A 128,929-nucleotide genomic window follows, 5' to 3' on the forward strand; every position below is an offset into this window, starting at 1 on the left:
ATATCAGAAGTCGAAGATCAACTCAATGAAATAAAATGAGAAGCCAAGATTAGAGAAAAAAGCGCAAAAAGGAATGAACAAAGTCTCCAAGAAATGTGGGACTATGTGAAGAGACCTAATCTACATTTGCTAGGTGTACCTGAATGTGACAAACAGAATGAATCCAAGCTGGAAAATACTCTTCAGAATATTATCCAGGAAAATTTCCCCAACCTAGCAAGGCAGGCCAATATTCAAGTCCAGGAAATACAGAGAACACCACAAAGATATTCTGCAAGAAGAGCAACCCCAAGGCACATAATCGTCAGACTCACCAGGGTTGAAATGAAGGAGAAAATTCTAAGGGCAGCCAGAGAGAAAGTTCGAGTCACCCACAAAGGGAAGCCCATCAGACTCACAGCAGATCTCTTGGCAGAAACCCTACAAGCCAGAAGAGAGTGGGGGCCAATATTCAACATCCTTAAAGAAAAGAACTTTCAACCCAGAATTTCATATCCAGCCAAACTGAGCTTCATAAGTGAAGGAAAAATACAACCCTTCACGAACAAGCAAGTGCTCAGAGATTTTGTCACCACCAGGCCTGCTTTACAAGAGCTCCTGAAAGAGGCACTACATGTAGAAAGGAACAACCAGTACCAGCCATTCCAAAACCATACCAAATGCTAAAGAGCATCAACAAAATGAAGAATCTGCATCAACTAACGAGCAAAACAGCCAGCTAGCATCAAAATGGCAGTATCAAACTCACACATAACAATATTAACCCTAAATGTAAATAGGCTAAATGCACCAATCAAAAGACACAGACTGGCAAATTGGATAAAAAGCCAGAACCCACCGGTGTGCTGTATCCAGGAAACCCATCTGACAGGCAAGGATACACAAAGGCTCAAAATAAAGGGATGCAGGAGGATTTACCAAGCAAATGGAGAGCAAACAAAAAGCAGGAGTTGCAATTCTTGTCTCTGATAAAATACACTTTAAAGCAACAAAGATCAAAAGAGACAAAGAAGGACATTATATAATGGTAAAAGGATCGATACAACAAGACCTAACGATCCTAAATATATATGCACCCAATACAGGAGCACCCAGATATATAAGGCAAGTTCTCAATGACTTACAAAGAGACTTAGACTCCCACACAATAATAGTGGGAGACTTTAACACTCCATTGTCAATATTAGACAGATCAGACAGAAAATTAACAAGGATATCCAGGGCTTGAACTCAAACCTGGAACAAGCAAACCTGATAGACATTTACAGAACTCTCCACCCCAAATCCACAGAATATACATTCTTCTCAGCACCACATCACACCTACTCTAAAATTGACCACATAATGGGAAGTAAAGCACTCCTCAGCAAATGCAAAACAACTGAAATCATAACAGTCTCTTAGACCATAGTGCAATCAAGTTAGAACTTAGAATTCAGAAACGAACTCAGAACCGCACAGCTTCATGGAAACTGAACAACTGGCTCTTGAATGTTGACTGGATAAACAATGAAATGAAGGCAGAAATAAAGAAGTTCTTCAAAACCACTGAGAATGAAGGCAAAACATACCAGTTTTTTTAAATCTCTGGGACACATTTAAAGCAGTCTCCAGAGGAAAATATATAGCTATAAGTGCCCACATGAGAAGAGTGGAGAGATCCAAAATTCACACCCTAACATCAAAATTAAAAGAGCTAGAGGAGCAAGATAAAAAAAAAACTCAAAACCTAGCAGGAGACAAGAAATAACTAAGATCAGAGCAGAACCGAAGGAGATAGAGACACGAAAAACCCCATCAAAAAATCAATAAATCCAAGAGCTGGTTTTTTGAAAAGATCAAAAAAATAGACAGACCACTAGCCAGACTGATAAAAAAGAAAAGAGAGAACAGCCAAATAGATGCAATAAAAAATGATAAAGGGGAAATCACCACAGATTCCACAGAAATTCAAACCATCATCAGAGAATATTACAAACAACTCTATGCACATAAACTAGTAAACCTGGAAGAAATGGATAAATTCCTGGACACTTGTATCCTCCCAAGCCTAAACCAGGAGGAAGCTGAAACTATGAATAGACCAATAACAAGGTGGGAAGTTGAGGCAGCAATTAAGAGCCTACCACACAAAAAAAGCCCAGGTCCTCCAGATGGGTTCACAGCCGAATTCTACCAGACACATAAAGAGGAGCTGGTACCATTCCTTCTCAAACTATTCCAAATAATCCAAAAAGAGGGAATCCTTCCCAAATCATTTTATGAGACCAACATCATCCTGATACCAAAACCTGGCAGAAACTCAACAAGAAAAGAAAACTTCAGGGCAATATCCATGATGAACATAGACGCAAAAATCTTCAATAAAAATGCTGGCAAGCCGATTGCAACAGCACATGAAAAAGCTTATCCACCACGATCAAGTAGGATTCATCCCGGGGATGCAAGGGTGGTTCAATATATGCAAGTCTATAAACGTAATTCACCACATAAACAGAACCAAAAACAAAAACCACATGGATTATCTCAATTGACGCAGAGAAGGCATTTGACAAAATTCAACAGCCCTTTATGCTAAAAAACCCTCAATAAACTCGGTATTGATGGAACATATCTCAAAATAATAAAAGCTATTTACAACAAACCAACAGCCAATATCATACTGAATGGGCAAAAACTGGAAGCATTCCCTTTGAAATCTGGCACTAGACAAGGATGCCCTCTCTCACCACTCCTATTCGATATAGTACTGGAAGTTCTAGCCAGAGCAATCAGGCAAGAAAAAGAAATAAAGGGTATTCAAATAGGAAAGGGGGAAGCCAAATTGTCTCTATTTGCAGACAATATGATAGTATATCTAGAAGACCCCATCGTCTCAGCCCAAAAACTCCTGAAACTGATAAGCAACTTCAGCAAAGTCTCAGGATATAAAATCAATGTGCAAAAATCACAAGCATTCCTCTACACCAATAACAGACTTAAAGAGAGCCAAAGCAAGAACGAACTGCCATTCACAATTGCTACAAAGAGAATAAAATACCTAGGAATACAACTAACAAGGAACATAAGGGACCTCTTCAAGGAGAACTACAAACCACTGCTCAATGAAATAAGAGAGGACACAAACTGATGGAGAAACATTCCATGTTCATGGTTAGGAAGAATCAATATTGTGAAAATGGCCGTACTACCCAAAGTGATTTACAGACTCAATTCTATCCCCATCAAGCTACCATTGACTTTCTTCACAGAACTCGAAAGATCCACCTTGAACTTCATATAGAACCAAAAGAGAGCCCACATAGCCAAGTCAATTCTAAGCAAAAAGAATACAGCAGGAGGCATCACACTACTGGATTTCAAACTATACTACAAGGCTACAGTAATCAAAACAGCATGGTACTGGTAACAAAACAGAGATATAGACCAATGGAACAGAACAGAGGCATCAGAGGCAGCACAACATATCTACAACCATACAATCTTGGATAAACCTGACAAAAACAAGCAATGGGGAAAGGATTCCCTGTTTAATAAATGATGTTGGGAAAACTGGCTAGCCACGTGCAGAAAGCAGAAACTGGACCCCTTCCTGACACCTTACACTAAAATTAACTCCAGATAGATTAAAGACTTAAACATAATACCTGGCACCATAAAAACCCTAGAAGAAAATCTAGGCAAAACCATTCAGGACATAGGAGTAGGCAAGGACTTCATGACCAAAACACCAAAACCATTGGCAACAAAAGCCAAAATAGACAAATGGGACCTAATCAAACTCCACAGCTTCTGCATGGCAAAAGAAACAGTCACTAGAGTGAATCGGCAACCAACAGAGTGGGAAAAAAATTTTGCGGTTTACCCATCTGACAAAGGGCTGATACCCAGAATTTACAAAGAACTAAAACAGATTTACAAGAAAAAAACAAACAAGCCCATTCAAAAATGGGCAAAGGATATGAACACACACTACAAAAGAAGACATACATGAGGCCAACAAACATATGAAAAAATGCTCATCATCAATGGTCATTAGAGAAATGCAAATCAAAACCACATTGAGATACCATCTCACGCCAGTTAGAATGCCCATCATTAAAAAATCTGGAGACAACAGATGCTGGAGAGGATGTGGAGAAATAGGAACACTTTTACACTGTTGGTGGGAGAGTAAATTAGTTCAACCATTGTGGAAGACAGTGTGGCGATTCCTCAAAGACCTAGAAATAGAAATTTCATTTGACCCAGCAATCCCATTACTGAGTATATATCCAAAGGACTATAAATCGTTCTACTATAAGGACACATGCACACGAATGTTCATTGCAGCACTGTTTACAATAGCAAAGACCTGGAACCAACCCAAATGCCCATCGATGATAGACTGGACTGGAAAAATGTGGCACATATACACCATGGAATATTATGCAGCAATCAAAAACGATGAGTTTGTGTCCTTTGTAGGGACATGGATGAATCTGGAGAACATCATTCTCAGCAAACTGACACAAGAACAGAAAATGAAATACCACATATTCTCACTCATAGGCGGGTGATGAACAATGAGAACACATGGACACAGGGAAGGGAGTACTACACACTGGGGTCTATTGGGGGGAATAAGGGAGGGACAGCGGGGGGGAGGAGCTGGGGAGGGATAATATGGGGAGAAATACCAGATGTGGGTGAAGGGGAGGAAGACAGCAAATCACACTGCCACGTGTGTACCTATGCAACTATCTTGCATGTTCTGCACATGTACCCCAAAACCTAAAATGCAATTTAAAAAATGGTTTCATGGGCCAGACCCAGGGTTTCCCTGCTTTATGCAACCTCAGGACATGGTATTCTGAGTCCCAGCTGCTTCAGTTCTAACCATGGCTAAAAGGGGCCAATGTACAGTTCAGGCCATTGCTTCAGAGGGTGCAAGCCCCAAGGCTTGGTGGCTGACATATGGTTGTTGGGCCTGCAGGTACACAGAAGTCAAGAATTAAGGTTTTGGAACCTCCACTTAGATTTCAGAGGATGTATGGAAACTTCTGTATGTCCAGACAGAAGTTTGCTCCAGGAGTGGAACCCTCACGGAGAACCTCTGCTAGGACAGTGCAGAAGGGAAATGTGGGGTCAGAGCCCCCACACAGAGTACCCAATGGGGCACTGCCCAGTGGAGCTCTGAGAAGAGGGCCACTGTCCTCCAGACCCCAGAATGGTAGATCTGCTGACAGCTTGCACCATGCACCTGGAAAAGCCACAGACACTCAACACCAGCCCATGAAAGCAGACAGGAGGGGGACCATACCATGTAAAGCCACAAAGGCAGAGCTACTCAAGGCCATGGGAGCCCACTTCTTTCATCAGCATGCCCTGTAGCCCCTTTGTTTTGACCAACTTCTCCCATTTGGAACAGGTGTATTTAACTAATGCTTGTACCTCCATTGTTTCTATGAAGTAATTAACTTGCTTTTGATTCTACAGGCTCATAGACAGACGGAACTTGCCTTGTCTCAGGTGAGACTAGACTTGGACTTTTGGGTTAATGGTGAAATGAGCTAAGACTTTGGGAAACTGTTGGGAAGGTATAACTGTGTTTTGAAATGTAATAAAGATGAAATTTGGGAGGGGCCAGGGGCAGAATGATATGGTCTAGCTCTGTGTCCCCACCTAAATCTCATCTTGAATTGTAATCCAAATTGTAATCCTGTGTTGGAATCAAGGAGGTGGTTTCTCCCATGCTATCAGGATAGTGAGCAAATTCTCATGAGATCTGATGGTTTTATAAGGGGCTTTCTTTTTCACTCAGCTCTCATACTTCTCTCTCCTGCCACCATGTGAAGAAGGATATGTTTGCTTTCCCTTCTGTCATGATTGTAAGTTTCCTCATCCCTTTCCAGTCATGCAGAACTGTGAGTCAATTAAACCTTTTTCATTTATAAATGACCCACTCTTGGATATTTCTTCATAGCAGTGTGAGAACAGACTAATACAGATAGTATTGTCATCTTTACAATATCAAGTCTTCCAATCCATGAACATGGGATGAGATTTCATTTATTTTACTTCTTTATTTCAGCAATGTTGTTTTCACTGTACAGGTCTTTTGCTTTCTTAGTTAACTCCTGTTTTATCTTTTTGATATTATTGTAAATTGAGTTATTTTCTTAATTTTCTTTTCAGATTGTTCACTGTTAGAAATGTATCTAATTATTGTTTGTTGACTTTGTATGCTGCTACTTTGCTGAATTCATTTATTAGTTTTAACAGTTTTCTGGGATATTTAGGGTTTTCTATGTGTAAGATTATATCACCTGTGCACAGAAATCCTTTTACTTCCTCTACTCCAATTTAAATGCCTGTTTCTTTCCTTGCCTAATTTCTCTGGCCAGAACTTCCAGTAATATGTTGAATAAAAGTGGTGAAAGTGAACCTCCTTACATTGTTTATTATCTTATACAAAAATAGTTTAGTCTTTCACCATTGAGTACGGTATTTGCTGTGGTTTTTCGCATCTGGCTTTTCACATATGCCTTTTATTATGTTAGGGCAGTTTCTTTCTACTAGTTTCTCAAGTGTTTTTATCACAAAAGTGTGTTGAATTTTGTCAACTATTTTTTCTGCATCAATTTAGATAATCATGTAGTTTTTCTCCTTCATTCTGTTACTGCAGTGTATTATATTGATCAACTTTCATATATTGAACCACTGTAGCACCCCACGAATAAATTCCATTTGGTTATGGTGTATAAACCTTTTAATATGCTACTTAGTTTTCTTTATTACTATTTTGTCACGGATTTTTCCATAAATGTTGATATGTTCTTGTGGTAGTGAATAAGTCTCACAAAATCCGATGCAGTTTTATAAGGGAAAATCCCTTTCACTTGGCTGTGATTCTCTCTCATCTGCCACCATGTAAGATGTGACTTCTGCCTCCTGCCATGATTGTGAGCCCTCCCCAGCCATGTGGAACTGTGAGTCCATTAAACCTCTTTTTCCTTATAAATTACCTAGTCTCAGGTATGTCTTTATCAGCAGCATGAAGACAAAGTAATACGAAAGTGCACAAGATATGTTGGCCTGTAGCTTTCTTTCCTTGTAGTGTTTTAGTCTGGCTTTGATATTGCACTAATGCTGTGATCATAAATTAATTTAGAAAGTACGACCTCATCTTCTATTTTTGTGGAAAAGTTTGAGAAGGGTTGGTGTTCATTCATCTTTAAATGTTCAGTAGAATTCATCAGTGAAGCCATCGGGTTTAAGGCTTTTCTTTTAGGGGAGATTTTTGATCACTGATTAAATCTCCTTACTAGTCATGGGTCTACAAAGATTTTCTGATTTTTTTGTGTGATGTAGTCTTAATAAGTTTTGTGTTTTTAGAAATTTGTACATTTCATCTTGGTTACTCAGTGTCTTGGCAAACAATTGTTCATAATGCGCAGGATTGCAAGATACAATCCTTTTTATTTCTGTAAAACTAGTAGTTACGTCCCCACTTTCATTTCTTATTTTAGTAATGTGAGCCTTTCTTGTTGTTGTTAGTTCACTTTGCTGATGGTTGATTTTGTTGATCCCAATTCTGGCACATAATGTTCAATAGATATTTGTTGAATGAATGAATAGGAAATAAATCCTATATGAACAGCTGTGCTAAGTGCCCCACCTCCTCAAAGTGAGAAATGGAAATGCTCATCTGAGCTTAGGGCAGAGCAAAGGACAGAACTCAGGCCGGGCAGCTGAACTGCAAATTTAAAATTCCAGGTATTGCCTTAAAAGTTCAGTGTTTTCCTACAAGCTTTTATTCCCCAGAGACTGGCGCTGATAAACTAGACTGCTCAAACCCCATGTGCCCAGGTTCTTCCCTGAACTGCTTCTTGGAACTGGACCTGAATAGGTGGCTGGGGGCCTTAGTGAGAAGGGAGAAAATGTGTAAATGACCACAGAAGTCACACAAGGAGAAGAGAATGGGACGAAGAGAGGTCATAGCCAGACAGTTGAGTAGACACAGGACTGAGTCTCCTCCTTGGAGGACAGACAGAATAATAAGTGGATATTTACATTTTGAACAACTCATCTAGGAGAAAATGTTTGGATTCACACAGAAGTAATGAGGAGCACCAGAAGAAAGTAAGAAGAGAGTTCAAGGCAGCTTGCCCATCCAGGGGCCAACTGAGAGCCGGGAGAAACTCCTGGAGAAGGGAAAACAGTAAGAGAGACATCCTCAGAGCTCTGAAACAAACAGTCTTGGCTATGGGAGAAACCCTCGACACACTAAACCCTCATGCCTGATGTACAGAGCTGCCTAAAGATTGCCCAGAGACGTTGCTCCCCAAAGGGAACCCACAAAGAACCCTACAGGTATTCAAGGCTGGAATAGCTCTGTTGGGAGCCATATGCGGACTCAGATTCCTAGGGTCTACAGACATGGCTGCAGCTGGTGCACTGTTCCCAGGATGGAGGAGGGAGAATGGGTACGTCCAAGCATAGGGGAAGGTACTTGCCACGCTGCTATGAGCTGCCGTTGAGACTGGGACACGAGCGCACTGCACTCCCCACAGCTTCTTGCTCACGCTGCTTGTCTGGGTGATGCCCCATTCTCTCTGGTCCTAGGCCCAAGGTGCCATTTCAAGGGTTTAACACTGGGTTGGGCCCCGCCCCCCAGCCTGAGTTTAAACTTATGTGGCCATGGCCACTGCCCAGCTGAGAGACAAGGAAGTCAGACTCTCCTATGCATACCTAGAACAACATCCAGCACCCTGCTACAGGCTGCTGTGAGACTGAGAGTCAAGCAAACCACACTCCTGACCGCTTTTTGCCAAGCTTCCCTGAGAGGGGCTCTACCCTCTCCAGTCACAAGCTCACAGCTGGCACCATTTTGAGAGTTTAGAGACACTATTTGGCAACAGGGCAGCAGTGGCCGTAACAGGCATTTTAGTCTCAGGTTAGAGATGGAGCACTTGCTTTGGAATAGGGAAAAGCCCTCCACAGCCAGAACTGAGCAGCAAACGTGGAGGTACCCAGCAGTTGGTGCAGGAATTAGGCTCTCTCCTGGCGCAGGGCTGTGGCAGGAGGAGAGATGCAGAAGCCAAGGTTTCTCCTGGGAAGCAAGACTTGCAGCCAGGGACAGTCTGCATGTGTCATTGCTGGGTGCTCCAGCCTACTCTCTTGGTCAGTTGGGGGACAGTGCCCCACCACATTTGAGAAGCTGGAGGGCAGTGCACTCTACTCCCATGGAAATCTAACTCTTGGCATGGTCCCCTCTAAGAAGATGGGGAGCACAGAATGTCAAAGCCACCCTTAGGTCAAAAGGAAATGCAAGCACCATGCTAACATCTGCAGGGGTCACACCAAACTCAGAACAGACATGGAGGGGAGTCATCTCTTGCCCATGGTGCTCCTCCTCCATGCACTGTGGCATACTCAGCAGTGGTTCCTCCTGTGGGAGTGGAAAAGAGAGCTTCTCCAGCAGCTCCACCCCACTGAAGATGCATTCTTCAGGAATGCATTCCTGAAGAGGGCACTCTTTTCATTTCTCCATTGTCTCTATTCCCAGCCCTACCTGTTGGCTCTTACTCTTAAGCCTACCTACTAGACTGCAGCCTAACTTGTATCACCAAGCAAAATTACATCACTACTACAAACAATGTCTGAGAAAGCTACCTATCTGCATTCAAGGAACAATACAGAGCCTTGGTTCCCTGAAAGCACCCAAAAATATAGCAAACCAGTCACACATAATACACATCAGAGTCATACCCCCAAGGGATAAAAGAATAAAATATCAAGAAACCCCCAAAATGATAGATAGCAAATTCAAAAAGCATCAGCTCTCTCGGATGAAAAGGAGCCAGCCAAAGAACTCTGGCAATACAAAAAGCCAGGGTGTTTCATCACCCCCAAAGGATCTCACCAACTCCTAAGCAATGGATCCTAACCAGAATTAAATGTCTGAAATGACAGATATAGAATTCAAAATATGGATGGCAAGGGAACTCAATGAGATCCAAGAGAAAGTGGAAATCCAATACAAAGAAGCCAGAAAAACCATCCAACACTTGAAAGAAGACATAGCTATATTAAGAAAGAACCAAACAAAACTTCTGGATTGAAAGACTCCCTACAGGAATTTCAAAATACAGTTGGAAGCCTTAACAACAGACTAGACCAAGCAGAATAAGGAAATTCAGAGCTCAAAGACCACTCTTTTGACTCAACCCACACAAATTTTTTAAGTATTCTTTTTAAATGAACAAAGCCTTCAAGAAATATGGGATTGTGTAAAGCAACCAAATCTATTTCTCACTGGCACTCCTGAGAGAAAAGAAGAAAAAGTAAGCAAAGTGGAAAGTATATTTGAGGATATAATTTAGGAAAACTCCCCCAATCTTGCTATAGAGATTGACAGGCAGATACAAGAAATCTAGAGAACTCCTGTAAGATACTACACAAGACAATCATCCCCAAGTCACACAGTCACAAGACTATCCAAGGTCAAGGTAAAAGAAAAAAAAATCTTAAAGGCAACTAGAAAAAAGGATTATATTACTTCTAAAGGAAAACCCATTATACTAACGGTGGCCTTCTCAGCAAAAATCTTACAAGCCAGAAGAGATTGGAGGCCCATTTTTAGCATTCTTAAAGAGAAGTAATGGCAGCTGAGAATTCTATATCCCACCAAAGTAAGCTTCATAAATGAAAGAGAAATAAAGTCTTTCTCAGACAAGAAATTGCCAAGAGAATTTGTTACTACCAGACTGGCCCTACAGGGTATGCTTAACAGAGTTCTAAATATGGGAACGAAAGAATAACAATTGCCTACACAATGGCATATGCAAGCACATAGCCCATAGTCTCTATAAAGCAACTACACAATTGAGACTACAAAGCTACTGACTGACAATGCTACGACAAGAACGAAATCTCACGTATCAACATTAACCTTGAATGTAAACTGCCTAAACACTCCACTTAAAAGGCATAGAGTGGCAGACTAGATTTTTTTAAAAAACATATGCTCGTCTCACATGTAATGACACCCACAGCCTTAAATCAAATGGATGGAGAAAGATCTATGATGCAAACGGAAAACAAAAGAAGAACAGAGGTCACAGATAAAATCGATTTAAACTAACAAGAGTAAAAAAGGACAAAAAAGGATCATCATTACTTGATGATAAAGGGTTCATTTTTTATTGCATTTTAGGTTTTGGGGTACATGTGCAGAACATGCAAGATAGTTGCATAAGGATAAAGGGTTCATTTTAACAAGATGACTTAACTATCCTGGCCTGGGCATGATGGCTCACACCTATAATCCCAGCACTTTGGGAGGCTGAGGTGGGCAGATTGCTTGAGGTCATAAGTTTGAGATCAGCCTAGCCAACATGGTGAAACCCTGTCTCTACTAAAAAATACAAAAATTAGCCAGGTATGGTGCTGCATGCCTGTAATCCCACCTACTCAGAAGGCTGAGGCAGGAGAATTGCTTGAACCTAGGAGGTGGAGGTTGCAGTGTGCTGAGATCATGCCACTGCACTCCAGCCTGGGCAACAGAGCAAGACTCCATCTCAGAAAAAAAAAAAAAGACTTAACCATCCTAAGTATATACTTACCCCACACTGAAACACCCAGATTTATAAAACAATTACTTCTAGACCTAAGAAAAGACTTTGACAACAATAGAATAATTGTGGTGACTTCAACACCCCACTGACAGAATTAGACAGATCATGGAGGTAGAAAACTAACAAAGAAATTCTAAACTTAAATTTGACACTTGGTTAATCAGATCTAATAGATGTCCGAAGAACACTCCACCCAAATTACCACAGAATATACATTCTTCTCCTCTGCACATGGGACATACTCTAAGACTGACCATGTGCTTGGTCATAGAGCAAGTCTCGCTAGATTAAAATAATCAAAATTGTACCAAGCATCTTCTCAGACCACAGTGGAATAAAAATAGAAATAAATATCCAGAGGAACTCTCCTAACCACACAAATACACAAAAACTAAACAAGTTGCTCCTGAATGACTTTTCAGCACACAAAATTAAGGCAGAAATTAAGATTATTTGAAACAAAGAAAGTAGAGATACAACATACCAAAACCTCTCAGATGTGGCAAAAGTAGCATTAAATGCCTACGTCAAAAAGATAGAAAGATCTAAAATTAAAAACCTAACCTTGCACCTACAGGAGCTAGAACAAGAACAAACTAAACCCAAAGCTAGCAGAAGAAAAGATAACCAAAATCAGAGCAAAACCAAATTAAATTGAGACCCCAAAAAACCATAGAAATAATCAACAAAACCAGAAGTTGGTTATTTGAAAGGATAAACAAGATTGATAGACTGCTAGCTAAAGTAACAAAAGAAAAGAGAGAACATCCAAATAGGCACAATCAGATATGAAAAAGGAGACATCACAACCGACCTTACAGAAATACAAAAGATTTCCAGAGACTACTATGAGCATCTCTTTACTCACAAACTAGAAAATCTAGAGGAAATGGATAAATTCCTGGAAACATCCAACATCCCAAAAGTGAACCAGGCAGCAGCAGAATTTCTAAACAGGCAAATAACAAGTAATGAAATTAAATAAATAATTAAAAATCTATCAAAAAAAAATGCCCTGGACCAGACAGATTCACAGCCAAATTCCACTAGATGTACAAAGAAGAGCTAGAACCAATCCTAATGAAACAATTCTCAAAAATTTAGGAGGAGGAACCCCTTCCTAACTCATCCTATGAAAACAGCATCACCCTGATACCAAAATCTGGCAAAGATACAGCAACAACAAAAAAAAACTATAGACCAATATTACCCCTGATGAACATAGACACCAAAATCCTCAACAAAATAATACTGAACTGAATTCAGCAACGTATCAAAAAGCTAATTCACCACAATCAAGAGGACTTTATTCATGGGATGCAAGAATGGTTTGACACATGCAATCAATAAATGTGACTTAACACAACCAGAATTAAAAAACAGAAGCCATATAATCATCTCAACAGATACAGAAAAACGCATTTAACATAATCCAACATCCCTTCATGACAAAACCTTCAATGAACTAGGCATCAAAGGAACATAGCTCAAAATAATAACAGTCATCTCTGACAAACCCAGTCAGTATTATACTGAATGGGCAAAAGTTGGAAGCATCCCCCTAAGAAATGGAGCAAGACAAGGATGCTCATTATCATCTCCTATTTAACATAACACTGGAAGTCCTAGCTTAGCAATGAGGCAAGAAAAGAAAAAGCATCCAAATAGGAAAAGAGGAAGTCAAGTTATTTCTCTTCCCTGATAATATGATTCTATACCTAGAAAACCCTAAAGATTCTACCAAAAGACTCCTAGACCTGATAAACTACTTCAGTAAAGTTTCAGGACACCAAATCAACATACAAAAATCAGTAGCATTTCTATACACCAATAACATTTCAGCTAAGAACCAAATCAGGAAAACAATCCCATTTATAGTAGCCACACATAAAAAAGTACATCTAATCAATATCATTAAAATGGCCATATTGCCCAAAGCAATCTACAGATTTAATGTTATTCCTATAAAATTACCAACATCATTTTTCACAGAATTAGAAAAAACTATTCTAAAATTCATATAGGCTCACACCTATAATCCCAGCACTTTGGGAGGCCGAAATGGATGGATTGCTTGAGCCCAGGAGTGTCAGGCCAGCCAGGGCAACATGGCAAAACCCTGTTTCTACAAAAAAAATAAAAATTAGCTGGGCATAGTTGTGCACACCTGTAGTCCCAGCTACTCAAGAGGCTGAGGTGCAAGGATCACTTGAGCCTGAGAGGTGGAGGTTGCAGCAAGACAGAATTGCACCACTGCACTCCAGCCTGGGCGACAGAGTGACACCCTTTCTTTCTTTCTTTTTGAGATGAAGTTTCACTCTTATAGCCCAGGCTGGAGTACAATGGTGCAATCTCAACTCACTGCAACCTCCGCCTCCCAAGTTCAAGTGATTCTCCTGCCTCAGTCTCCTGAATAGCTGGGATTATAGGCACCCATCACCACGCCCAGTTAATTTTTTTGTATTTGTTTTAGTAGAGACAGGGTTTCGCCATGTTAGTCAGGCTGGTCTCAAACTCCTGATCTCAGGTTATCCACCCACCTCAGCCTCCCAAAGTGCTAGGATTACAGGCATGAGCTACTGCACCTGGCCTCACCCTTTCTTAAAAAGAAATAAATAAATTTAACTTAATTCATATGGAACCATAAAAGTGCCCAAATAGCCAAAGCAATCCTAAGTAAAAGGCAAAAGCAGAGGCATCACATTACCCAACTTGAAACTATACTATAGGCTACAGTAACCAAACGTGGCACAGTACTGGTACAAAAATAGACACACAGCTCAACGGAACAGAATAGAGACCACTGAAATAAAGCCACATCTATAACCAATGGATCTTCAGCAAAGTTGATTTTTTTTTAATGGGGAAAGGATAGCCTATTTAGTAAGTGGTGCTGGGAAAACTGGCTAACCATTTACAGAAGAATGAAACTGGACCACCATCTCTCACCATAAACAAAAACTAACTCAAGATGGGTTAAAGACTAAAATACCTTACTCCAGAAGAAAACCTAGGAAATGCTCTTCCAGACACTGACCTAGGCGAAGAGTTTATGACAAAGTCCTCAACAGCAAATGCGACAAAAACAAAAAAATTGAATAGTCGGACCTAATTAAACTAAAGAGCTTCTGCATAGCAACAAACAAAAACTATTAACAGAGTAGACACCCCACTGAATGGGGGAAAATATTTGCAAACTATGCATCCAATAAAAGTCAAACCTCCAGAATCTTTGAGTAACTTAAATCAATAAGAAAAAAAATAACTGCATTAAAAAGTTAGCAAAGGACATGATTGAAAACTTCTCAAAAGAAGACATCCAAGAGGCCAACAAGCATATTTTTTAAATGCTCACCATTATTAATCATCAGAAAGATGCAAATGAAAACCACAATGAGACACCATCTCATACCAATCTGAATAGCTATTATCAAAAATTCAAAAAATGACAGACGTTGACAAGGTTGCAAAGGAAAAGGAATGCTTGTACACTATTGACGTGAACGTCAATTAGGCCCCTGTAGAAAGCAATCTGGAGATTTCTCAAAGAGCTACAAATAGAATTACCATTCAACCCAGCAATCCCGTTACTGGGTATATACCCAAAGGAAAAGAAATCATTCTGCCAAAAACATACCTTCGTTTGTACATTGATCACAGCACTATTCATACTAGCAAAGACATGGAACCAACCCAGGTGCCCAACACCAGTAAATGGGATAAAAAGAATATGGGGCCAGGCATGGTCACTCATGCCTATAATCTCATATTTTGGGTGGCCAAGGCAGGAGGATATCTTGAGTCCAGGAGCTTGAGACCAGCCTGGTCAAAACAGTGATTATTCTGCCCCCCCCCACCCCGCATCTCTACAAAAATAGCCAGGCATGGTGGTGCATGCCTGTAGTTTCAGCTACCCAGGAGGCTGAAGTGGGAGGATAGCTTGAGCCCAGGAGATTGAGGCTGCAGAGACCTGTGATTGCTATCCTTGCACTATGGTACTCCCACCTGGGTGGCAGACCAGGGCGTTGTCAAAAAAACCAATGTGGCAGCCTATATAACCATGGAATGCTACACAGTCACAAAAAAGAAGGAAATCACAGCATGTGCATTTTTGTGAAATCACAGAAAGAATGAAATCACAACACGGCTGCAGCTGCAGGTCATTATCCTAAGTGAGTTAACGCAGAAACAAAAATCCAGATACCACATGTTCTCACTTGTAAGTGGGAGCTAAACATTAGACACACATGGACACAGAGATGGGAGCTATAAACTCCGGGGAATCCGAAAGATAGTTGATAAAGCCCCTGTTGGATATCATGTTCAGTACTTTGGCTTGGTATCATCAGAAGCCCAAACATCAGTATTACTTTCAATATACCAAGTAACCAACCTGGACGTGTACCTCTTGAAATTAAAATTTAAAATTTTTTAAAAGGTCATTGTTAGTTCATGTATCCAACAAACATTTATTGAGCTCCTACCTGTTCCAATCTATGTCATGTTCTGTGAACCCCTAGCTGATGAGGACTTTGTTTTGGCACTCAAGGAGCTCATGGGCCAGAGAACTGTTCCCACTGCAGATACACACAGAATTCCCAAGGGACAACATGGTCATCATCCTAGTCTCAGGCCTCCAGGAGAAGTCTCTGCACCCCAGGCCAACAGCTCTTTTGAACCTGAGCTTATGTGCAGACAGCAAAGAAAAATTTTCTTGTTGATATCTTTGTCCACAGCATGGAGGAAGGGAAAGAGAAGCAGATTCATTTGTTCTCACACTGCTATAAAAACATACCCGAGACTGGGTAATTTATAAAGAAAATAGGTGTAATTGGCTCACAGTTCTGTGGGCTGTACAGGCTTCTGCTTCTGGAGAGGCCTCAGGAAACTTACCTGATCATGGCAGAACGGGAATGAGAAGCGGGCACATCTTCACGTGGCTGGAAGGAGAGAAAGAGAGTGAAGGGGAGAAGTGCTACTGCTTTCAAACAACCAGATCTCATGAGAACGCACTCGCTGTCACAAGAACAGCAAGGGAAAATCTACCCCCGTGCTCTAATCACCTCCCACTAGATCCCTCCGCCAACATTGGGGGTTACAATTCAGCAAGAGATTTGGGTGAGAACACAGAGCCAAACCATATGAAGAAGTTTGCAGACCTCCAGTGAGGCTGGCTGTTGAGAAGGAACAGTGCTCAGCCCAGTTCTGCTCAGCACGTCCTTACTGCAGTAGTCTAGCATCTCCTTCTGTCTTTTCCTCCAACTCAGACATTGCTGGACCAAACAAGACTTTTTTTTTTTTTTCTTTCAGATTTCAACCTGACCATATCACTCCCTCTGGTGGACAGCTGTTGATTCTTTTTACCCAGCAGCCATTTCTGCAGCTCCTTAAGCTTCTTTCATTGTTTCTCATCACCTTTTTTGTCTCAGATACTGTCTCCCAAAAGATACATTCTAGAAGTGAAGAAAACCAGGGGGCACCTGGATTTGAACCAGGGACCTCTTGATCTGCAGTCAAATGCTCTACCACTGAGCTATACCCCCTGCTGCCACTATGCTTCCTATTAATATTATTTCAGCTTTGGAATCATGTTGTATTAACATGATGGTAAGTGGCAGAAATTAAATTTCAGCTGATAGAAAATGAAAGATAATGTAAACATCAGACAAGAAGCTGACTTCCAGGAAGTCAAATGTTCCCAGGATTCTCTCCCTCTAGCTTTCTTCTTTGGTTCCCTAAGTTAGCTTTAATGTCTCAAACCTATCTCTCCACGCAGCTGAGACCCTGCCTCCAACATTTGTAGACTCATATCTCCACACTTTGATTGCCAGAGAGAAGACTTGAGTCTGAAAAATTCTAGAGGACGACTCTGGTTGGTTTGGCTTGGGTTCTGCGCCTATCTGTGACCAGCCACTGTGACCAGGGGTTAAGGTACATGAGTGGTATAATGAGAGCCGGAGTAAGGTCTTGTAAGAGTATATCTGCTTCCACTCACAATACGTATCTACAGTATGAAGAAAAAAGTGGTTCTCCAAAAAAAGTCAGGACTAGCCAGGACACGGCCTCGGGGACCATCACTGCAGCCCTAGGGGCTTCTCAGTAGAGTGGAACATATTAAGAAAGGCTAGCAACCTACTGCCTCTGCTAAACAGAGCCCTGCACAGCCAGATTCCTTGATGGGTTTCATGCATTAATTCAACGAGCACTTAGTACGTGCCTCCTGTGTCCCAGACTCTACCAACCACACAATTCCTGGCCTCAGGAGCTAAAAGTTTAGTGGAAATGCCTGCCGTGGTAATGTATGATAACAGCTCTGAGAACACAGAGGAGGTGGTACAAATTACACACCTGACCGAAACCAGGATAATGGCACGTTCTATTCAAAATGGGCCTTGCACTCTGAAGGGCTTACTTCATAAACAAGGGAGGTGGGAAGGAATTCCATGTGAAAATGGCAGCAAGAGCATTGGATTCAGGTGTCGCCTTGACAAGAAAGTTCAAAGATGGTCACTGCACAGTGCTAGGTGAGACGGTGGAGGAGGCGTCCGGAGAGGTGTTGAGGCCCAAGGGTTACAGTACAGCAGGATCTCCTTGCAGAATTAGTAATGAACGTGGGGCCGGGCACAGTGGCTCATGCCTGTAATCCCAACACTTTGGTGGGTGGATCATGAGGTCAGGTGTTCGAGACAAGCCTGACCAACATAGTAGAACCCCCTCTCTACTAAAAATACAGAAAATTAGCCAGGCAGGGTGGCAGACGCCTGTAATCCCAGCTACTTGGGAGACTGAGGCAGGAGAATCACTTGAATCCCAGAGGCAGAGGCTGCAGTGAACCAAGATTGCGCCACTGCACTCCAGCAGGGGCGACAGTGTGAAACTACATCTCAAAAAAAAAATAAAATAAAATAAATCAATGTGGGCCCTGGCTGTGACCCTAGTGGAGAAAAGGGCCCATCAGACCAGGTGATGTGTTGGGGCTGCAGCTTAGGGGCACTGGACTCCAGGTCAAGAAGCTGGGGTTCAAATCCAGGTGGCTTCTCCCTATTCTGGCTTTCACACATGAATGTCTTCCTGTATTTTTCATATCATAGCCCACTCAGGACACGAGCTCTGGAATTCAGGGGTGGGTTTCACTGTGCTTGTTCACCAAGAGACAAGGTCCCTGCTTTGGGGTGAATGGGTCACCTCAAAAGATATGCTGCGACCCTAACCTTTGGTACCTGTGAATAGGACTTTATTTGGAAACAGGGACTTTGCAGATATAATGAGCTCAAGATGAGGCCATTAGAGTGGGCCCTCATCCAATATCACTGGTGTCGCCATAAGAAGAAGAGAAGAGACAGACACAGACACAGAAAGAGTGTGATGGGAAGACGGAGGTAGAGACTGGAGAGAATGTCTGTCAGCCACAAGCACCAGGGAGCGAGGCCACACCAGAAGCCGGGAACAGGCCAGAAGATTTCTGCCCAGTGTCTCCAGGGACGCAGGCCTGGCCAGCACCTCCACCTCTGACTTCTGGTCTCCAGAACTGTCTGAGAATAAACTGCTGCTGTTTCAAGCCATTCCATTTGTGGTACCCTGTATGGCGGCCCTAGGGAATTAATACAGTCCCTACGCAGGAGGTTACCTGGTGTCTGCGTCCAGGGCAGGGACTGCAGAGAGAAGAGTGAAGCCGCCCGCCTGGGCCTGATCACCTCCAGGCTGTGAAACTCCAGCTTCTCCAGCTTCTCCAGCTTGCTGGCCTGCGCAGATATGGGGGGTCCCTGGGACTGCCAGGGCCGCCGCCTCTCTGGCCAGGGAATAAAAAGCTTTCCCTGGAGACCTTGGCTCCCCAAGGAAGAGGGAGGGCTGAGTAAGGAAAGAAAAGGAATTAGCCCAGATCAGGAGAAAATAAGGGAACCTCACCGCATGTGGTGAGGTAGAGAACTGTCAGGAATGCTCAGTAAAGGCTGAGATGTACACACCACACAGAACTCCATTCCTTACCCATGAAGCCAGGAGGGTGGCCCAGACCCTCACAGGTCCTGTTCACTGCCTCTCACCTGCAGGAAGCAAGTGAGGATGAGACCGCAGTGCTCTGGGAGGGGGACAGAAAGGGCTGCTCTGCAGCGGGGTGGGAGTCCTCCTTCCTGATGGTCCAGCTGGAGCCGTGAGTGTGGTCGCCTCCTTGAGTGTGCTAGCTGAGCCTTCTTTTCTCTTGGACCTGCCTCGGCCTCTGTTTTGCCACTTGTTAAATGGGACTGGAAAAGCCCTACAGCTGGGTGCGGTGGTTCGCACCTGTAATTCCAGCACTTTGGGCTGATGCTGGATGATTGCTTGAGCTTAGGAGTTTGAAATTAGCCTGAGCAACATGGTGAGACCCCAACTCTACAAAAAAAAAATTTTTTTTTTAGATTAGCCGAGTGTGGTGGCACGCGCCTGTGGTCCAGGCTACGTGGGAGGCTGAGGAAAGAGGATCGCTTGAGCCTGGGAGGTTGAGGCTGCAGTGAGACATCATCACACCACTGCACTCCAGCCTGGGCGACAGAACAAGACCCTATCTCAAAAACAATAAAATAGAAGGTCCTACAATTGTGAGGATTAAATGAGAACCTTCATTTTTTTTCACTTATTTTAGGTTCAGGGGTACATGTGCATGTTTGTTATATGGGTAAATTGCATATCGTGGGGGTTGGGTGCACAGAGTTATCTTGTCACCAAATACTAAGCATAGTTCTCAATAGGTAGTTTTCTGATCCTCACCCTCCTCCCACCCTCCACCCTCAAGTAGGCCCTGGTGTCTGTTGTTCCCTTATTTGTGTCCATGTGTACTTGATATTTAGCTCCCACTTCCAAGTGAGAACATCCAGTATTTGGTTTTCTGTTCCTTCTTTAGTTCCCTTAGGATAATGGTCTTCAGCCCCATCCATGTTTCTGCAAAGGACATGATCTCATTCTTTTTTGTGGCTGCATAGTATTCTATGGCATATGTGTACCACATTTTCTTTATGCAGTCTAAATGAGAACCTCTACAGCAGGCATCGGCAAACCATGGCCCGTCACGGGGTACAGCCTCATGGGCTACAAATGGATTTTACCCTACTAAATAAATGGCTTGTGGGGGGGATGGGAAATGGGACCTCATGGGGTTTGGGGAAAAGTGAATGAGACAATTGGATGTTTTTTAATGGCACAGAGTAGGTGCTCAATAACTATTTGCTGTTGCTTTAAAAAATATTTTGTGGCATGCAAAAATTACAGGAAAATCAAATTTCAGCATCCATAAAGTTTCCTTAAAACAACCACTCTGCTTCATTTCTTCAGTGTATGTGGTTGCTTTTCTGTTAAAAAAGGCTGAGCTGAGTGGTTGCAACAGAGACCCTTTTGCCTATAGAATAAAATAACAAACATGTACAATCTGGCCCTTTTCAGAACAAGAGTCTGACTCCAGGCTTACAGCCTTAGAGTGGTGCCCAACCCATAGCAAACGTTTCATAAACAATGGTTAGTGCTGTTATTACAGCAGAGAGTAGGCACGGCTAACTGGAGAGCCTAGAGTTCCCTGTCTTGAATTCCATTCTCCCTGACTTTCTGGCCTCATTCACAACAGCTGCAACCCCAGCTCCCTCTCCTGCCGTAGCCTCTTTCTCCAAGACCTCCAGGTAAACTCCTTTAAGATGCTAAAAACTACAAAGTCTGATACCACACTAGGGATTCAGGGTGTGTGGGGAACAGGCAGGTTTCTGCATCGTTGGTAAGAGTGTACACTGATACAACCTCTAAGCAGGCATCTGCCAAGAACTCTTGAAATGCTAAAAGCACATAACTTTGACCCAGGAATTACGCTTATAGAAACTAAGAGATCTATGAACACAGTTGTGAAATGATGTCTGTGCCAGGTTATTCCGTAGCCACATCATTTTTAACTATAAAACATTAGAAGCCACCTAATTGTCCATCATCTGAGAATGAGTAAAATAAATTATGTACAGCTGTACAATTGAATGCTAGGAAATGATTTACAAATGGGGATGCTCTTTATGCACTGATATGGAAAGGTTGCCAAGAAGAACAGAAAAGCAAGCAAGGACAATGGGTTTCCACCATATCCTGCTGCTGTTAGTTGTAGGGGTTCAGTCAGGGTGGTGGGAAAAATTGTAAAATAGACACAAACCTTATTGGAAGGCTGGGAAGTTTTTGCAAAAGCCTTGGGAAGGAATGAGCCGAAGGCAGCGGTTCTTACCCAGAGGCAATTAGGCAGGAGTAGGTACAAAGGAATGTGAGGGAGTTTATCTAAAGAGCTTGTTCACTCATGTGGTCCTAAGACCAACCTTTGAACATCCATGGGTACATGATCGCTCTCTATTTAGGGGGTCGACAATGTTATTACCCACAAGTGGTGTTTGCTTTAGACCCTGGAACCGGGCCTTTAATCATTTGTAGGACTGCTCTCTCTGGGGAAGGCAACCATGTTAATTATCCACAAGTGTGCTGACTCAAAGCCTTTGTCATTAAATCTATACCGAATAAATGCCTGCAGCACCATCTGGTGAGGGCTGAGGCTGCTGACTCTACAGCACCCTCCTCAGTGTCTGAGTAGCCCGGACCCCCAGCCGCTCTTTCACTGGATGTTGGTGTCTGAGTGCATTTGTTCATCCATTGCTGGGTCAGGGACTGCCAGTAGGACCTGACAGTTAGTAGAGGGAAAGAAAAGGGGAGATGACATATTTGCATTTATGGAATGAAAAAACTCTAGAAAGATGTACAAGCAACTGGCCACATCGGTTGCTTGCAAGGAGGGGACATAGGTGGCTGGGGGACAGAAGTGAGAGGAGATACCATTGTCTCTGTGCCACTGGAATTTTGAACCATGTAAACATATTTTGTCAATATTTTCTTACTTTTCTAAAAAGTAAGAGAGTGTAACAAGAACAAAAACTCTCTGGAGCCTGGATGTCACCCCTTCTGTGATGGGGTCACACCTCATCTCCTCCTGTGCCCCCTTTCCATTGGGGCTCTCTGTTCCCACACAAACATGTACCTTTTTTTCCAACAAAAAGTAAATATAAAAGTTATTAAAATACCCACAATATTTTTAAAAATACTAGGAGGAAGAAGAAGGAGAGGGCAGCCCACGGTTCCTTTTCCCTCAGTCCTTCGCTCCTGGTTATACTAAAGATAGAGAGTGTTGGTAGAACAGGCACAGAGCAGGAAGTGAAATGAAAACAATGAAGTTCGTTTTGGGCAGTTTCCACAGTTCTGGCAAGCATGAGATGCATGTGAACTACAAATATTGTTTACTTGTGTAGAATCATGTGATTCCAGTGATTCTGTATCCCAGTAAATGCTCTTCTATTTGTATTTAAAACAATCATTTCATAATACAAAGATGAATGGTAATACCTGTTCATAATTAAATATTTTTAATTCTTGTTTTACATGAACAATTAATATTCTAATTTTTCCTTACTCAGAATGACATTAAAGAGCAAACAAAAAACACCATGACAGGTCAAAAGAGAGACTGTGGAAGAAAGGAAGAAGCTACCCTCCATAGTACTTTCTTTGGTATTTTAGTACCCTCCGTGGTACTTTCTTTGGTATTTTAGTACCCTCCGTGGTACTTTCTTTGGTATTTTAGTACCCTCCGTGGTACTTTCTTTGGTATTTTAGTACCCTCCGTGGTACTTTCTTTGGTATTTTAGTACCCTCCGTGGTACTTTCTTTGGTATTTTAGTACCCTCCGTGGTACTTTCTTTGGTATTTTAGTACCCTCCGTGGTACTTTCTTTGGTATTTTAGTACCCTCCCTGGTACTTTCTTTGGTGTTTTACTACCCTCCCTGGTACTTTCTTTGGTGTTTTACTACCCTCTGTGGTACTTTCTTCTTGCCTTTAAATGAGGGGCCCACAGTTTGATTTTGCACTGGGCCCTGCAAATTACACAGCTGGCCAGATTCGGCTAGAAGCTGCAGTTGCCAACACCTGGTGTGGGGCAATGATAAAGATGAGGATGGTGAGGGGTCTAGCTTCCATTCACAGCATCAATGCTTTGCATAAATGAAACAGCAGGCTCAGAACAGTCAACTGCCAGCTGAGACCAACTGAACACCAGAAGGTTTAGGGCAGCTTTCAAAGAGGTCTCACATCCTGGAGCCACAGGGCAGTCTGTGCAGAAGGCTGGAAGGAGACAAGGGACAGCAATGGGCAGCTCACGTCAGAATCAGAGCCCACATGGGACAGTGGGACTTGGAGTCCAAGATGGGGAGATTTGGATAGACAAGCCTGAGAAACGAAAACCCCACCCCACCCCACTCTGCATTTTCCAGCTGGTAAGGCAGGGCTGAGGGCAGAAAAGCTATTCTGTATTCTCCTTGCTCCTGCCAGGAGAAAACAGAACAGCTGCCTCTCACCTGAAGGAAGCCTCCAAGGGAGAATCTGTTCCACATCCCACTCCTCACTTCTGGCATCCCCAGCAACCACTCTTCTTTGACCTGCAGACATGTCCCTCCAATCTCACTCCACCATCACACGATGTCCTTCCACATCTGTGCCCTTCATGTGGCATTCTCCTCTTATAAGGACACCAGCCATACTGGACTAAGGGCCCATCCTACTCCAGTGTGACCTCATCTGAACTTATATCTTAATTATATCTGCAAAACCCCTATTTCCAACTTAGGTCATGCTCACAGATACTGAAGATTAGGACTTGAGTGTACCTTTGGGAGAATACGATTCAAACCACAACCCCGAGTCAGCCGCCATCAGAGCAACACGGGGCCCTGGATCACTGGGGACAGGATGGATGTGAGCTAGAGAGGGTGCTGGCATGGACGCCTCAGGACTCTGGATTGTGATCTGGCAAGGAGACACAGAACCGGTCCTAATCATCTACTGACATGACTCCTTGGAGCTGGGGCATGATAATGGCCTATAGTAAATGAAGTGGAAGTTCTAGAAGGCATCGTAATGAGGAAAGGATCGGGAAGCTCTTGGGGGAAGGAACTTGTCTTGGTTGGCTCAGGCTGCCTTACCAAAATATCCATACACTGGGCAGCTTAAACACCAGACATTCATGGCAGCACTGGAAGCTGACATGAGGGTGCCAGCATGCCCAGATCCTGGTGAGGATGCTCTTCGGTCCTCACATGACAGGGAGTTCTGGTGTCTCTTTGTCTTCCTGTAAGGGCGCCAATTCCATCGTGTGGGCCCCACCCTAATGACCTCATCACTGAGCCTACCTTTCCTATTGGCTGCATCACCAAATACCATCATACTGGAGGTCTGGGCTTCAATATATGAATTTGTGGGGGAGCACAATTTGGCACATAGCAGAATCGTAGAATAAATTTGCTACATGAGAGCAGAGGACCCTCCCTGCAAGAGGTGCCTCATCTTATTAAGGTGAAGGAGGCACAGTTGTCTCCGGGTGATTTGTCTGTAGCTGGGGTTGACGATGGGAGCTGCTGTCACAAAACTGAGCTCCCTGGTGCCAAGAGAAATGATGGGATTCCAAATTCAAGTACTGCCTAGGATCTGATGTATTGGTGGCCATCTTGATAGGACCCAATGCTGTTCTGGATTCACCTTTACTCTTCTAAGGCCTTTGTTAAACATGAATCACCAGGCACAGTGGCTCATGCCTGTAATCCCAGTACTTTGGAGGCCAAGGCGGGTTTATCACGAGGTAAGGAAATCAAGACCATCCTGGCCAACATAATGAAACCCCATCTCTACTAAAACACAAAAAATTAGCTGGGTGTAGTGGCACGCGCCTCTAGTCCCAGCTACTCAGGAGGCTGAGGCAGGAGAATTGCTTGAATCCAGGAGGTAGAGGTTGCACACTCAGCATACTCGCAGGGCTTCTCCCCGGTGTGCCTGCGGTAGTGGGTGCACGTGATCTGGTAGATGAAGGTCTTGCCACTTTGGGGCAGGTATAGGTGCACTGAGCCGTGTGCGCCTGGTGGTGGCTGGCGAGGGTGGCTGGCTGCGCAAAGCTCTTGGGACATTGATCACCAGTGAAGGGCCGCGGCCATGATGCGGGTGCTGGTGCTGTACACTGAGCTCCTTCCACACTGGGTGCAGAGTGGGCACCGCTTCGTGCCCCTATCAGCTGGCTCAGCCTGGCTCGGGGGACCTGGAGGGAGGGAGGTCACCTCTCGCTCCCTGAGGTCAGGAAGCAGACTCCCCCAGGTGCTCCCACCAGAAGCCCTTCTTGCCAGACCCCCTGTAGCAGCCCAGGTTGGTTCGCTGTCCTTGGACCCTCCCTCCAGACTCCTCTTTGCTGCCCAGCCAGGTCTCTGCAGGGAAGGGACACAGAGGGGTACAGCGAATGAGACATCCCTGTCACAGACTCTGCAGCTGGGCCACTCACCCTTTGCCCTCCTGGAGTCTGAAACTGGGCTCAGGCATCACTAAAGGCCCTGCTCCCGCCTAGCCTCCTTCAGCTCCCATCATCTTCTGCCGGGTTCCACCCAGTGGCTGTTCCACCTAAGGCCACCCAACACCCCTCCCCGCTTCCTACACCTCTGAGCCTCAGCCCAAGGGTCCTCTCTACCCAGAATGCTTCTGGCCTCCTCAGTGCCTCTTACCCAGATTCTAAGCCCCTCTCAAGTCCCCCCCTCACAGAGCCCCCCAAGAACAGCATGGTGACATTTTCCCCCAGCAGCACATTCATGTGGGACGCCTGTGGCCACTGAGACACCCCTTCTACCACAGGTGAAAGAACACCGCAGCTGTGCGCACATCGTAAGCAAATGTGCTTTTTTTAGGATACTCGCCATCTTTTGGGTCAGATTCTTAAAGGGCTCTCTGGCTGCAGACACGGCGGTGCCCCGCCCCACTGTTTACTGCGTCTGTGTTCGTCTCCTCTCTCCCCAGGGGAAGCTGTGTCTCACGCATTAATGAGCCCCTGCAGCGTCCAGCACCATGCTGCCTACAGATGAGTTCATGAAATGAACACGAAACAACTTCAGGAATAAAAGAATGCATGCTTTCATGCCACTGCATGGAAGGACACCGCGCAGCAAGCACATGAGATTCTGCAGACACAGCCAAGGCAGGGAGGCTGTGCACTGCCTTCCTTCAGGAGCCTCTCGCAGGAGAAAGCCCTGTTAGAGGCGCTGTGAGGCCCCCCAGGGGGTGCCACGTCTCCTAAGGCTCAGGGATGCAGGCCTGGGGAGACACGCCCAGCGTGCCCTACCTGAGCAGAGGTGTGTCTCAGTGGTCTCCTGTGCGCCCTGCTGGCTCCTCCCACTTCCTCTCTCCTGATCCAGGACAGAAATCCTGGGGGTGTTTCCAGCTGGCCTGCATCTAAGGGAAAGAAGAAGAGGCCCTGAGGACATCAGGTGTCACGGGCCATCTTTCCTCTCACAGTCTCAGTTGGGACCAGACACCAAAGGGACTCCCAACAGAACTGTAGGTCCCAGCAAAGGCACAGCACATCCTGGGGACGTGTGACATGGCAGCAAGTCAAGCTAGGGGAGCTTGGCAAGTGAAGACGGGCTGTGAGTTGTGACGGGGACGGCCAGCCACCTTCCAGTGCCATCCACCCCCGTTCAACACTAACAGAGCACTTAGTGTCCTGCTGGGCACACGGCCGTCCAGACTCCAGACCATGTTTCTGGGCCTCCCTGGAAGTAGATGTGCCCCATGGCTAGTCTGAGTAATGGATGTGAGGGGCGCTTCCTCCAGCTATGGGACCTTCGACAGTGGATTCGGCCTCTCTGTGCCTCAGTTTCTTCATCTATGATATGAGGAAACAAAATTGGAATAAGCTTAAATGGGTCAGTGTTTATAAAGCGCACAGGAAGTACTAAATGTGTGTTTACTGGACGAGGAACCAATGTGTCTGGTTAAAGGGAAAGGCATCACCTCAAAGAAATGGGGAAAGGGCACCCCCCTCCCAGCCCATCCCCTTGCTTCCTTCTGCATGGCCGCAGGCTTGGTCATGGGCCATCTCGAACCATGGTAACAAGACCTGGCCCCAGGAAAGGTGGAGCGACAGGCTGGAAGGAGCCTGGGCCTGTGAGCTGCCAAAAAAGCCCCATCAGGAGAGAGGCCAACCCTTGCCGTGTGAAAGCCGTGGGGTTCCGGTTTCGCTGTTTTGTTTTCTTCAGTCTCTGTTAGAGCAGCCAAGCACAGACCCTGCAGTGCCCTCAGGTGGGTAACCTCCAACAGGTGGTCCACCTCACCCATCTGTGCCCACCTCTAAGGCCTATCTTAAGATCAGGGAATAATTACTGCTCCTCTCCCTGCTCCGGGCTTGACATGGGGAGGCACAGTTGTTAAGGGAATGAATAAATGGAGAACATTCCGAGCTTCCCACGTCTCACTGCTGTCCAATCACTCAGTGGCGCCAGCTTTTACGGCTGGGGCACCGCTCACTTCTTTCTGTCGTATATGAGGCACTTCTAACATGGCCACTCTGAAAACCAGCTCAACCTGGCTGCCACACACCAGGCTGGCTCCATGATTAATCAGGACCTCCCTGGAAACTGCTTCAGAGAGAAAGTTGATCAAGTTGTACCAACACAAAAAGATCCTTAAGACATATTGTTGAGTGAAAACAGCAAGCAGCAGCAGATTTGCAGAGTACATCTGCGTGTTCTTAAGCCCGTACTTTTCTGCAGTCCACACAGGTATGGAAATGCATGAAAATAGCTTGAAAGGTTACACAGCAAAATGGTTACAGTGGCAACCGTGGGAGGAGCCTAGGGTTTGGTGGGTGGCCAGCAGGGAGCCCTTTAGCTTTGCCCATGACCCCACATTGTTTAGTGAGAACGTATTCGTGTAATCAAAACATACACACTTTCAATGGTTAGAGGCTGGTCAGTTTCTGTTCAGAGGGCTCTCTCAGCCTTGGTTCTCAAACTAACGGCACCAGAATCCTAGGAGGAAAGTGTTGAAAGTGCAGTGCCCAGACCCTGCCCGTACCTCATGAATGAGCACCCCATTTACACTGCTTCTAGAATCCTGGCAGGAAGAGCACACCTGTGGAAACGTCCAATAGATAAAGTAGTCCTGCACTCACACTCACCGGGGCCTGCAGGTTTTCAGCAAAGGCTTTAGAAGCAGCTTCTAGGAGTGAGGCCCAGTCCTGGGGCTAAACAAAGTTCTCTCCTGGAGAAATCTGGAAAAGCTTACAGAGAGTGGAATATAAGAAGTAACTGCTAGAACAGCAAGGACTACCCAGACCGCAGGGCAACGCCACCCCTGAGCAGGCCTCATTTCTCCACTCCCATGCTACCTCCAGCTGCCGTCAGGTATAAGCCCCATGCCTGGAGCTCTTTGGCCAGGCCCTGCCTGCTGCTCTGCGTCCCCTAGGAGCTGCTCAGCCCTGGGGACTGTGGCACCGGCCACAGCCTCTGAACATGCCCCAGGTGGCGGTGGTGCCTGGGCCCAGCTCCCCTCCCTGCACCACAGGGGAGGAGGTGCTGGCCAGGCTGCTGCAGTAATAGTGCTCAGTGACACAAGAGCCACTCTCCACCCAGCTGGCCTCTCCTCTTGCTCAGGGCTCCCCAGCTCGGGCTTCTGACCTACATCCTGCCACTCTCCCACACTTTACTCCACCCTGCTCTTTCTGTGGTGCCCCCACCCCCTGTAGGTGTCTGGAAGTGCCACTTTTAGCTTTGGACCTACATGCCAGCCACTCAGTGCCCTTGTCAACCCCCACCTTCTTCCCACTCTGGGCTCACCATGACTCAATTTACCTACTCAAACAGCCTGCTTCACCAGGAGCCTTTCTCCCCAAATCTAAGAATCTAGGAAGCAAGGAGCAGTTTCTTGGCATGACCCACTGTGTTCTGAGCAACAGCTCCAGGGCTCCTGTCCTTCAGCCAGAATGGCCCGACTGTCCCCCACGTTATATGTTTCTTGTTGTCATTGGAATAAAGGGTTCTCACCTTAAAAAAAAAAACTGCATTCTGATCCAATGCTATTATTTGAAAAATAGAGAAAACTGAGCCCCTATTCTGGTTCCCTGTTCATTTAATAATTATTTATTGTTTATAATCCCAGTACGTGCCAGGCACTGGGTAAGGTGCGGAGGAGGGGGTTATCACAGCAAGACTCAGTCCTTCACCCAAAGACAGTGAAGCCTGGAGAGGAAGCAGGTATGAGGCTGCAGAGCAAGGACCCACACGCAGGCACTGAGGGCCCTGGGAGCAGACGCAGCGCCAGGAAGGTCTCCCGGAGGCCGCCAGCCCGCCCCTCCTCCCAGAACCCTGCATGCACCACCACAGCCTTTCTCATTCTTGGGTCCCTGGTATCTGATCTGCCCTCTGCCCTTCCCCTCAGGCCCCTAGAGTGGTCTCAGGCCAAGCGATGGCTCCAAAGGGACATGGAGTGTGGGAAGTGGCCCAGACCCTCTCTGGGTGTCAGAACACCTAGGTCTGGCCCTGCTCGCCAGCTGTGAGGCCCAGCAGCTCATTTCCCCCATCTCGGCCTCTGTTTCTTCAGGAGGGCCTCCTGACACCAGATGCCCTCCTCAGATGCAGTTGGGAGGCCCAGGCCCACCCACACACTGACAGACTCACCAGTGCCCAGGCTCTGGCCCCTCTCCACACTGGGCAGGCTGCAGTTGCCTGCTGGTCTCCTCTCTCCACTGGGGCTAGGAGTTCTGGCTTGGTGGTGGCCCAGCCTGTGGAAAGGAAACGGGCAGTGGCAGCGCTGCCCTTGCAGGCCAGGAAAGGGAGGGCGTTCTGCCAGGTTTGGAGCAGGACTCACTCCCTCTTCAAGGCCTGTGTGTTGAGGGTCATGGAGAGTAGGGAGGGCAAGGCCTCTCAGTCCTCTTGGGCCAGAAGTGAGTGCCATGAGGCCAAGAGAAAGGGTTCCATCCACTGCCCACACAGACAAGTCACCTAGTCCAGACAGATCAGGAAACTGAGGCCCAAGAGAGGGGCTGGCCATTCACAGCAATCAGGGCTCAGGCTTCCTGCTGCCTTTCCACGTGCTTCCCCTTCCTGCATGAGGCTGGGCAGCCTCCTCACCCTGCCTCCCACAGCACACTGGGACACCCTACTGAAAGAGGAAACTTTATGGCCAGGCAAAGAGAGGGAAGGCACTGTGTTCTGGGCCTCAGCCTCCCAACAGAGGGAGAAAGTGGACAAAAAGCCAACTATTCACCTGCCCAAAGCAGTGAGAACTCCAGTGTGCACAGGAGAGCTTGGGAGTCGGGGCAGCTACAAAACCCAGGTCTGATCAAGTCTCACACAAACACCCACACCTGCCTGAAGGACCAAACTTCCTAGGGCTGGCCCTCATTTTCTGGACCTGGGGCACCCTTAAAATTCATCCTTCTTTGCTCAGCAGGAATCTCCTGAGAACTCAATGTGCAGAGTGCAGCTTGGGAGTCCTAAGAATGCAGATGTAAACCAGGGAAGCTCCCCAGGAGCAGACAGGCTAGTAAGCCACAGGTGTGCACACAGGAGCTGCCTCTGGCACCACGTAAAGGGCAGGACAGTGAGGAGCAGATTCTGGTTCATTTACTCCATGAAACCTGGGACAAGTCACATAACCTCTGCATTTCATTACATAAAACCTCCAAATGAGAATGACAGATACTTCCTACCTTCCTGAAGACAGAGGGCTGAGCAAATGATTTCCCCATGCTTCCTGCTCTCAGATCCAGGAGTCTATGTGACTGAATAATGGAGTGAAACCAAGGTGTGGAGGCCCCCTGAGGCCAGCCTCTTACCCAGAGCCCAGGGTCTCACAGCTCCCCTTTACAAAGTGTTTGCAGAGCTCCTTCTGCAAGTCCTCCAGGCCACTGCCTCGCTGCACCGAAAAATACCCCACGATGCTGCAGGACCCAGAAGTTCCTGTTGCGCAGCAGGTTCTCAACGTTCTCCAGCCGCCTCTACTCCTGCAGCAGGGTCCCCAGCATGGCCCATTTGCCCTCCAGCTGGTTCCCGAACTCCACAGCCATCTTCTCACAGTCGGGCAGCTTCTTCTCGGCTGTCCCCATGCGTCCCTCCAGGCTCGGCAGCCGGGCAGTCTGGGACTCCATCTTCTTCTCCATGGCCTGAATAGCAGCCATGGTGGCCAGGAGGGAGATCTCTGCAGAACGGATCTGGGCCTCTCCCTGGAGGTCAACCCACATATGCCTGTCCTGGAACCAGACACAAGTTCTCGAGTTGGCCACAAGAGGTAGAGTGGCCCAGAGCCATTCCCAACTACAGGAAGGTCAGGATTATCCGGAATGGAGGAAACATATTCCGAGTGCCAGAGGGCCTTACTGGTCAGACCCCCAAACTGACCTCACGTAATAGTCAAAGACAACAGACACCGGACCCCACAGAACCCCCATGAAAAGAATCCTGAGCCAAGACCCAGGACCAATGGAAAATGACATAACAAACATTACCTTCATAAATGGACAGAGAGTGGATCCCAGCTTTACCACTCACTGGCTCTGTTAGCTCAGCCAATTTCTCAACCAACCAGGGAACACAGCCAGCAGCAAGAGCCAAAAAGTGGTGAGAAACCCAAGTCCGGGGTCCAATGCACACCCAGGCAGCAATCTGAGTCCTCGCCTTCTTCCAGAACAAGCCCACACCCCTCAGTGGGCTCAGAGGGGAGAAAGGCCTGTTGTTCTGCCTTGGTGATCTCCAAGGCCTGTCCACCCTGACATCTACTGGTGTGACTTCCTGCCCTGCCTGACACCATGTCCACATGATCCAGGTGCCTTGTTGACCAGCCCCAGGGTGGTCTCCACCCTCCTAGCTGCCAGGCAACAGGGGCCAGAGAAAGATGAAAGCAGAAAAGGAAAGAAGGAACCATTACAAGGAATACCCTGTTCACAAGAGGTGGAAAAGTATTGTGTATTGCTGGAAACCAAATTTAAAATCCGGGAATCCCTCAGTGGGCAGCAGTGGAGGTAGAAAGGGAGCGTTCCTGGAAACGGAACTCACCTAGAACTTGATCTGTGAAAGCCGTGTTGCCTCCTCTGGGCTCCACTTCACTGCATCAGGAAGAGGCCAGACTTGAGGATGGTGAGCCATGCTGTAAGGGGAAGGAAAGGGCCAGGTGTCTGGTGTCTAGTACCTGGTATGTGTGCGACACTTTGCTGAGTACATTTACTGGGGAGGTCTCTAAAAAACTCAGTTGCACAGAAGTGGATTAATCAGTCTTTGGTTCATAAAACACAGTCAGATCACTGGTCCACAGCCTTTACATTTGTTTTTAAGAATATAACATGTGCTAATGTCACACACCCTGAGTGCTCTTCCATCTCTCAGTGCATTTCATCCACACAGCCACCTTAGGAGTGAAGGAAGTTAGGATGTCCCCATCAGTGAGAAAATAGAACCTTAGAGAAGTAATGTGGCCTTCACAGCGGCCTTCACAGCTTAGGGGCAAACATCCTCACCTCCCTGCAATGCCCTGCCACAAATGTGGACACGGAAATGAGTCCAAAACCACTGCAAAGCTATTTCTACTAGGAGATGACCTCTCTACTTCTAAAGACCTGTGAAAATCTCAACAGCTCTTATGCAGGCCAGCAATGGCCTGGGTCAAGCCTGAGCCTGAAGCCCCTAACCAAAAGTCCTCACAATGCAGATCCCCTCAGCAGCAGCCAGAAGGACTTGGCAGGGAATTCTGGCATCAGAAGCCTCCTGAATGGAATCAGAGCTCAGGTCCAGAGCCCACCTCACAGCCAGGAGACAGACTCTGGCTCCACCAGACTACAGCAGACATCCCTCCCCAGGCCATGGCACTGATCTCAGCTTGGAGAGAGGATGGGAGCAGGATGGATCTTTCTCAGATGGCCGACTGGGGGTGGAGCGGAGGGGTGCCAAACGGCAGGTCCAGAAAGAGGAACCTTGGAGTCTGGAATAAAGATGTCCTCAGTCCACTGCCCCCACAGAACCGGGTCCAGCGGATATCAGGGCTGGAGGGAACCTCCAAATCTTGTGTTTAGGGCCAATTGCCTTATTCCACAGGTTAGGAAATGGGGAAAGAGAAGGGAGTTTATCATTTGGCCTTAGGAGTTCTCCTCCTGCCACCCAGACTGAGCCTCTCCAGTTCCAGGAGGTGACCGGGCTGGTGGTGGGTGGGATATCCTCCTGACGAATTCAGGACTCGGCTCTACGTCCCCACACTTCCATGAGGGTCGCCCTTACTGGAGGCACAGCTGCCTGGACCATGGCCCTGTGCTGGCCAACCTGGGCAGGGAGTCGCCGCTGCCATTGCGCGCACGTGGCGTCACACGAACCCAGCTGCGCAGTCCTCTCCGCTGACAGCGTCAGCCCTGCTTTCCCTGAATGGACCGAGCTTCCGGGACCGCTGGGACTCGGGACACTGACAGAACGAGCCAGGGCAGCGGCTGTGCTCAAGGCCGAGAGGGTTACGACTGGGTAGCCGCCCCGCCTCCCGAAGTCAGATCCCCATTGACGGGGCTGGAGGCTCCGCCCCCGCTTGGCTGGGGCCAGCGACCCAGTGCGGACTTTCATCGGCCAGCCCTGGAGGCCCCACCCTCACACAGCGTGCGCCGGGGTTTGTGCGCACCCGGCAGGTGTGAGCGCCCGGCCCCGGGCTGGTGCCCAACAGCCCGCAGGTGTCACCAGCTGCCACTGCCCCGCACGGCCATTCACCACCCGGAGAGCAGAAACCAGATCATGCACACACAGTCGTTTATGCCAACAAGTTTACTGATCACCAGTTAGGGCAAGGGACTTCCACCTTCACAGTTCTCTTGGGCGTTTAACGCCGTTGCCTACCCACTTATTTCACCAATGAGGAAGCTGAGGACCCTGCAGGGGGAGTTTGGGGCCCAACCAAGTCTCCCACCGAGTCGGGGGCACCCTCAGCTCCTGCACCACAAAGCTTAGGTTGACTCATTTCAATGTAAAGAACGTTAGTGAAACACCTCTGAGTGCTAGGCAAACTCATAAGGCCTAGCTCAAAGTTGAGCACACTGATATGAAAAAAAGAAAAAAGGAGAATCAGCACCTTGTGATATTTAAGGAGGGGCACCTGGCATTAGAAAAACAAGCCCAATTCAGCAAAAATTTGGGGTATACAAATTTTAAAAAAAGAACAAGGCTAGAAACTCAGCAAAATTCTTAGCCTGAGATCTCCCCAGAACACCTGAGACTAGCTCCTGCCGCTGCACTCGCACCACATCCTGTCTGAGCTCTTGCTGACAGCCCGCCTCTGACTTGTGAGGCTCCCAGCAAGGGTTGGGGGACTCCAGAGCAGACAAGCAGGATCCAAAGCACAGAAGAGCAGTGCCTCTTCCCAAACCCAAGAAAGCCTGGCTGAACTATCACTGACTTGTGTACTTACCCTCTTCCCAGAGATGACAACAAGGCTACCATCAGCCCCCAACTCTGCTCAAGACTTTGGGAGAAGAGTGAGGGTCAGAAGGGCAGGCAAGGAAGTGGTACAACCAGGGACCGAGGCCCCCAGAAGCAGCCGTAAAGGCTGGCCACTTCTCAGTGCCAGACAAGACTGTAAAGTACAAGGATGGCTGGGGTCCCATCACTCCAGCTTCAGAGTCACCCACACCCAGGCTGCTCTACAGGCAGCACCCACAGTGGTGATGAGAGGCACCAGAAGCTAGCTGACCTCAAGACGTCTCCATAAGACCTCATATTATTGCCTGAACTTCTACAGCCCGAGTCTCATACTTTGGTAAGAATTTGTTCACTGAAATACAAAGGACTCCTAGGGAACGGAGCCCTGTGGGAGAGTCTTTCACTGAACCCAGTGGAACTGCCACTCACTCCAGAAGATAAAGGTCCTTCCTGAGGGATTCTGACTGGTGGGAAAGGCTGCAATGGAGTAGAAAGGAGGTCCTGAATTTGAAAGGAAGCACAAAGCTAGGTTTCCTATTTGTCCCAGTGCCTCTTAATTTGACCCTGACAACTCAGGCATGACACTGGGGCCGTGACCCCCTTTGACAGAAGACGATCATGAAACTAGCAGTGACTGAAGGGTTCACCCAGATCTCCGAGCCCGACTCTGCTCCAGAGCCCAAAGTGCTCAAAGGAGAACTCCTTCGAGAGGAGACAGCCCCTCCTTTAATGTGAAAAGCAGGCCTGGAGATCCAGGGTAAAGGTGGGCCTCAGCCAGACCAGGGGCCTCCTCTAGGGGAGGAGCTTCCTGGGCTCTCCCTGCACTGCCCCTCAGGGTACCTTCTGGAGTCCAGTCAATACATCTTACACACCAGTGAACACTGAGCCCTTGGGCAGGGGGCAAGTGTCGCCCACTCCAGGCTTCAGTTTCCCCTCCCAGCTTACAACAAAAGTAAATCATGGATGTGACTATCCCATGGGGTAAGGACTAGGAATACTGGGAGTCACTCTGGGTAGAGAAACACACACCTGGGGAGATACTCTGCTTCCAAGACGGCGGCCAAGACATCCCCATCAAAACCCACAGGCTGCGCTGCATGCAGTGGCTCACCCCTGTAATCCCAGCCCTTCAGAAGGCCAAGGCAGGTGGATCACCTGAGGTCCGGCGTTCAAGACCAGCCTGGACAACATGATGAAACCCCATCTCTATCAAAAATATAAAAATTAGCCGGGCATGGCGGCTCATGCCTGTAATCCCAGCTACTCAGGAGGCTGAGGCAGGAGAATCACTTGGACCCAGGAGGCAGAGGTTGCAGTGAGCTGAGACTGCACCATTGCACTCCAGCCTGGGCAACAAGAGGGAAACTACATTTCAGGAAAAAAAAAGGAACCACAGGCAGTAGAAGCAGCTCCTCTTCCAGCCCTGTGAGCCCACATGGAAAAGCCCGCTCTTTCCAACTTCACAAAAGGCCAAGTTCCATTAGCAACTAAACACATTTACAAAAGCACTTGAAAGTCTCTGTAACAAGGGAAAAAAAGTTTCAAAATAGCAAAGTAGAAGACTTTCCTTTCTTCAGGCCATCCATCCACTCTACTGTTTCTCATGGTGACAGCAGGCAAGGGATCTCTGCACAAAACAAAAATCCCTGGTCCCCAACGTCTCTATCGCCCCCATACTGGAAGGGCCATGATCTCTGTCCTCTTGGCTGTGGTACCTACCAGAGGCCCCATCAAAAATAAGGCCTCCCTTAAGCCTTAAGGACTCTTTTACAAGTCAGGAATGCAGAAAAGGCAGCAAAGAGTGTAAACACGAGAGAGGAAACAAGGCACCTGATCACACACACTGTCACCGAAAGGGTGGCTGCTTCCCATTTGAATGGGTAAAAACAACAAGCCTCTCTCCAAACCATCCCAGGAAGATGAGGAACCCGCGTTGGGCACGGTGGGCAGGCCCTGCCAGGAGTCCCCTGTGGGTTCCTGTCTGGTCAGCCCTCCTCCGTGCGGCTAGGCCTGGGCAGGGGCAGGCAAGTGTGGGCCCGCCTGGCCTCGGGCGTGGGTCTGCATGTGCACAGCTAGGTGGTGGTTCCGGTTGAAGGTCCGGCCACACTGGGGGCACTGGTAGGGCCGCTCGCCAGTGTGGATACGCTGGTGGCGGAAGAGGTCCGAGGGCCGGCGGAAGGTCTTGCCGCAGTAGGGGCAGGCAGGCCAGCCCTGGCTGCTGCCGGTGTGCAAGCGCTGGTGCAGCAGCAGGCTCTTGCGCTGCTGGAAGAAGCGTAGGCACTCGCTACAGTGGTACATCTTGCTGGCCACAGGCCGCCGCACCGCCAATGCGCGGCCCGCAGCCACAGAGCGGCAGCTCTTGGGGTCCTCTGGGAGCCAGCAAATGACAGGGCCGGGCACCACCACCTCCCCCGGCTCCAGGGTGGCCTGGCTTTCCCCGCAGTCAGTGGGCGAGCGGCCGGAGGCCTCCCGCCGCCCCTCCTCCACGTGGGTCCGCTGATGAATTGTCAGGTTGATCTTCAGGCGGAAGCTCTGCCCACAGTCGGGGCAGGGGAACGCCCGCTCCCGCCGGCGGGGGAGGACTCGGGACGTCTCCCCATGGGGCCCCAGTGGCCGTGGCTCACCCGCCCGCGTAGGTACGCCCTGGGCCTGATGACGGCTGGGGCCCCCACGCCTGTTCCTGGGCCCTCGGGGGATTCTACACTCAGTCTGGCTCCGTGACACCCCCAGAAAGAGCCGCTCAGGCCTCATCTCGTCTTCGGACTGTGCCTCTGTCTTGATGGCCACACCACCACCTGGCAAAAGGAGTCTACGTTGGTTTCCAAGTAGACCTCACCACCCTGTCCCCCAGGTCACTCGGCCCAGTCCTGGCTTCCAGCCTCAGCCCAGGCGCTGTCTCCCCACAGTGCTCACAGCACACTGCAGGGGTCCTGCTCACTGAGCCCCACCACACAGGCACTGCCTCACACTGTCACTCAGTCCTGATTGTTGTCATCTGCCTCATTCCTGGAGGCCAAGCTAAGGACATCAGGGAGGGGAGATCACGCTACAAGGCCAGGAGCCAGGGAGCCTAGAAGTCAGGATCACCTGGAGTGAGACACAGAAGCAGAGACCCTGGACACAGCAGAAGCTGGCAGGACCCCACCCCCAAGTGTTCTGATGACACTAGTTACCATCTGTGAAAGACAAAGAGCCCCAGGGGCCCTGGCTGCCCCCAGACCACCCTAAGAGGCCTCTGTGGACTGGGGTGGTGAGTACTGCGCCTGTGCTTAGCTGCTCATCCACATGACAAATCTGCATAGAGTGTCCGTGACCTGCCTGCACCACACTCACTGGTGACAGAGAGTACGCGTTAGGACCTGAGATTCCTGCCTGGGTCTGTGTGGGTCTCACTCAACTCCCAGGTTGGATGGAGCCAAGGAGCTGCCAAGACAGCAGTGACAAGAACAACTGAGGCAGTGGCGGGTGGTCACAGCAATGTGCTGGAGACCTCGGACCCCAAGTTTCAGCACCCAACTCTCAGGGGTCCCTAATGTGAGGGAGAAAGGGTCCTGGCACTGCACCCTCTCAGGGAAGCTAGACTCTATGCAGGGGAACACACACAGACTGTGGGCCTGAGGGGCTGCGAGCCTGGCCATGCCAAGACCATATGAACAGCTTTTCCAACATTATCAGACCACGTGTGTAGGGTCTGATGCCTGGGTTTTCATGCAGTGCCTTTCCAGCCAAGTCAGACCAGAACACAATGGGGAAAGACCAGGAAGGACCCCAGACTGATCTGGGTCCCGACAGTCCCCAGGGAGATAGCAGCTGGAGAGGGAGGGAGGGAACCCTCAGGAGGCCCCTTACCAGGTCCCACCACCCAACCCCACCCCACTCCCAAAAGGCTCCCACGCTCCTGTGGGGCTCTGCTGTGGCCACAGGTGCCTCTGCCCTTCTTCCCTGGCCCTGGGAGGTTTTCAGAAAGAGAGCGTTTACTGAGAAACAGCACCACGCTGGCACCACGCCAGGCACAGGACACACATTGTCCAGTGACCCTCATAAGAACCCTGGGGAGGCCCAACACACCCCTCTACCCCCTCCCCTCACCCTGCTGGACTGGTGTTTCCAGGCTCCCAACACATGGAGGAACCCACCCCTCTATTGCGACTGTTCTCATGATGAAAATGCCAAAACCTACCTTCTTTTAGGCTTGTCTCAAGGGCCCATTCCCCAAAAAGCCTGTCCAGCCCAGCCCAACCAGGCTCCCAGCCATCTCTCCCATAACTGCGTGCTGCCTCGGGACTCTGTTCATCCTGCCGCCTCGCTGTCCTCACTCACCTGCTCCCAGCCTGGCTGGGGCCATTCTGGCCTCAGAGTCCTGCTGCTGCTTGGGGGCCTGCCCTTCTTTCAGCTCCTCCTGGGCAGGGCTGAGTGGGTTGGTGAGGTACTCCGGATATGGAGGGAGGCCTGGAGAACGCAAATCAGTGACACTGAACACAACGTGGAGGTCTCCTGCCCGAGTGACCAAGGACCCTCTAGGGAAGGCTAATGGCAGAATCACTGGGATCCTGGGGTCTCAGTTCCAGCACAGGGCATGATAATAAGGTGGACCCCACTGAACACCTGGCAACATGTCCCAGAGAAGGAAACTGCAGCACAGGAATTCAGCAGACAGGAATTCACAGTAATGATAGCCAGGCAGGTCATGACAGAATCTGGCATTTTAAGGCAGGAAGGAGAAACCCCATGCCTGTCCCTCCCCTCCCCCTCCATTCCCCTCCTCCTCCTCTTCCCCCTCCCCCTTTTCTGATTCCCCCTCCCCCTTCCTCCCTTCCCTTCCCCCTCTAAGGGCATAAGGGAGACCCAAGGCCAGGCAGAAACACAACTGAAGATATGGCTTTAGGAACATCGAGGCTTCCCCCTCAGCATTTGTCTTTCGAAGTACTCGATCCTAGGCTACTCCTTAGGGCTCAAGTCCACACACACGTTTACTCAGCGCCCACCTCCCAGAGTGACTGTAACCAATCCAGCTGTTAGCAAGGCTTTCAAAGGGTAAAGCCCCAAAATGAGCACGTGTCCTCTCACACAAGAAATGAAGCTCTTTTTTTGCGGGGGGGGGAACAGAGTCTTACTCTGTCACCCAGACTGGGGTGCAGTGGTGTGATCTCGGCTCACTGCAAACTCCGCCTCCTGGGTTCAGGCAACTCTGTGCCTCAGCCTCCCCAGTAGCTGGGATGACAGGCGCCCGCCACCACACCCAGCTAATTTTTGTATTTTTAGTAGAGACAGGGTTTCACCATCTTGATCAGGCTGGTCTTGAACTCCTAACCTCACGATTCACCCGCCTTGGCCAAACTACTAAGATTACAGGCGTGAGTCACCATGCCCAGCTGAAGCTCTGATTTCTTTTTTTTTTTTTTTTTTTTGAGGCGGAGCTTTGCTCTTGTTACCCAGGCTGGAGTGCAATGGCGCGATCTCAGCTCACCGCAACCTCCACCTCCTGGGTTCAGGCAATTCTCCTGCCTCAGCCTCCCGAGTAGCTGGGATTACAGGCGTGCGCCACCATGCCCAGCTAATTTTTTGTATTTTTAGTAGAGACGGGGTTTCACCACGTTGACCAGGATGGTCTCGATCTTTTGACCTCGTGATCCACCCGCCTTGGCCTCCCAAAGTGCTGGGATTACAGGCATGAGCCACCGCGCCCGGCCACAGCTCTGATTTTTTTTTTAAGCAAAAAAAGATGATGAGAAAAAAACTAAGACCAAAAGGCTAACAGTAAGAGAGCTGATGGAACGCTGCCGTCAGAGATGAAATCAGGAAGCGGCTCACAACGTTTGTCCACTTGGTGTCAAGAGGGATTTGAAATCAGATGGGCGTCAGATCAGAAGGGAATAGACAAGAAACCCAGAATCATGGAAAAAGTGACTCTGCCTCCAAAACCAGGTTTGAATTTACCACGTCGGATCTTCCTGAACTTAAGCCTCCAGGGAACAATGCTTTGTCCTAGTTGGCAAAGTCCCAGGCCTCTCCAAAAATGCCCCTTCCATTGGTTCAATCAGGTGAAGACCCCACACAGCCCGCTGGCCTCCCGTGCCCCCAGATGAATAAAGGGAAGCACAGGCCAGGAAGGCAAGTTCACTGAAGATTACTTCGAAAGAATGGCAAGAGAGACGGCAGCAATGTCTCCCAGAAAATGCCATGAGCCCAGCTATTACACACAAGAGTATACCACTCAGAACACAAAATAAAGAAAAAATAAATTCTAAAATAAATGTAAAAGTTCACCTGTGAAATGACGGGAATTGAGAAAAAAAAAAAAAAGAGTAGTCCAATGGTAGTGACAACCAGTGCCCCAAGAAGGCAAGCGTCAACTATAGGGGGATGAAAGAACTGGACTCCCAAAAACAGGCCAGACACGGTGGCTCACACCCGTAATCCCAGCTATTTCGGAGGCTGAGGCAGGAGAATTGCTTGAACCCAGGAGGTGGAGGTTGCAGTGAGCCAAGATTGTGCCATTGTACTCCAGCCTGGGCAACGAGAGAAACTCTGTCTCAAAAACAAACAAAAAAAATTGGATTGCTAAAGTTCCCGGGTTTCAGCTTGATAATCTACAAATCTTTTTTTTTTTTTGAGATAGAGTCTTGCTCTGTCACCCAGGCTGGAGTGCAGTGGCGTGATCTCAGTTCACTGCAAACTCTGCCTCCTGAGTTCAAGTAATTCTCCTGACTCAACCTCCCAAGTAGCTGGCATTACAGGCACCCACTACCACACCTGGCTAATTTTTGTATTTTTAGTAAAGACAGAGTTTCATCATGTTGGCCAGACTGGTCTCAAACTCCTGACCTTGTGATCCATCCACCTCGGCCTCCCAAAGTGCCACACCTGGCTAATTTTTGTATTTTTAGTAGAGACAGGGTTTCACCATGTTGGTCAGGCTGGTCTCAAACTCCTGACCTTGTGATCCATCCACCTCGGCCTCCCAAAGTGCCACACCTGGCTAATTTTTGTATTTTTAGTAGAGACAGGGTTTCACCATGTTGGTCAGGCTGGTCTCGAACTCCTGACCTCATGATCTCCCACCTTGGCCTCCCAAAGTGCTGGGATTACAGGCGTAAGCCACTGTGCCTGGCCTTATTTTCTTTTTAAAGTGGACATATTCTGAATACAGGTTTCATTATGGGAGTCAGGAGGACAAATGTTTACTTTCATATTTTCTCTGTAAGTAAAAGGGCTGATATATTTTGAATAGAGTGGTTTTTTAAAAAAAAAAGTGTGTGGTGGGGGGGGCAGGTGCAGTGGCTCACACTTGTAATCCCAGCACTTTGGCAGGCCGAGGCAAGGAGATCACCTGAGGTCAGGAGTTCAAGACAGCCTGGCCAACATGGTGAAACCCCATCTCTACTAAAAATACAAAAATTAGCCAGGTGTGGTGGTGTGCCCCTGTAATCCCAGCTACTCAGGTGGCTGAGACAGGAGAATCACTTGAACCCAGGAGGTGGAGGTTGCGGTGAGCTGAGATTGCGCCACTGCACTGCAGCCTGGGCAACAGACCAAGACTCTGTCTCACACACACACACACACACACACACACACACACACGAGAGAGAGAGAGAGAGAGATTCTGGCTCTTTAGGAAGTCCCGGCTCAGAACCCTACAATGGGGGTTCCCAAGCCCAAACCCTGTACTAGGCTAGTATAGCAGTGTCCCCTGGGAGCACCTCTGGGAATCTCATCAATAGGTTCAGGTGGGCCTAGGAAATATGCATTTTTTTAAAAGATTCCTAGAGCAAAAAAAAAAATAATTCACAAAATAAGAAATTTAAATGGCCCTTAAACATATTTTTAAAAATAGGGCCAGGTGCAATGGCTGATGCCTGTAATGCCGCCATTTTGGGAGGCCAAAGCAGAGGATTGTTTGAGGTCAGGAGTTTGAGACCAGCCTGGGCAACACAGCAAGACCCTGTCTCTACAAAAATTTAAAAAATTACCAAGCATAGTGGCACGTGCCTGTGGTCCCAGCGACTCACGAGGATGAGATGGGAAGACACTTGAGCCTAGGAGTTCAAAACTGCAGTGAGCCATGATTGTGCAACTGCACTCCAGCCTGGGTGACAGAGTGACACCTTGCCTCAAAAAAAAGGGGAGAGGGAACAAAATGGTCGAACAGAACCCTCAGTGATTATCCCCACAACAGAAACACCAAATTCAACACTTTCAAAAAAACCAAAAAGCAGATAAGCAGTCACAGTACTTGGTCCTAACATCATATGAAGGAAAGCAGCACTGAAAAGGGTAGGAAAGAGTCTTGAATTGCAAATACCAACCCTCCTCCATCCCCCAGCAACAGCCACGTGGCACCAGAGAATGTGTGCTCTTCAGGCAGGAAGAGTGTAGTGATTGTGGGACTTTGCATCGGGACTCGGTGCTGCCCTGTCACAGCAGAAAGCAACACCAGGCATAACCTAGCTGGTACCAACCCACAGAGGGAGCATTTAGAACAGCCCTAGTCGCAGACAGGCATGGTGGCTCATGCTTGCTATCCCAGCACTTTAGAAGTCTGAGATGGGTAGATCAACTTGGAGCCAGGAGTTCGAGGCTGGCCTGGCCAACGTGGCGAAACCCTGTCTCTACTAAAAATACAAAACATTAGTCGGGCATGGTGGCACATGCCTGTAGTCCAAGCTACTCAGGAGGCTGAGGCACGAGAATTGCTTGAGCCTGCAAGGCAGAGTTGGCTAAAGTGCTCCGGGGTCCTAATAAGGTAGTCCAGGCCACAAGGACTGCAGTTCCTGGGCAAGTCCTGGTACTGGGCTGGACTCAGAGCCAGGGTACTTGGGAGGGCAGGTGACCCAGTGAAACATCAGCTGAGACAGCTAAGGGAGTACTTGTGCCACCCCTCCCTCAACCCGGGCAGCGCAGCTGACAGCTCCAGGGAGACTATTTCCTTCTGCTTGAAGTGAGGAAAGGGAAGAGTTAAGTGGACTGTGTCTTGCAATTTGGATACCAGCTCAGCCCCAGTGGGATATGATACCTGGCAGAATCCTCAGGTCCCCATTCCAGACCCTAGCTGTCAGATACATCCTGGGCCAGAAGGGAACTTGCTACCCTGAAGGGAAGGACCCAGTCCTGTGTGGATCCATCACCTGCTGATTAAGAGCCACTGGACCCTGAGTAGACAGCAGCAGTACCCAAGGGGTAATCACCCTAGGCCTTGGGTGAGACTGAGGGACATGCTGGTTTCCGGTGTGACTCAGTACATTACCACCTGTGGCAGCTATGGGGAGAGACTCCCTCTGCTTGAGGAAAGCAGAAGGAAGAGGAAAGGCGATTATTTTGTATCTTGGGTACCAGCTAAGCCACAGTGAGGCAGAGAACCAAGTAGGTTCCTGAGGTCCCCAATTCTAGGCCATAGTTCTTGGATGTCATATCTGGGCCAGAGGGAAGTCCACTGCCCTAAAGGGATTCACCACAAGCTGACTGAAGAGCCAACATGGTGAAACCCCGTCTCTACCAAAAATACAAAAACTTAGCTGGGCATAGTGGCACACACCTGTAGTCCCAGCTACTGGGAAGGCTGAGACAGGAGAATCACTTGAACCTGGGAGGTGGAGGTTGCAGGGAGCCAAGATGGCGCCAGTGGACTCCAGCCCAGGCAACAAGAGTGAAATGCCAACTCAAAAATAGAAAGAAAGAAAAAAAGACTGATGATCACAAAAAGAGAGACAACCAGACCTCTGTGCCTTCTGATGTGACACAGGCGCACGCAGCACTACCTCTGACATAGTCTTGCCAAAGAAATTGAACCTAAAGTTAAATAAGCCTCTAGATTTACCTACCCATTTATAGGAAGTGCAGGAAATAAAAGAACCATTAAATAACACCAAATCTAAACTGTGGGCATTAAAAATGACAATGAAATGTCAACAAGTAGATTGCATTAAAGGGGGAGTCATCCAGGCCAAGGCAGGAGGATCACTTGAGCTGAGGAGTTCAAGACCAACCTGGGCAACATGGCAAAACCCCGCTGCTACAAAAAATTAGCCCAGGGTGGTGGCATGTGCCTATCGTTCCAGCTATTCGGGAGGCTGAGATGGGAGGATCACTTGAGCCCACGAGGTCAAAGCTGCAGTGAGCTGAGATCATGCCACTGCATTCCAGCCTGGGTGACAGAGTGAGACCCTGTCTCAAAAATAAATAAATAAATAAATTGGGGGGTGGGGGGAATTTATCAACTGACAAAGGAACAAACAACATGTGATGTATCTTTATGATGGAATATCACTCAGCCACAAATAGAAATGAAGTACTCATACATACTGCATGTGGGTGAACCTTAAAAACATTATGCTCAGTGAAAGTAGGCAGGCACAAATGCCACATATTGTATGATTCCATTTTTATGGAGTTTCCAGATGGGTAAATGCATAGACACAGAAAGCTGATCAGTGGCTGCCTGGGGCAGGGCAACAGGTGGGCAGAGGAACAGATAGTGACTACTAATAGGTATGGGGTTTCTTTCTGATGGAACAAGAAAGGTCTAAAATTACATTGTAGTGATGGCTGCACAACTTTGTGAATATACTAAACACCACCCAATGATAGGAAGTCCTAGGCAGAGCAATAAAGCAAGAGAAAAATATAAAAGGCATCCAAATAGGAAAAGAAGTGAAATTTTCTCTCCTTGTTAACAATGATTCTAACTAGAAAACCCTAAAAACTCTGTCAAAAGGCTACGGGAACTGATGAACAATTTTAGTGAGGTTTTAGGATACAAAATTAGTGTACAAAAATCAGTAGCATCTCCATACAAGAATAGTATCAGGCTGAGAGTCTAATCAAGAACACGGTCCCATTTACAATAGCTACAAAAAGAATAAATACCCAGGAATACAGCTAACCACAAAGGTGAAAGACCTCTACAGGGAGAATTATAAAACGCTGTTGAAAGAAATCAGAGATGACACAGATAAATTTTAAAACATCCCATGCTCATGGATGGGAAGAAACAATTGTTAAAATACCCATACTGCCCGAAGCAATTTATAGATTCAATGCTATTCTTATCAAACTATTCATATCATTCTTCACAGAATAAGAAAAAACAATTCCAAAATTCATATGAAACCAAAAGAGCCAGAATAGCCAAAGCAATGCTAAGCAAAAAGAACAAAGCCAAAAGTATCACACTACCCAACTTCAAACTATACTATAAGGCTGTAGTAACCAAAACAGCATGGTGCTGGTACAAAAACAGGTACATAGACCAATAGAACAGAATAGAAAAGTCAGAAATAAAGTTGCACACTTACAACCATCTGATCTCAGACAAGAGTGACCAAAAAAAAAAAAAAAGCAATGGGGAAAAGACTCCCTTTTCAATAAATGGTGTTGGGATAATTGGCTAGACATGTGCAGAAGAATGAAGCTAGACCCTTACCTTTCATCATATACAAAAAGTAACTCAAGAATGATTGAAGATTTAAATGTAAGACCTTAAATTCCATTTGACCCAGCAATCCCACTATTGGGTATATACCCAAAGAACTATAAATCGTTCTTCTATAAAGACACATGCACACATATGTTCATTGCAGCCCTGTGTACAATAGCAAAGACCTGGAACTAACCCAAATGCCCATCAATGACAGACTGGACAAAGAAACTGTGGTACATATACACCATGGAATACTATGCAGCCATAAAAAATGATGAGTTTGTGTCCTTTGTAGGGACTTGGATGAATCTGGAAACCATCATTCTCAGCAAACTGACCCAAGAACAGAAAGCCAAGCACCGTATGTTCTCACTCATAGGTGGGTGTTGAACAATGAGAACACGTGGACTCAGGGGAAGGCGCATCACACACGGGACAGTTGGGGTGGGTAGAGGAGAGACAATGCGGGAGGAGGGATAACATGGGGAGAAATGCCAGAAATAGTATGCACCTAAAGTAAAATAAATAAATTATTTTTTAAAAAATTCTAGAATAAAACCTAGGAAATACTCTCGGCATTACCCTTGCCAAAGAATTTCTGGCTAAGCCCTCAAAAGCAACTGCAACAAAAACAAATATTGACAACTGGGACCTAACTAAATTAAAGAGCTTCGACACAGCAAAAGAAACTATCAACAGAGTAAACTGACAACCTACAGAATGGGAGAAAATATTTGCAAACTATGCACCTGACAAAGGTCAAACATCCAGCATCTATGAGGAACTTAAACCAATAAGCGCAAAAAATGGGCCAAGGATATGAACAGCCATTTCTCAAAAAAAGACATGCAAGCGGCCAACAAACATGAAAAAATGCTCGCCCTCACTAATCATCAGAGAAATGCAAACCAAAACCATGAGATACCATCCCATACCAGTCAGAATGGCTACTATTAAAAAACCATCACATGCTGGCGGGGCTGCAGAAAAAGGGAATGCCTGTACCCTGTTGACGGAATGTAAATGAGTTCAGCCACTATGGAAAGCAGTCTGAAGATTTCTCAAAGGACTTACAACAGAGCTACCATTTGACCCAGCAAGCCTATTACTGGGTATATACCTGAAGGAAAATAGATCATTATACCAAAGTATACATGCACACATATGTTCATCACAATGCTATTCATAGACATGGGCTCGACCTGGATGTCCATCAATGGTGGATTGAATAAAGAAAATGTGGTACATATACACCATGGAATACTACATAGCCATAAAAAAGAATGAAATCATGTTCTTTGCAGCATGCAAAGAACTTAGGAGGCCATCATCCTAAGTGAACAAATGCAAGAACAGAAAACCAAATATTGCATGTCCTCACTTATAACTGGGGCCTAAACAATGAGCACACATTGACATCAACCTGGAAAAGCAGATACTGTGGACTACTACGGGGGAAGGAAGAGAGCGGAGCATGGACTGAAGAACTAACTCGGGTACTATGCTCACTACCTAGTGCAATATACCCATGTGACAAACCCGCACGTGTATGCCTGGATCCAAAATAAAAGTTGAAAATTTTTTAAAAGTATTTAATTGTACACTTTAATAGGTGAATTATATAGTATATGAATTATATCTCAATAAAGCTATTGAAAAAGAGTGAGGGGATTTTTCATAAGTTTTTTTAAAGACTTCAGAGACGTAAACCAAATGTAAAATGTGGACTTAGGTATGTAACAGTTAGGATCCAAAGCCCTATAGAAAACATTTTTGAGACAACTGGGGAAAACAAAACAAAGGCTGGATATTAAATGACATTCTGATGTTCCTCGGGTATGACCATGGTATTGTGGTCATGTTTAGAAAAAGGGAAAAAAACAGATGGATGAAGCGAATGTCACAAACCCAGAACAGTGTTGGGTCTGGTGACAATCACTTGGAGATTCACTGTACTGGTCTACTTTATTTTTTAAAATTTAATTGAAAAAAAAAAGCCCCCCAGAGGATTGTGATGTGCAGTCCTTTGGAACCACTGTCCTATTCAGCAGCTACAAGGACAAGGCATGCCTGGCGCTCCTGCTGAGGGCCCATGTAGGCAAATGGAAGAAGGACATGACAGGCCTTCCTGCTGCAGGCTGGGGCTGTGGGACTGCAATTGGGGGCAAAAGCAATATCAGGGACATAGACACACCTGAAGATGCCAGGAGGCAGTAGAGCTGCTGTGGAGATATTATCATTACTAAGACCCCACTATGATAGAGTGATCAGTGTTACATGCTTATCATTCGTCACGCAGTCAACACAACCATGTAAGGTGAGTGTGATGGTCCACCTCAGACATATGTAGAAATACTATGGCTCTCAGCCTGCCAGCCACTCTTGCCCAGGGTGGCCTGGTACAGAGTGGCCCCACTTTGGGTTAATGGCCTATGCTCCCTTCTTGGCCTCCCTGATTGTCTGGGAAGCCTGAGAGGATGGGCTGTGGTGCCACTGGCCCCTGGCGCCCCACCACATCTTGCTCCTATACTCACCAGTGCCCGACATCCTTGAATGTGCCACCTCTACTTCACTCCCCTTCTCCTGGCCCCACTGGTCAAGACAAGGCTCCTCTCCCCTCTCTATCCGGGTGAGGATGTCCGGTTTGGAGATGGCATAATCTGTGCACAGAAAAAGAAATGCAGAAGAGCTGGATCCCAGATGCCCACAGAGATGCAGGGATGGCCCAAGTACCAAAAAGCAAAGTGAAGACACAGACTGTCCACACACAACCTGTGCACAGAGGCCCAGAGCCTCCCTCTGCGGCCTTACCCAGGGAGACCAGCGTCTCGTAGTTGCCCCTCATCACATGCTTGTAGAGCTCCTTCTGCCAGTCCTCCAGCTTGCCCCACTCCAGCTCAGAGAAATACACGGCCACATCATCAAAGGTCACAGGCACCTGAAACCAGAAGTGTCGCACTCATTCACCCACACGCTCACAGGTTCAGCCCCTCAGACTCCCACATCCCAGGGCGTCCCAGGGCTACCTTGGGGGCCTCCCCCTTGCTGCCCGGGGGCAGCCGTAGGATCCAGAAGTTCCTGTTGCGCAGCAGGTTCTCCATGTTCTCCAGCCGCCTCTGCAGCAGCCCGTACTCCTGCAGGAGGGTTCCCAGCACGGCCCACTTGCCCTCCAGCTGGTTCCTGAACTCCATGGCTGTCTTCTCACAGTCGGCCAGCTTCTTCTCGGCTGTCCCCGCGCGCCCCTCCAGAGTCAGCAAGCGGGCCAGGCAGGAATCCACCTTCTTCTCCAAGGCCTGAATGGCAGCCACCACTGTCCACAGTGTGATCTCCGTGGAGTAGAGGTACGAGTTCTTCTCAGCAGCTGGCTGGGGCAAGGGAGGTATCGAAGGCCTCTGGTCCTCTGTGTGCTTGCCTGTCGTGGGGGCCTGCTCACAAGAAAAAAGAGATGTTATGAGAATCATACAATCAAAACTTCCATCTCAAAAAGAAACTTCAGAAATGGCACCTGCCATGGTAAAGCTCCACCTGGGATCCTGAGTTAGCAGCAGACTGGGGGTAGATGGAGAGGCTAGGGTATCAGTTAGGAATCCAGCCTAAGTGACACAAGTGATAGTGGCTGGACCAATGTGTCAGCAAGTGGGAACTGGAAGAAACACAGCCCGCCGCTGTCCTATACACTAGCTACGGGGATGGGGCATGCCCCACTTGTTTGAGCAAGTCTCAGACAAGTGACTCCCCTTCTAGGGTACAACACACTTAGCACAATGTGTACCACGCTATGAATATTAAACGTGAGCCCCACGTCGAAGGGCTAAGATGACAATGATTGTTATGGAATGAATGTTTGTGTCTCCCTCAATATCCATCTGCTGAAGCATTAATCCCCAATATGCTGGTATTTGGGGGTGGAGCACCTAGGAGGCACTTAGGCCATGAAGGTAGAGCCCTCATGAATAGGATTAGTGTCCTTGTAAGAAGAGACACAAGGGAGATGATCTTGTTGTCTGCCATGTGGGGACACAATGAGAAGGCAGCCATCTGCAAACCAGGACAAGAGCCCTTGCCAGGAGCTAAGTAAGGCAGCCTGAGCAGACTTAGACAATGACGTGGATGACGGTGACGGTTCTGGCTCAGGGATCTGGTATATAACTCATGGCCTTTTTTACCACGACCTCTTTGATTCCATTGTCCTTTAGTGCCTTAGAAAAAGCTTCTCAGGTGCCTCAGCTGACCCTGGTGTCTGATTCACGAGCCCTCACTGTGCACATGCAACGGCACAGTCCTGGCTGGTGCTCCTACAAGCCTTGCTGGAGAGGCAAATTGACATCTCATCCCTCCATTTCATTCATCCTTCACAGTTAAATCACCACTAGGTCCTAACCTCAAAATTACCTCAAATCCATCCATGTTTCTCCTTCTTCACTGCCAGTGTCTAGTCCAAGTCCCCATTACCTTGCTTGGCCGGAGTCACTGAGGTCCCACCCACCTGATTTCCCCACCTCCAGCCTTCTCCCGAACAATACACTTTCCACAGAGTGAGTGGTAATCTTTTAAGAACACAGGCCAGGCACAGTGGTTCACGCTTGTAATCCCAGCATTTTGGGAGGCTAAGGCGGGCAGATCATGATGTCCAGAGTTTGAGAACAGCCTAGCCAGCATGGTGACACCCCTCTCTACTAAAAATACAAAAAATTAGCCAGGCGTGGTGGTACATGCCTGTAATCTCAGCTACTCAGGAGGCTGAGGCAGGAGAATCACTTGAACACAGGAGGCGGAGGTTGCAGTGAGCCGGGATCGCACCACTGCACTTCAGCCTGGGCCATGGAGCGAGACTCTATCTCACATACATACACATACACACACACACACAGATCATTTCAGTCTCCTGCTTAAAACTCTTCAATAGCTTCCCAGTGTAGCTAGCATAAGATCTAGACTTCTTCATGGCCCAGTTGACCTCTCTTGACCTTAGAGTCATCCAGTTCGTGCCAGGCTCCAGCCATGCCAGCCTCCTGTGGATTCTGAGGGCCCACTCAGCCCTCCTCCACCTTCACATCAGCTCTCACTATGCATCCTCTGCATGTCTGAATTCCTCTCATCTTTAAAATTCTAGCTTAGACACTGTATCCTAGAGGCTTTCACTGCTCTTCTTTCTTAGCATTAACAATCTATAATCACTTCACTCATTCAGTAACAATTACTGAACACCTATCATAGTAAATGTACAATGAAGATGCAGAAAAAACTGATGTGGTTCTTCCTTCTCCAGCATAAAAATTCTGTATAGAAATACTTACAAATAACAGTGTGACTGGATGGGCTAACGAGTCCAGAGCAAATCTGTCCCTTTTGGGGAGTTTCTTGGATCTCAAATGCTGCAAGGCTCGAGAAAGGAGCAGGTGGACAGAAATGATCAGAAAGGTAGTGAAGCAGCGAGACCCAGGCTAGGCGGAGTGGCTGATGTCACCTTCCAGGGCCCCCTCTTCCCAGGGAACAGGGCTATAAACCTCCAGAATCCCCAACCTTTTTTTCTCCCTTACACTCAGGGAACCCAAAAAGATGTTCACCACACTCACTCACTAAAGAGGAGGGAGAGGAAGTTCTACTTTAATAAAAGTATCCAGAAAAATCAAGGTTTCAAAACCTTCAGTGAGGTGTATTAATAATTGTAGTTATCATCTATTGAGCTCTTTACATCGTTTTTCCAATACGTCAAAAATACCCAAAGGACTATATTCTCCCACTTGGACATACTGCACAATATCAAGCCAACATTCTAAAATCTGCTAAACTGGCCTAGCTCGGTGGCTCACCCTTGTAATCCCAGCACTTTAGGAGGCAGAAGCAGAAAGTTCGCTTGAGCCCAGGAGTTCAAGACCTGCCTGAACAACATGGCACAAATAAAAAACAAAGCAAGTCATTCTTGGTGATTCACGCTTGTAATCCCAGCACTTTGGGAGGCCGAGGCAGGTGGATCACTTGAGGTCAGGAGTTCAAGACCAGCCTGGCCAACATGCTGAAACCCTGTCTATACTTAAAAAAAAAAATTATATATATATATATATACACATATATGTATGTGTGTGTGTGTGTATATATATATATATATGTGCATATATATATATTTATTTATATGTAAAGAAGTCAGGCACCCACACCCACAACCCCAACTACTTGGGAGTCTGAAGCAAGAGAATCACTTGAACCTGGGAGGCAGAGGTTGCAGTAAGCCGAGATCATGTCACTGCACTCCAGCCTGGGTGACAGAGTGAGACCCTGTCTGAAAAAATATATATATAATATACCTATATATATAATTTTTAAATTTTAAAATGGCCAAACACAGTGGCTCACACCTCTAATCTCAGCACTGTGGGAGGCCAAGGCAGGCAGATCACAAGGTCAGGAGTTCGAGACCAGCCTGGCTAACATAATGAAACCCCATCTCTACTAAAAATACAAAAATTAGCCAGGTGTGGTGGTGGGCACCTGTAGTCCCAGCTACTTGGGAGGCTGAGGCAGGAGAATCGCTTGAACCTGGGAGGCAGAGGGTGCAGTGAGCAGAGATCATGCCACTGCACTCCAGCCTGGGCAACAGAGCAAGACTCTCAAAAAATAAAATGAAATTTTAAAATAAAATCTGCTCAGTAATCTTTTTTTTTAATCTGTAATCTCTCTTGTAAACAACACTTAATATCTTTCTCTTAGGTAAAAGTAGAATATAAGGCGTTTTAAAGTGGTCTAATTCCAAAGTCCCTGCCCCGGTGTGAGGCTCCTGCCTCTGCTAGATGCGTGACCCGGAGCTAGTCCCTTCCCATCTCAGCCTCCTCGAATGTCCGATTCTGCCCCTGCCCGCCCTGCCTGCCGTGGGGGAGCCTCGGGGCCGCAAATGGAACAATGCATCCGAGGCGCGGCCTCCTCGTCGCCGAGCGTGACTCTGGCGCGGGGCCTGGCAGAGGCCGCAGAGGGTCCGACAGGGTCCTCAGTCGCTGACGTCGGGGGGCGTTTGGGCAGCCCGGTCAATGCTATCGGAGGCCGGCGGGCAGGCTGCAGACAGACCTCAAGCCCTGACGCGGGTTGGGCGATGGGCCGGGGACGGCGAGCTTGGAGACTGCGGGCAGAGCCCTTTCGCCAGGCGGCCGCGCGCGGCCAGAGTCCCTCGCGCGGGCTCACGCGGCGGCGGCCTGGGCCGTCCTGGAGTCCGCCCGGCCCAGGGCGCTTACCAGGGCGGGCGCCGCTTCGGCCATGGCTGCTCGCGTCCCTCGCGCGGCTGCAGTACCTGGAGCCGGCCTGTCCGGCCCGAGACGGCGAGACGGCGACGGCGGAAGCGAAGCGGGAGCCGCCTAGGGTGGGAGCTCCTGCCTGGCGGCCGCGACAAACCACATGCCCCGCTGGCCCTTTAAAAAAACAGCTGCGCTCGGCGGCGGGGCCCGAGGACCCGCACAGCGCCCCCTGCAGCCCGTAGGACCGCAGCCCGCGGCCTATAGCGCCCGCCCAAGGCCTTCAGCGCCCGCAGAGTCCGGGACCCAGGTGCGGCCTCCCAGCTTCGCCCGGCGCGTGGGAGTCGACGCCGGGGCGGAGTGCCATCAGGCGGAAGCCACTCCGGGGCCGGCGCGGCGCCCAACCCCTCTCCGCGTGCCACGCGGGAGCCGAGAAGGCTGGGGGAAGGAGCAGCGAGGGAGAGCTGCGTGGGGAAGCGGGGCGGCCCTGGCCGGGGCCTCCTGTTGCAGCGCCTCCCACGCACCACGGAACTATGAGTCGGAAAAAGAAAAAAGGGTACATGGGTACTCAGGGAGAAGCCAGGGAAACTTAAATGAACGTTTTAATCTCTCTTTTTAAAGTTTTACAGAACAAACGTGAAGATTGTAGGATTTTTTTTTTCCTAAGCTTGGCCTCCCCTCCTGGGGGCTCTGGGGTCCCTTCCTTCTTCCCGGGGCCCGACCAGGAAAGCCCTCAGCCACCCACGGGGACCCTACCGTAGCTTTGGTCCAGGCTGCGGACACCTCAAGTGTCAATCAGTCTTTCCCTCGTTTAGGCCCTGAGGCGTCTTGAATAAACCCCAGCGCCCATTTTCCTCGGCTTGTGCTGAGGCATATTCAGCTAAATGTGCTGTATGCAGTTGAAGCTTTGTTTTGTCTTTTCTGCATTTCCCATTCATCTCACAGTCTTTGTCCAATAAGCTGGCAAACTCTTCCCACTAGAAATCTGTAATTTTGTTCTTTCCGCGTTTGGGTTTGTTCAGGGTTTTTTGGTTTTGTTTTTGTTTTAGCTTTTTCTTTTTTAGGGGGATGAGAAATTATTTTCACAAATATTTGAGCCAAGCAAAAGTGTGGTTGGCTATCATAGAAAAAAGACAGAGACCCTAAGTGAGGTGCACCCCTAGAATTTGGGAAAAGGTTAGGACGTGTTACTTTAAGGTAACAAATCAAATCAATATCTGGCATTATTCATTTTGGAAATTCTTGTTGAAATATCCCAACCTGGCCGGGCGCGGTGGCTCACACCTGTAATCCCAGTACTTTGGAAGGCGGAGACGGGTGGATCACGAGGTCAGGAGATCGACACTATCCTGGCCAACACGGTGAAACCCTGTCTCTACTCTACTAAAAATACAAAAATTAGCTGGGTGTGGTGGCGCACGCCTGTGATCTCAACTACTCGGGAGATGAGGCAAGAACATCGCTTGAACCCGGGAGGTGGAGGTTGCAGTGAGCCCAGATCGCACCACCGCACTCCAGCCTGGGCGACAGAGTGAGAATGGGTCTCATTAAAACAAGAAAAAAGAAGAAATATCCCAACCTAAGCCACAAACAAAACTGCAAATATGCACTAAAAACATTAAGAGCAACTAGCATCTCATCAGGGATCCGCCCAATCTATTAAGGATTATAAAATAATAGTTACGGTCCAATGCAAACAGAAAGGGTCAGGAAAACAAGCTGGGTGCAGTGGCTCAGGCCTGTACTCCCAGCACTTTGGGAGGCTGAAGCGGATGGATCACCTGAGGTCAGGAGTTTGAGACCAGCCTGGCCAACATGGTGAAACCCTGTCTCTACTAAAAAATACAAAAAATTAGCTGAGTATGGTAGTGAGCTACTCGGAAGCTGAGACAGGAGAATCGTTTGAACCCGGGAGGCAGAGGTTGCAGTGAGTCGAGATCGCACCATTGCACTCCAGCCTGGGCAACATCTCAAAAAAAAAAAAAAGAAAAAGAAAGAAAAGGATCAGGAAAATGGACTGGAGCAGAAAATGCTAGGGTTTAGTGAGCTCTGTTCAGGGAAGACTGCTATAATGTTTCACAGCTGGTCTTCATTTTTTAGAAAAAAGTTTCTACAAATTTGAGTGTGCACCATGTTCACTGAGGGTGCTGTTAAGATACAGAATGCTGGCCAGGCGCAGTGGCTCAAGCCTGTAATCCCAGTGAAACCCCGTCTCTACTAAAAATACAAAAAATTAGCTGGGCATGGTGGCACGTGCCTGTAATCCCAGCTACTCAGGAGGTTGAGGCAGGAGAATTGCCTGAACCCAGGAGGCAGAGGTTGCGGTGAGCCGAGATCGCGCCATTGCACTCCAGCCTGGGTAACAAGAGTGAGACTCCGTCTCAAAAAAAAAAAAAAAAGATACAGAATGCTAGGCACAAACCTCAACATTTCTAGGTCCGAAGCAGGAGGGAACGAAAGTGATGTGAATTTGCAATTCTAACTAGTTCCCAGGTAATGCTGGTTTGATTGGTCTGGTGACCAGTTTGAGATCCGTGGCACTGTTTATCAGGATCCCACAGCTGCCTCCCATTCCCATGCTGATTTTATAAATATATTTAATAAGCAATCAAACTCTTTGCACCATAATGTGGTTTCTAAGCAGATCAGCCAGGGTGTCAAGCCAGCTGTAGCTCTGATATAAATTTAAATTCCTTTTTTTTTTTTTTTTTTGAGACAGAGTTTTGCTCTTTGTTTCCCAGACCGGAGTGCAATGGCACGATCTCAGATTACTGCAACCTCTGCTTCCCGGATTCAAGTGATTCTCCTGCCTCAGACTCCTGAGTAGTTGGGATTACAGACTCCTGCCACCATGCCCAGCTAATTTTTTGTATTTTTAGTGGAGACGGGGTTTCACCATGTTGGCCGGGCCAGGCTGTTCTCAAACTCCTGATCTCAGGCTATCCACCCACCTTGGCCTCCCAAAGTGCTGGGATTACAGGCATGAGCCACTGCACCCGGCGTACATTCTTCTTTAATTATTAATCTGTCTCCATGAGTTTGCTTTTTGGGGGATCAGATTTCCAGAACCTGAATATCTCTGGGTGAACTGACAACATCCCAGCCTGTGGAGTAACAAGTGGGACTCCACCAAGGTGCAAGTCACTCTGAAACAGCCAGTCATCAGCCTCCGCTGCAGGTGGGGTTCTCACAGTTTGGGCACCAAAGTAGCACCTAGCATCACTCAACAGGAGGTCAGCACACTCAAGTGCCAGTACTGCCACCAGAACATCCTCAGCCAAGAGACAGGGGCAGGTCAGAGACAGAATTCTGTGGCTTCCTCATCCTGCAATCCAGGAATGTAATTTAGATTAGGAGGTGGACCCACACAGAAAGTGTTAGGGGCCAGGCACCGTGGCTCACACCTTTAATCCCAGCACTATGGGAGGCCAAGGCAGGTAGATCACTTGAGATCAGGAGTTCAAGACCAGCCTGGTGAACATGGTGAAACCTTGTCTGTACTAAAAATACAAAAATTCAGCCAGGTGTGATGGCATGTGCCTGTAATCCCAGCTACTGGAGAGGCTGAGGCAGGAGGATCACTTGAACCTGGGAGGCAGAGGCTGCAGTGAGCAGAGATCATGCCACTACATTCCAGCTTGGGAGACAGCATCAGACCCCGTCTCAAAAAAAAAAAACAAAAGAACATGTTAGGAATAGAAGCATTAGTACAGGGAGACCCGAAGTACGACCAAGTCATCCTTCCTCCATAGAAGCCTTCCCTATTTCAGACAACACTGAGCTTCCTATTGTACTTTTTCATTCAACAGATGTTTGCCGAGCATCTATGTGCCAAGCACCTATGCTGAGAGCTGTGGAGGCTGACGGGATTCACACATGGTCCCTCCTTTGCACAACACCACATCCTGTGACTGTTTCTTGGTCTTGTCTGTTGCTTCCTTCCCACTGCAGCTAAACCCAGTCAGTCAGGTAGGTCCTCACTGGCTCTTCCTTGGTCTCACTCAAAACCTTTTAACATACCCCATGCCCCAACCCCCCAAAAAATTACAATATAATCCTAATTAGTATTCCCAAATCACACCTAGAATCAGATTACTCTTTTGCTCAAAATTCTTCAGCTCCCCATTACCAACTCAATAAAATCCAGACTCCCTGAAGCCTGACCCAACCCTAACACTCATTGCTCTCTTCTCAAACCCCACCCTCCCCAAATTGGATGAACTCCTCTTCTGTACCTGCCCCATCATGTCTCCTGACTTGGTCATGTTTCATCCATTTAGAATGTCCTTCCTCCCATCCTTAAAAGGCGGTTAATATACCACCTGTCACAAAGCCTTCCCCAATGTCTCAGATCTAATATCATTGTTCTCTGAATCCTTATAGCCTTTTCCCTCACTTATCTGAAGACATTACTATTCTATCCCTTTAGCAGCCTGTAAGTCCAAGAGCAAGATTTATCCTTGTACCCCGCTCTGTAGAATTCTGCACAGGGAGGATACTCAGGTATCTGTGAGAGACCAAACTCAAAGGCAGAATGGAATACTGTGCTCATCTAGGAAAGGGCTTGCAAAGGTGCAGTAAAGGAAGAAAACTGATTTTGAAAGAACATAAACTCATTGAGGGCAAAGATCTTCATTTTGTTCATTGATGTGTATTTAAAAGAGTGCCTAGATAATAGGGGCTCAATATGTATTTGTTCAATGAAAGAAACGGATGAGGGAAGCTTTCACAGAAGGTGCTTATAAACCGGAACAGTGAAAAATAGTGTTTGGTTCAGAGAAAGGACACTGCAGAACGAGAGGGAGCATGGTTTATTCAGTAAGACAGGAGGCTGGACGTGGTGGTTCACAGCTGCAATCCCAGCACTTTGGGAGGCTGAGGCAGGAGGATTGCTTGAGCCTAGGAGTTCGAGACCAGCCTGGGCAACATAGTGGGACCTTGTCTCTACAAAAGGTACAAAAATCAGCTGGGTATGATTGGTGCCAGCCGTAGGGCAAGCTACTCGGGAGGCTGTGATAGGAGGATCCATTGAGCCCAAGAGGTCAAGGCTGCAGTGAGCCATGATGGCACACTCAGCCTGGGCAACAGAATGAGACCCCGTCTCAAAAATTAAAAAAAAAAAAAAAAAAAAATGAACAAATGACAGAAAGTCCAAGGTAGCAGCAGCATAGAAAGGAAGGAGGAAAAATGCAGAGTGGGGAAGGTTGTCAGAGTCTTGAGTTCTATACTAAAAGTCATTATCAGTAGCTGCTGAAAGCCACCAAAAGGTTTTGAGGAAAGTCGACATCCAGCTGTATGCAAGGACATTAACTCTGGAATCAAAAAGGATGCGATTAAGAGCAGAAGACCTACTGGTTACTGAAAAGCTCGGGTGAATGATGACTAGCACCTTAACTGTGGGAATAGGAAGGACAGAAAAGGCAGGATAGATGAGTCACTAACATTTGATATTTAAGTCTTCCCTGTGTTGACTTCAATTTGTCTAACTTGATCATCCCTGTCCTTCTGACCATCCATTTCCTGTTTTCTCCTCAGCACCCAGCAGAACAGGCTTTCAATGAAGGATGGCAGAAGCAGGCAAGAAGAGGTGAATCTTTCGTATTCCTTAGGACAGTGCCTCTGCATGCACAGAATCGCCTGGAGAGCTTGTTGAGACAGATTATGATTCGGGGGTCTAGAGTGGAGCTGGAGTCTACACCATCACACCCCTAGGGGATGCTGCTGCCACCAGCAGAGCCCACACTTCGGGGAGTAGAATCCAGCTTTGGCACTGAGTTCTTAACTGCAGAAGCAATAGCACCCCAGCTCTGAAGCTAGATAGCCTGGGTTTACATCACCTCTGCCATCTTACTTCACTTCTCAGGTCTCCTCCCACATCTCATATGGAAAACGAGTTAAAACCATACTCACCAAGCAGAACTGCATGAGGATTTCTTTTCATGGAAATAAACAGTGCCTAGTACACGAGTATTCAACAAGTGTCAGCAGGAGTCCAACTGCTTGATACAATTATTTCCAAGCCTCAAGGAAAACATAACTTTATTGGAGACATAGGACCATATTCTGTGCTTCACTTTTCCCCACTATACAAGGCCCAAGGCTGGTCACATTAAAACACTCAACAACCAGGAAGTAATAACAACTAAGGACGAGATGGACAGAGGGGTTATCTGTAAGGCAAAGGCTTAAGAATAAGGGAAGACTGCAGAAGAAACTTAGGAAAGAAACTCCGAAGGTTTTCCTGATGAAGCTACCACTTGCACAGCACCAGCCCTACGATGACTCCCTCCACGTTCTCTCTAACAATCCCATACCTTATAGCAGGGGGCCCCAACCCCTGGGCTATGGATCAGTACTGGTCTGTGGACTGTTAGGAACCAGGCCACACCGCAGATGAGCTCTGCCTCCTGTCAGATCAGCAGCAGCATTAGATTCCCATAGGAGAATGAACCCTATTGTGAACTATGCATGCAAGGGATCTAGGTTGTGCATTCCTTATGAGAATCTAATGCCTGATGATCGGTTTTATTCCAAAACTATCCCATCCCCTACTGTCCATGGAAAAATTGTCCTCCACGAAACCGGTCCTGGTGCCAAAAAAAGATTAGGGACCTCTGCCTTATAGTGAACAAAGTTTCCTTCTATTTATTTGTCCACCCTCCCCATGGAAAACTATAATGTCTCAGACATGTCACCTTCGGTCTTAAGTGTTCTTACAAAATGTTTTATGTGCATGCATTTTTAATTTATATAAATGATGTTATATTGTAGACCTCAGTTTCTTACCTTTTCCCCTCAGCATTGTATTTCAACGGATCCAGATGGCTACACATATATCTAAGCCAATGTTCGTAACAGCTGCCTGGCACTCCGTGGGGTACCCACATTCCACCTACTCTTTCTACTTCCCAATAGCCATCACACAGACTGTCTCCAGCTCTCTGCCATAAGTACAGTCCCCTGTATATTCTGACCACTGAATATTCTTGTCTTTTGTCCTAGGTTTAATAAAACTGCAAGTTAGGCTGTGCCATCAGTCCTTCCCTGTCATCACTGCAGATCAGGTGCCTCTTCTCCAACTTGGCCCCAGGAAAGTGTTTCGACAAACAGAGAAAAACATCTAGTATGAACTTTTTTTTTTTGCTAGTACAAGTTTTATTCTAGGCAACTGCAAATCATCCAAGGGGATGTTCACAAATGACCCCTGAGCCCACTCCCATCCCCCCAGACAGCAGCGGGGCACACATTCAACACTCCTGAGACAAGCATCTGTGTGCTTTTTCTCTACCTTCTCTGGAATAGTCAATCCCAGAATGAATTTGGAAACTATAATCTGAACCATCTCAAGTAAGGACTGGTGTAATAGGAACAAACTCAGCCACTGGTACGAGGTGAACAACCTTAAGTGACAAAGTAGTCTTCTACTCCAGGAGGCTGCAGAACACAGCAAGGAGGAGGTGGGAAGAGGAGAGGCGCCTGCCGAGACACCGCAAGTCCCAGACCACAGCCACACCATCGGCCACTTCACTGGACTCTTTCTTCTCAGCAGGGGCTGCGGGGTCTATCCCTCCGACTCTTTTCCTCTTGGTCCTTTTGAGACAAGCACCCCACAAGGGAATCTAGCACTGTGTCCCCTGCTTCTGGCCTAAGTAAGCATTGGTGGGCTAAAAGAGCCCCATTAACAATTCCCTCCTAGAGGGTAGGCCCAGTCCCCAAGTTAGGAACAACTTCTACAACTCTTAAAATGTAAAAAGCAAGTGTTGGGCTGTGTTCTTTAAAAAATCAACTAAAATCTAATTCCAAAAAAGGTTCTTCAGAGCAGGGTAAGCATTTCATTTAAATTATTACTTCTACTTGTTATTAACAGAGATTACAAAACAAGAAAAAAATGGAGGGTTACACTTCCCAAAACTCTTCCAGGCAGCTGCTCAACCCTGACCCAACTCAACCCTGTGGGAAGATGTGAAATTCCGGGACAAGCCCTGGAAGCAGCCACCAGTCCCTGTGGGGTCAGAACACCAACCCCAGCCCACAAGCATCAGCATGAATAAGAAAACCAGAGACCTGAAGGTGCCAAGGAACAGCAAACTCAGCAGCAAGGTAAAGACCTGGGCTGGACTCTTCTTCCACAGGCTTTTCAGGACAGCCTCTGAGCTTGGCTTGGTACTGGGACAAGGGAAGGCAAATCAGAAACAACTGCCCTCAGGAAGAAGTCAGTTCCTGACTCAGCAGTCTCTTTGGGGGAACCAATGCCACCCCCCTCCGCCCCCCGGACGGGCGAGGGGCTGCACCCTTAGAGCAGGCCATTGGGCCTTCCGGGCTCCCCGCCCCGCTCCCGCTGGTGGATCTTCTGGTGCTGCAGGAGGTGCTGCTTCTGGACAAAGCTCTTCTCACACTCAGTGCAGCTATAGGGCCGTTCACCCGTGTGGATGCGCTGGTGCCGCACCAGATCAGACGGGTGACTGAAGCTCTTGCCACAGTAACCACAGATGAGGGAACTCCGGCTTTTCCTCCAAGGGATGTGGCCAGGCAGGGCAACCAGACTGTTGGGTGAGAACCTCTCCTGGACATGTTGGCTGGCACTGGGCCCCTCCTGCAGATGGCAACGCTGATGGGTCACCAGGCTCACCCTGCAGCTGAAGCTCCTCAGGCACACGTCACACTGATGCAGCTTGGCCTTTTTGGTCTGTGGTTTCAGCCGTGGCCTGGACCTAAGGCTCTCTACTGGCTCCTCAGGTGTACAAGACTCCCACCCTGAGTGGCTGCGCAAATGTGTGGCCAGCTGTTGCTTATAACGGAAGGTGATCTCACACTCAGAACATTCGTAGGGGCGGGAAGTGTCCTTTTTCAGCTTCAGGCCCTGCCCACATTCCTGGCCCAGCTGTACCTGCCTATGAGATTTCTGCTTCGGGCAGCCCAAAGTTCTGCCACTGCTAGGATCTCCACTACCAACAGGCTCCTCTAGAGTAGAGTCCCCAGGACTTGTTTCCAAGAGGACAGAACCACCCTGACCATCCCAGAGCTCAGTCTGCTCTGGGCTCAGGAAAGCCTGCTCTTCAGCAATGCACGAGAACTCTCCAGGAAGATCCGCAGGGCCTTCCTGTGTATACTGTAGCTCCTGTTTGATCATGACTCCACCTGCTGCAAACAAGAAGACCAACAAAAAAGATCACATTCTAGTACCTTTGGTTTCTTCAGGAACAAACATCTTTGAATTTCAGAAGCACCCCAGGAATAAGTGAATTAGGACAACAAGGAGGATGATGACACTGGCTAGGTTCCAAGACTTACATAAAACTATATTCATGTATAGTTTTTCCAGTATTCACTAGAAACATGAATGTATTACTCTTATAAAACAATACTGTAAATGATAGTTCTCCAGGCTTGTCTACAAGTTTTTACTTAATCCCAGTGAAAAATGTCAGAATACACTATAACAACTATACTAAGAGTATTAAAATAACGAATTTGAATGACTAAAGACAAACTAAACCTACAGCTTAAAAATTCATTTATCCAGCTCTGTTCTTCCTCCATTATCTCCCAAATAACCCACTGACAAGCGCTTTTCCTACACTGCCTTCCCTCCTGAAGCTCTGACATGCCCAAGCTCAATCTCCAGCAGGTTTTGACTACAGCCTAGTATGGTGGTTTATTGTGTAGGGCATGAAAAGAATGATGCGGCATTAGTCTTAAGACCCCAGAGGGTACTGGGTACTGGGAGCACTGGCAGGTCCCCGGGCACAGGGGGCACTGGTAGGTCCCCGGGTACAGGGGGCACTGGTAGCTCCCCGGGTACCGGGAGCACTGGTAGGTCCCCGGGCACAGGGGGCACTGGTAGCCGCTGGTACTCAGCTGAGTGCCTGGCCGAGACTTGCCCCCACCAAATGGGATCCATCTCACTCAAGTTCACATCCCTTCCCAGGGACAGTGTGGGAGCCCTCTGCCTCAATCTGGGACAACTCAGAAGGGCCATCCCAGCTCCAGAATCCTCCACGGGGCAGTTGAGGCCTTTGGTGCAAATGCTTCACGGCCCTTCCCCTCTGCTCGGTGCAGCTTGCTTCCACTGAGGGGCCAAAGCTAGAGGCACAGACTCACCAGCTGGGCAGAACCTTCAGGTGAAGGTGACAAAGGCTGCCGGAGGGCAGACCATAATGAACAAGGGATAGAACCAAGGGATAGGCACATATAACAGCTGAACTAATGACAATCATAAAGATGAGTCCAGAACGAACAAATGCCAGATGAAGTTACCAAGTCAGCATCTGACAGTTCAGCAGTGGGAAAGCTCACTCTAGGCAGAGGGCTATGGGAGGGGAACAGAATATTCCAGAATACTCCACTCACCTGGGTGGGCACCACCAGGACCTTCCTCCTCCAAGTCACCCAGCATCCCTGTACCCAACTCTGCTTCTCCCTCTGGCTGGCCAAGGACCTCTGGGTGGGAAACAGCACAGTGTGAGCCCAGGAGAGAGCAAGAGCTCACTGCACACTGATCAGCTGCCAATGACCAAGGTGATCAATGGCAGGGAGGAAATGCCGAACTTCAACAGATTCAAAGGCTGCTGTTCTTGTCAGCTTCCCCTAGCAGTTTGGGACAATTATAAAATTCTGGCCAATCCTAATAACTCATTTGGCTGGCGGGGCTGCCTCCGGTGCTCCTCCTTTAGAGGGCCTGTGGCTCAGGCAGGCAGGCAGGCTACAGAGCCACGCTGCCCTCAACAGCACCACCACCCACCACTGCCTCTCCATAGGCGTGCAGCTTAAGTCTTGCCAATGCTTCCTTTCAGGGGATCTAATTTCATCCTTGCTAAAGCACTGCAAGGTAAGATGGGCACTGGGACAGACAAGGATATAGTCACAATTAGAGCATGAGACCCAACCAAGCTCACAAGGCCACTTTCTGGCCCATTTTCTACTTCCTTTACCTCTTACTCTGCTCTAGGCACAGTGGCCTTCGTTACTTGTTTGGGGGTTTTTTTGTTGGTTTGTTTTTTCAGCTAAGAGTCTTGCTCTGTCACCAGGATGGAGTGCAGTGGTGTGATCTCATCTCACTGCAACCTCCGCCTCCCAGGTTCAAGCAATTCTGCTACCTCAGCCTCCCGAGTAGCTGGGACTACAGATGCATACCACCACAATCAACTAATTTTTGTATTTTTAGTAGAGACGGGGTTTCACCATGTTGGCCAGGATGGTCTCAATCTCTTGACCTCCTGATCCACCCACCTCGGCCTCCCAAAATGCTGGGATTACAGGCATGAACCACCATGCCCAGCCAAATGGTCTTCCTGACGCTTCTCCATATAGTTAGGTTTTAAAAGACTTTGTCTACCAAACAAAATGTATTTATTATGTAATAGGTAACATTTTGCATATAAAGATTTATATCTGGCTGGACACGGTGGCTCATGCCAGTGATCCCAGCACTTTGGGAGGCCGAGGCAGGAGCAAATAACCTGAGGTCAGGAGTTCAAGACTAGCCTGGCCAATATGGTGAAACTCTGTCTCTACTAAAAATACAAATAAAAAAAAAATTAGCTGGGCACGGTGGTGGGCACCTGTAATCTCGGGAAGCTGAGGCAGGAGAATTGCTTGAACCCAGGAGGTGGAGGTTGCAGTGAGCTGAAATCGCACCACTGCACTCCAGTCGGGGCAACAAAAGCAAAACTCCATCTCAGAAAAAAAAAAAAAGATGTATACCTATTAAGCAGCACTTCTAATCATTAAGAAATAATCATTGAGACCACAATGACCAGCTTTAATTCTGGCCAAATGCCAAGAAAATCAAGAAAAAGCTTTTGATCAGCCTGTGCTGCCTGCCTCCTCCAAGGTAACATAAGCTTTCTTGTCAAATTATCTTTTTTTTTTTTTAAGTAACAGAGATCTCACTATGTTGTCCAGGCTGGTTTCGAACTCCTAGCCTCAAGCTATCCTCCCACCTTGGCCTCCCAAAGTGTTGGGATTATAGATGTGAGTTACCACACCTATCTCAAATAGTCTTAAATATTAAAAACAGCATGAGGGGCCAGGTATGGTGGCTCACGTCTTTAATTCCCATACTTTGGGAGGGCAAGGCGGTGAATCACTTGAGTCCAGGAGTTCAAGACCAGCCTGAGCAACATAGTGAGACCTATGTCTCTACAAAAAATTTTAAAAATTCGCCAGGCACAGTGGTATGTGCCTGTAATCCCAGCTACTTGGGAAGCTGAGGTGGGGGATCATTTGAGCCCAAGCTGTCAAGGCTGCAGTGAGCCAAGATCGTGCCACTGCACTCCAGCCTAGGTGACAGACTCAAAAAAAGAAATGACAAAACAAAATAAATTTAAAAGCAGCATGAGGAACCCTAGCCATATCACACTGTGGTGAATGTAACATCTTATTTTTAGAAAATACTATTGCCAGCCACAGTGGCTCATGCGTGTAATCATCCCAACACTTTGGGAGGCTGAGGTGGGCAGATCGCTTGAAGGCAGGAGTTTAAGACCAGCCTGGCCAACATGGTGACACCCCATCTCTACCAAAAATCACCAAAAGATTAGCCAGGTGTGGTGTGGCATGCCTGTAATCCCAGCTATTCAGGAGGCTGAGGTAGGAGAATCACTTGAACCTGGGAGGTGGAGGTTGTTGCAGTAAGCCAAGATCCTGCCATTGCACTCCAGCCTGGGCGACAGAGCAAGACTCCACCTCGAAAGAAAGAAGAAAAAGAAAAGAAAAAGAAAATACTGTCAAGAATAGACTATATGACCACAGAAAAGAAACATAAAAGGCACAATGCTGAGAGCTTTCCAAACGTCTCTGTAAATGGGAAGACCTAGAGACTTCCATTTCTCCACCTGTGCGAGCCAACAACCCATGGCTCTTGTGGCTGTGGATCCACAAGAGCCACAGGTGTAGTCTGAATCACAAGCTACTGGCCAGGAATCGTAGTATGTCTGAGACAGAATTCTAAGGAGAAAACTGCTACTCACTCAGAGAGACCAGTGTCTCATAGTTACTCTCCATCACGTTTCTGTAGAGCTCCTTCTGCCAATCCTCCAGATTCTCCCATTCCTGCTCAGTGAAACAGACGCCATCATTCTCCAGTGACCTGGACACCTGCAATCACCAATGGCACACCATGAGTGCCTCTACTCACAGCTATGACAGAAGAGCCAGCAATTGAGGTCCTTAGATATTAAAGGGCTGGGATCCCCCTTCTCTCCTAACTTTTAATTCTCAATAAGACTACCTTGGGGGCCTCCCCCTTGCTGCCCGGGGGCAGCCGCAGGATCCAGAAGTTCCTGTTGCGCAGCAGGTTCTCCACGTTCTCCAGCCGCCTCTGCAGCAGCCCGTACTCCTGCAGCAGGGTGCCTAGCACAGCCCACTTGCCCTCCAGCTGGTTCCCAAACTCCACGGCCATCTTCTCGCAGTCAGCCAGCTTCTTCTCAGCTGTCCCCGTGCGTCCCTCCAGGCTCTGCAGCCGGGCAGCCTGGGACTCCATCTTCTTCTCCACGGCCTGAATAGCAGCCACTACCGTCCACAGTGAGATCTCAGTGGTCTGAAAATAGGAGCTTTTCTCTGTTGCTTGTGAAGGAAGTGTGGAAGAAGTTAAAGGTGTGGAGCGTCGTTTTCTCCTGTGCTGAAGGATCAAAGACACAGAGTCAGACAATGTTACTTCCAAACATGAAGTAAAGAAAGCAACATTCAAGTGTATCAGTGCTCAAAGCTATCTAGTTTCTTCTTTAACAAAAAAAGCATGTCTTTTATTGATACTAAAAACTACATGTAGACATTGTATTAATAACACTGTTGGGAAAATGCCAAAGAATAGAAACAAAATACTACACAAAGTATTCTCACACAGAAATAAGCTGTTAGGGCTAGGCACAGTTGTTCACATCTGTAATCCCAGCACTTTGGGAGGCCAAGGCAGCTGAATCACTTTAGCTCAAGAGTTTGACACCAACCTGGCCAGCAAGGCAAACCCCGTCTCTCCAAAAAAATACAAAAAAATTAGCCAGGCATGATGGTACATGCCTGTGGTCCCAGGTACTTGGGGGCTAAGGTGGGAGGATGGCTTGAGCCCAGGAGGAGGTTGAGGCTGCAGTGAGCCAAGATCGTGCCTCTACACTCCAGCCTGGGTAACAGAGTAAGACCCTGTCTCCAGAAAAAAAAGAAAAGAAAAAGCTGCTTGATTTTTCGTGTATTGCCTATAAGCTTTTCTCATGTTTTATTTTTTTGAACAAAAGTGAAATTATAGTATGTTTTGTTATCTGTTTTATGCTTAGCATATTCTGTGAGACTCCTGTATCAGTGTTCGTTTTTAAACCTATTTTTATTTAATGTTTTGGACAATATGATAAAAGATGTCATTTACATCTTATCTTGCCTCCACATCCCTGCTAGACTTCATAGTTGATCACGTCATCCATTTGAAAACCCTTCGATGGCTCCCCACAATAAAGACAAAATTCCTTAGCAGGACCTACGAGACCTAATTCATTCATCTTTGCACTCTAGCAGCTGGGATGGTGAATAAATCCTTAAAAAATATTTGCTGAAATGATGTGACTAAGTCTACTGACATTTTCCTTAAAATTTTCACTTTAATGAGTTGTCTCTGATAGTAAGAAAATCGCTATCATTTAAGCTACAATTACTGAAACCAACACTGGGGAAGTCTTCCCCAAGCTGTCCCCGCTGTCTCCCTGCACGTTCACATCAGTCCTAGCCCCTCTACAAACCTCATATTCTTTCATGGTGCACACTTTATTCAAGGCTGCTTCTCTAACCACAGTGAGGTCACCAAGACAAGATACTGAGAGGAAGTATCTCCGAAAGAGCTGCTGGAGCCAGGGGTCGTGGGCAAGAGAAACATGGGACCAAAGGAAACTGACTGGTGCAACACTGAACATTTAAGTTTGGCCATGACCTACTCTAGTTACTAAGTCAGTTAATTCATCATGGAACACGTGGGACAAAAGCTTAAATATATCCTCCCACAAAAGATTAAAAGTTCAATATAAAAGACAAATGCAAGTGAAACAAAACAAAACATTAAACTGCATAATGCATGCCATCATGTTTGTTTCACTTTTGCAGTAAATCTGGGAGTCTCCTCTTTCCTTTCTGTGGCCCAGCATTCTGTGCTTACTAGCACTTTTTCCTGACAGGAACGTAGGTCAGAATCTGTTCAAAGGATTGATCCCTCTCCTCCTCCACATAGTAAAAGGTTGAAAACAATGGTTAAACTAAGTTTCTTCCTTTCTTCTGTTTTGAATTATCTAGCACGATGGGGAAATTTTGAATGTTCACTAACCAGTGAATGGATAAAATAATTGTGATCCATCTAATATTATGGGTTAAATTATGTCTCCTCAAAATAATACAATAAACCCCTAATCCTCAGTACCTCAGGATGTGACCTTACTTGGAAATAAGGTATTTCCAAGGGAAATCAGGTTAAAATGAGGTCATTAGGGTGGGCCTTAATCCAATGACTGATGTCCTTAAAACAGAGGACCTTTAGATGACACACACAGAGGAAAGACAACGTGCAGACTCACACAGGGAGAAGGTATCTACTATGGTTTGTCCTCACCAAAACCCATGTTGAAATTTTATTCCCAGTGTTGGGAAGTGAAGCCTAGTGGGAGGTATTTGGGTCATCAGGGCAGATCCCTCATACATAAATTAATGCACTCCCACAGGGGTGAGCTGTCATTTGCAGGAATGAACTAGTTCCCACTGGAGTGGGTTGTTAAACAGTCTGACTTCCTTGCTTCACTCTCTTGCCTCCTCTGTCACCATGTGATCTCTACACATACCTGCTCCCCTTCCATTTTCTGCCGCGAGTTTAAGCAGCCTGAGGCCCTCATCAGACACAGCTGCCCAATCTTGAACTTTCCAGCCACTAGAACTGTGAGCCCAATAAATCTTTTTTATTGCCCAGGCTGGAGTGCAATGGCGCGATCTCGGCTCACCACAATGTCTGCCTCCCAGGTTCTAGTAATTCCCCTGCCTCCACCTCCCGAGTAGCTGGGATTACTGGCATGGGCCACCACACCCGGCTAATTTTGTATATTTTTTAGTAGAGACAGGGTCTCACTATGTTGGTCAGGCTGGTCTTGAACTCCTGACTTCAAGTGATCCACTCACCTTGGCCTCCCAGAGTACTGGGATTACAGGCATGAGCAAACTTCTTTTTTCATGAATTACCTAGCCTCAGGTATTCTGTTACACCAATACATAACAGGCTAAAACAAAGGCCATGTCAAGATTAAGGCAGAGACTGGAGTCATGCTGCCACAAACCAAGAAAACACATGGCACCACCAGAGGCCAGGAGAGAACAAACCTCATAAGGAACCAACCCTGCAAACATCCTGACTTCAGACTCCTAACCTCCACAACTGTTAGATAATACATTCCTGTTATTTAAGCTTCTCAGTTTATTAAACCAGCCCTAGGAAACTGATACACTACAACAGACTTTATTATATGTTTAGCATATTTTACATATATAGTTTAGTAGACTACTAAGCCTACTACTTAGTAGACTACTATTTTGACTACCAAGTCTACTGTTAGGCAATAAAAAGGAACCAAAATCAATGACATATATAACAACATGCTTAGTGATGGGAATCAGACATAGGTCAGGCATAGTGGCTCATACCTATAATCCTAACACTTTGGGAGGACGAAGTGGGAAGATCACTTGAGCCCAGGAGTTCGAGACCAGCCTGGACAATAGAGTGAGATTCCCACCTCCACAAACTTCTAAAAATGAGCCAGGTGTGACAGCATATGCCTGTAGTCCCAGCTACTTGGGAGGATGAGGATGGGAGGATTACTTGAGCCATGGAGTTCAAGGTTGCAGTGATCCATGATCATACCACTACACTCCACCCTGAGTGACAGAGTGAGACCACTTTAAAAAAAAAAAAAAAAAAGGGCCAGGTACAGTCGCTCACCCCTGTAATCCCAGCACTTTCTTAGGCTAAGGCAGGCAGATTACCTGAGGTCAGGAGTTGGAGACCAGCCTGACCAACATGGAAAATTCCTGTCTCTCCTAAAAATACAAAAGTAGCTGGGCGTGGTGGCATATGCCTGTGATCTCAGCTACTCGGGAGGCTAAGGCAGGAGAATCTATTGAACCCAGGAGGTAGAGGATGCAGTGAGCCAGGATTACACCGCTGCACTCCAGCCTGGGCAACAAGAGGGAAACTTCATCTCAAAAAAATAAAAAGAAAAAAAATTCTGGTGGCAGGCTCCGAGGCGGTGAGCGCAAAGCCTCAGGCCTTGGCTCCCTCCTTCGCTGGGCCGTGCCAGGCTGCCCGCCGGGATGCAGTGGGCCGTGGGCTGGCAGTGGGTGCGGGCCGCGCTACTCCTGGCTGTTGCAGCGATGCTGACCCAGGTCGTCTGGCTCTGACTGGGTACTCAGAGCTTCGTCTTCCAGCGCAAAGAGATCACGCAGCTAGCGCGGCAATACGCTGGGCTGGAGCACGAGCTAGCCTTCTCTCGGTTGATTGTGGAGCTGCGGCAGCTGCACCCAGGCCACATGCTGCCCGACAAGGAGCTGCAGTGGGTGTTCGTGAATGCAGGTGGCTGGATGGGCGCCATGTGCCTTCCACACGCCTCGCTGTCCGAGTATGTACTGCTCTTAGGCACCGCCCTGGGCTCCCATGGCCACTCCGGGTGCTACTGGGCTAAGATCTCCGATACCATCATCTCTGTCACCTTCCACCAGTGGAGAGAGGGCACCACCAAAAGTGAGGTCTTCTACCCAGGAGTGACGGTAGTGCATGGGCCTGGTGAAGCCACAGCTGTGGAGTGGGGGGCCAAACACATGGATGGTGGAGTACGGCCAGGGTGTCATCCCATCCACCCTGGCCTTCGTTCTGGCTGACACTGTCTTCAGCACCCAGGACTTCCTCACCCTCTTCTATACTCTTCGCTCCTATGCCCGGGGCCTCTGGCTTGAGCTCACCATCTACCTCTTTGGCCAGGACCCTTGACCAGCCAGGCCTGAAGGAAGACCTGTGGATGGACAGGAGCGGGCAGGCCCACATATATTCACTTGCTGGAGCCCATGTTTACAGACAGGGACATACTCACACCATGCAGATACAGAGTTCCTGCTGTATGAGCAGGGATATCCACGCATATGTATCCAAAAACAGAGACCCATGGGAACAAATGAGACACATATAGACACTGAGACCTGTGCGTACAGTAGGACCATGCACTCACACCCATCCAGAGAGGCAGCCCCCAGTATACCAAGGGAGCCAGTTGTGTTCAAACACACATCACAAGCTTGACTCACTAACTCAGGCCTTTCCAGAGCTCCACAGCTTCCTACCCCCTCCCCACGAAACTGGGGGTCTGGAGTTAAGGTTGGGGGAGGGTATTATACTGTCTCACTCTGACTCCTCAATCCAGCAGCAATTTGAGGGGGAAGAGGAGCTGCCCTTTGGAGGCCGCCTTCACCTGCAGCTATGATGCCCTTCCCCTTCTCCCCTGTCCTCACCATATGCCTTATCCCCATTCCACTCCCCTGCCATGCAAGTGCCCCTGTGGCTTGTCCCCAACCCCCTCAGCAACAAAGTCAGCTGAGGAACCAGAGTAAGGTGAAGAATGCTTGAAGTCAGAGTCTTCCATCCCAGAAAGACCCCCCCCCATTCCTTCTTTGGAGGTGTGATGGGGAATCTGGTTTCAGCCCAGGACCTACCACTGAGGAGACGATCTAGACAGGTGGACCTAATTCCAAGGGGCCCTTCCTGGCCTGGAGAAGGCCTTTTACACACACACACACACGTGCACACATATACCACAGTTTTCAGACAGCCCCTGTTGCATTCTCTATCCGTCTGTCTGTTTCTGTTAATAAAGATTTGTCGATCCATAAAAAAAAAAAAAAGAATTCTGACACAAAAGGCTACCTTTGTGTTTCATTTACATGTTTGGAAAAAGGCAAACTACAGCAACAGAAAGCAGATCAGTGGTTGCCAAAACCTAGCGTTAGGAGAAAAAGACTGATTATAAAGGGATATGAGATAACTTTTTTGGATGATAGAAATATTCTCTATCTTGGTAATATGCTGGCTACTACACATTTGTCAAAATGTGAACTATGTGCTTTAAGAGTAAATTTTACTGTAAATGGTATCTTAATAAACAGGTCTTAGAATGTAAAAGCAAGGAGAAAATGCTAGCTGTAATAACAGATACCATAAAGTCTAAAAGCAAGGAGAGAATATTTGTAAACAGAATACAAAGTGGAAAAAGATAGATAACCCCAAAATAAAACCGCAGACTATAAATCATCATGAAAGTGGAAATACAGGCAGTCACTAAGCAAATGAAAACACAACCACCTTACAATCAGGAATCCAAATATAACTACGTGAAACCACTTTCACCCCCATGAAACAGAGACAAAGAATTAACACTCAGAGCTGACTATAATGTAGTAAACTGACACTCATAACACTCCTAGAAGGAATGAAAAATACTACACACACATAGGGGAAGAAAAATTTCAAGTCATTAAAAACCCTTTTACCTAGCAGTCCCATTTGGGGAATCTATGGCTGGGCACAGTGGCTCACGTTCTGTAATCCCAGCACTTTGGGAGGCTGAGCAGGGAGGATAGCTTGGGCCCAGGAGTTCAAGACCAGCCTGGGCAAGATGAAAGATCACTTTTGTAGTGATGTGAAATCTCATCTCTACAAAAGGCAAGAAAATTAGCCAGGCATGATGATATGTGCCTATAGTTCCAGCCACTCAGGAAACTAAAGTGGGAGGATTGCTTGAGCCCAGGAGATTGAGGCCGCAGTGAGCCATGATCACATAACTTCCCTCCAGTGACAGAGAGAGATTCTGTCTCAAGTCTCGAATAAATAAATAAAGACACGGTCGGTCTCACTCTGTGGCCCAGGCTGGAGCGTAGTGACGCAATTCTATGTGACTGCAAACTCGAACTCCTGGGCTCTGGCAAGCCTGCCTCAACCACCAAAAGTGCCAGTATTACAGGCATGAGTCACCCCACCTAACAGAGAAGTGACATCTTTAGGATGAAATGTTTCAACTCATAAACATAGTATGTGAATCTTTTCTTTTTTTTTGAGATGGAGTCTCTTGCTCTGTCGCCCAGACTGCAGGCTGGAGTGCAAAGCTTACTGCAACCTCTGTCTCCCAGGTTCAAGAGATTCTCCTGCCTCAGTCTCCCAAGTAGCTGGGATTACAGGTGTACGCCACCACGCCTGGTTAATTTTTTTGTATTTTTAGTAGAGACAGGGTTTCACTATATTGACCAAGCTGGTCTCAAACTTGACCTCAAATGATCCGCCTACCTCAGCCTCCCAAAGTTCTAGATTACAGGCATGGGCTACCATGCCCAGACTTTTGAGATTCCATTCTTAATATCTTTCAATGTTTTAACATATTCCCTAGCTATCTATTCCAATCATCCACTCCTATGACAAATAATCCCCAAATTTAGTGGCTGAAGACATCATCACCTACTTTCCACATGAATCTGCAATTAAAGGAGGGGAGCGCATGGAGAGTGTGTCTCTGCTCCACTCTGTCAACTGAGGCAAATCACAGGCAGCCAGGTGATAGAATCCCTTGAGAAATCCCAAGCGACATGAAGAGGGTGCATGAGGTGTTCTGTTCAACAGCCTTACCTGTGGTCTCAGTCCACAGGCCATCATCAACCAACAGACATATGAAGGTACACATTTTCATTCCTAATAGTTTTTTTTTTTGCCTCTTTTCTTTGTTTTCATTTTGTCTCTACACATTGATATTACATACTGATAGATCTACGGATAAAAAATAATCATTTCTATACCTGTGCTTCTAATATAATAGCCACTAGTAACAAGTGGCTGGTTAAAATTAAATAAAATTGGCTGGGTGCAGTGGCTCATGCCTGTAACCCCAAGCCCTTTGGGAGGCCAAGGTAGGTGGATCACTTGAGGTCAGAAGTTCAAGACCAGCCTGGTCAACATGATGAAACCCTGTCTCTACTAAAAATACAAAAAATTAGCTGGATGTGGTGGCATACAACTGTAATCCCAGCTCTTTGGGAGGCTGAGGTAGGAGAATCACTCTAACCTGGAAGCAGAGGCTGCAATGAGCCAAGATCATGCCACTGCACTCCAGCCTGAGTGACAGAGTGAGACTTTGTCTCAAAAAAAAATTAAATTAAAAACTTAGTACCTCCATCACACTAGCATTTCAAGTACTCAAAAGCCACATGTGACAAGCTGCTATTGTATTAAACAGTGCAGAGCAGAACATTTCTAATATCTTAGAACGTTCTACTGGATGTACTATAACCCTTGTAATTCTTTTCTGTTTCATAAAATACTAAGGTTGTGTTAAAATCTCCTATTATAATAGTGAATCTTTATTGTAGTTCTGTCAATTTTGTTTTATATATTTTGAGGCTATGTAATTAGGTGCATATAGGTTTAGAAATTTTGTATCTAGCTGGTAAATTGAGTCTTTTGCCATTACAAAAGTAGTAGTAGCCTTCTATCTCTAGAGATATTATATATACTTAAGTCAACTTTCTTTTGATTAGTATTTGCTTGGTATATTTTTTTCATGTCCTTTCATATTCAACTGTTTCTGTATCTTTATCTTTTAGTTGTATCTCTTTTAAACCATCTAGCTGGATTTTCCCCCCATCCTGACAATCTCTGCCTTTTAACTTGAACATTTCATTCATTTACATTTATTGCAATTGTTCATTTTGATTTATTTCTACCTTTTTTGTGCTATTTACTTCATCTTTCTTCTCTACTTTCTTGCCTTATTTTACATTAATTTTTTTCTTGTTCTATTATACGAATTTGTAATTTAAGTTATACAGACAATTTCTAGTCTTTAGCAAGTGTCCTAGAAATTATGGAAAACATACACAGAAGGCTCTTTAACAAAGACTTTTAAACACTTTAATTCTGGTCATCTATTCCTAACATTTACATCAATGCCATCACGTATTTAAATTGTTTTCAACATAACAAAAAATTGTTATTGTTTCATTAAGGCATTTCTTTACATTTAACCATTTTCTTTTTTTTTTGAGATAGAGTCTCACTGTCACCCAGGCTGGAGTGCAGTGGCACGATCTCAGCTCACTGCAGCCTCCACCCCGCAGGTTCAAGCGATTCTCCTGCCTCAGCCTCCCGAGTAGCTGGGACTACAGATGTGAGCCACTGTGCTCGGCCACATTTAATCATTTTCATGCATCATCACATCTTCTCAGACTTTACTTTCTATTTGGGATAATCTTCATTTTACCTGAGGTATACCTTTTAAAATTTCCTTTACTAAGAGTGTACTGGTAGCAAACTGTCAGTTTTAATTTGTCTGAAAATGTCTTCATTGTATCTTTGTTTCTGAAACATATTTTTGCTGCATATAAAACTCTGGGATTATAGTTACTTTCTTTCAGCCCATTGACAATATCATTCACCTGTTGTCTGGCTCCCATGGTTGCTGTCGAGAAGCTGGTCCCCATTAGTTTCACCGTGGTAGTCTGTGTTTTTTCTCTGGTTGCTTTTAAGAATGCCCTCTGCCTTAGGCCAGGTGCAGTGGCTCATGCCTGTAATCCCAGCACTTTGGGAGGTTGAGGCGGGTGAATCATCTGTGATCAGGAGTTTGAGACCAGCCCAGTCAACATGGTGAAACCCTATCTCTACTAAAAATACAACATTAGCTGGGCAAGGTGACACGTGCCTGTAATCTCAGCTACTCTGGAGGCTGAGGCAGGAGAATCGCTTAGAATCCAGGAGGCAGAGGTTTCAGTGAGCCAAGATTGCTCCACTGCACTCGAGCCAGGGCAACAGAGCGAGGCTCTGTCTCAAAAAAAAAAAAAGGAAAAAAAAAGTCCGTGCACAGTGGCTCATGCCTGTAATCTCAACATTTTGGGAAGCCGAGGCTGGTGTATTACCTGAGCTCAGGAGTTTGAGACCAGCCTGGGCAACATGGCAAAACCCCGTCTCTACTAAAATACAAAAAATTAGCCAGGTGTGGTGGTGTGCATCTGTAATCCCAGCTACTTGAAAGTCTGAAACAGGAGAATCACTTGAACCCGGGAGGCGGGGGTTGCAGTGAGCTGAGATTGCGCCATTGCACTCCAGCCTGGTCAACACGGAGAGACTCCGCCTCAAAAAAAAAAAAAATCCCTCTGCCTTGTACTCCATATTTTTGCCACCACGTGTCTAGGTAGAGATTTCTTTTTGTTTGTCCTGATTGGAGTCCACTGAGTTTCTGTGTACTGGCATTTGTATCAGCCCTACGATATCATCAACCATCAGCTACTCAAGAAACACAGACTCCAGACTGTGTGTTTTCCCTCTGGAATTTTAATTAGATGACTATTAGACTTTCTCATTCATTCTTCCCTATCTCTTACCTTCTTTTCCATTTTTTGAACTCTGTGCTGCTTTCCGGATAATTTATTTACCTCCACCACCCAGTCGCCTATTTCTCTCTTTGCATGTCTGACATGCTAAGTAAAGCTTACTACTGACTTCTCAATGTTAATTATATTTTCCATTCTTAGATATTCTATTTGATTCTTTTTCAAATATGTTTGGTCATCTTTATAGTCTCTTGGCCTTTATTCACATTTTCCCTCCTTTTTTTAATCTTTAAATATACTAAACATGGTTATTTTATAATCTGTATCCAATAACTCTAATAACTGAAATGTTGAGAGTTGTCCATTACTTATTTTATTTTTACTGAGACAAGAGTCTTGCTCTGTCACCCAGGCTGGAGCATAGTGGCATGATCTTGGCTCACTGCAACATTTGCCTCCTGGGTTCATGAGATTCTCCTGCCTCAGCCTCCTGAGTAGCTGGGATTACAGGCGTGCACTACCACATCCAGCTAATTTTTCTATTTTTAGTAGAGAAGGGGTTTCACCATACTGACCAGGCTCATCTCCTGACCTCAAGTGATCCACTTGCCTAGGCCTCCCTACGTGCTGGAATTACAGGCATGAGCCACTGTGCCCGGCCAGCAATTTTTTATCATGAACTCACATTATCTATGAGAAGCCTGAGTTACTTGTAGATTCCTCCAGAAAAGATTCGTGTTTATTGTGGATACAGAGCTGAGGGCTCTACTTTAACCCTTGGCTTCAGGTTCCTTGAACCATCCAAGTAGCATGAATTCAGTAACAAACCGACATAAGGGTAACTATGAATTCTCAAGGGGCACCTCATAACCATCTCTCACTGCCAAGGTTTAACAGTTTTCTTTGCAATCATCTGAAGGTCAGACCTTAACTTTCAGTTCACCCTTATACAGACTGTTGCCCTTTCCAGTCTCTGCTTCATGGGATTGGGTTAGGGAGCTTCTTAGACTTTCCATCTTAGGCTCTAAAGATTTGTGTATTTTGTAGGTCCCTAGAGTCATAAACACCAAAGATGAATGTTCAGCAACTTTGGCCTCAAAGTTGGCTTCAGAACTCTATCACTTTCGAGTTCCCTCTTTCACTTAGTTTTGGGGTCCAAGTATTCTTTACTAACATACATTTCAAATGCATTTATTTGGGGGGTTTCCAGCATTTTTACTTGTTTTTTCAGGGCACCTACTCGGCCTGTCAAACGAGAGGCACAGAATCCTCACCTGAAGAGACGTCTGAGAATAGAAACAGGCTCAAGAACAATTTAAGTTCTACAATGACAAATTCACATTATTTAAGGCATAGCTGGGGATTGTGATGGACCTTTAAGGCTTCTTCCTAACAAGGTCTACTGATGACATGTAGGTAACTGTGGAGTGACCTGGTAGGAAGAACTGTGGCAGAGTCCTCTTGCCCGACTCTAACATGACCTAGACCTGTGGAAAAGCCAGGTCTTTGACTCGCTCAGCCTAGCTTACAGGAGGCAGATGAAGTAAATATTGTAAACACTTGCGTGTTGTCTTCCCAATTCAACTGTTAACTTCCTTGAAAACAAACACTGTGTTCTCTAAGTCTTCCAATCCTCTTTTTAGTTCTTTACCCACTTGCTACAAGAATCAAATACAGTGCATCCTGGTCATGGCAAAGTTTTCACCACAGACTCTCCTTTGCCCTCCATTCACACAAAGATCTAACACGATTCTTAAAGTGTTTCTAGACCAAGGAACACTTCACTAAAAATCAATTTAGTCCCAGCTGCCCTTTCCGCTGCAAACCCTCTGGTGTGATTAAATTAACCACTACTTTGGAATGGTATGAGAATGTCGGAGCTGGAACCACAGAGATCATCTAGCAACTACTCTAACACTCCCGATTTACAGTTAGGAAAACAAAACAGAGACCCAGAGGCAAACACAGTTGCCTAAAATCACCCAAATGGATAGCTGAGAGCTGAATTACGGCTGAACTCGCTTCGTGACTCCACAGCTAGGATTCTCCCCACGACAAGCTCCGTATCTTGACATTCCCAGAATAGAGAAGGTCGGGAGAAGAGGGAGTGAAGGAGACAGTTTGGACAGGTTTACAAACAAAATGCAGCAACTACACCGTAGGTAACACCCGTCCTCAAAGAGAGGAAGCCCAGGCTGACTTCAACCTGTGGCTTCAACTCCAGGACAGCAATCCGTGGCACCGGAGAAACGGGCAATACATCGGACCAACGAGGAGTGGGCGCAGAGAGGCAAGTCCAGGGGTCTCTGGGGCAGCTGAAGAGCTCACTCGTGGCGACGGAGACCGTTTCCAACCTGCGTCACCGCTCCAACCTGGGAAAGGGCTCTCTCTTGGCACGAAAGAGAAAATGTGTGGCCAGGGTCACAAATCCGACAACATAAAACAAGCTTCGAAGAAGTTTCTGGGGAAAGGCACACGGCGCTGAGGCTCCGACCCCTTCGCAAAAGGAAGCGGAGGGGAAAAAGGGGCAGAATACTGGGGTCGCGGGGAGGAGGGTCCGCGTTCACCGGCGCCAGCGACAGCCGGGGGAAACCAAAGCCCTGGCTGCGTCCAACCCGCGAAGCTCCGCCCCGGGCAGGGGGCTCCGCCTTCCCCAACGCGCCCTCGAGCCCGCGCGCCGGAGCCTCTTACCCGAGCAGGCGCCGACTCCGCCATGGCTCCAGTCGCCCCTCAACACCTGCACCCCGCCTCAGAGTCCCCGGGCTGCGTGCCAGTCCGCTCGGCGCCCCGGAGTCTGCTGGAAACCACCGCCGCCGCCGTGTTGATGCCAGGTGCATTCTGGGAGCGGCGCCCTCCCCAGTGCAAGACCGGCTCCAGCCTCTCTTCCTCACTACGCGGGCTTCCCATTGCGCCCCCGTGCGGCGGGAGGGAGAACCGCCGCTTGGCACGCCCGGCCGGAGTGCGACACCAAGAGGGCTCAGTCACTCAAAAGTCAAGACCGGGTTCCGCGTTTCAGGCAGAGCCACGGGACCCTGCTATCTTCTGTATGCCCAAGACTCTGCTAAATGCTTCGAGGGCTTCAAAAATGTGTAAAATCTAGACTTTTTGCTGAGGAAAGAACATGTAATGTTGTTGGGGAAAAGAAATATGATTCCAAAGGGCAAGTGATTTTATTCCAGAAGTTCACCTGTTATTTGGCTTTTTAGAAACTGGGAGCAGTTTCCATACCAACAATGTGGGGTCAGGCCAACCCTCTGTAGCCTGTTGATTATGGTAATCACGTGCCTTGGAAAGTCCAAGATAACCCTGATTTCAAATATTTCCAGTCCTCACGCTACCTGTAAGACGACGTGTTGGGAATTTTTGTTGGAAACACGGCCACATTACCATTTAATCGTCATGTACTTAGCCACAGCAACCATTCCTGCCTAACTGATACCATTGTCTTTCTGGAGACAAGCAATGAACTTCCACTTCACAAGGTGTGTGAGTGGAAGAGTTCCTTCCTCTGAGAACAAACTCTTAAGACCATGACTGGCTCGTTCCTCACATGCAGGGCTCAGTTCAGATTCTCCATCCTCACAGACGTCCCCAGCCCACCCTTCTGACAGCCCCACACCATCCTCCATCTCATACTCAGTCTCATTACCCTGCAGGAAACGTCATAGCATTTATCACCATCTGAAGTAATCTCATTTTTTCCACTCGTTTACATGTTAATATCTGTATCTCTTCCACTGAAACGTCTCTCTACTGTATCCTCTATTTATTGTACACAGAAGTGTTCATATTTGTAAATGATTGAATGGTGAATCGGAGAGTAAGGATATGAAATGTCATCTCAAAGAGAAGGCATGATTTCCAGGGCAACAAGATCGACAGGCACTTCACTGAATCATTAATAAATCTGGAGACAGAATGGGCCAGCCCGAAGAAACCAATCAGTCAGGGAGATCCTGTCCAGAGGGTCTGACCTACTCTCCAGAACAACAAACACTTGGTGTCAGATACAGAAAAAAAAATGTGTCGTGGGTGAGGTGGCTCATGCCTGTAATCCTAGCACTTTGGGAGGGCGAGGCAGGAGGATCACTGGAGTTTGAGACCAACCTGAGCAACGTAGCCAGCCCCTGTGTCTACAAAATTAAAATTAAAAATAAAACAAGCCAGGAGTAGTGGTGCACACCTGTAGTCTCAGCTACTCAAGAGGTTGAGGTGGAAGGATCGTTTGAACCCAGTAGTTCAAAGCTGCAGTGAGACATGATAGCACCATTGCACTCCAGTCTAGACAACAGACTAAGACCTGTATTTAAAAATAAAATAAAAATGGGCCAGGCGTGGTGGTTCACACCTGTAATCCCAGCACTTCAGGAGGCCAAGGTGGGCAGATCACCTGAGGTCAGCAGTACAAGACCGGCCTGACCAACATGAAGAAACCCCGTCTCTACTAAAAAAAAATACAAAATTAGCCAGGCGAGGTAGCGCATGCCTGTAATACCAGCTCCTCGAGAGGCTGAGGCAGAAGAATCATTTGAACCTGGGAGTCAGAGGTTGTGGTCAGCCGAGATCATGCCATTGTGCTCCAGCCTGGGATACAATCGTGAAACTCAGTCTAAAAAATTAAAAAATAAAGGCCAGGTGCGGTGGCTCATGCCTGTAATCCCAGCACTTTGGGAGGCCAGGTGAGCAGATCATGAGGTCAGGAGTTCGAGCCCAGCCTGACTAACATGGAGAAACCCTGTCTCTACTAAAAATACAAAAAATTAGGCGGGCGTGGTGACACATGCCTGTAATCCTAGCTACTCGGGAGGCTAAGGCAGGAAAATCGCATGATCCCAGGAGACGGAGGTTGTAGTGAGCCAAGATTACACCATTGCACTCCAGCCTGGGCAACAAGAGTCAAACTCCATCTCAAAAATAAAATAAAAATGTGGCCAGTGTGGTGGCTCACGCCTGTAATCCCAGCACTTTGGGAGGCTGAGGCAGGCAGATCACAAGGTCAAGAGATGGAGACCATCCTAGCCAACATGGTGAAACTTCGTCTCTACTTAAAATACAAAAGCTAGCCGGGCATGGTGGCACGTGCCTGTAGTCCCAGTCCTCGGGAGACTGAGGCAGGAGAATCACTTGAACCCAGGAGGTAGAGGTTTCAGTGAGCCAAGATCGTGCCACTGCACTCTAGCCTGGTGACAGAGCAAGACTCCATCTCAAAAAATAATTAAAAAAAATTTGTTTTTCACAGAAACAATGTCAGAACACAGGATGCCGAGGTCATTAAACCATTCAGTCACAGAACTCATTCCCTCTATTCTGCTTCTGTACTCACCAGGCAACCTTCTGATGCTGCATGTTCCCAGGTAGCTTCTGGGAGGCAACAAGCAGGTGAGGCTGATGCATAGGTCCATACTCTGGCTTATACCTCAGTCTCTAGAAAATGAATATGATTCAGCATCTCAGACTCTGAGCCTGGAAGTCTGGAAAAAAGTTCAGATCAAATTCCAGCCTGCAAAGGAGGCAGCACCAGGCACCAGGCTTGCAGTCCCCTGGGCTGGTGGAGATGGTGTGGCACTTGCAGGCCCCTGGGCTGGTGTGTGGCACAGTGATTTGCTAAGTGAAGCTGAGGAGTGAGACCATCTGGGTCCTTAGCCCAGCACTGCCACTATTTTAGTCAGGGTTCTCTAGAGAGACAAAGAGGAGATATATGTATATATATGAAGGGGAGTTTATTGAGTATTAACTCATACTATCAAAAGGTCCCACAATAGGCCATCTACAAGCTAAGGAGCAAGGAAAGCCAGTCCAAGTCCCAAAACTGAAGAACCTGGAGTCTGATACTCAAGGGCAGGAAGGGTCCAGCACGGCAGAAAGATGTAGGCTGGGAGGCTCGGCCAGTCTAGTCTTTTCACTTTTTTTTTCTGCTTACTTCATATTCTAGCTGCGCTGGCAGCTGATTCGATGGAGCCCACCAGATGAAGGGTGCGTCTGCCTCCCCAGCCCACTGACTCGAATATTAATCTCCTTTGGCGACACCCTCACAGACACACCCAGGACCAACACTTTGCATCCTTCACGATGATCAGTTGACACTCAGTATTAACCGTCACAGCCACTTACTAGATGTGAATCTCGGTCCGGTCTTTCACTTCTTAGTACTTGTTTCCTCATTATTATTGGTGAATAGATAACAGTACTTAGCTCATAGAGTTGTGTGAATTAAATGAGTGAATTCAAGTCAAGTACTTACAACAGTACCTGGCCCAGAGTAAGAGCTCAAGAAGTACTCATGATCATTACTGTCATTTAGTTCCAGCGTCTTCACCTCCCAAGTGCTCGGCTTATGCTCACGCTGCCTTAGTGTCCTTGTCTTCTGCCGAGAATGTGAACACCTCAACCTAAGGTTGCTGATGGAACTAAAAGAAATAATTGATGTAAAGTGCTTATGTAGCCAAATGCCTGGCATACAGCGAGCACTCCATAACAGGCAATTTCTTTTCTGACTTACTTTCGCAAGGTCCAAGCCTTGTATTGCAATGAATTCAGCAGGATAAATGTGGCTTCACTGTGTCTCTTAGAAGCTACCCATTTTTCTTCCCCACTGACATTCAAATCTTGACATAGCTTGTTTTAAAAAACTTTTTTGTTTTTTTTTGAGACAGAGCCTCGCTCTGTCGCCCAGGCTGGAATGCAGTGGCTCGATCTTGGCTCACGGCAACCGAGTGAGCCAAGCGGTTCAAGCAATTCTCCTGCCTCAGCCTCCCAAGGGACTGGGATTACAGGTGTGCACCACAACACCCAGCTAATTTTCATATTTTTAGTAGAGATGGGGCTTTGTCATATTGGCCAGGCTGGTCTTCAACTCTTGACCTCAAGTGTTCAAGGTTTTATCATATTGAGTGCCACAACACCCAGCTAATTTCCATATTTTTAGCAGAGACCAGGTTTCACCATGTTGATCAGGGTGGTCTTGAACTCCTGACCTCGTGATCCACCCACCTCGGCCTCCCAAAGTGCTAGAATTACAGGTGTGAGCCACTGCGCCTGGCCTCTCCCCTGCTGTTTATGTGTCAGTGGTGCACACCCGCAAACTTCATCGGCCTAGCATGTCTCATTTCTTCCCCTGGGCATCGCACCTCCTGCACTTCGGGAAAGGCTCCTCCCCAGACTCTAGCCATGTAATTCAAATGTGTGTTGCCATCTTCTTCCATAGCAACACCTGCCTGGTCTCAGCAACTGTTTGAAGGGTGAGCACCTGACTCAAGTCAGCCCAATCATAGCACCCTATGGGCCCATTCATAGCATAGTAATTAAGTCAGGGTGGGCATGTGGCCTGAGCTGGACCAATCCAGGCTCTCACTGGGATTTTTCTAACTGAGCTGAGGGAAAAAGCGATTTTCCTCTTTTTTTCCTCATATTGTAACCATCTGAGTCAGGAATAATCTTGTCCTCCATTTTTTTTTCTTTATATATATTTTTTGATACAAAGTCTCACTCTGTGACTCAGGTTGGAATGCAGTGGTGTGACCTCAGCTCACTGCAACCTCTGCCTCCTGGGTTTAAGTGATTCTTATGCCTCAGCCTCCCAAGTAGCTGGATCTACAGGCATGCGCCACCATGCCTCGCTAATTTTTGGATTTTTAGTAGAGACGGGGGTTTCACCATGTTAGCCAGGTCTCAAACGCCTGACCTCAAATTGATCCACCCACCTCAGCCTCCCAAAGTGCTAGGATTACAGGCATGAGCCACCGTGCCTGGCCATTCTGCATGTTTTTAGAGTAAGTTGGTTTGAAAGAATGATCCCAATATAGTGAAAAAAACAGAAATGAGACATATTTTTTCTCAGTATCTAAGATTGGTTCTTCAACTGTTTCTTTGAGTCTGTGAATGATTCCAGGTTCCTTCCAGAATGTTCCCCCTTCTCCCAATCAGCTTCTGTTGATTGCAACCAGAAGCACACTGACTAGTGAAGGAAGGATGGCTCTCTGTCTACCCAAACCGAATGGAAGGTCCAGAGGACAAGGAGTGCCTCCTATCCTTTGTGTCTTTCTCAGCGGCACAGTTTCTTGGACTTGGAGATACTTCTAAAAGCTCCGTGGGAAGTCAGGGTAGGACGTAACCTAGAGTGGTGAAGCAGTCTTCAGGGACAAAGTAGAACCAGAGCTGGGGCTTGAGAGACCAGGACTTGGACACAGCTCCGCTGCCCAGGACCCCCAAGAACAAAAGTGGGAAAAAACAGGGCATGGTTTGGAAGTGGTCAAGAAACAAGCCTGTAATCTCAGCACCCTGGGAGGCTGACATAGGAGGATCCCTTGAGCCAGGAGCTTGAGGCCAGCCTGGGCAACATAAGAAGACCTCATCTCTACAGAAAATTTAAAAATTTGCCAGGTATAGTGGCACACATCTGTGGTCCCAGCTACTTCGGAGGCTGAGGTGGGAGGATTGCTTGGGCCTGGGTGGTCAAGGCTGCAGTGAGCTATAATTGCACCACTGCACTTCAGCCCTCCAGCCTGGGTGACAGAGCAAAACCCTGGAAAAAAGAAAAGAAAGAGGGAGGGAGGGAGGGAGGGAGGGAGGGAGGGAGGGAGGGAGGGAGGGAAAGGCAGGCCTGGCTGAGCACAGCTGGGCGAGTTTGGGTAGTAGGCAGTAGAGCAGAGGGAGCTTCCACTGACAGGCTAAATGTCTTTGCTCCATCATAGGTGGTTAAAGAAAGAAATGCTCGGTTCAAAACTGAAGGCATCAGGGGAACCTGCTGAAATAAATTAGGTCCAGTCAATGGAAACTACAAAGCTGGCAAAAGAAAGGGGAAGTGTTTATGTACTGATCAAAATGACCTTTCATTTACGAAGAAAGCAAAGAACAAAGTATACAGTATTGCACTGTTTCTGCAAAGCAAAAGGAGGGATAGTGTGAAGATTTATTTGTTTGTGTAGTCTACAAGTATATACAAGAACTGATAGCTGGGATGCTTTCACATTGGGGAACCTGGTGACTGAGTGACAAGATTTTTTTTTTTTCCCCAAGACGGAGTCTTGTTCTGTCGCCAGGCTGGAGTGCAGTGCTATCATCTCGACTCACTGCAATCTCTGCCTCCTGGGTTCGAGTGATTCTCCCAAGTAGCTGGGACTACAGGTGCGTGCCACCACACCCAGTTAATTTCTGTATTTTTAGCAGAGATGGGGTTTCACCATGTTGGCTACGATGGTCTCGATCTCTTAACCTTGTGATCTGCCTGCCTTTGCCTCCCAAAGTGCTGGGATTACAGGCGTGAGCCACTGCACCCAGCCAACAAGGAGATGTTTTACTGTGTATCCTTTAATAAATTTTGAATTTTGAATGTATTAATGCAAAATCTATTCAAAACTTCATTAATTAATTGATTAAAAGCCGGTGCATTATGTCGGGTAACATAGCAGTACCCAGCTCTACAAAAAAGGAAAAATTTTTTTTAATTAGCCAGGTGTATGGCACTCCTGTAATCCCAGCTACTCAGGAGGCTGAGGTGGGAGGGTAGCTTGAGCCCTGGAGGTTGAGGCTGCAGTAAAACTTGATCATGCCGCTTTACTCCAGGATGAGACAGCACAACCCTGTCTCAAGTGAATAAATAAGCGGGTGCAGAATTCATCTGAGGGAGAGAACAGTGTTTTGTTTAGCAAGAGCCATTTTAATTGCGGAAAAAGAGGTCTAGGGGCATGGCTTGGAAGGCAGAGATGAACAAAGATAACAGGAAATTGCTCTCCATAATAACTTAGAATTTGGGGATTTCTCTGGGTGTAGAAAGTGGGAGGAAAGGTCCTGTTTAGAGGCAGGAAAGATACAAGCTTGAGCAGGGGACACAGCAAATTCTGAGAAATTCCCAATGGTGAGATGGCTCACAGTCTTTTTAAGAATAGGGTGGCTAATGTTTTAGGTCTAATTTTTGGGTCATTTGGCATCATAGCCTAAGATGAGACCCTTCCTGTAACCTCCAAAGTATAAATGTCTCCTACACATGAGCATCTTATAGGAGAAATCAAACAAAGAGAACACACCGAGCTCCCGAGTTAATGCACAGCAGATGGAAGAGACCGCAGTGTGAAGGAAGATGTGTGAATTCCAGAATCCAGAAAGCAGGAAAGTGAAGCATGAATCAGCAAAAGAAAATGAACCACTCCTCATCCCCAAATACTTGAAGTGTGGGGCAGGGCACTGGCTTTGACATCATATGTAGGATGGGGTCTGAAGCCACTTTTCAGTTAACAGATATTGACACCATCAGAATGAAAGGTGTTGAGACACCCATATAGTCAACACTGGCTTACACCTCTAATACTAGAGGTATTAGTATTCAAGGTACAGGACTTGAACCTTGAATGGGAGACATCAAAGGTAGTCTTTTATAACAGAGAGAGTCTTCTCGTAAACCTATAGAAATTATCATGCTGAGGGGTGATATAGATTTAAAATATGTCTAGGCCAGGCACAGTGTCTCACACTTTGAGAGGCCAAGGCAGGAGGATCGCTTGAGCCCAGGAGTTCAAGACTGCAGATTGAGCGACAGAGCAAGACCTTATCTCAAAAAAATAACACATTAAATTAAAAATAAAATACATCTAAAGAAGCTTGAACAGAGGTTCCCAACCTTTGGAATACAGTGCCAGCATCTCACTAGAGAGATTCTTATGGAAGGAGACATCTGGGACCCTACCCAGGGTGGGCTGGGGGCTGTATATGATTCCAACAGATGTCCAGGACCTCTCATCTCAAGAATTACCAGTTTAGAGATATGCCTCCCTGCCTGGGCGTGGTGGCTCACACCTGTAATCCCAGCATTGTAGGAAGCTGAGGTGAGTAGATCACATGAGGCCAGGGGTTCGAGAGCAAGGTGAAAATACCAAAAGTAGCTGGGCATGGTGGTGCACATCTGTAATCCCAGCTACTCAGGAGGCTGAGTCAGGAAAATCGCTTGAACCTGGGAGGCAGAGGTTGCAGTGAGCCAAAATCATGCTGCTGCACTCCAGCCTGGGCAACAGAAAAAGCTTGTCTTAAAAAAAAAAAGGAAGAAAAGAAAGAAAGAGAGAGATGCTACCCTAATGACTCCCTAGGAGCCAGTGTGGGATGGAATGATAGCCATGGCCTCCCCCAAGCTGTCCTATGTGCTACCAAAACTGGGTTTGGGACTCTAGGCTGCTCTATTTCACGTGTTTACAATAACAGCTAAATGGACCAATGCTATGAAATTATAAGCACAGGCTGGCTAATCTTGGTATGAAGTTTCCCACTTTTTCCCTTTACTCCCTGCCAATACCCAATACCCAGGGCCCAGATGCCAGCCGGTCATGGTGTCCAAATCCTTGATAATAAGATAACCGCCTTTACCTGTGGGGAGTGGGATGTTCCCATTTTTGGTGATGCCTGGCTTCAACCTGCCTTCTCAAGACTTCCATTTCATCCTCTCTCGCCTCCTTTAAGCGCTATGCATTACCTGCTCCTGAGTTCTAACAGGGCTTCAGCTGTGTGGGGCCCAGACCACCGGCAGCTGGTCGACAGCCTCTGGCTATGCCAGTCTCCTGCCTTACAATCCCAATTCCCATCTCCCCAGTGTGTTCCACCTTTGCTCCACATTGCCTCCTCCCCTCTTCCCCTCTGCCCCATCCAATTCATCCTTCGATCCCTGACTTCTCCATGAAGGTTCATCTCATGCTTATCATATCGTGAGCTCCGACTCCTCCCATCAACTCTGCTGTCAAGCAACTGGACTACCTTAGCTTGCCAGTTTCCTCTTCACGTCTGTCTCCCATCTCCAATCATTTGTACACCCTATGGTGCCCATCCTGGCTAGACGTGCTAAATAATAAGGAGGTAACTAAGTAAACAAAATGCAGAGGGCCCACATCCTGAGCATCACCATCTTTGATCAGCTCTGGGGTTAGAGCTCCCTATGGGACTCTCCTAGGGCCTGAGCTGGGGACTGGGGTGAGTATGGTATAGCTGAGGGGTACTAGTAGAGCGGGATCCCCCAGCCCAGGATCCAGTAAACCGGAGGCTCAGCCTTGGTCGTCACCAGCTCAGTGTGGCTTCTATAGACCAGTACTTCCCAACTTCCCAGCGAGATGTCCTGCAGCGAGCCCTCCAGGAGATCAGGCGTGTATTTCACAAGCCCCCACCCTCAAGCAGTCAGAGGCTTTCTAGTAGTTCTAGAGAAGGTATTCCCACAAATACCTTCTCTCCTCCTATTAGACATCAGGCTCCCAGAAGGCAAGGACTAGGTCTTACACGTCATTGTTCCCTAGTAGGTGTTCATGAAACAGTAACAATGCAGCCACCCATCCATCCCTCAACTTCATTGTCCCTGCCTTTCCCTTTCCATAAAGTAAGGCACAAACAGGCCCTGAGCATGACGATCCCTGAGCTTTCCTCCCCTCAGGATCTGCTCCACCTCGCTGAGGTTTTTGGAGCAGCAACCTTTACAGACACGGCTTGTACCTGATCATCCGGGACAGTGCTGAGGAAGGAATGCTACAATCCAGATGTCCCTGTTAGAGCTTCCTAGGCTCATGAGGACAGAAAGCCCAGAAGAGCATATTCTGAAGTGAGGAGGTAATTTGAATGTCTGGGAGGTTGAACACAGGTCTGGAAGGACACAGATGCAGCTCTCAGCAGTGGATACTTCTCAACAGGAAGTCTGATAGGAAAGAGTTTCACTCTTTACTCTTTTTTTTTTTTTTTGAGACAGAGTCTTACTCTGTTGCCCAGGTTGGAGTGCAGTGGCACAATCTGGGCTCACTGCAAACTCCGACTCCCTGGTTCAAGTGATTCTCCTGTCTCAGCCTCCCAAGTAGCTGGGATTATAGGTGCCCACCACGCCTGGCTAATTTTTGAATTTTTAATATAGACAGGGTTTCACCATGTTGGCCAGGCTGGTCTTGAACTCCTGAACTCAAGTGATCTGCCCACCTCAGCCTCCCAAAATGTTGGGATTACGGGTGTGAACCACCATGCCCAGCCGTATTAATTTTTAAAAGTTAATTTTAGGCTGGGCGTGGTGGCTCATGCCTGTAATCCCAGCACTTTGGGAGGCTGAGGCAGGCGGATCACGAGGTTAAGTGATGGAGGTGATCTCTCGGTGAGAGATGGTGAAACCACGTTTCTACTAAAAATACAAAAAAATTAGCCAGGCGTGGTGGTACGTGCCTGTGGTCCCAGCTACTTGGGAGGCTGAGGCGGAAGAATCGCTTAAACCCAGGAGGCGGAGGTTGCAGTGAGCTGAGATTGCACCACTGCACTCCAGTCTGGAGATAGAGCAAGACTCCGGCTCAAAAAAAAAAAAAAAAAAAAAAAAAAAGTTAATTTTAAAAAATAGGCCTAGGCTGGGCATGGTGTAATCCCAGCACTTTGGGAGGCCAAGGTGGGCAGATCACTTGAGGTCTGGAGTTTGAGACTAGCCTGGCCAACACAGCAAAACACTGTCTCTACTAACAATACAAAAACTAGCCAGGCATGGTGGTGGGTACATATAATCCCAGCTACTTGGGAGGCTGAGGCAGGAGAATCACTTGAACCCAGGAGGCGGAGGTTGCAATGAGCTGAAATGGCACCACTGCACTTTAAACTGGGCAACAGAGCTAGACTCCATATCAAAAATAAAAATAAACAAATAAATAAAAATAGGCTGAGTGCAGTTCACATCTGTAATCTCAGAACTTTGGGAGGCTGAGGAGGAAGGATCACTTGTGCTCAGGAGAGTTTAAGCCCAGCCTGGGCAACATAGCAAGATTCTATCCTACAAAGTTTAAAAAAAAAAATAGCCAGGTGTGGTGATGCATGCATGTAGTCCCATCCTGTAGTCCCAGCTACTAGGGAGGCTGAGGCAAGAGACTGCCTGAGCCCAGGAGTTCATGGCTGCAATGAGCCGTGATTGAGTCACTGCACTTCAGCCTGGACAAGAGTGAAACCCTCTTTTTTTTTTCTTTGTGAGATGCAGTCTCACTCTGTCACCCAGGATGGAGTGCAGTGGCGCCATCTCAGCTCACTGCAACCTCCGCCTCCCAGGTTCAAGCAATTCTCCTGCCTCAGCCTCCCAGGTTCAAGTGATTCTCCTGCCTCAGCCTCTCAAGTAGCTGGGATTACAGGTGCACACCACCATGACTGGCTAATTTTTCCTATTTTAGTGGAGATGGGGTTTCACCATGTTGCCCAGGCTGGTTTTGAACTCCTGAGCTCAGGCAATCCTCCCGCTTTGGCCTCCCAAAGTGCTGGGACTACAGGTGTGAGCCACCATGCCCCATTCTGCTTTTATTTTTCTTTATTCTAGAGACAGGGGCCTGACTATGTTGGCAGGGTGATCTCAAACTCCTGTTCTCAAGCAATCCTCCCACCTTAGCCTCCCAAAGTGCTGGGATTACATGAATGAGCCACCATGCCCAACTGGATTGCTTCAGCTCTGGGGTCGAGACTGCAGTAAGCCAAGACTGTACCACTGCACTCAGCCTGCATGACAGAGCAAGACCTTATTTCTAAATAAATACACAAACTGGGCCAGGCACGATGGCTCACACCTGTAATTCCAACACTTTGAGAAGCCAAGGTGGACGGATCAGCTGAGGTTGGGAATTCGACACCAGCCTAACTAACATAGAGAAACCCCATCTCTACTAAAAATACAAAATTAGCCAGGTGTGGTGGCACATACCTGTAATCTCAGCTATTCAGGAGGCTGAGGCAGGAGAATTGCTTGAACCTGGGAGGTGGAGGTTGTGGTGAGCTGACTTAGCACCACCGCTCTCCAGCCTGGGCAACAAAAGCAAAACTCCGTCTCAAAATAAAATAAAAATACATAAATCACATTTTCTCAGAAGAAAAATTAAAATTCACCCCAAAAGCAACGCCCCTGTCCTGCTTCGGGGTGTGAACTCCAGGGTCTATGCTAAGGATCCCTGCTGCCCGGGAGCCAGCAGGGGCAACATCCTGAGTGCCACCATCTCCGATCAGCTCTGGGGATCAGGCTCACTATGGGACTCTCCAGCAACCTGTGCCAGGGCTTGGGATGACTCATGGTGTAGCTGAGGGGTGCTTGGTGCAGTGGCATCCACTAGCCTAGAATCCAGGAAAGCAGAGATAGGCTTGGCTCTCACTAGCTCAGTCACTAGGCCTCCTTGGGAATCATCCCCTTGAGGGTAAAATAAAGGGATCAGCCTGAGCCTCGTGCTCAGGTGTTTTAAACCCATGTTTCAACAGTGACGTCTCCCCTTTCCTCACCCTCCCAACAACCAAAAAACATTTTGACCTTTCCATGATCTAGATTAGGAAAACTTCCTGCACATGCTTTGAAAAGTGGCACACTACCCCTCCCCCACCAACTGAGCACTGGAGGGTCCCTTCTGTTCTAACAAAACTCTACTGGACCCTAATTTCCCATCTCAATTTGCTTTCTTAAGATTTGTCTCCTTCAAAAAGCAGAATGAAGAAAAAAATATATATACCCCAGTGAATTGGATTCCAGTTCATTGAGGCTTTACTGTAGGCTGAGCTGGAGAATCCTCCAGCTCTGTGAACATGCAGTCTGCAATCTGGATACCTTTTATTTAATTTCAAGAATTCCCTTTGCTCGGCAAAAAGGGGTCTGAGGAAAGCGGAGCAGCGTAGATGAGGGTGAGGGCGGAAGCAGGGTGCTCACCAAAGTGGTGCCGGGTGCCGGCTGCCCACTGCACTCCCAGCTGGGAGGGATGCGGGACCCAGGGCAGGGGCAGGGAAAGTCATTTTTGACACAAACAAGGGTCCTGGGGCATGCCACCCCACCCGGTGCCTGGCCATGCAAGACGCTGAAATGGAGACTGTGGCCCCTTGGGTCGCAGCGCCCGGAGCCATGGAGCAGGTGCACCAACCTGAAGGGGAGTCCTTTGGGCGCTTCCCGAGGCGCCTGCAGGGTGTGGAGCTTAGCAGGGTCTGTGTCCATGTCCGTGAGCAAGGGCAGTAACAGATAGCACCAATTGGGAGGCCCAGGGCAGGAGAGCCTGAGGCTCAGACTCTAGCACCCACTTGCCCGGAGCTCCAGGGAGGAGACACGTGTCGACTGCTCTCTCAACAAAAGCCTCTCCCTCGCCCCTTTGCCCTGGGAAAACTGGAACAAATCATCACGGTGAGGTCTGACCCGGGGACCCAGCTGCCTGTGGGGGATCAGGCCACTGTTGTGCAGTGTCAAGATGCTACTGCACCAGATTGAGGGGCTGGAGGCAGGAGAGACAGGCTGGGGGTGAGGGGGCACCAGGAGCTCCCACGGAGGACGAGCCCTCTGGAAGCACAACCCGGGGTGTTTCGTAGCCAATCTGTTCCCCGCTCCCAGGAACCCCAGGAGCTGGCCTCCTGTCGCTTCTGATTTTGTTGGTGGGTGAGAGAGGAAAGGGAGACCAGGAGGGCCAGGCCGGTGGCTTCCCGGGCAGCGGAGGTAGGCGGTAAGCGTGGTGGGGCCGCGCACGCCTCTGCCCGTGTGATTGGGTCAACCATCTCCCCTGTGTCTCACTTTCCTCAGTCACCAAGAAAATCCTACCCCACCTATCTCAGAGGGATAGGCCAAGGGTGAACTGGATAACGGATAGAAAACACTTCTAAAAAAGTATAAAGCGCTATTGAAACGCGAGGCAGTGTTGTCACGAAGGTGTCGCCCTCAGCACATCCCTCGGCCTTCGCTTCTTTTCAGGCCATCTCCTAACCTTGGGACCTGATTTCCTGATCTTGGAAGGGCTTCGGGACTCCTTGGTGGCTTCCCCTGATGACCATCTGTGGCCCGGTGGCCCCAGGGTACCCGAGAGGGTGTGAGGGCGGTGCCCGAACACGCTCAGCTCCTCGCGGTCCCCCAGGGCCTTCCCTGGCTGGTGGGTCCACCCTAGAGACAAGCTGGGCGTCCATTTAGACCAGACAGATCTGAGGGACCCCGGCCCCACCCAGGAGGCTCCCAATCGGAGTGCAATGCCTGTTGCCAATTTCCAGTTGGTGGCCGAGGACACCGGGCAGGGTGGTCGGTGCTTGGGCTGCCCCCCCGGCCCTCTCGGTCCAGCCCTGCCCTCCCCCAGCCCAGCCCAGCCCTAGTCTCGCTCGGGCGGTGGCGGGGGCGGCCGTGGGGCGCCGGGGCCCGGGCCGCCGCTGTGCACGCGCAGGTGGTCCTTGAGCGATTCCTTGTAGCGGAAGCTCTTGCCGCACTCGCCGCACGTGTAGGGCCGCTCACCAGTGTGGATACGCTGGTGCTTGAGCAGGTTCTGCTTGCGGATGAAGCTCTTGCCGCACAGCGCGCACTGGAAGGGCCGCTCGCCCGTGTGCAGCCGCTGGTGGTTCTGCAGGTGCTCCTTGCGGCTGTAGGTCTTCTCGCACTCCGAGCACTTGTAGGGCCGCTCGCCGCGGTGCGTCATCTGGTGGCGGATGAGGCCCGAGTGGCAGTTGAAGCTCTTCTCGCACTCAGCGCACTCGTAGGGCCGCTCCTTGGTGTGGCTGCGGTGGTGGATGATGAGGCTCTTGCGCACGCCGAAGCTCTTGCCGCACTCTGGGCACGAGTAGGGCTTGCTGCGGGCGCCATGCAGGAGGAGGCTCCGCCGCAGCCCTCCCGGGCAACAGCTGCCGCAGCCGCCACCCGCCCCGGTCCCCGCGCCGCTGCCCCCGCCGCCCCCATCGCCCCCGCCACCCCCGGTGCTGCAGTCCCCACCCGGCGGCGCCTCGCCCGAGCCACGCTCCCCGGGCAGCGCTGGGAAGCCGTCGTCCAGCAGCCCACGGGTCGGGGGCCCGCCAGGGTTCTCGGCCACCGCTACTGGGGCCAGGCTCTGTGGCTGGGGCTGCGACTGCGGCTGCGGCGGCTGGGGCTGGGGCTGGGGCTGAGGCTGCGGCGGGGCCGAGGGTGGGTTCTTCACCATCAGCAGGCTGTCACCTGGGGAAACAGGAAGAAGTGACATGTGGAAAGGGGCTCTCAGCCGGGACCCCACGCTGCTCCCAGAAGGGTCAGGGAGCATGCGCTCTGAGCCTCAGTTCCACTAACTACGAGGGACTGCACAAGGTGCTGGGCCACAATCTACATGGCCCTTCCACCTGCCTGAAGCCGCCCTGCTGTGGAGCCCAGAAACGGTCAAGCAGGTGGCACAAGGCAAGGACAGGAAGTCCCTTCGGAACGCTGAGGACTAAGGGGTAGGGGACCTGCTGTCCAGAAGTCATTTTGGAAGGTAGAATTGCCCAGAAACAACAAGACTTCATTGCAGTCCGACGGACAATGTTTTCTCTGTGTGTGTTTTTCCAGACAGGGTCTCACTCTGTCCTCCAGGCTGTAGTGCACTGGAAAGATTATGGCTCACTGTAGCCTTGATGTCCTACGCTCAAGTGATCCTCCCGTAGACTCCAAAGTAGCTGGGACCACAAGCATGCGCCACCAGGCCTAGCTAATTAAAAAAAATTTTTTTTTGTTGAGACAGGGTCTCACTATGGCCCAGGCTGGTCTCCAACTCCTGGGATCAAGCAACCCTCCCACCTTGACCTCCCAAAGTGCTGGGGTTACAGATGTGAGCCACCACACACATTGACAATGCTAACTTTTATCTCAGGAAAGTCTCTCAATGGGAAGGAAGAATTTTATCCAAGGTGAAAAGCATCTAGAGGCCCACAGGAATGGAACGCAGGGAGCCGGAAACATAAGCATCAAACGGATTGGCAGCCATGTTTCCACTAAGCATGTGGGCATCTGATTGGGCAGGGTGGTGTGGGCAGCTGGGACATGTGAGTCCCACCCTTGCACCCAACCCACCTGGACCTTGGCAGCACCACGACAGGCTCTCCTTTCACCCGAGGCAGTGGCCGCCCAGCCTAGCACCCCAAGGAAATGGTTCTTGCCCCATTTCCTTGCATTCTAAGGCCTCCAGGCCATGATTGCCCGGAGCTCTCCACCATCTTGGGTGGCAACAGACAAAGCCCAGGCTCTGAGCATCAGAACACTGACGTCAGACCCAGTCCTTCCTCCCCACCCCGGCTCAGCGGCCAGCCCCCAGTGGTTCTTAGGCCTCACCGTCCATCACCTCCCTGGTCTTCATTTGGAATTCTTTTCTCCTTAGAGAAGCCCTGCTCCCCAGTTTAGGGAAAGCCAGTGGAAGAGCTCTGAGAAAGGGGAGTTTGTGACCCTCCCACTTCTTCTCGGCATCCTTTTCTCTTCTCTGTGCTCACACCCCTCTGCCCAGGGCCCAGCTGCTCCCCAGAGCCCACTTCTTAGGTCACATCTCCCACACTTCCACCCAATCCTCCTATATTCATTGCTGTTTGACCAAGACCTGTCCTTATGTGGTACTCTTAAATAGACTGGGCCCGGCCCTCCCTCTTTGTCTCAAGCAAAATCGACCTGGCAGAGAACCGTCTCTGCAGGATACTGGCCAGGTGCAGAGGCCAAAAGAACTCTCTTCACCTGAGTGCAGGATGCCTGGGAAGGGGTATCTGAGCTCCAGAGCATCCCAGGAGATTGCTGTGGCCTCTGTGGGGACGGCATGAGGGTCTTTGCTTCTCCCTCTACCCAGTCCTGCTACTCTCACTCCTTCCCAGGTGTATTCCCAGAGGACTTGCAAAGAAACCACATGCACATAAACTCCCAGGAGCTGTTTCCCAGGAAACCAACAAAAGACCGTCCTACTCTGATCGTTCTTCCAGCCCAATATGAGCCTCAATCCACATTTTCAACCTCCAACATTCTTCTGTCTCCCTGACCCAACCTGGCTCCCCAGGCCCGGTCCCACAGGCACTTGCTAGAGCACTGTGATTGCCTTTGCTCCTCTGCTGTGCTTGCCTGGGGAACTCCAGTCCTGTTCAGCACCCAGGTGGCTGAAAAACCACCCAAGCTGGCCAGGCACAGTGGCTCATGCCCGTAATCCTGGCATGCAGGGAGGCCACGGCAGGAGGTTTGCTTGAGCCCAGGAGTTTGAGACCAGCCTAGGCAACCTAGGGAGACCCCGTCTCTACAAAAAACATTTAAAAATTAGCCAGGCATTGTGACACACACCTGTGGTCCCAACTACTCAGAAGACTGATGCAGGAGGATCATTTATTGCAGTGAGCAGTGATTGCACCACTGTACTGTGGCCTAGGTGACAGAGTGAGAGCTTGTCTCAAAAAAAAAAAAAAAAACCCTCGAGGGGCCTCCACACAGCCTGGCAACTGGCCATGGCCATGTTTTTAGTGGGTTTTACTTTTCCACTCTAGAACGATTACCTCATCCTTCCTCCACTACCCCGCCCCACCCCACCCCAGGCATGGCCACGAGGGCTTTTCCCTTCCAGTCCCTGCTGGTAAGTGATTCATATGCAAGCAGGTAACCTAGTTATGCTCAGTGGGGTATGAGCAGTTTGCCGGGAGACTTCTGGAAAGATTTCCTCACTCCTTAGAGGGGCCTCTCCTGTGCACTCATGTCTGCATGTGACGCTTGGAACAGCTGCAGCTGCTGTGCTACCAGCCTGGGGATGAAGCCACACCAACGATGGCCAGGCGAGGAGCTGGAAAGAACCTGGGTCCTTGCAAACATGCTGAGTCCTTGAATCAGCCTGAACCTTACCTACCTTAGGACTTCTAGTTACATAAGAAAATAAACTGCCTTTATTCTTTAAGGCAGTTCGAATCAGGATTCTCAAGTAGTTGAGAGCATCTGACCAGAGACGATGGTCTAGTTACCTCCCATCTTAAAAGAATCCCCTCCCTAGACCCGTGTGGCCCCTGTCCCAGCTCCTCTCATCTCATGTCGATTCCCTTTCATAGCAAGACTCATCAACAGTCGTTACACCTGCCCTCACCACTTCTTCACTTCCCATTCTTTTTAGATTTTTCCAATCAGGCATGCACCCTTGCCATTCCACTGAAAAACTTTTGTTTTTTGAGACTGAGTCTTACTCTGTCACCAAGGCTAAAGTGTGGTGGCACAATCTCAGCTCACTGCAACCTCCACCTCCCAGGTTTAAGCAATTCTCCTGCCTCAGCCTCCCAAGTAGCTGGAATTACAGGCACCCACCACCACGCCTGGCTAGTTTTTGTATTTTTAGTAGAAATGGAGTTTCACTATGTTGACCAGGCTGGTCTCAAACTCCTACCTCAAGTGATCCACCTGCCTCAGCCTCCCAAAGTGCTGGGATTACAGGCCTGAGCCACCACGCCTGGCCCTTCACTGCTGATTCTAAGTGCTTACAATACTGTATAGCACATGACAGGCACTAAGTAAATACTTGCTAAAAGTATAGAAACTATGCAAGGTTGGAACCACTGTTTTAACCCAATGCAGTAAACAATTTGGGAATTTCAAGAGGGTGCTTTCACGTCATATTCTGTGGGGCTTGGCACCTGGGAAGGGTGGCCACCTTCAGAGTCCTGACCACCTCTCACTCCAGAAGCACCTGTTAGCCACTGGACTCTGGAGCCTGGCCACACTTCCTGCTTCAGTGGAGGCACTGATGCACATTAACTTTGGGAAAACTGAATCTTCTTGTCTTACACTAACTGGCTGAGAGCAGAGGCTCAGTACACACTCATTAAATAAATGCAGGAGTCCCTTTCACATGAATGTAATATCCAATTGGGTTGAGGTCTGCCTTTGAGTCAAACAGATACCAGTTCTTTCCCTGTTACACATCCCAGGGTGGAGAAGGAAGTCGGCTGGGTCTGCACTGAGTTCTGTACCCAACTCTTCTCCCTTCCATTCCCTTTCCAGAAGATTCTTGCATGTAATATCATGTCTATCATCCAGCTGTCCCTGGCAACCACAATGCTAGGGTTAGTTTTAAAACCGCAGACGAGATGCCAGTGTGAAATTTCAACACTGATAAGTAGGAAGCAGGCTCACTTTGGGAGAAAGAACAGAGGTTCTGGCAAGAGGCTGTTGTGACTGGGCAGGCAAGAGAACCATTTCTAGATACTCCTATCTCCCAAATTCTGTGCATTTCCTCCTAAATGCTACAGTTGAAAGGCCTCTCAAAGATAAAATAACATGGGCTGGGCCTGGTGGCTCCTGCCTGTAATCCCAGAGCTTTGGGAGGCCAAGGTGGAAGGATTGCTTGAGGCCAGGAGTTCAGACCAGCATGGGTAATATAACAAGACCCTGTCTCTATAAAACATCTAGTCTCTATAAAACATCTAAACAATTAGTGAGGCACAGTGGTACATGCCTGTAGTCCCAGCTATTTGGGAGACTGAGGCAGGAGGATCGCTTGAGCCCAGGAGACCGAGGCTGCAGTGAGCCATGATCACACTACTGCACTCCAGCCTGAGCAGCAGAGTGAGGCCCTGTCTTAAACAAACAACAACGACGATGAAGCAAATCGTTCTAAGAGCCATCATATCCAAACTTAAGAAGGAAAATGGTTGGGTCCTTGGCACATCCTTGCAAGTTTTCCCTGGGCCTTCCTAGACTGCTTTCCACACAGCATAGGTCCCCAAGAAAAGGCTCCTCCAGGCCCACACACTCCTAGCCAACTTAGAAGAATCAAAAGATAGCACGGAGGGACAAAAAAGGTTTGGCCAGAATTTCCTGGCCCCAGGTCAGAGGCTCTAGTTCCTATGCCGTCAGGGCCAGAGCTAGCAATGGTAGCCTACCAGCTGTGGAGGAAGAGGTGGACCCGGCTTTTTCCTGGTGCTCACCGCCAGCCTCCTGGCTTCCCCCTCTCATCCCACCAAGCCAGCAGCTACAAAGAGGATCGCCACCTCTCACAGAATATGACGTGAAAGCATCCTCTTGAAATTCCCAAATTATTTACTGCATTGGCTTAAAACAGTGGTTCCAACCTTTCCTAGTTTCAATTCTATCTGAAATAGAGGCATCCGTTGTTCCTATCTCGTTCTTGCCAATTCCTCCAGGCCCACACTGGCTCTTCCAGAACTCAGTTTGTCTTACAGAGTGTGATCTGCTCGCCTGAGTTTGAAATGGCTGTTCAGAACCAGAAACAACCCATGTCCTCTTCTCCTACATGGATTTTAAGTGCTTTCAAGATGTCAGGACTGGGCGCGTGATCCCAGCACTTTGGGAAGCTGAGGTGGGGGGATCACCTGAGGTCAGGAGTTCAAGACCAGCCTGGCCAACATGGTGAAAACCCATCTCTACTAAAAATTCAAAAATTAGCTGGGCATGGTGGCACACGCCTGTAATCTACTCGGGAGGCTAAGGTGGAAGAATTGCTTGACCCTGGGAGGCGGAGGTTGCAGTGAGCCAAGATCAGACCAGTGCACTCCAGTCTGGGCGACAGAGCAAGACTCTGTCTAAAAAAAAAAGATGGCATGTCATGTGAGGACAGACACAAGGCAATGCCATATGACAACGGGGGCTTGGAGAAACACATCTACAAGCCAAGGAGCGCCAGAAGTTGCCAGCACCCACCAGAAACTGAGAGGGATGAGGAAGGACTCCCCTACAGACGTCGGCGGGAGCAGGGCCCAGCCCACCCCTTGATTTTGGACTTCTGACCTGTGCAACTGTGAGAGAATACGTTTCTATGTTTAAGCTGCCCAGCCTGTGGCACTTTGTTATGACAGCCCTTGGGAACTAACACAATATCACACTGCAAAAAGAACCGGGACACTTCAGTGCAGAACTTTAACAGAACATCACACTGCGAGGAGTGAGCTAAGAAGAGCACCAGCCTTCGTCCAGGCCTCAGCTGTTCCACTCCAGAGGAAAACCCTGGGGTCCAGGTGGGCACGATACTCACTAGGGCCAGAGTCTAATCCGAGCTCCCCATCCATTGAGTCGCGTGGTCCCCATGGGTACGGCTGTTCCTCCTGCTTGATCCATGACAAAATGTCATGTGCTGAGATGAGAGACTCTGTTGTCACGGAAAGAAGACAGTCTTAGATTTTGTCATTCCCACTGGGCCACCCATCAAAGGTCTGAAAACCCTCCCCTGCAGCAGCAGCAGCTTGCACGACATGTTTTGGGATTGGTGTTACACTTCCAGGCCATCCTCCTCACCCTCGTTAAGTCCCTTCCTAAATAGACTCTGCTGCTCGCTGCATCTCGAATTGGCCAAAAGCAGGCTCAGCCCAAGGTCTGTGCAGTACCAGGACCAGGATTAAAACCCAGATCTCCTGACTCTGCCACTTAACCCCAGAGGAAGACATGGGGCTGGGACAGGCCAGAGGAAAACCCCAGATAACAGCCCACAGGGCCATGGCTAACAGGTATGACTCAGAAATCCGCAAGGGCAGAGGCCACAACCAGAGGTCATGGATAAGAACCGCAGTGAAGCAGGAAGGTCCCACTTTTCCTCTGCTCTGGGTCCCCTCGATTTCTCTATGGTGAAGTTGACAAAGTACAGGGAATCCCAGATTCAACTTCTCATCCTCTCTCCCTGGTAGGGTGGGTAGGATGAGACTTGTATCCTAACTACCAGGCGAGGACACTGGACTTCTCAGCTCTGCAAACACAAGGACACACACAGGCCATGGGCAGGTGGAGCTTCCATTTTCTTTTATGCCTCCCTGAATGCCTGGACCCTCCCAACTTTCTTGGGAAACTTCTAACTAGTATTCACTCAAGAGAAATTCCAGAACATGTAAATAATTTTCCAACACAGAAATACACACAGCTTTTAGATGTTTTTTGGTTGTTTTTATTGTTCAAAAATCAGTGTTGAATGGCTGGGTGAGGTGGCTCATGCCTGTAATCCCAGCACTTTGGGAGGCTGAGGCGGGCAGATCATTTGAGGTCAGGAGTTCGAGACCAGCCTGTCCAACATGGTGAAACCCCAACTCTAATAAAAATACAAAAAATTAGCAGGATGTGATGGCGCACACCTGTAATCTCAGCAACTCAGGAAGCTGAGGTAGCAGAATCGCTTAAACCTAGGAGGTGGAGCAGTGAGCTGAGATTGCACCACTGCACTCCAGCCTGAACAGAGCAAGACTCCATCTCAAAAAACAAAAAGCCAGTGAAGTAATTTTAGTATCAGTTGCACAGACATGACAATTATTAATTTAATGATTCCTTTTGAAAAAATGCTGGTTGCCCTCAATATTCGTTCCGGCCTTGTTCTCACCTGAATTGGGATCTGTGGGAATCTCTCTGTCTGCCAAATCCTGCTGATCCCACACGCACTGATGCTCCTCCTGCTTGATCCGAGACAGGAGGTCCTGGGCACAAACTGGGGAGTCTAGTCGTGGGAACAAGAGCGGCAACGGCGTTAGAAGACGCAGTACCTAGATATTTGGTCAAACATTATTTAGCAGTCTCTATGAAGGTTGAGATTGAACATGTAAGTCAGTGGACTTCGAGTCAAGCAGATTGCCCTCTATGAAATGGGCAGGACTCGTCCAAACAGCTGAAGGCCTAAGGAAAAAGGTGGCTCTTCCCCAAGGAAGAAGGAATTCTGCCTGCAGGCTCAATCGGCCACGTCAGCGCTTCCCTGGGTCTATCAGCGCTTCCCTGGGTCTATCAGCGCTTCCCTGGGTCTATCAGCACTTCCCTGGGTCTCTAACCTGCTGGCCTGCCCTGTAAATTTTGGACTTGCCAGCCTCCACAATCACGAGCCAATTCCTTAAAATAAAATAAATCTCTCTTTCACACGTACACCACACACCCTCATGGGTCCTGTTTCTCTGCAGAACGCTGATACACACATCTGCTCTAACAGAGTTCTCACCTACAACAGAGTCTAGCTGCAATGCCAGCTAACAGAGCTCCCTCACAGGACCACAGGTACGCGGTGGTAGCCCATGATTACAGCTCACGCCTGTAATCCCAGCACTTTGGGAGGCTGAGGTGGGTGGATCACAAGGTCAGGAGTTCAAGACCAGTTTGGCCAAGACAGTGAAACCCCATCTCTACTAAAAATACAAAAATTAGCTGGGCATGGTGGCAGGTGCCTGTAATCTCAGGTACTTGGGAGGCAGGGAACTGCTTGAACCCAGGAGGCGGAGGTTGCAGTGAGCCGAGATCACGCCACTGCACTCCAGCCTGAGCAACAGAGCAAGAGTCCAACTCAAAAAGAAAAGAAAAGAAAGGCCTTCCTGGTCAAGGAACAACAGGTCTTCCTAACCTCCCTGTTCTCCTACCCATGAAGCCTTTTACTTAGTACTTTTGCCAGGATATTGTTTCTAAAGGGGAAGACGGAATAGTTAAAAATGGATAATATAAGGAAGAGAGGAAACAGAACATGCTGACCCTAGATACACCAGCAAATTGTCAATGCTGTTTGCCACGTCTCTGTCCCTGGAGAAATCCTGGCTCAGCCCAGTCCTGGATGCACAGCCCTTCCATTTTGAGTTCAGCCCTCTGGCCTGGCACATGTGACAGCTAACTTTGGGGACTGGCAGACCATGCTAACCCTCTCCCCGCCCCTCCCTGGTGTGGACAGCTGCCTGGCTCACTCACCAGTAATGGATTCCGTGGGGATAGCTCTTTCCTCCAGGCTGCGCTGACCCCGGACACACAGGGCTTCCTCGCGCTTCACCTGGGAGGACGCATCCTGTGCAGGAACCAGGGGCTCTGCTCCTGGGGACAGAGAATCACATTGCTTTGTGTCTTTTTTTCTGCATGCTGGTCACCAGGACATTCTGGGTTCAAGAACATGGCTGACAGCCCTTGCCAGGGGACAGTATGGGGGTCTCGGGTTCCTGCTAGAGTCAGGGGGGAACCCTGAGGAGCAGAAGATCTCAGGAGCAGAGAGACAGCCAACATTCAGGAAAAAGGGCTAGGCAAGCAGTAAAATGAGGGGTGATGAGGCCAAGCAGAGGATTCAGGAATAACCCAGAGCTGTGCAACGAGCTGGGTGCTCATCAGGACCGGGCCACAAGTTGGACCTCTCTGTGGGAGCAATTAGTCCTTGTTTGTCACCCTCATCAGAAAGAGCTGGCCAGGCTAAGGCCAGATGCACACACACACGTGTATACATATGATTTGTAAGAAGCCAGGCGGGGCAACAAGGTACAACCAAGCTCTGTTGCTGGAGACAGTGCACAGCCTCCTTACAGAGTCAGTCTCACAGTCGCCAACAGGTTCTTGGAAACAGTGAGTTCAAATGAAACGATACATGGCAGATCCTCAAATAACGTCATTTCCTTCTGTGGCGTTTAGTTATGACATTGACGAGAAAGAAAAATTGGTTGTTTTATGTCATTTCAAAGCCACAGTTTCCAAGACCCCATCAATAACATGAAGTGAAGACTCACGGTGCATAAAAGACAATGAATGACGCAGCCTCTGCATAGAAGCCCAGCATGCAACAAACAGGGCCGCTCTTCTGATGGCACTCCCTGCTGCAAGAGGAGGCTCTGGCACCAGGAAAGACATAGGACAAAGATTCTGAAGACTGGGATCCTGGTTTCGACTGTACCACCAACTCAGTGGATGAGTCATTTAACCTCTCTGGGTACTGGTCTACTCTTCTCATCTACAAAAAGGACACAGTGATCCCTATTCTATCTCATGCTCAGTGATGGTTTGATAACCAACTGAAACTGTTGAGATTACACTGCTTCAAATGTAAAAAGCTACCACATAAGACTAGGTGCTATCAACAACGCGGCTGAGCTGAAACTCCTGCAGCGCTTGATGAAGACAGAAAAGGAGCCATTGAGAGGAAACGTGCAGGACAGGCAAGCCCATACACACGGACAGTTGATTAGTGGTTGCCAGGGGCTGGTCGGGAGGGGAGCAGGGAGGAACTGCTTATGGGTGTGGAGTTTTTTTTTTTCTTTTTTGAGATAAGATCTACCTCTGAGAGCTGCTTTCTAAGATGAGTTTCACAAAAATGTTCTCCACTTAAAAACAAGAGAGGATGATGGCTGGACGCGGTGACTCACACCTAAAATCCTAGCACTTTGGGAGGCCGAAGTGGGTAGATCACCTGAGGTCAGGAGTTTGAGACCAGCCTGGCTAACATAGTGAAACCCCATCTCTACTAAAAATACAAAAATTAGCTGGGTGTGGTGGCGGGCACCTGTAATCCCAACTGCTACGGAAGCTGAGACAGGAGAATCGCTTGAATCCAGGAGGCAGAAGTTGCAGTAAGCCAAGACTGTGCCATTGCACTATAGCCTGGGCAACAAGAACAAAACTCTGGGCCGGGCGCGGTGGCTCACACCTATAATCCCAGCACCTTGGGAGGCCAAGGCGAGTGGATCACGAGGTCAAGAGATCGAGACCATCCTGGTCAACGAGGTGAAACCCCGTCTCTACTAAAAATACAAAAATTAGCTGGGCATGGTGGTGTGTGCCTATAGTCCCAGCTACTCGGGAGGCTGAGGCAGGAGAATTGCTTGAACCCAGAAGGCAGAGGTTGCGGTGAGCCAAGATTGTGCCATTGCACTCCAGCGTGGGTAACAAGCAAAACTCCGTCTCAAAAAAAAAAAGAACAAAACTCTGTCTCAAAAAAAAACAAGGGAGGACACGGTCAGGTGCGGTGGCTCATACCTGTAATCCCAGCACTTTGGAAGGCCAAGGCAGGTGGATCACTTGAGGTCAGGAGTTCAAGACCAGCCTGGCAACCATGGTGATACCTCATCTCTACTAAAAATACAAAAATTAGCCAGGTGTGGTGGTGGATGCCTGTAATCCCAGCTACTCAGGAGGCTGAGGCAGGAGAATCACGTGAACCCAGGAGGTGGAAGTTGCAGTGAGCCAAGACCATACCACCACTGCACTCCAGTCTGGGTGACAGAGCAAGACTCCATCTCAAAGAAACAAAAAACAAACAAACAAAAATAATAATAAGGGAGTACAGAGGGCCCAGACAGGCAAAAGTTCCTCCAATGAGGCAGAGAACACAGTTTGAGCACTAGATTTCACCTAGTCCAACAATGCTCAGGAGGACAGGGCCCGAGGAAAGATCTCCAAGGCAGAGGCAGGCCTAGAACCCTAGTGCCTTCCACCCCAGCAAGAACTCACGTGTGTGGCTGGGTGCGGTGGCTCACGCCTGTAATCCCAGCACTCTGGGAAGTGGGCAGATCACAAGATCAGGAGTTCAAGACCTGCCTGACCAACATGATAAAACCCCGTCTCTACTAAAAATACAAAATTTAAAATACAAATACAAATATTAGCCGGATGTGGTGGCGCACACCTGTAATCCCAGCTACTCTGGAGGCTGAGGCAGGAGAACTGATTGAACCCAGGAAGCAGAGGTTACAGTGAGCCGAGATCGCCCCACTGCACTCCAGCCTGGGCAACAGAGTAAGACTCTGTCTAAAAAACAAAAAGAGCTCATCAAGTGTGCTGTGCTCAGGGCCCCAATTTCCTCAGGCTTAAGATTCCTTCTCGGGTGAGGTCAGAGCCTTGTCGAGTGAGCCTGCAGGTGAGCCGCGTGTTGGCCGAAGAATGAGGTGATGATACTGCATGTTAGGCCAAGCGTTAAGCAACGGTCAGGGCGAAACCCTGCATCTGCCTCACACTCCTTTTCACCTCCTCTGTCAGCCTCTCTGAGCCCAGGCCCGGGGCCTCTCTCTACATCAGGCCTGGGCGATAGCATTAGCCTAAGCCCTTCATGTCTCTCCACTCAGCTTACCTATGAGTCCAGAGCTACACGGCTTTAACAAACCCAAAGACAAATATCCATTGTGCTATTTTGAGCCCTGAGATCTCTTCCTGTAAGTGACCACCAAATTTCAACTCCAGCCAAACTGGCCCCTGGGAGCCACCCAAGAGCCTCGTCCCATGGTGCACACACAGGGGTGCCTCCCACGGCATGTGGGCAGCCGGCTCTCCTCTCCCGCCTTCCCTGGACCCCACACTTGCTTCCATTGCCATCACCTGCGTCGGGATCCATTGGGATTTCTCTCTCTTCAGGGTGCCGCTGCTCCCACACACACGGCTCTTCCCTGGGCTCAGCCTGGGCTGGAGCATCTGGCTTGGGGACTGGGCCGTCTGCATCTGGAAGTGAGGAGGAGGGAGGGAAGGACTATGTGAAGTTGACCAACGCGTCCAGCAAGGGGACGAGAGAATTCTCCGCTACCCCAACACCCCCCTCCACCTGAGTGTCCCTCTTCAGCGATTATGCAAGTTAGGTAGGTAATCTCTTATAAAGAACCTTGAAAATGAGTTGATAGATTCCTATGTTTCTACTGTAGAAAGACCTGGTCTCTGGAAGCCAGCATCAGACCGACTATGGCTTACCCCGGGCTGCTGGGATGTGGTGCATGGTGAGGTGCACGTGCTGTGTTACTGTAATCCAGCGTGGAAAGGGCGTAATGCTGAATCCTATGGCAATGTCCCTGTTACTGGGTTTTACATTTTTATCCTACTGTAAACTGTTCTATCCTACTAGCATTGTAAGCAAAAGGTTTCCTGAGTTTCTATTACATAAAAACATGAAACAACCTGCCCCGGCAATGTTAACGTGGACTAACAAGCATTTCACAACTCTCTGCAGAGATGGCTCACCGAAGAGAGGGTGTCCTTACCCAGGGACATCAGGGTTTTGTAGTTCTCCTTAACAAGGTTGTTATAAAGCTCCTTCTGCCATTCATCCAGGTTCTTCCACTCATCCTCGGAGAAGTACACAGCAATGTCGACAAAAGTCACTGGAACCTGAGCCAACAAGCGGGTTAATCTAGACCTCCTGCCTGCTCCTTCCCGCTACTTCCCCTTCTCCTGTGGGCCACAGGACCCACTCCCTGCCAGAGCCCGGCCCTCGCTCTCCGTAGCTCCCCAGTCCTGAACATCCATCTCAATGGAATCAGTCCTCTCTGTCCCGGACCTTCTTGTGCCTTCAGTAACATGGATGGTCAACTCTGCCATTTTAGAAAAAGCATTTAGCCACCTCCTTTATTATTTATCTTTTAGGACAACTGGATACCTGAGGGTAAAGAGCAGTCAATGTGCTTCTTTCTGTATTCAGGGTGACAGAGGGGTGGCAGGTTCTCAGAGTGGGTATGGGTGAGCCAAGTAGAGTAAAACCTGGTTACCAAACCTGTATTTCAGGTCAGGTCACCTCTGTGTACACAGTTACCTCTTTGTAGGCAACGCATGTACAATCTAAAGGCCTGTGCTAAGGTTCAGGACCTGGGTCAACACCATTCACTGCTCTAACTCGATCATCAAGGAGCACACAGCAGGGAATCAATAAGAACTTGAGTGTGCTGCTCAGTGAATGCCAATACCAGGTAGCCCCACCGCAGCCCGAGTCACTGCGTGGTGTCAGTCACTTGTCAGACTGATGACATGTGTGTTGGGATCAGTTACAGAAAGCTGATTTCAGTTTGCAAAGATCCTCATCCACACTCACTTCAGCCACAAGCCAGCACAACCTCAACTTGGACCGAATTGCCCAAAATCGTTTCACTTCCATGACTTTGATAACTAACTTCCTTCTGTGGACACACAGGCTTCCCTCTTACCACTTTTGCATTCTGACTAAACCAGCCTTTCACTCTCAGTCTGAAATCCAACCCCTCAGTCCTCCTCCATCCCATCATGACAAATCTACATTTGCAGGGCCAAAGCTGGCCTGTATGGCACCCGGGGGTGAATTACAAACAGCCAGCCAAGTCAGGAGCACAGCTACTGCTACTCAGCAATGGCGAGCGGGCAGCACCATTATGTAAGTTAGAAATGTCAGCCCTTTTACCAGGTGCTTGTAACTCTGAGGGCGCCCTGCGCAGGTGTGATGCCTACACCTCAGCGCAATGGCCCCATCCGTATGGACCGACAACTCACCATCCACCTTTCCGATCAGAACTAGAACCTTTAATTCCTGGACCTTCCACCAGATGCAGGGAAAGCTCCAACCAGGAAAAATTAATACAGATCCTGTTCTTCATTTTATTTTATTTTTCGAGACAGAGTCTCACTCTGTCGCCAGGCTGGAGTGCAGTGGTATGATCTTAGCCCACTGCAACCTCTGCCTAATGGATTCAAGCGATTTACTTGCCTCAGCCTCCCAAGTAGCTGGGACTACAGGTATGCACCACCACACCCAGCAGTTTTTTTTTTTTTTAGTAGAGATGGGGTTCCACCACCAGTTATTTATTAATTTTTTTGTATTTTAGTAGAGACAGTGTTTCACCGTGTTGACCAGGATCGTCTCAGTCTCCTGACCTTGTAATCCGCCCACCTCGGTCTCCCAACGTGCTGGGATTACAGGCATGAGGCACCGCACCCAACCCCCTTTCTTTATTTGAATTCTCTGTTGCTGGAACTCCGCAGAAGACATCCACCACCAATTCACACTGCTGTCTCACGGCTGCCTCAGCAGCTTCTTGTTGGTCTCCTGCTGACACCCTGCTATGTTCCCCGGGAGGCTTGTTTCAAACGTTACATTCTCCCAGACCTGTAAGTGCCCTCCCACATCTGTCTGTCTTTGATCTCAGGTAGGCGCCAGCAAGCTCCTTCCTTGACCCTCTCCTTGTCAAATCCAAGGCTGCTGGTATGCAGCCTTCACCTGTCCTCCAACCCCTGCCTGTGAATCTTAATCCAAACAATCCTTCCTCATCTACATTGATAGTTTCTCCCTCTCCACCAGCTCTGGCCCTTCAGGGTCATTCCAACCTCAGAAAAACCTTCCCTCAACGCTGCTCCCTCGGCTCACTCTGCCGTCCCACTTCACTGGGAATTTCCGAGAGACACATTCTGTTTTCCCCTCTTAGTGATCTACTCATTCTTTACCCCCTTAGACTCTGCCTCTGTACCCTCCATTCTCTGAAACCACACCCTGGAAGATCATCGGCGACCTTCTGTTGAAATCCTCACCTTTTCTGATCTCTTTGAAAGGTCAGATCGTCTTTCTAGAATTTTCTCTTGCTTGGTTCCTGTACTATGTTGCCTCCTATCCATCTGGCACATGTCTTCTTTACCTTTTCCTCTTCTTTCCCCAAGATCAAGACTCTGTCCTCACCCTTTCCTGTTTCTTCACTTTTCCCTTGACAATTTCATTCTTTTCACTTCAGCCGTTATTACTTTGCAAATGACACTGTTCAACTTTCCTTGCTCTCTTCAAAGTTCCACAGCCTTCAGAGTAGCTCCATTTAATCATCTTTAAGTACCTCAGACTAAATGCACTTAAAGACAGGTTCACTATCTTTTTCCTTTTTTTTTTTTTTTTTTTTTTTGTGAGACAGGGTCTCCCTCTATTACCCAGGCTCAAGTGCAGTAGCAGGATCTCAGCTCACTGCAGCCTGGACCTCCTGGGCTCAAGTGATCCTCCCACCTCAGCCTCCCAAGTATCTGGGGCTACAGGTGTGGGCCATTGTGCCCAGCTAATTTTTTCAATTGTTTATGGAGATGGGGGGTCCCACCATGTTGCCCAGGCTGGTCTCAAACTCTTGGGCTCAAGCAATTCTCTTGCTTCAGCCGCCTAAGTACTGGGATCCAGGCACGAGCCACTTTGCCTGGCCCAGGTCCATTATATTTTCCAACATACCAACTCTTCTCCCTCATTTCACCAGTTCTGTAGAGGAGTAAAACTCTGGAATCATATTCTTACCACCACAGACACCACTTTTAAAAAACTTCACTGTGAGCCTCGTGCAGTGGCTCATGCCAGGAATTCCAGCACTTTGGGAGGCTGAGTGGATTACTTGAGATCAGGAGTTTGAGACCAGCCTGGTCAACATGGTGAAACCCCATCTCTACTAAAAATATAAAAATTAGCCAGGGGTGGTGGTGGGTACCTGTAGTCCCAGGTACTTGGGAGGCTGAGGCTAAAGCAGGAGAATCGCTTGAACCCAGGAGGTGGAGGTGGCAGTGAGCCGAGATGGCACCACTCCAGCCTGAGTGACAGAGCAAGGCTCCATCTCAAAAAAAAACTTCACTATAACAGGATGCAGCAGAAATCTGTGCCATAGTCTGAGACTGCAGGGAGCCTATGGTCTAGCTAGATAGAAGAGAATATCCATGAATTAGCTATGACTCCATCAATCAACACATACAACAGAATCCAGCAGGCATAAAGGATCTGGAACACGGTGCTTCCTTCAGTCTGACAGATGAAGAGAATGCATCTAGCTTGCCCAAGAGTGCACGAATTATAACTCTGCTAGCAAGATTAATTACATTCTCGTGGTGTTCTATAGTTGTGGTGGTCCTTAATTAGATCTAGTCTTAACTAATTGAGAGACTGAGGTAGAAGGATTGTAGAAGACTATGTCCACAAATTCTTTGACAGTCTCTTTTTTTTTGAGATGGAGTCTCACTCTGTCATCCAGGCTGGCGCGCAGTGGCTCAATCTTGGCTCACTGTAACCTCTGCCTCCCGGGTTCAAGTGATTCTCCTGCTTCAACCTCCTGAGTAGCTTGGATTATAGGCGCCCACCACCACACCTGGCTAATTTTTGCATTTTCAGTAGAGACGGGGTTTCACCATTTGGTCAGGGTAATCTTGAACTCCTGACCTTGTGATCAACCACCTCAGACTCCCAAAGTGCTGGGATTACAGACATGAGCCACTGTGCCCAGCTGAAAGTCTTTTCAATAGGTAGAGCCTAATTCTTCTCCCCTTCAGTGTGGGCAAGATTTGGTGACTTGCTTCTAACAAATCAATGAAGTGACAGTGTGGACCTTCTGAGACGAGGTCATAAAAGACACTGCAGCTTCCGTCTTGGTCTCTCTCTCTTGGCTCACTCCCTGTGGGGAGGGCTGGCTGCTAAGCTATGAGGATGCTCAAGCAGTCCTAGGGGGAGGTCCACATGCTGAGGAACTGAGGCTTCCCACCAACGGCCAAGTGAGTGAGCCATGCTGGAATCAGGCTTTCCAGCCCCAGTCAAGCCTTCAGATAACTGCTGTGCCATTCAACAGTGTGAGTGTAACCTTATGGGACTCTGAGAACCCACCTAAGGGGTTCCCCAATTCCTGACCCACAGAAACAGTGAGATGATAAATAATTATTTTTTTATGCAAGGCTGGTACGTTTCAGGGTAGTTATATAGCAATAGGTAACTAACACAATAATCTACATAATGTTTTCCCACAAACAAAATTAATCCTCACAACTCCATGAAGTAAGCATATTATTATCTTCATTTTATTGATAATAACCCTGAAACTCAGATAAACCAGCTGGGAATTTACTCAATTGTTTATACTTCACTTCCTTCAAAAGAGGAATTGAGGAAGCTCAGAAACAACAAAAAACACTTTCGACCAATGCATAAGCAGACCTCATGCAGTGGCTCAGCCTATATTCCCAGCACTTTGGGAAGCCCAGGCAGGAAGACAGCTTGAACCCAGAAGTTCAAGACCAACCTCAGCAACATATCAAGACCCTGTCACTACAAAAAATAAAAATAAATCAAAAACTTAACTGGATGTGGTGGCATGTGCCTGTAGTCCTGATTGAGAGACTGAGGTGGAAAAATTGCTTGAGCCCAAGGCGTTCAAGGCTGTATGAGCTACGATTGTACAACTGTACTCAAGCCTGGACGACAATGTGAGACCGTCCCAAAAAACTAAAAAACAAAACCAGCATGTAGCCAAGTCAGGATTTAAATCCAAGTTCTCTGATTCCAGACACTAAAACCATTTCATTATTCCTAAGAGCCTTTGTCAAGTCAAGTCTCCTCTAATGCCTAATCCAACGCACGGAACACATCACAGTGCTACACAAAGATATGAGTTGAGACACACAGTACAGACAAAACGGCAGTGTGTACGAAGACGCTGATTGTGCTAGACAAGCGACATATGCAAAACCATCCTAAAAACCAGCCTCTATGGCTGCAGTGCCAGGAAGTGTTTTGCAGAGGAGCCAGAGCCACTGTTACAACTAAGTTCTGTGAAGACTCAATAAGTAAAGTCAAACAACTCCTCTGGCAAAGTCACTGGGTGGGTTGCCTCAGCAGACAGAGACATACAAGACCCGGTCCCTGCCAGGAAGCTGTTAGCTCTCCAGTTGGAGAGAGGCACTCCACAAACATGTTTGGCATACCAGCCAAAGCCAGGTACCATTCCACGCACAGGGATACAGCGGACAACCAAGTAGAATCTACACTCTGGTTGGGGAAAACCGACCAAGACAAAAAAGGAATATTATATTTAAGAATAATCTCTTTTTTTTTTTTTTTTTTGAGATGGAGTCTCGCTCTGTCACCCAGGCTGGAGTGCAGGGGTGCAATCTCAGCTCACTGCAACCTCTGCCTCCTGGGTTCAAGCAGTTCTCCTGCCTCAGCCTCCTGAGTAGCTGGGATTACAGGTGCCCACGACCACTAATTTTTTCGTATTTTTAGTAGAGACGGAGTTTCACCATCTTGGCCAGGCTTGTCTTAAACTTCTGACCTTGGGATCCACCCACCTTGGCTTCCCAAAGTGCTGGGATTACAGGCATGAGCCACCACGCCCAGCGAAGAATAATATGTTAAAGCCAGGCACAGCGGCTCACGCCTGTAATCCCAACACTTTGGGAGGCTGAGGTGGATGGATCACTTGAGGTCAGGAATTTGAGACCAGCCTCAACAACATGGTGAAACCCATCTCTACTAAAAAATACAAAAGTTAGGCCGGGTGCAGTGACTCATGCCTGTAATCCCAGCACTTTGGGAGGCCAAGGCAGGAGGATCATAAGGTCAGAAGATTGAGACCATCCTGGCCACCATGGTGAAACCCCATCTCTACTAAAAATATAAAAAGTAGACAGGCATGGTGGCGCACACCTGTAGTTCCAGCTACTTAGGAGGCTGAGGCAGAAGATTCGCTTGAACCCGGGAGGCAGAGGTTGTAGTGAGCAGAGATCACACCACTGCAGTCCAGTCTGGCAACATAACGAGACTCCATCTCAAAAAAAAAAAAAAAAAAAAAGAAAAATACAAAAATTAGCTGGGCGTGGTGGTGCACGTCTGTAATCCCAACTACTCAGGAGGATGAGGCAGGAGAATCACTTGAACCTGGGAAGCAGAGGTTGCAATGAGCCAAGATTGCACCACTGCACTCTAGCCTGGGCGACAGAGCGAGATTGTCTCATTAAAAAAAAAAAAAAAAAAAGAACATTTTAAATATTTAAGATGCCAATGGCAAAAGTGCTTTGGAGAAAATCTGAGTAGGGGCAGGGAGAAGGAGCATGCTGGAGGATGTGATTCTTTTATATAGGATGGCTGTGGAAGGGCACACTGAAGAAGGCACACCTGAGCAGACCCTGATGGAAGAAGGGGCAAAGACAGCCATGCAGATATTCAGGGCAGGAACTTCTCAGTCAAGAGTCCCTGAGCTGGGGGCGCATGTGGTGTTCGGGCAGAGCAGCACAGATGGGAGCGGGCAGGAAGGAGTGGATGGAGAGGAGAGGAGGTCAGAGAGGCAGGGGAAGAGAGTGGGGGCCATAAACAGACATGGGTTTTTATTCTAATCAGATGGGAAGCCATTTGGGAGGTGTTTTTTGGTTTTTTTTTTGAGACAGATTCTCGCTCTGTCATCCAGGCTGGAGTGCAGTGGCATGATCTCAGCTCACTGCAGCCTCCACCTCCCAGGTTCAAGAGATTCTCATGCCTCAGCCTCCTGAGTAACTGGGATTACACGTGCCCGCCACCACGACCAGCTAATTTTTGTAGAGACCAGCTAGCTAATTAGTAGAGATGGGGTTTCACCATGTTGACTAGGCTAGTCTTGAACTCCTGACCTCCTCAAGTGAGCCGCCTGCCTCAGCCTTCTTCCAAAGTGCTGGGGTTATGGGGATGAGCCACTGTGCCCGGCTATTTGGGAGAAGTGTTTAAGCAGAAGTGTGATGTGACTGCTTCACATTTTCAAAGGATCACTCTGGCTGCAGTGTTGAGATAGACTGTATGGTGGGGGGACAAGGATGAAGACAACGACACCCAGCAGGAGGCCATGGCACAAATCAGATGCCTAAGATCAGACGATGGCATCGGAGTGGAGGTGGTAAGGAGTGGCCAGGTTGTGGATATATTTTGAAGAAAAATCAGATGGTATTTACTAATAGATTAGATGTAGAGTATGAGAGACAGGGGAGACAAATACAACTCCAAGGCTTTGGCCTGAGCACTCGAAAGGAGGGAACCATCCGTCACCAACGGCGATGAGGACATCAGGTAGAACAGGTCTCAGGCAAGAGATCCGCAGTTGGTCATGTTAAATCTAAGAGATTTACTGACATCCAAATGAATTACTAGGTAGGAATGTGAATCTGGCATTCCAGAAAGAAAGCTGGGCAAGATATAGAAACAAAGGGGGCATGGGAGGAAAAGAATCTATTTGGGAGGTGACAACATACAGATTGCTTTCAATCCTGTGAGAACAGCTGGGTGTGGTGGCTCACACCTGTAATCCCAGCACTTTGGGAGACCAAAGCAGGAGGATCACCTGAGGTCAGGAGTTCAAGACCAGGCTGGCCAACATGGTAAAACCCCGTCTCTACTAAAAATACAAAAAATTAGCCAGGCATGGTGGCAGGTGCCTGTAATCCCAGCCACTCAGGAGGCTGAGGCAGGAGAATTGCTTGAACCCAGGAGGCAGAGGTTGCGGTGAGCCGAGATTGCGCCATTGCACTCCAGCCTAGGCGACAAGAACAAGACTCCTTCTCAAAAAAAAAAAAAAAAAAAAAAAAAGACTGTGAAATAGGATGCAGTCCTGAAGAAGGAGAGTGAATAAAGAGCAAAAGGCCAGGATGGAGCTCTGGCCCACTCCATGCATTAGGAAGTTGGCAAAAGGAGGCAAAATCAGCAAACAGTGAGACAGAGCAGCTGGTGAGGTCGGAAAAGAATCAACAGAGAGAGATGTCCCAGAAGCCACGGCAAGGGGTTTCAAGGAGAGCGTGGTCACTTACACACAACACTGCTGACAGGGCAGGGAAAATGAAGACAAAGAGGCGACCACTGGCTGTAACCCCACGAGCATCATTAGTAAGCAAAGTACTTGTAAATATGTAGGGCATTCTTGGGGGAAAAAAAGAGAAAAAAAAAAGTAAGCAAAGGCCTGATCAGGGTACATTCAGAGAGAAAGATCCAGTTACCAATCAACTGGAATACTGAGAACAGAGGAACATGTTAAATGAGACCACAGGGGACGCAATCAGCAGAATCCAGACAGTGAGATGCTTAACAGGACAGATGGCCCAATTCCTTCCAGATAAACTGAAAGGAAAAATAATAGATGGAGGAGATGCCTGCAGATTAAAAAAGACTTAAGAGACATGTCAAACATAATGTGTGGACGTTATTTAAATCCTAATTCAAACAAAAATCTTTTTTTTTTTTAAATGAAGGGCCAGGCATGGTAGCTCACGCCTGTAATCCCAGCATTTTGGGAGGCCGAGGTGGGTGGATCATGAGATCAGCAGTTCAAGACCAGCCTGGCCAAGATGGTGAAACCCCATCTATATGAAAAATAATAAAAGTTATCTGGGCATGGTGGCACATGCCTGTAGTCCCAGCTACTTGGGAGGCTGAGGCAGAAGAATCACCTGAACCCAGGAGGTGGAGGTAGCAGTGAGCCAAGATCATGCCACTGCACTCCAGCCTGGGCGACAGAGTGAGAGTTTGTCCAAAAAAAAATGGAGGGGGATAAAAAAAGAAAACAAAATAAAAAATGGAAAGAACTAAAAATCTAATCATTGTCTAGACAGTCATCCAGACTCAAGCTTTTACTATGGTGGTGGTGGGAATAACATTGAGGTTATCACTTAAAAAAAAAGTCCTTACCTTTTAAGCTAATACTGAAATATCTGCAAAGGAAATGACTGATTTCTGGGGTTTGCTTCAAAATAAAATGGGAATGGGGAAGTGGGCAGGGATTAAGGTGAAACTAGATTGGCCAAGAATTGACAGCTAATGAAGCTGGATGGTGGGTACATGGGGGCCCATTATACTAATCTATCTACTTTTCTTTGAATATTTTATAATAAAGAGAAGGGGAAACGGGAAGGAAGGAGAGAAAATGGGGAAGAAAGAATTGGAGATAAGTACAGACAACACTTTCAAGGGATCCTGCTCTAAAGAGGAGTGGAGAAATGAGGCACCAATACAGGAGGATGCAGAGCCCAGGAGGCTTTCTATTAGAGATGGAGAGTGGGACAGAACAGTCACATGCCGGTGGGAACGGCCCAGCAGAGAGGGGAGAGCTGATGACTTAGAGGAGAAAGGAAGAGATGCTAGGGTGAGCTCCTGGAGTGGGCAGGGGATATCAAGCCACAGGAACAAGGGAAAGCAGAACCTGTGGCCACCGAGCAGCAGATGGAAGAAGAAGCTGGCTGCATGTGGACGCCTCTTCTGAGTGACTCCGTTCTCTCAGTGAAATGAAAAGCAGCATTGAGGATCCGAGAGGAAAGCAGGGGAGGAAACGGAATAAGAAACAGAGCGTGCATTCCCAACCTGAAGAAGAGTCCCCCTGAGGTCAGTGACCATGACTTGAAAGCAACCCCAGGCAGCCTGATTTGAGATGTGACTCCTGCCATTCAGGTGGGCATACACCAAGACAGCCAATGACACATGGTCGCTGGTAGGTGTCAAGTGGGAAAATCAAGGAGTGAAGAGCTGCAGAAACTTGCCGACAACCAGGCAACTCAAACGGGTCTAGGAACAAGAGCAAAGGGTCCAAGACGGAAATGCGGACTCTGCGGGGAAGGAGTGGAGGTGAGCCTTGCTGGGGTAGAATGTTCAAGACCAGGTTGTTTAAGTGGAGACAGGCCCTAAGAAGACACTGACGCTGGGTGGGGCGTCTCATGCCTGTAATCCCAGCACTTTGGGAGGCTGAGGTGGGCGGATCACCTGAGGTCAGAAGTTGGAGACCAGCCTGACCAACATGGAGAAACCCCCTCTCTACTAAAAATATAAAATTAGCCAGGTGTGGTGGTGCATGCCTGTAATCCCCACCACTTGGAGAGGCTGAGGCAGGGGAATCACTTGAACCTGGGAGGCAGAGGCTGTGATGAGCCTAGATTGTGCCATTGCACTCCAGCCTGGGCAGTAAGAGCGAAACTTCATCTCAAAAAAAAAAAAGAAGGCACTGAAATTGGATAACAGGGAGCCAGAGAAGTTTATGAGAAGGAGTGACAAAATGAAATCAGGGATTTTATTCACCTACACTTTTCCTCACCTCCATCCCTGCCCTGGGGACCGCCACATACCTTGGGGGCCTCCCCCTTGCTGCCCGGGGGCAGCCGCAGGACCCAGAAGTTCCTGTTGCGCAGCAGGTTCTCCAGGTTCTCCAGCCGCCTCTGCAGCAGCCCGTACTCCTGCAGCAGGGTCCCCAGCATGGCCCACTTGCTCTCCATGTGGTTCCCAAATTCCACAGCCGTCTTTTCACAGTCAGCCAGCTTCTTCTCAGCTGTTCCCGTGCGCCCCTCCAGGTTCAGCAGTTGGCTGGCCTGGGCATCCACCTTCCTCTCCACAGCCTGGATGGCAGCCACCACGGTCCAGAGTGAGATCTCTGCTGTAGGCAATTGGGGCTCTCGCATCATTCGGTCAGGGAAGACAGGCGCCCTATCTGGAAAGGGTGGGAACTGAAAAGGCATCGGCCGCCGGGCGTCCATGTCCCATTCTTGAGCCTGTATGCAGAGGGAGAAAGTGATAACCCAGGATGAGACCTTGCATGAGTGGGAGAAGTCAGCTGGGAACAAGGGTCAAGTAATCAAATGCTACATGGTGTCTTTCTCCTGCCAAGCCCCTGTACCTTGGGCTATACTAATGCTCCCAGCAATAGCTACCCACCCAGCCACCCAACTCACCACTCTCCCATCTCCTGCCTAGGTGAGTCAGTCTGGTCACTAGTTCACCCACCTTGACCCTTAGCAAGTTACAGCTGTGACCCCTGCCTAAAATGTCACAGGCCACTTTCTTTCTTTGAATAGACGAACTGATTTCTTCCAGGGCTAGGCTTACTGATGACCTTCGTATTTGCCTAGTGTTTTATGTTTCCAAGAACTTTGATGTAAGTTATCTGACGCTAATCTTCCCAGCAATCTCTCCACAGGTTAGGGCAAGAATGACGATGTCTGCTTTAAAGATGATGAAACTGAGGCACAGGGAGGCGGCTGGTCACTCCGCAGCGCGTCCCTGCACTGCCAGCTGGAGCAGCTCTAGGTGCTGCAGGTAACAAAAAACACATTCCTGACGGGGCAAGGTGGCTCACACCTTCCCAGCACTTTGGGAGGCCAAGGCAAGCAGCTCACTTGAGCTCAGGAGTTCAAGACCAGCCTGGCCAACGTGGTGAAACCCTGTCTCTACTAAAAACACAGAAATTAGCCAGGCATGGTGGTGGGCTCCTGTAATCCCAGCTACCTGGGAGGCTGAGGCAGGAGAATTGCTTGAAACTGGGAAGTGGAGGTGGTAGTGAGCTGAGATGGTGCCACAGCACTCCAGTCTGGGTGACAGAGCAAGACTCTGTCTCAGAACAAACAAACAAACAAAAAAACCCACCACATTCCCACCAGGGCTGCGGTGAAGGGAAAGACCAGAGAGCCCAAGCTAGGGCAGAAAAGCAGCTCTCCTCCCCTATACACAACCATTGTTTCATAAATATTTTCCAAAATGAAAATAGGTTCACTAAAAAAGGTCACTCATTAGAGGTGAAAATGGGATGTCCCTCATGCCCAAGAGGACTAAGAGAAACTCCTCCAGGACCCCTCCTTGCTTCCTGAGGAAGGGGTACCCCATGGCCTGGGGACTCCCCCTTTTATCTTCCAGCACAGAGCCCTCACCCCGGAAAGGTAGGCTAATATGTGCAGATTGGGAGCTGAGCCCTGTGGCTAAGGGGGACCAGTTGAGGGTGGTGACAGACAGTTCACTGGTCATCTAGGACCTGGTGTCTGACTCAGGGCTCACTGGACTGCATGGGCTGGGAACCAACTCTCCTTCACACCTGGGACAGGAGGAGGTGTCATCTTCTGTCCTCCTGATGGCTGCTGAAGAGGCCCCTCGGGCTGCTAAAAGGGGAGGACTGCTGCTTGAGGCAATCTGGACAGGCCAGCGCCCCTCTCTGACTCAGAGCAGCAGCAACAGCCACACAGTCCCAGCTTCCTGAGACCTGCTCTGGGACAGGGCAGAGTGCAGAGTAGAGTGGAGAGCAGGGTCCTAGGATAGCCAGGCCCTGCTGAGTAATAAGCGCTGGTATTTCCATCAAAATCATCCATTCCTCCATCACGGAGGCTCCACTCCGCCCTAGCCCACAGAAGGGGACAGAGTCGACAGTTGAAGTTAAGCAAGTCCTGGGACCAGTTTAATTTTCTCAGGTTTGAAGACATAACTCTGAAAATGATCAAACACAGCACAGCAGCTCCTGGCTCCTTCGTTAGCACCCAGCTGAGAGGCCGGTGGTGAGCAGAGGGGCTCCTGAGGAGCCCTGTCCTGGGGTCGGCCCAGACTCTTCCCTGGGGAAGCTCTCAGGCCTCTCTGAGGATCCACCTCCCCTGGTTTTATACCCAATTCTGGAGCACTGGTTCTGCCCACGGAGATCATGGATGGAGCCTGTGCTGCTCTCACCCAGCAGAGACCCTGAGCTCTTGGACGAGGCGAGGACCCAGGAGTCTTAAAAGCTGCCCAGGCCATTCCAACCTGCGGCCAAGTTTGCCAACCGCAGGAAAGACCCCACAGTCACCTCTCCAATGCCCCTTTCCTGGCTCACACTCGATGCAGGAGGGAAGTGAATTACTCATTACACTTGGTGAAAGGTGGCAATCAAACATTTTAAAAATCTCTTCGTCAAACTGGCCACCGTGTAAACACGGACGAGGCATTCACTCCTGCGGCCGGGCGGAAGCACTGCCCGCGAAGCCCTCCGCCGGCCGGGAGCGAAGGGAGCCCCGGGTCCCGGCTCGGCGACGGGGTCAGGGCTCCGCCGGGTCCCGGAAAGGGCGGTCCTGGCCCCCGCCCCACACTCGGAGCCTCCGCACTCGGGCCCAGCGATCGCTGCTCCGCGCCGCGCGGGCCAGGCCTGCCGCTCCGGGCCTGCGTCGGGCCCGCTCCGCCCTGCCTTCCGCGCAGCCCGGCCGTGCCTCGCCCGCCTCGGGCCTCGTCTGGGCGCGGGCGCGGGGAGGGCGCCGCGAGGCTCCCGGAGGACGGTGCGGCCCGGTCCCGCGGCCCAGCCCGCGCCCCGCCCCCACGGCAGCGCGGCCATGGCGCCGGCGGGGCTCTCCCACCTGCATGGGCGGCATTCCCTCGGCCATTTCTCCGCGCAGCGCCGGCTCCTGGTGGCAGACCTCCTCCGGGGGCAGAGCCTGGGCCCAGCTCCAGCTCCCGCTGTCCAGCCCCAGGCCCTGGATGCCCAGCTGCTGAGGCTGCGGCCGTGTTGACACAAACTGCATCCTGGGAGTGCTGTTCCCCGCTCGGGCCGGCCAGGGAGAAGAACGTTTTCCAGGCGCCTTCCCCCTCGCCGGGGCCGGACAGCTCCATCTACAGCCCGTAGGAGCAAACAGTCCCCTTCGGCGGCGCTCCCCGCCCCTCCGCAGCCCGCGCGCCAGCCAATAGCCTCGGAGCTCCTGCCCGCCTGCGGGGAACGGCCGGGGCCACTCCCGGGCTGGGGCCGCCGCCGCCCCAACGCTGAGAGGCGGCGGCTTGGCCCAAAGGTCAGGCCCCCTCTGTCTGGGATGGCCTACCCTAAAGTCCCAAACTATGTGAGGACCTGGACTGTGGGCTTGATTTCTGTTAATTCTGCCAATGCATTGGGCATCCTGGGAGAAAACAGTGCCTGACCCTTTTGAAAATTTTGCAAGAGTCATTCTGTCTTCAGGCACTTTCTTCTGGCCTTCTGCCTTCCCTCACTCCTTTGCAGGCTTTACCCTCCACTCCCTTTCCTCCCAATCCAGATTTACCTGGACCCATCCTAAAGCTTTTGCACTGTTATGGATGACAGAGAAGTGATTCGTGCTAAGATGTCAAAAGAGGGCTGAGCTCTTTCTCCCAAGTAAGGTGCAGTGCATTTTAACAGTGGCCTCTTCAAACACCTTGAAATTGGGTTGGGCGTGGTGCCTCACACTTGTAATCTCAGCACTTTGAGAGGCTGAAGCGGGAGGATGGCTTGAGCCCAGGAGTTTGAGACCAGCCTGAGCAACACATTGACACCTGGTCCCTACAAAAAATAAAAATCAGCCGGGCACGATGGCTCACGTCTGTAATCCCAGCACTTTGGGAGACTGAGGCAGGTGGATCACCTGAAGTCAGGAGTTCGAGATCAGCCTGGCCATGGTGAAACCCCGTCTGTACTAAAAATACAACAAAATTAGCCAGGCATAGTGGTGTGGGCCTTATAATCCCAGCTAATCTGGAGGCTGTGGCAGGAGTAGCGCTTCAACCTGGGAGGCGGAGGTTGCAGTGAGCCAAGATTGTGCCAGTGAACTCCAGCCTCGGTGACAGAGCAGGATTCCATCTCAAAAAAAAGAAGAAGAAATAAAAATTAGCCGGGCATGGTGGCTCAAGTCCTAGTTACTTGGGAGGCTAAGGTTGAAGGTTGCAGTGAGCCATGACTGTACCATTGCACTCCAGCTTGGATGACATGGCAAAGATCCTGTGTCAAATAAACTTTTAAATTGGGCAGGCATGGTGGCTCACACCTGTAATCCCAATATTTTGGAGTCCAAGGCTGAGGCCAGGAGTTCACCAGCTGTATCACCAGCCTGGGTGACACAGCAAGACCCCTTCTCTACAAACAACACCCTTTAAGGACAAGTCAATGTTACTTTGAAACATCAGGTCAGGTCAGAGGAGGAACTAGAGACAAGCCAGTGTAAGCTGATGAAGATGAAGGAGGGGAAATTCATTCAGTCATTCTGAATTTATTTACTGAACATCTACTGTGTGCCAGGTGCTGTTTAGGAAGAGGATGAGCTTTGCAGGTACATACACCTGAGCTTAAAATCCCAAATTCAGCACTCATTAGCTATGACTTTGAGCAAATTATTTAAATTCTCTGAGCCTCAATCATTCTATTCATATATAAATGAAGAAAATAATGCCAGCTCTACTCTATTTTAATGTTGTAAAATTAGATGAGAATCGTGCCTGGCACATAGTGAGCAATTCTGCAAAGACAGTTGCCCCCCAAAGGTGTTTTTGTAATTATCCTCAAAATAGTATTTACTTTGTTTTCCTAAAGGACCAGTCCCCATCTTGTTAAGGAAGAGATCTCTAAGGCTCATCACCCCATGCAGAGGCAGACCTGCTGGCACCTTTGATTTCCACTGCATTTATTGACCTATGTGAGACATGTACTTAGAGGGCCATATTCAGAAGAACAGTTATCAAGTACTTTCTCTGCTAGGCACACTTCCAGGATACAGAAATGAGTACTTCACAGACTTAGATTATCCTCAAGGAGCTTACAGGCTGGTAGAGGCCATGCTCCCAGAAGTCAGTGGTTTCCTTCCCTGTTTCCTGGCCCTGATTGTAAATATCACGTTCTCTTTTATTAGAGGAACCAGGCAGGTCCAGTCTGAAAAGCTCTAGGCAAATTAATTTCCACCGGAACACATCTTCTGCACTATAGATTATCGACTCTTTTTCCTTTTCCTAGAAGTGATAAAGGGAGGACTAGGTTAGTCCCAAACATTTATGCTATCTTTTCAATATGAAGCCTTTAAAATGACTTCCCTTCCTAAGCACTTAACTAGTTATAATGATGTCCCTTGTTACACAATAAGACATCACTGTAGTGTGTCTGCTTCACATTTTTCCTTCAGAGGGTGGATTTTCATGCAGCCATCAACACTTCCATGCTTTGTGACCAGAGTAGTAGCTCAGAGCTAGAGGTCCCATTTATGGTTCGTTGTTGTTGTCATTGTCGTCGTTTTTTGTTTTTGAGACAGAGTCTCGCACTGTTGCCCAGACTAGAGTGCAATGGCACCATCTCAGCTCACTGCAACCTCCCCCTCCTGGTTTCACGCAATTCTCCTGCCTCAGCTTCCTGAGTAGCTGGGATTATAGGCACACACTACCACACTCAGCTAATTTTTTGTATTTTTAGTAGAGATGGGGTTTCACTATATTGGCCAGATGGTATCGAACTCCTGACCTCATGATCTGCCTGCCTCAGCCTCCCAAAGTGCTGGGATTACAGGCATGAGCCACCGCGCCTTGCCTCATTGTTAAGATATATAAGCAAAGCTTCTCAACTCAAACAGAATTTAAATGCACAGGCTTTTTGTACTAGCATTATTTTATAACCACCAAGCCTAGCAACCACAGGCTATAAAAGGCCATAGTGGCCACCAGCAGGAGGGCAGTGAAGGGAGTGATTAAGAACTTCTCAGAAGGAAAAGAAGCAGGGAATGAGGAGGAAGCTGCTGTGGCTGCACAGGCTATGGGCCCAGTTATAGGTCCTCCCATGATCAATAGGCTGATGAGACAGAGAGATACCCACGAGTGAGAGAGATCCTGCATTGGGAGCGGTGTCCAGTCATAAGACTGGTTTCCAGAAATCACTGGGTAACTAGGAGACAGTTATCTCACATACTGAGGAGCAGAATGAGTAACCGGATCAAGTGGATTATAAATGCCAAGTATACAGCAGAGTTAATACACGTTTCTTGTTAGGGAAGGACCGGGCCTGGCCCCTCAGTCTCTCAGGTGGGAACTGACTGCTTTTCACCCCCTCCCCTAGGAATTTTATTGTTACTGCTCTGGACAGGATATTTGAAGTGATAGATGCCGAACTAAAGAATACAGGAGAGGAGATGCATCAACACCAGAACATTTATATCTATTATTTCCTAAAGATTTCTGGTGCTCTGTGTCTTTTCAACAACTACAATAAAGCATTATTTGAGGAACAAAACTTCTAGACTTGCTGTTAGCTAAGCGAAGAGGGTAACCAAATTTGCGCTCCTATCTTGGTTTTTTTGCCCCATACCTAATTTAATGAGCAGGCTACAAACTGCCAATGTGGTCAACAGGATAGGGAAAGGAAGGCAGCTCAGCTGCTCAGGCTTCCTCCCCTATTGGCACGTCCTTGGTCACAGCTTTCCACCTCCACTGCAACCTCCACCTCCCGGGTTCAAGCAATTCTCCTGCCTCAGCCTCCCATGTAGCTGGGACTACAGGCTCATGCCACCACGTCGAGCTAATTTTTGTATTTTTAGTAGAGATGGGGTTTCACCATGTTGGCCAGGATGGTCTCGATCTCCTGACCTCATGATCTGCCCACCTTAGCCTCCCAAAGTGGTGGGATTACAGGCATGAGCCACCACATGCCCAGCTGCTCCCCAGGTTATTCTAAAAGTTCAGCCAAAAACAAGTCGGGCACCCAAGAGGTAGAGGTTGCAGTGAGCCAAGATCGTGCCACTGCACTCTAGCCTGGGTGACAGAGCAAGACTCTGTCTCAAAAAAAAAATTAAAAATAAAAAAAGAAAAGAAACCAGTGCAACAGAATCTTCCTGTTACTCATCTCCTTGTCTTGGCCCCACAAGATCATCTGGGAAAATAAACATCCTAAATGACTACTTTCTTGGCTAATAACATAAATATGATTGGTGTAATTATTCTTGTTTTTATCCTGCTCTTTACTCACTGAGGGTGGCTTGTAGGTACTGTCTTATATGATTTTTTAAAATTATAAGCTCAAGGCCAAGAACTGACCTAGTGTACATAAATTTATGTACATCCTTAATTCTGAATTCTGCTGGTTTAGTCAACTCTCTCCAGTAACGTGCTTGTCTTCCTGATGTTATGATTCTTCCTATACATAAAAGTGGTTAACAAAAGTTGCTGATAGAACTCAATATACTAACATGTAAACCTAATGTTGGCATTAAATTTTGTTTCTCATCTCTTTCCATGCATACTTCCACTTCTGCTATTATTCTCCAAATTGCAATCTTGGGCTAGCTTTTCATCACAGACAGGCAAACTGGAAACAAACTACTGCCCTTTATTTTTTTTGTTTTTTGAAACAAGGTCTCATTCTGTTACCCAGGCTGGAGTGCAGTAGCACAATCACAGCTCATTGCAGCCTCAACCTCCTGGGCTGAAGGGATTCTCCCACCTCAGCCTCCAAGTAGCTGAGACTATAGGCATGTGCCACCACACCTAGCTTTTTACTTCTTAATTTTTTGGTAGAGACGGGGTCTCACTATGTTGCTCAGGCTAGTCTCAAACTACTGGGCTCAAGTGATGCTCCTGCCTTGGCCTCCCAAAGTGGTGGGATAAGATGACTGAGCCATCACACCCAGCCTCTGCCCAGTCTTGATTGAAGAGAAGCATCAATATGACCCAGGATATTGTTTAACTAGCTAAAAAGTAATTATCCTGCAACTACTATATAAACACTGTCTTCTTATGAGGTGATTACCCTGCCTCAGCCTCCTAAGTAGGTGGGATTACAGGCGCCTGCCACCATGCTCGGCTAATTTTTGTATTTTTAGTAGAGGTGGGGTTTCACCATGTTGGCCAGGCTAGTCTCAAACTACTGACCTCAGGTGATCCACCCACCTCAGCCTCCCCAAGTGCTGGGATTACAGGCGTGAGCCACCGCGCCTGGCTACTCAATGAGGTTTTATCAAATTTTTTTTTTTTTTTTTTTTTTTTTTTTGAGACGGAGTTTCGCTTTCATTACCCAGGCTGGAGTGCAATGGCGCCATCTCGGCTCACCGCAACCTCCGCCTCCTGGGTTCAGGCAATTCTCCTGCCTCAGCCTCCTGAGTAGCTGGGATTACAGGCATGCGCCACCATGCCCAGCTAATTTTTTGTACTTTTAGTAGAGACGGGGTTTCACCATGTTGACCAGGATGGTCTCGATCTTTGACCTCGTGATCCACCCGTCTCGGCCTCCCAAAGTGCTGGGATTACAGGCTTGAGCCACCGCGCCCGGCCTATCAAATATTTTATTTGAAAAACCTGGCGATTTTTGAGAGTATTGCATCACACTGTTTTTGAGGCATCTCTGGGCTATAACTATCTGTCTTCTTTGATGGGAGTTGGTTTTAAGGGTGAAATTTTTTTTTTGGAAGAGGCAATTTAATTGACCAAGTTGAGAAAAGTCATTGTGTATGTGTATATACATTATATGATTGTGGCCAGAGTTATTCATTTAAAAAGAAACTAAAGGCCAGAAGGCAGGAATAACATCCTAGAAAGTGACAAATGCCTCCTGCAAGATACATACACAGAACCTTCCAGGTCCTTTCTGCAAGAAACAACATGCTCTGGCCCGTGATACTGCTTACAAAGTAGAAAGAGATTCTATCCCGGCAGCACTAGAAATGCTATACAGTGTCACATTTGCCCATTCCCAAGTTACAAGGCCCACAGATCCCGGTGCAGGACCTTCCCCCGCCAACTCCTGCTGACCGAACCAGGATGAGCACGTGACCCAGGGCAGCCAATGCAAGGGTTAGCTACAAATTTCTGTGGCCTGGCAGATTCTCCACTGTTGAATCTGAAGTAAGAAAAACCAAGAGAGGTGTGTGGATCACTTGAGGTAAGAAGTTCAAGATCAGCCTGGCCAACATGGTGAAATCCCGTGTCTGCTAAAAATACAAAAACTTAGCTGGGCATGGTGGCAGGCGCCTGTAATCCCAGCTACTCGGGAGGCTGAGGCAGGAGAATCACTTGAACCTGGGAGGCAGAGGCTGATGTGAGCTGACATCATGCCACCACATTCCAGCTGGGCAAGAGTGAAACTCCGTCTCAGAAAAAGAAAAGAATGAAGAGGCCAAGATAATCAGAGCCAGATGACGTCATGGCACACAGAAACCTGTGGGAGCTAGGAGGTACAGAAAAGATAAAACAGGTCAAAAGGAAGCAAAAGACAGTGGCAACAAGCTGAGTCCCAGTGACCATGTGCTTCTGCAGAGCAGCCTCCATTCTTGGCACTTTCACTTCAAATTCAGCCCGGCTTTATGAACTCCCCCCTCTCCCCACCCCGTTGGTCCTAGAGTCTTTCCTGATAGCTATTGTACTGAACACCTCCTGTCTGTCAGGGTCCTGTGTTAAACACTACATAGGTTTCCTCCTGAGCCACCTCTGAGACACAAGTATTACTCTCCTCATCTTGTAAGTCTCAAGATGTTTAAATAATAAATCAGTTATTTTACTTATGTAAGGACTTGAATTGAGGACTCCAGAGTCCTTGTTCATAACCGTTAAGCTGTACTAACATATGTGATGTATCGTTATTAAGGCCCTGCACACACCCCGCCCCCACCAATTTGATCTAACTTGGCAAAAGTATCTTTTGCCTGTAAGAGTCTGAAACATTTTAAAACAAAAAACAGGCCTCTGTGTATAAACTTTGTGAGAAATGACTATTCCTTTGCTACAGATAAAGAACCAGAGCTAGCACAGGCAAGGAGGCTCACACTTATAATCCCAGCTCTTTGGGAGGCCTTGGCAGGATTGCTTCAACACCAGCCTGAACAACACAGCAACACAGACCTCTCTAAAAAAAAGAAAAAAAAATGCCCAGTGCAGTGGCTCATGCCTGTAATCCCAGCCCTTTGGAAAGCTGAGGGGGGCAGATCATGAGGTCAGGAGTTCAAGACTAGCCTGACCAACATAGTGTAAGCCCAGCTCTATAAAAATAAAAAAATTAGCCGGGTGTGGTGGTAGGCACCTGTAATCCCAGCTACTTAGGAGGCTGAGGCAGGAGAATTGCTTGAACCCAGGAGGAGGAGGTTGCAGTGAGCTGAGATTGCACCACTGCACTCCAGTCTGGTGACGGAACCAGACTCTTGTCTCAAAACAAACAGAAAAATCAAAACGACAAAAACAAAAAGGGCTAAAGACAACAAGGTTAGAAGTATCCATCAGGCACAAAGCAAAAAAACCTATTTGGTGACATCAGAGGTCCTTGTCCATAAGACGCTTTTGCTCATGGCTACTGAACTGCCCTCAGGCAGCAACTGAGGATGCTTTTTATTGTTTAAGAAGCTAAAATGGCCTGGGCGCGGTGGCCCAAGCCTGTAATCCCAGCACTTTGGAAGGCTGAGGCGGGTGGATCACAAGGTCAAGAGATCGAGACCATCCTGGTCAACATGGTGAAACCCCGTCTCTACTAAAAATACAAAAAATTAGCTGGGCATGGTGGTGCGTGCCTGTAGTCCCAGCTACTCGGGAGGCTGAGGCAGGAGAATTGCCTGAACCCAGGAGGCGGAGGTTGCGGTGAGCCGACATCGCACCATTGCACTCCAGCCTGGGTAACAAGAGTGAAACTCTGTCTCAAAAAAAAAAAAAAAGCTAAGACGTAGAAGGAAGGGTGGGTGTTCTGTCCCGCCTCAG

General features: G+C 48.2%; 4 protein-coding genes, 1 long non-coding RNA gene, 1 other non-coding gene and 1 pseudogene across 13 annotated transcripts; 2 read left to right on the forward strand and 5 right to left on the reverse strand.

Annotated features, from left to right (window-relative positions):
* Positions 1-17,092: 17,092 nt before the first annotated feature.
* Positions 17,093-17,164, reverse strand: TRNAC-GCA (transfer RNA cysteine (anticodon GCA)). Its single transcript has one exon. It is a non-coding gene; the product is annotated as a tRNA-Cys (tRNA).
* A 5,842-nt stretch (positions 17,165-23,006) lies between these two features.
* LOC144578419 (uncharacterized) lies at positions 23,007-28,756 on the reverse strand. 3 transcript variants are annotated; one of them, XR_013524171.1, is made up of 4 exons: positions 28,640-28,756; positions 26,804-26,913; positions 26,382-26,536; positions 23,007-25,901 (listed from the first exon to the last, which is right to left on the reverse strand). It is a non-coding gene; the product is annotated as an uncharacterized LOC144578419 (long non-coding RNA). The 3 variants fall into 3 exon arrangements; XR_013524169.1 differs by lacking the exon at positions 26,382-26,536 and adding an exon at positions 27,170-27,346 and having other exon boundaries at positions 28,537-28,672; XR_013524170.1 differs by lacking the exon at positions 28,640-28,756 and adding an exon at positions 27,170-27,358.
* A 5,479-nt stretch (positions 28,757-34,235) lies between these two features.
* ZNF783 (zinc finger protein 783) lies at positions 34,236-53,698 on the reverse strand. The gene is made up of 6 exons (XM_002751894.6): positions 53,541-53,698; positions 49,344-49,742; positions 49,129-49,255; positions 48,852-48,977; positions 39,222-39,350; positions 34,236-37,696 (listed from the first exon to the last, which is right to left on the reverse strand). Exons 1-6 carry the CDS (start codon positions 53,562-53,564, stop codon positions 36,906-36,908), a joined length of 1,596 nt encoding a protein of 531 aa, XP_002751940.3. The 5' UTR covers positions 53,565-53,698; the 3' UTR covers positions 34,236-36,905.
* Positions 53,123-63,032, forward strand: LOC118143751 (uncharacterized). 3 transcript variants are annotated; one of them, XR_008473450.2, is made up of 4 exons: positions 53,789-54,093; positions 57,347-57,506; positions 59,073-59,124; positions 60,540-61,401. XR_008473450.2 is itself a non-coding variant. In XM_078343552.1 (3 exons), exon 1 carries the CDS (start codon positions 53,150-53,152, stop codon positions 53,780-53,782), a length of 633 nt encoding a protein of 210 aa, XP_078199678.1. In that variant the 5' UTR covers positions 53,123-53,149; the 3' UTR covers positions 53,783-53,847; positions 57,347-57,506; positions 60,540-63,032. The 3 variants fall into 3 exon arrangements, 1 of the variants encoding a protein (XP_078199678.1); XM_078343552.1 differs by lacking the exon at positions 59,073-59,124 and having other exon boundaries at positions 53,123-53,847; positions 60,540-63,032; XR_013524168.1 differs by lacking the exon at positions 59,073-59,124 and having other exon boundaries at positions 60,540-63,032.
* Positions 60,669-79,747, reverse strand: ZNF212 (zinc finger protein 212). 4 transcript variants are annotated; one of them, XM_035254477.3, is made up of 5 exons: positions 79,599-79,747; positions 66,769-67,153; positions 66,509-66,635; positions 63,888-63,977; positions 60,669-62,675 (listed from the first exon to the last, which is right to left on the reverse strand). In XM_035254477.3, exons 1-5 carry the CDS (start codon positions 79,742-79,744, stop codon positions 61,831-61,833), a joined length of 1,593 nt encoding a protein of 530 aa, XP_035110368.3. In that variant the 5' UTR covers positions 79,745-79,747; the 3' UTR covers positions 60,669-61,830. The 4 variants fall into 4 exon arrangements, with proteins under 4 accessions (XP_035110368.3, XP_009001113.4, XP_078199677.1 ...); XM_009002865.5 differs by having other exon boundaries at positions 60,669-62,678; XM_078343551.1 differs by having other exon boundaries at positions 66,769-67,158.
* LOC100392580 (sigma non-opioid intracellular receptor 1 pseudogene) lies at positions 70,866-71,624 on the forward strand (annotated as a pseudogene).
* Positions 79,748-92,449: 12,702 nt separating the features above from the next.
* ZNF282 (zinc finger protein 282) lies at positions 92,450-121,118 on the reverse strand. Its single transcript, XM_002751865.7, has 8 exons — positions 120,862-121,118; positions 117,853-118,272; positions 107,256-107,382; positions 106,606-106,725; positions 103,231-103,350; positions 101,897-102,010; positions 100,571-100,684; positions 92,450-94,788 (listed from the first exon to the last, which is right to left on the reverse strand). The coding sequence occupies exons 1-8, from the start codon at positions 121,024-121,026 to the stop codon at positions 93,959-93,961; spliced, it is 2,010 nt and encodes a 669-aa protein (XP_002751911.6). The 5' UTR covers positions 121,027-121,118; the 3' UTR covers positions 92,450-93,958.
* Between the last annotated feature and the right edge of the window lie 7,811 nt (positions 121,119-128,929).

The sequence above is a fragment of the Callithrix jacchus genome, chromosome 11 (assembly GCF_049354715.1).
Source record: "Callithrix jacchus isolate 240 chromosome 11, calJac240_pri, whole genome shotgun sequence".
Lineage (NCBI taxonomy): Eukaryota > Metazoa > Chordata > Mammalia > Primates > Cebidae > Callithrix > Callithrix jacchus.

Bases quoted from the DNA above. Each gene is read 5' to 3' on its own strand.
- ZNF783 (XM_002751894.6), bottom strand. From the start codon at position 53,564: ATGGCCGAAGCGGCGCCCGCCCTG. The intron at 49,256-49,343 runs GTAGCCCTGGGA...TTCTGGTTTCAG, and splicing joins GCAAGGGGGAGGCCCCCAAG to GTGCCTGTGACCTTTGATGA. The intron at 48,978-49,128 runs GTAAGGCCGCAG...TTCTGTGCACAG, and splicing joins CGAGACGCTGGTCTCCCTGG to ATTATGCCATCTCCAAACCG.
- LOC118143751 (XM_078343552.1), top strand. From the start codon at position 53,150: ATGTCCGATTCTGCCCCTGCCCGCCCTGCCTGCCGTGGGGGAGCCTCG.
- ZNF212 (XM_009002865.5), bottom strand. From the start codon at position 79,744: ATGCACCTGGCATCAACACGGCGGCGGCGGTGGTTTCCAGCAGACTCC. The intron at 66,636-66,768 runs GTAGTCTTATTG...TGGTGATTGCAG, and splicing joins GCAAGGGGGAGGCCCCCAAG to GTGTCCAGGTCACTGGAGAA. The intron at 63,978-66,508 runs GTGAGTAGCAGT...TTTCCCACCCAG, and splicing joins TGAGACACTGGTCTCTCTGA to AGGTCCTTGGCCAGCCAGAG.
- ZNF282 (XM_002751865.7), bottom strand. From the start codon at position 121,026: ATGCAGTTTGTGTCAACACGGCCGCAGCCTCAGCAGCTGGGCATCCAG. The intron at 102,011-103,230 runs GTGAGTGAGCCA...TCCCACGACTAG, and splicing joins CCCCACGGAATCCATTACTG to ACTCCCCAGTTTGTGCCCAG. The intron at 94,789-100,570 runs GTGAGTATCGTG...CTGTTTCCCCAG, and splicing joins CGGATTAGACTCTGGCCCTA to GTGACAGCCTGCTGATGGTG.